This window comes from Neoarius graeffei, chromosome 2 (assembly GCF_027579695.1).
Source record: "Neoarius graeffei isolate fNeoGra1 chromosome 2, fNeoGra1.pri, whole genome shotgun sequence".
Classification (NCBI taxonomy): domain Eukaryota; kingdom Metazoa; phylum Chordata; class Actinopteri; order Siluriformes; family Ariidae; genus Neoarius; species Neoarius graeffei.
Window position 1 is genome coordinate 48,086,328 of NC_083570.1, and position 139,599 is coordinate 48,225,926.

The 139,599-nt window shown below is 46.5% G+C and overlaps 1 protein-coding gene across 1 annotated transcript; it reads left to right on the plus strand.

Annotated features, from left to right (window-relative positions):
- Positions 1 to 49,902: 49,902 nt before the first annotated feature.
- LOC132872866 (protein FAM180A) lies at positions 49,903 to 114,204 on the plus strand. The gene is made up of 3 exons (XM_060907981.1): positions 49,903 to 50,089; positions 63,957 to 64,054; positions 113,248 to 114,204. Exons 1-3 carry the CDS (start codon positions 50,008 to 50,010, stop codon positions 113,575 to 113,577), a joined length of 510 nt encoding a protein of 169 aa, XP_060763964.1. The 5' UTR covers positions 49,903 to 50,007; the 3' UTR covers positions 113,578 to 114,204.
- Positions 114,205 to 139,599: the final 25,395 nt, after the last annotated feature.

The following is a 139,599-nucleotide window of genomic DNA, read 5'->3' on the forward strand; positions in this document are numbered from 1 at the left end:
CGATAGTCCAGGAGGGCGAGGTGAGGGTCTTGCTTGTCAGCCTTGGCTTTCCTGAGAAGGTTTTTTGCCATCTGTACTCCCTTTTCAGCTTGTCCGTTGGATTGGGGGTATGTGGGAGATGATGTGGTATGTTTGAATCCGTACTCCCCACTAAACGTCCTGAATTCAGCGGAGGAATACTGTGTGCCATTGTCAGAGCAGACTTCATCAGGTATGCCATATCGGGAGAACTGCTGTTTGCAGATGTTGATGACTGCCTGGCTTGTTGTGGTGTTGAGTTTGCTTATCTCAATGAAGTTTGAATAGTAGTCGACCAGGATGAGGTAGTTTTCTCCATCAAGTTCAAATATATCGGTAGCTACTTTTTGCCATGGCCTTTCTGGTCTGTCATGGCCAATCATGGGCTCCTTTCTATTCTGCCTTCTGTATGTGTTGCATATGGCACATCTTGAGACTGTGTCAGCTATCTGGGCTTGTATCCCTGGCCAGAATATGACATCCCTTGCTAGCCTCTTTGTTTTCTCGATCCCTTGGTGGCTGGAGTGTACTTTTTTAAGCATCATCCTTCTCAGTGTGTTTGGTATCACTAGTTTGTCTCCTTTGAATATCAGTCCATCTTCTACTGTCCTTTCACTCTTGTAGTCCCAGTACACTTTGGCATTGTCCAGTGTTTATGATCTTTTATCTGGCCAGCCCTGGAGGATGAACTTTTTCACTGCATTCAGGGTTGGATCCTTCTTTGTTTCTGTGAGTATTTCCTGGAGTCTATCCGGTGCTATGGGTAAGCACATTACTGCACACACTTGTACGTCATCCTTATTTTCATTTTCGTCTGTGTCTTTTAAGAAGTTCCTGCTCAGGGCATCAGCCACATAAAGTTCCTTTCCTTTTTTGTATTTCACAGTCATGTTGTATTTCTGGAGCCTGAGGAGCATTTTCTGAAGCCTTAATGGGGTCTCAGCCAAGGGTTTTTTCATTATGGCCTCCAAAGGTTTGTGATCTGTTTCGACTTCAAATTCGCATCCAAACAGATACTGGTAGAACTTGTCACATCCAAACATGATGGTGGCCAACTCCTTTTCTATTTGCGCATATCTTTTTTGTGTGTCAGTAAAGGCTTTTGATGCATAAGCTATGGGACACTCATCTTGAAAAAGCACAGCTCCTATTCCACAGCTAGAGGCGTCCACACTCAGCTTGACTGGCTTTGATGTGTCATAGTATTTTAGTACTGGAGCTTCTGTGACCATCTCTTGCAGCTTCTCAAAGCTCTTGTCTTGTTCCTCCATCCAACTCCATTCTGTGGTCTTCTCTAACAGTGTCCGAAGTGGGGCAGTTATGGTGGATAGCTGCGGTATGAACTTCCCTAAATATGTGACCATCCCTAGATATATCTGTAACTCACTCTTGTTACTGGGTTTTTGCATTTTTCTGACTGCCTCCACCTTTTTGGGGTCTGGTTTAAGTCCCTCTGCTGTCAGGATGTGCCCCATGTATTTGACCTCTTTTGCAGCGAATGTGCATTTTTCTGAGTTGAGTTTTATGTTCTTTTCTCTCACTCATTCTAACACCCTTTTTAACCTCTGGTTGTGCTGTTCTTCGTTTGTCCCCCATACAAGGATGTCGTCAACAATTACCTCTACTCCCTCCATGTCCTCAAACATTTCAGTCATGAGTCTCTGAAATATCTCTCCAGCTGTATTAATTCCGAAGGGTAGCCTTTTGTATGCATAGCGACCGAAGGGGGTGTTAAAGGTGCACAGCGCTGAACTTTCTCTATCCAACTTGACCTGCCAGTATCCGCATTGAGCATCTAATGTGCTGAACACCTTAGCTCCTGCCATCTGAGCCATGACTTCCTCGATCGTCCTCATAGGGTAGTGTTCCCTTTCAATGGCAGCATTTAAGTCCTTGGGGTCCATTCATATCCGGATTTTCTGTTTTTCTGGTTTCCATACCTTCACCATGCTGCTCACCCACTGTCTGGGCTCTGTCACCTTTTCAATGACATCCAGGTTTTCCATTCTTCTCAGCTCTGCCTTTATTTTGTCTCTCAAGGACCTTCCTTGGAGCATGGATGATGGGTTGTGCATCCGCTCTAATCTTGAGGTGCTGTTCTCCTTCAAAACAGCCCAGTCCATCAAATATGCCTGCATACTTCTCCTGTATGTCTTGGCTTGGGTGCGTTTTTACCCCACTGATGCGCTTTATGAGGCCGAGGCATACGCAGGTTGTTAGCCCTAATAGTGGTGTTGCACTCTGATTTAAGACCTGGAATTCGACATGATGGAATCTTCCTTTGTATTCTGCCAGCAACAGGCATTTTCCTATTGGCTTTAAGCACTGTCCTCCATAAGTCACTAGCTTTGCTTTGGACTTCTCAAGCTGTGCATAAGTCTGTCTGTGGATTGATTCTGGTATGATATCGCATTGAGCTCCTGTGTTTATTTTAAATCTTATTTTCCTGTCATTTATTATGAGGTCTACTTCCCAGTCATCACCATTATTTGATTTTACCATGTCTATGAACATTTCTTTAGAATCTGAGTCAGACTGTTCTTCTACCATGTATACTGGCTTTTTTGTTGCTAGCAATGCTTTGGACATGCACTTGCTTGAGAAGTGATTCATTTTTCCGCATTTTTTGCATTTTTCTCCATAAGCGGGACATTTTCCCCTCCGGTGGTCTCTGCCACAGTATTTACAGTCCTGAATCATGTTTTGCCTGCGTGACGAGACAGATGACGTTTGCGTTTTTTCTGCGCGCTCCCTTTTAATTTCATTGACAATGCACTCGGCTTGTGCTGTTTGCAACATGTCCATTTGCTTGCGGCTCGCCTCCGCAGCACAACATATGGACACAGCCTTGGGTAGATCTAGATCCTTTGTTCTCAATAACTTGGCTCTTAGTTGGTCATCCCTTATTCCCATGACAATTCTGTCTTTTATTAGACTGTCACATAAATGTCCGTACTCACATGACCTTGCCTTTGTTCTCAAGTCAGTAACGAACTGGTCTATGTTCTCACCGGGGGCCTGAATGCGAGTGTTGAACACATGCCTCTCAAAAGTCACATTTCTGTGGGGGGTGAAATGTTCATCGAATTTCTGCATTAATACCTTGAGCTTTGTTTTGTCCTCTTCCGGCATGAATTCAAAGGTGTTGTAAATTTCAAGAGCTTCATCTCCCATGACGTGAAGTAACATGCTGCTTTGTACTTTTTGAGATTTTCCTTCGATGCCTGTAGCTGTGATGTAAAGTTCGAAGTTTTGTTTCCATTTCTTCCAATTGTCTGCGATATCTCCTTCCAATTTCAGAGGGTCTGGTGCTTTTAGTGCTTCCATTTTGGCGAAGATTTGTCCGTTCTGACACCATGTAATGAGACTGCAACCTACTCCATTGCATGCTAGACAGTAATGCCTTTATTGAAACGATAACATCCCATACAACTGCTATTAGAGTGTGAATATTCAATATACAACAGTGCCCTCTTGAGTCCTGGAGATCTTATCATATCATTACAACAAATAAGCTACATTTACCAGGAGTTTTACTTGACACACTCCTCTACAGTCCAATCCTTATGGTCCTTAGCAAACCTCAGCCTGGCTCTTCTTTGCTTCTCATTGATGAAGGGCTTTTTTCTAGCTTTACATGACTTCAACCCTGCCCAGAGGACCCTGTTTTGAACTGTCCTTTCCATGCACTTAACCCAGCTGCCTTTTGCCATTCTTTTTGTAGGTCACTGGATGTCATCCTACAATTGTTGAGTGACATTTGAAAGAGTTGACAATCATCCCGGTCAGTGGAGAATCATTTTCACTCTCTGCCAGTCTGTAACTTTATTATCCCCAGTGTCTTCTGCTTGACCTTGTTCTTCTGAACTGCTGTCTTTGAAATTTTGAAGATGGAAGCAACCTGATGCTCACTGTATCTCTCTGCCAATAAATCCAGAACTGAACCCTTCTTTTTCTCACTCAAAACTTTTTTTTAACTCTTTTGGCATGATGAATAGATATTTTTGTATTCCAGTTAAATTTAAAGTACTACTTGGTTTGGGTTTGGTTCAGGTGATCACCTAATCAGTACCTCATTAAGTAAAATGAGGTGTGCTTGTGTTGGAATTCCAGCACAGACACTGGAATGAAATGGCTGCCATATATAGAGATGCTGATTTAAGAAAAAAATTGAAGTGGTCTCTTAAGTTTTTCCAGAGCTGTATATATTAGCTTTGAATGTCTATACTATTGTAGCTAATCAGCTTGCATGCTGAATCCTTTTTCTGTGAACGGTGTTGAATATTGTTGGCACAGTGTCATGTTTGAGTCTAACACAACTTGCGTAGCTCAAGGCAGATTCCTTTCAAAGCAATCAGGCTCAAAATGGTCCTCACAAAAAACATCCATCTTCCTCATCCATCAACATGGGGAAGACAAGAGAACACACAAACCAAATGAGGGAGAAGTGTGTTGACCTTCATAAGTCAGGGAGCGGTTATAAAAAAATAGCTACTCACCTGAAAATGTCTATTTCTACTGTTAGGGCAATAAAAAAAAAAAAAGTGGACACTAGCTGGAACTGTTACAAAGTTGCCTAAAAGAGGACCCAAGTTTATTTTGCCCCCTACAGTGAGGAGGTAAGAGAGGAAAAAAAAAAATCCCCAAGGTGAATTACAAGAAAAAGTAAAGTCTTGGTGTTTCCAAGCCTCCAAAACCACAACCAGACGCCGCCACCATGCTAGCAGATTATTTGGAAGGTATGCCAGAAAAAAAGCCTTTTCTGTCAGTTAACCACCAAAGTAAGTGCCTGAAACTTGTGAAACACTACTACAACTTTGATAGGAAATGTGTTCTGTAGTCTGATGTAACAAAAATGGAGCTTTTTGGCAATAAAGACTCTATGTGAATTTGTCATAAAAATGATAGCTATAATGAAAAAGAACCCTATCTCTATGTAGGTGCAATATCAGACCTCACATGGGGCACCAAAGTTATGTAGGTGCAATTGCATTATTAAATCAGTCTCATACAATTGGCCTGCAGTCTGCAGTGTCTCTTTTTAATACCGACGGAGCGTCGGTCAGAGTGCGTCAATCAGAGAGAGCACACTGGTCAGAGAGAGAGTGAGGCAGAGAGGGGGTCAGAGAAAGCCGAGACGCATCTGGTTTTAGGAGGACGGACGCATAGGGCACTGGCAGCCGCGTGCATCCGCGGCCATGGCAAGGCGTTCACACAGCATCACGCGGGAGACTCCTGTTGGGAGGTCAGTCAGAGAGAATGAAAAATTTGCTCAGATCGCCCAATTTATAGGCCAGCTTGTGTCATGATCCACAACAGTACGCTACCCAATCGTGGCACAGTGAAAGATGAGATGAGGCAGATATTGTCCAGGACAGGAGGTAAGGGAATTATGAGAGACATAGTTCCAGAGATGTGTTGTACCTACACCTAAAATTTGGCAGAAGTTCTGTGATGCTTTGGAGCTGTTTTTCCTCCAAAGGCCCTGGAAACCTTGTTAGAGTACATGGCATCATGGACTCCATGAAATACCAGGACATTTTAAATCAAAATCTGGCTGCCTCTGCAAGGAAACCAAAACTAGGTCCATCATTGGATTTTCCAGCAGGACAATGATCCAAAGCGTATGTCCCAAATCAACACAAAAATGGTTAGCTGACCACTGAATCAAGCTGCTGCTATGGCCATCTCAGTCTCCTGACCTGAACTCCATTGAAAACCTGTGGAGTGAGATGAAGAGGAGAGTGCATCAGAGAGGGCCTAGGACCCTGGATGATCTGGAGAGATTGTGTAAAGAGGAATGGTCTCAGATGCTCTGCCCTGCGTTCTACAACCTTGTAAAATGTAATAGGAGAAGACTCGGTGCTCTTTTACTGGCAAAGGGAGATTGTACAAAGTATTAAATGCAGGGGTGGCAATAATAGTGGCACATAATGTCACATAATTATTTCTTGGTGAGTTATTTTGTTTTTCTCTGAACAAATTTATTTCAATTAAAGGTTGGATTTTTCTTATATATATATATATATATATATATATATATATATATATATATATATATATATATATATATATATTCACTAGATACGAGCAATCACATGTTCTAATTGGCACAGGGCTATTAGACTAGAAGCTATTATATAGACTATAAGCTCAGCTACTATTAGACTATAAGCTCATATACCATGAGTAGAGAAAAACAAAATGGTGGCGCATGTTGCTGAACCAACTGAGGATGAAATAAAAACTCTACTCAAAAAAAAAAAAAATATATATATATATATATATATATATATATATATATATATATATATATATATGTGTGTACAAAAACAGCAATGTTAGTCCTGCACACTGTGGCACTTGCACCTGAAGGCGCGCCTCGGACTGAGCATGCGCCAAGTGAGCTCCAGCACATGCGCCGTGAACAAGGTGCACCTGAACTCAATTAGAGAGCTATGTGTTCAGCTATTTAAGGACTGCGCTGATACAGTAGCATTGAGAAGTATTACGCTACATTAAGTATGCATTACCGAGACTTTCTTCCCGTGTTCTTGGTTTCCTGGTTTCTTGATTCTTGTGCCTTGTTTTCATTCTCGTTTTGCCTTTGATGTACTGTTTGTGCCTCGACCTACCCTTTGCCTGTTTTCACGTTTCTGACCTTACCTGCCATTTTGGACTATTTTCCTTTGTGTGTGTTTTATGCACTTTGTGTATATACTGCACTGTGTTAAACTGAACACTTCTGCACATACATCTGCCTCCCTTGCGTACCTGACAGAATACTTCACCATACAATGGATGTAGCAGAAGCGTTCCAGTACGCAATTCCACGCCACTTCTGGGTTTCCCTGTCCCTGCCACTAGCCTCATATTTCTGCCTGCATACCGATGTTTACCCTCCTGCACCCTATGATGGAGAATATCACCCATGTGGATTCCACATCCAGTGTGGCATCCTCAATGATGACTTCCAAGAGCCCAAGTCACCCAAAGCCATCTGGGTAAGCTTCATCCTAACATTCATTACTGGACAAGCACACAGATGGGTGGACTACCTGATTCGGGTTGAACACTCGTGCCTTCAAAGCTCTCTGACTTTCTTTGCCATGCTCAAGTTTATTTTTGAATCATTAGAAAAGGAGGAACCCCATGAAAATCTTTGGGGAGGGGCAATCATGCCAGTGGCCCACGCAGCCGAAGAGGCTGTTGCTCTAGAGCGTCTCCTAAAGGCAACCACTCCAGTGGCTGACTCAGCTGATGAGGCTGTCACTCCAGAGCTACCCCCCCCAGTGGTTGATATAGAGACAACAGAGGAGGCTGTTGTTCCTGAGCCCCTCTTGGAGGCTGTCTCTTTTGAACTGGTTTCTCAGCCAGCACCAGCACCTGAATTAATGCCTGAACCTGTGTCGGTATCAGAATCCATGCCTGAACCTGTGCCAGTGTCTGCTCCTGTGCCAGAGGTGGAGCCAGAGTCAGTGCCAGCGCCTGCTCCTGCTCCTGTGCCAGAGGCGGAGCCAGAGTCAGCACCAGTGTCTGTTCCTGTGCCAGAGGTGGAGCCAGAGTCAGCACCAGTGTCTGTTCCTGTGCCAGAGGTGGAGCCAGAGTCAGTGCCAGTGTCTGCTCCTGTGCCAGAGGTGGAACCAGAGTCAGGGCCTACTCCAGTGCCAGAGCTGGCATCAGGGCCTGCGTCAGAGTCTACTCCAGAGCCTACTCCAGCGCCAGAGCCTGTGCCAGGGCCTACTCCAGTGCCAAAGCCCACGCCAGGGCCTACTCCAGTGCCAGCATCAGAGCCTAGTCCAGAGCCAGTGCCAGAGCCAGCATCAGAACCTGCGTCAGAGTCAGCGCCAGAGTTGGCACCTGCACCAGCTTCAATGCTGGTGCCAGAGTTAAGGCTAGAGCCTGTTCCTGAACCTGTGTCAGAGGATGTTGGAACTACCTCTGCCTTAGCTGGGCACATAGACGTCTGCACTGTCCCTCCACTGCCCAGCCACAAAGACGTCTGCATTGTTCCGTCGCCGGGTCCTAATCAGGATCAAAACAACGTGCTGACAGAGCTCGAGCCTGTACCTCAGCAAAGTCCAGAACTTGAGTCATCTCCTGAGCTCAAATCCAGCCATACATCCAAGCCAGTTCCAGAACTCCAGCCTGAGTCATCTCCTGAGCTGGAGCCAGAGTCATTGTCAAAGCTCAAATCGTCTCCAGAGCTTGAGTCCAGTCCTGAGCCCAAGCCAGATCTAGAACTCCAGCTTGAGTCATCTCCTGAGCGGCAGCCAGAGCATGAGTCATCTCCTGAGCTCGACTCCAGCCATACGTCCAAGCCAGTTCCAGAACTCCAGCCCGAGTCATCTCCAGAGCCCGAGTCATCTCCAGAGCTCAAGTCCAAGTCCAGTCCAGAGTCCACATCATCTTCAGAGCTTGAGCCCATGTCCGGTCCAGAGTCCAAGTGAAGTCCCAAAGTCAAGCCTTCTCCTAGCCAAGAACCCAAGTGATGTCCAGAGCCTGAGCCCAAACCCCCACTGGAGCCAAGTATGATGGATTTTCGCTCCCAGAGGGAGCTTTTTGGGAGGGGGTTCTGTCAGTCCTGCACGCTATGGCGTGTGCACCTGAAGACGTGCCTCAGGCTGCATGCATGCCGAGTGAGCTCCAGCACGCACGCCTTGAACAAGGCGCACCTGTTCTCAATTAGAGAACTATGTGTTTGGCAATTTAAGGACTGCGCTGATGCAGTAGCATTGCAAAGTATTATGCTACGTTAAGCATGCATTACTGAGCCTTTCTTCCCATGTTCTTGTTTTCCTGTTTTTTTATTCTTGTGCCTTGTTCTGGCTCTTGTTTTGCCTTTGATGTACTGTTTGTGCCTTGACTGACCCTTTGCCTGTTTTCACATTTCTGATCTTGCCTGCCGTTTTGGACTGTTTGCCTTTGTGTGTGTTTTATGCACTTTGTGTATATATTGCACTGTATTAAACTGAACACTTCTGCACATACATCCGCCTCCCTCGTGTACTTGACAAGCAACAACATATGGAATAAAAGTATTTAATGGTAAGAACGTATCTTCGTTTTTTAATTTTCAAGAATTATTATAGCATTTTTCACAAATTGCTACTGTCAATTCACTGATTTGTTTACATTCTAAGCTGAAATGATCTTGTTGGACGTTTTGTATAAAGTTTTTTTTATTTATCGAATTTGCAAAAAATAAAAATGCTCTGTTTCTCAACATCCAGTGAATGTGGATAGAATAAAACAGCTATTCTACTCAATCTTGTCATGCATGGCTTATAGCAGATGAGGCGCTATGCACCTCATCTGCTATCAGCTCATGTACGACTTGATTTCGTGGAATAACTATTAAATATATACGAGGGTAAGTCAAAAAGTTCTAAAACAAATTGAAAAATCTTTATTAATGAAAATAACAAAGCTATTTCTCTATATATCCTCCATTTAAGTCTAAACACTTCTGCAAGCAGTGTTTTCCATCGGAGAATTCCTTCTTTGTAGAATTCTGGGGGATGTCTTTCACAATTTCTGAAATTATAACATCTGTCTTAGAACTTTTTGACTTACCCTCATGTACAGAGAGAGAGAGAGACTATAGGGCCCCTTTATTTATTTCTCTCTCAGTCATTCTTTCTTAACCTAGCACCTTCAGGCAACATTTGTTCCAGTGGTCTCTCGCTTTCTGGTGAAATGACACAGTGACCGACCCTCAAATCTACAGATGATTCAGCCACCACCAATTCTTTCTGTACTTGGGAGAGGCCTAAGCATGCCCTTCTCATAACAGGAGGACAGATTTATCAGCCATCAGATATTGATCAAGCCTCTAACATAACATATTCTTTACACAACAACATCTCAGAAGTTTGCTGTACAAGCAAGTGCCATATTGAATATAGAACCACGAATCCTCAAAGTACAACTCTCCCCTGCCTACACCACTTATGCTGTACACTTTTGTACTCATCAGTGCTGATTACATGCTTAATTACATGCCCTTCTGAATTTCTTATAAAGGTTGTCCCCAAAGACCTAATTAAAACATGCATAAGCTACACCAGAGATTCAGATTTAAAGCTATAGGATCAGGACTCGTTGAAACTGCTAAGTCAGGACATAATACTGTAGAGATGTTTTTAAACAGCATAATGTTTATATTAGGGAATGGTATTGCTTCAGAAAACCCACGTTGGAGCATTAGTTCAGACCATACTATATAGTGTGGTCAGAAACACCAAAACTATTAGGAATCATGGTCCTGCCTTGAACTGTTTCTTTGTGAGTGAGAGTACCCATGTTTGCAGGCAGAGTTTTGTTTGTGTCTGAGTTGAGTTGCTGTGATTGCTAGAGTGTGAGGCACTTTTCAATTGCCCCAGTAATGAAATCCCTAATGGAGCTAATGAATGCAAACAGCATTCAGTATTAGGAGCCAGCACATCTTTGATATACATATCTCTAAGACATTGGCAGAGACAGACACACATTACTTTGCTTACAAATGGTCAGAGGCGCCACAACAGGGGAGGCAAGGCAAGTGATTACCTGGGGCCCCGAGCTAGAAGAGGGCCCCTGAGAATGGGTGATTACATTAGCAATGACAATTTCGTGAGAACCCCTTCAATTCAATTAAAGGGAGTTCTCACGAAATAGTCATTGCTGTGGACTAATGTAATCAACTGTGCTCTCCTACTTCTACTCCGTTTAATAAATTCTATGATCAGCCATGTACAGGAGATTACACCAACATGTCCTGAGACCCCCTTTGAGTCCCCATGCCACTAGCTTGCTGCCAAAAGCTTTGTAATTACAGAGCAGTAACCTAACAGAATGAAGTACACTTACCCTTCAGGCAATCTAAAAGAAAGCACAGGCAAGAGGAGACAAAATGAAAAAACAAAACTGTGGTAAGTAAGAATCATAAATAAATTAGTTATGCCAAGGGTTTAATTTGTCCTAGAAGATAAATAGGTTGGTTGTTAATTAAATTCTAACAACAGCTAGGATGTCAGTAGCCTTGCTTATTGACTGTAGGGCTGTCGAAATTGTCATGTTAACACATTAATAATGCAGATTATAGGGCTGTCAAAGTTATTAAAATATGATAGTTGACCTCATGTAGGCTTTTATGTGCCAAGAGAGGCTCAAAGGATTGGCACTGATATCAATCAAACATGATGTTCAAAGATCTTTGCACATGGAAGATATTGTGCTTGCATTTGGTGTAGCCAAGGCCCACAAGCAGCAGTTTTAAAAGATTTGCATTACAGTTTTGTTAGCAAATGTGTAATTAAAACTAAAGACATCTAAAACTAAAGACTAAAGTTTTTGTTTTCCTTTCTTTTTCATCTACAATCTTTTCCTTTTACTTGGTTGTAGATACTTCGGGTTTGGAATTACACTTGTCACAGTCTCCTTACTCATTGTTGTAACACACGTGTTGTTTTTGTGTTATTTATATGTACGCACAGTATGCACTTGGTTTATCCTCTTGAAAATAAAAGATTTGTTTGAAGGAAAGAATTTTTAAATATGTGTATGATGTGCCTTGGCCAGATGGGGGGAGGGGGAGGGGCCCCAGTGTCTCTTATACCCTGTCCACATTAGGGATTTTGTACCGATACGAAACTACTTTCGTACCGCAACACCTGTCCACACTAGCAACTATACCGGTACTGTAGCAGTATAACTGTATCGGTACGAAACCCACAAATGTATGGGTTTCGTACCGGTACAGTATCGGTACTGTAGCGCTTCGCTGTAGTGTGGACAGATGAAGCGGCTCTGTATCAATACAAATATAATGCGCATGCGCAAAGTCACACACCTCAATTGATGTCTTCACTGAATAAAATAGTGAAGAATGGAGATTTGTTTGTTTCTTTCTCAACTGCCTCGCGCGTTTTATATATATTAGATAACGGCATAATTAATTCAGGATCTCGAGAAAACAACACAACTAATTCGAGATCTCGAGAAAACAAAACCGTTATTTCGAGATCTCGAGAAAACAAAACAATTATTCCGTGATCTCGAGAAAACAAAACAATTATTCCGTGATCTCAAGTAAACAGCTGAGAAATGGTTCATTCAGGTGCGCCAAGAGACTTGTGATATGCTGACTTTGGGGCTATTTCTCATTCTGTATAGACGCAACTTTGGTCATTAGAATGTCTGGAATAATCGATCACCTAATAAGGCAATATTTTGATCAGGGGTTGACACAGGGAGAGATTGCATTAAGTCTTTTAATAAGGGATAATTTCAAAATTAGTCTGCGGCACCTCCACAGAAGACTGGCTCGGCTTCGTCTCTACCGACGGAGATACAGTGATCCAGCTGAGATCATGAAATAATTGTTTTGTTTTCTCGAGATCACGGAATAATTATTTTGTTTTCTCGAGATCTCGAAATAACGGATGCCATATATTCTCGGAAGGAAGTTACTTGGTAACCATGGAAACATTTCGCGCACGTGCATTTCAACTACCGTGAAAGAAAACCGCAAACATTTCTCGCTAGTGTGGACAGATGCACTAAACTGTACCGGGATACTTTGTATCGATACAGTTATACCACTTTCGTACCGGTATAAGTGTGAACGCAGCATTAGAAATGCAGTGGTTATAAAAACTAGAGAATGTCAGAATGACTAGAATACATGCTTAATTAAGTGAAGGCCATATTCGGTTAACTGTGGGTTTCTACTAACAGTGCCATAGTCATTATCAGTTGTCCATATCTCAAACACTATCAATCTATCACAAAATCCACAAAAACTCACCTGGTGTTATTGTCAGTAAGGATAGAACAATTTGTTGGCCATCAGTTTAGCAATATGTCTTCTAAAAGTGTACTTAAGCCTGGTAAGGTTATTTCTGGATTTTTAAACATTTTTATTTATTTATTTTTTAGGTTTACAACAGTTATTCTTAGAAATCCACTAAGGAACTGAAAAGGCAAAATGCTTTTAAATATATATAATATATATATATATATATATATATATAATATACATACATACATACATACATACATACATACATACATTATATATATATATATATATATATATATATATGCAGGGTGCGATATATATGCAGGGTGCGATTTGTCAAAAAACCAGAAGGGGGGATGTTGTTTTTTTTTTTTTAATCGTGAAACGTCACAAAATTAAGGTAACAATAGGCTAACAGCTCAATAACATCCGATGATATCAAATGAATAACACTAAATGAAAACAAACACATCTTCCTATCTCTCTGACTAAATACACGAACACTAACACACAACAAAGTACGCATTGCTTGTCGCGTTGCTGTGATGTTTCTCTCCCTCCGGATTAAATGGACAGTGACTCGAAAATCACTAAAATACATGAATACTAAATGAACAGTTTGCTCTGATGGCGCAGTTCATGTGTCCTTTTCTGCTTTCCCGTCGGTGCGCTATCCGCCGCGTTTCGCCCTTCTTTAATCCACATTTCTGCGAATTTCTCAGCAGGGAAGGAACGCACGTCTGGCCCATTGACAGCGAGGAAAAGAAGGCTGTCAGTGTGGATACATTCATTCTGTTGCGCTCATCAATAAGGATGTGATTCATGGCGCTAAATCCACGTTCACACTCTGGATATTGTTATTATCTACAATGTATCTATTTGCTGGGGACGTTCGTGAACATCAAAGCTGCCACTTCAGGTCATTTTGAAAGTGAGTGCAATGTAGACCATAGAAAACTGTGTCACAACATGCCCGTCATGTCAACTTTTTTTTTTTGGTTTGTTTGTTTTATTGACGGGGTTGTCCCCGAGGATTTTTTTTCAACAGAGATAAAAACCGGGGGGGGGGGGGATGATCCCCCCCAGCAAATCGCACCCAGTATATATGTATGTATGTGCGTGCGTGCGTGCGTATGTATGTATGTATGTATGTATATGGGATGGGCCATAAATTTCCACACATGAGGGAAATTAAGTTTCACAAAAAACTGATTTTATTCATATTTTCCAGAATTGCCATGATTTTCAAAACAGATTAGAATATGATTTCAATTTGTTCTTCTCTTGACAAATGCATCCTTCAAGGTTACATAAATAAACATATTAATTCCATGTATGGAAAGTTATAACCCACCCTCTATTTTTTAATTTGTAATCTAACAATCCCAGCAGTATGTTGCTCAGAGGGCACAGCAAATCCAGGGCTCAGGTAGGCCCATATGTTAGTCATTATCCCTCTAGCTTGTGCCCAAACACTTTTCTCCCAGTACAGATCCATGCTAAACCAGGTCCCCTCCTGCTACATACTCCCACTGCCCAGCACAGGCCTGCAACCAGTTCAACCTCTTGGTGAGAGGAAAAATTAGCCACTACCATCTGTGCCCCCTGGCCTGTGCACCGCCTGTGAATTTGTGAATGCCATAAACCTTTGAGTGATCCACAAGTTGGCATCCATCATAAAGTGGAGCAACTGCAGGGCAGCATGGTCTCAAACAAGGGTTGAAGGATTCCCCAATAAGTAGTACCAGATAAGGGCGTGCCCACTTGCCCATAATAACTTGCCCTCTTGATAGCCAGACACTCTTTTTCAATGGTGCTGTGCTGTGACTGTCGCACAAAGAGGCTCATCCTCCACCACCTGGGATAAAATGGCCCCCAGTCCTTTGCTTAATGTGTCAGTCTTCAATACAAAATGTAAAGAAAAGTCAGGGGAGGGTAGCAGGTGGGCCACACAGACAGTTATTTTAACAATCACAAAGGGCTGCTGGTGTGTCTCTGACCACTGGATACTTTGAAGAAACCAGCTCAAGTTTAGGACTGCTTTCACATGCTGTAGATCCTACTAGCAGTCACTGCTATAGATCATTACGTACATCAAATAAATGTTCAGTTAGGATCTCTTTCTGGATCCCAACTCAGGATATTACACATGATATATTATATAAAAGTTCCTTGGCCATGCTCTTTGCAGAGATCCCTTTGTTCACTCCCACCTGGTCAGAGTCTTGCAACATACCAGGAAATGCATGTACTGAGGTCTTATGGGAAAATTACACACTGAAATTATTTCAGTCACTGTCTTGTAGTTCCAAAAATTATTCTTTGATTTATAAAAAAAATGGAACAACTTGAACATCAGTAAGTCTTCATAAGGTACACTACCAGTCAAATATTTGGACACACAAAAGCAGGTACAGTGGTGCTTGAAAGTTTGTGAACCCTTTATAATTTTCTATATTTCTGCATAAATATGACCTAAAACATCATCAGATTTTCACACAAGCCCTAAAAGTAGATAAAGAGAACCCATTTAAACAAATGAGACAAAAATATTATACTTAGTCATTTATTTATTGAGGAAAATGATCCAATATTACATATCTGTGAGTGGCAAAAGTATGTGAACCTCTAGGATTAGCAGTTAATTTGAAATTGAAATTAGAGTCAGGTGTTTTCAATCAATGGGATGACAATCAGGTGTGAGTGGGCACCCTGTTTTATTTAAAGAACAAGGATCTATCAAAGTCTGAGCTTCACAGCACGTTTGTGGAAGTGTATCATGGCACGAACAAAGGAGATTTCTGAGGACCTCAGAAAAAGCATTGTTGATGCTCATCAGGCTGGAAAAGGTTACAAAACCATCTCTAAAGAGTTTGGACTCCACCAATCCACAGTCAGACAGATTGTGTACAAATGGAGAAAGTTCAAGGCCATTGTTACCCTCCCCGGGAGAGGTCGACCAACAAAGATCACTCCAAGAGCAAGGCGTGTAATAGTCGGTGAGGTCACAAAGGACCCCAGGGTAACTTTTAAGCAACTGAAGGCCTCTCTCACATTGGTTAATGTTCATGAGTCCACCATCAGGAGAACACTGAACAGCAATGGTGTGCATGGCAGGGTTGCAAGGAGAAAGCCACTGTTCTCCAAAAAAACCACTGCTGCTCGTCTGCAGTTTGCTAAAGATCACATGGACAAGCCAGAAGGCTATTGGAAAAATGTTTTGTGGAAGGATGAGACCAAAATAGAACTTTTTGGTTTAAATGAGAAGCATTATGTTGGGAGAAAGGAAAACACTGCATTCCAGCATAAGAATCTTATCCCATCTGTGAAACATGGTGGTGGTAATATCATGGTTTGGGCCTGTTTTGATGCATCTGGACCAGGATAGCTTGCCATCATTGATGGAACAATGAATTCTGAATTATACCAGTGAATTTTAAATGAAAATATCAGGACATCTGTCCATGAACTGAATCTCAGGAGAAGGTGGGTCATGTAGCAAGACAACGACCTTAAGCACACAAGTCGTTCTACCAAAGAATGGTTCAAGAAGAATAAAGTTAATGTTTTGGAATGACCAATCAAAGTCCTGACCTTAATCTAATCGAAATGTTGTGGAAGGACCTGAAGCGAGCAGTTCATGAGAGGAAACCCACCAACATCCCAGAGTTGAAGCTGTTCTGTATGGAGGAATAGGCTAAATTTCCTCCAAGCCGGTGTGCAGGACTGATCAACAGTTACCATAAACATTTAGTTGCAGTTATTGCTGCACAAGGAGGTCCCACCAGATACTGAAAGCAAAGGTTCACATACTTTTGCCACTCACAGATATGTAATATTGGATCATTTTCCTCAATAAATAAATGACCAAGTATAATATTTTTGTCTCATGTGTTTAACTGGGTTCTCTTTATCTACTTTTAGGACTTGTGTGAAAATCTGATGATGTTTTACGTCATATTTATGCAGAAATACAGAAAATTATAAAGGGTTCACAAACTTTCAAGCACCACTGTATATTCTACTTATTCTATCCACATTCACTGGATATGAGCAATTGCACACTCTGATTGGCTACTCTACGACTAGGATATCAGCTCATATACTGTGAGTAGAGAAAAAAATGGCAGCTTTGTTATCAAGTATTTAAAAGAAACAGAAATAGCTAAAAGAATATAGTTTTTTTTTCTACCAATATATCCTGTTCCACACTCCAGCTCAGTCAGTGGTGGTAATGCACCTTTAAATCTCGTTGCCATTGTTGTGTGGATGTAGCCTGTGAGGTGTACTTTGTGTATGGCCTTATGCTCCAGTTAGGGCAATGGTCTATGAGTGCTGGTAGCGGTGCGCAGACAAAAGCTCACAAGACATAAACTCACACCCTTAATGAAAAAAGAGACAAAAGCTCACAAAATATAAGCTCACATCCTTAATGAAAAAAGAGACAAAAGCTCACAATCATTTTAAAAAAATTATTATATACAAACATATACATATCACAGGTGTTACATATCACATATTATGTATCACAATAGAAATATATGACATGTCACAGATATTCAGTCTAGGCAGATACAGTGCCCAACTGCATTGAGGAAGTCTGCCACTGATCTTCGTTCAGCTATAAAATCCTGGCAGAGGATCTGAAGGTGCTTCTATAGCTCCACGTGGCATCATCGTTTGCACTTTTTGATGACCTGCCCTCTGGTGTGCTGCAATAGCTGCACGCTTACTAAAGCATAGTCCTGACGGGGTCCGTCTACTGGAGTCCAGAAGGATGGGTGTTGATGCCCAATGAGCTGCAAAAAGGAGGTATTCCAGCCCTCACAGGGATTGTTTGCCCTACCCTGTCTATTTAGGGTGACTTGATGCACATTCCAGATGGGTACAATAAGCCATGGTGGAACATTCTGGATGCGTAATGGTGGTGGAGGAGCTCCAGGCTGCACTTGTCCTTGTTGAACATGTCGAAAGGTTCCGGTAACATACATGGAATCAAAGTAATTGACTAACTCCTCCATCCCTTCTGGTGTGTGCTCCCTCAGATATGCCATGCCATCCTGCACCTTGTCTTCTGAAAGAAAGGCCAGCCCATCCAGCATCCCACAGAAGTGCTTGATGTCTTCATCACTGTGGTACAGTTCAGTCTTCCTCAGTGCCTGAATCTTCCTCCATGCGCTCTGAGACAGGTGGTAAAAGAACCCCTGTGTTGTTACTTGAGGTCCAAGTTCCAGGGCTACTGCCTGAATAGCTGCCAATTCAAAGTCAGTGATGACCACATGGGGGTCTGGGTAGATCTGCATGGTCTCCATCTGGTTGAGCACTGCTTGAAGCATCTGTTGGTAAATCTGTGTACTTTTCCCAGAAAGGAATGCAAATACACAGGAAATCTCAGACTCTCCAAGGTGGGCACGGATCACATAGAGTTGTTCAAAGACACTTGGACTCATGGCATAGTTACCATCCATGAACCAAATGTCAGCCTGGCCTAAGTGATGGAGTTGCTCCTCTGTAGCATAAACCACAACACGCTGACGCTGCCCAGGGCCAGAGTCGTAGATAAGGAATGGCCATGGGTCTGCTCCACCGGTGGTAGTCCACTCATCAGTGATGACCAGCTCTTGAGGAGTTGCTGGGTCCTTGGGGAGACATCCATGGCACTGATGCTGAAGATCCTGCTTACATGTCTGGATCTTCCCAATGTTGGAGCGGACTTCATCATTTGCGTCTAGGACAGCCTGTGTGAGGATCTGGTTTGGCCGACTTCTTGACTGCTTGGCCACTGCCTTCATGGTTGTGTGCAACTTGGTGACCTCAACTCCTGTTATGTCTGCTGGATGGTTGTGGTTCACATGAGACAGAGGGTTCTCATACAGTGGTGCTTGAAAGTTTGTGAACCCTTTAGAAGTTTCTATATTTCTGCATAAATATGACCTAAAACATCAAATTTTCACAACTCCTAAAAGTAGATAAAGAGAACCCAGTTAAACAAATGAGACAAAAACATTATACTTAGTCATTTATTTATTGAGGAAAATGATCCAATATTACATATCTGTGAGTGGCAAAAGTATGTGAACCTCTAGGATTAGCAGTTCATTTTAAGGTGAAATTAGAGTCAGGTGTTTTCAATCAATGGGATGACAATCAGGTGTGAATGGGCACCCTGTTTTATTTAAAGGCCCTATCAAAGTGTGATCTTCACAACACATTTGTGGAAGCGTATAATGGCATGAACAAAGGAGATTTCTGAGGACCTCAGAAAAAGCATTGTTGATGCTCATCAGGCTGGAAAAGATTACAAAACCATCTCTAAAAAGTTTGGACTCCACCAATCCACAGTCAGACAGATTGTGTACAAATGGAAGAAATTCAAGACCATTGTTAACCTCCCCAGGAGTGGTTGACAAACAAAGATCACTCCAGGAGCGAGACGTGCAATAGTCGGCGAGGTCACAAAGGACCCCAGGGTAACTTCTAATCAACTGAAGGCCTCTCTCACATTGGATAATGTTAATGTTCATGAGTCCACCATCAGGAGAACACTGAACAACAATGGCGTGCATGGCAGGGTTGCAAGGAGAAAGCCACTGCTCTCCAAAAAGAACTTTGCTGCTCATCTGCAGTTTGCTAAAGATCACGTGGACAAGCCAGAAGGCTATTGGAAAAATGTTTTGTGGATGGATGAGACCAAAATAGAACTTTTGGTGGTGGTAATATCATGGTTTGGGCCTGTTTTGATGCATCTGGGCCAGGATAGCTTGCCATCATTGATGGAACAATGAATTCTGAATTATACCAGTGAATTTTAAAGGAAAATATCAGGACATCTGTCCATGAACTGAATCTCAAGAGAAGGTGGGTCATGCAGCAAGACAACGACCCTAAGCACACAAGTCGTTCTACCAAAGAATGGTTCAAGAAGAATTAAGTTAATGTTTTGGAATGGCCAAGTCAAAGTCCTGACCTTAATCCAATTGAAATGTTGTGGAAGGACCTGAAGTGAGCACTTCATGTGAGGAAACCCATCAACATCCCAGAGTTGAAGCTGTTCTGTATGGAGGAATGGGCTAAAATTCCTCCAAGCTGGTGTGCAGGACTGATCAACAGTTACCGGAAATATTTAGCTGCAGTTGTTGCTGCACAAGGGGGTCACACCAGATACTGAAAGCAAAGGTTCACACACTTTTGCCACTCACAGATATGTAATATTGGATCATTTTCCTCAATAAATAAATGACCAAGTATAATATTTTTGTCTCATGTGTTTAACTGGGTTCTTTTTATCTACTTTTAGGACTTGTGTGAAAATCTGATGATGTTTTAGGTCATATTTATGCAGAAATATAGAAAATTCTAAAGCGTTCACAAACTTTCAAGCACCACTGTACCGTATGTGTCATTGGTTGTGAGTGCTCCCGTACACCCAGTTGTTCTCTGCCGATTACACTGCCACCAGATCCAGTTCATGTAGCACCTCTTCAGGTACATGTAGCCATCCAGACAAAGCTTGTCTCCTCCCTTGTTGGGTTTGATGCTCTCCATACTGATTGAGTTTGAGTGATTCTCAGCCTGACATCCTCATATAGATAGTTTTCACATGACATCACAGAGTTGGGGATTCTCTAGTGGCGGCCATCTTGCGGGTCAAGCTTACCGTACGGGTCACTGAGCACACATTGTAACGCGCGAGTACAAAGTCTTCAAAAGAACCCAAGCAGGCTATTTAAAGCTAGCAATGGTGCACACCTGTTCTATTCACGGCTGTCGTAATAGGTCAGATGATGACGTCAAGCGGAGCTTTTATGGAATTCCCACTGTACGGGAGCACGAAGGCGAGCAAACAAAGAAACTCAGCATACAAAGGAGAAATCTATGGCTTGCAAGAATCAACCGCAAGGATTATCAGCCTTCCAAACACAGCAAAGTCTGCTCCGATCATTTTATAAGTGGTAAGTTGTTTAAATAAAACAGTCAATTGTGTTTAAGTTTGTTTTTGGAAACCAAAACATCGTGTAAACAATCTCTTGAGAATGCCTAACTGGAACCGCTGAGTGTACGTTTACATTGTAATGTACACTTAATATCGCTCGTTTGTCACGTTTCTATTTGACAATTGTCACTTCACTCACGCAAGGGTCATTTTTGAAAAACATTTTAGGTCTATTCTGTATGCAGGGATGCAAACAGTGCGCCTTTTGGCGGATGCCGCCTTTTTCACGGCTGAATCGCGCAGATCTGATTTTTTTTGGGGGGGGCGTTGGAGTGTCTGATTATAATTTCAAAGTAAATTCTGTATTAAAATTACTAAATAAGCAAATCCATTACAGTCCATGAAACATAGGAAGTATAAGGATGAGAAAAAAAACAGTGAATCAGAAAGCTGCGCAAATGTGCGCAGCTTTCCGATGCAAAGTAATATTGCACAGTATTCATAATAGTCTTAAATCAACTCGATTTTATACACACACATATATTTATATGCAGTGTTGAGAGCTCTAAAATTCCAATGTTTACATACCTTGGCTGTAATTAGGACACGACTGTCATTTGTTTTTATATGGTGGACTTCATGGACCCAGCCACAGACAAAATAATTGTATGACTCCAGCAACTTGTATGCTTTGAGGTCGTCAAGTGTGTAGGCACTTTTACTATTCACGAAATAGTTCACAATATCAGGGTACGATATGGATGGCAGCCCTGCATAGTCACTTGAAAATGCATCTTTGTCCACTTCGTAGGGGTCAATTCCCCCAATCAAGGCCAGTTTGGCTGCATACCGTTGTCGTGAGATATCGTCCAATGTATCCATATACTTCTGTTTGCTTGATTTTGCCGACATTGATCTTTATTTTAGAAAACTGAATATAACTTTATAAATTCGTCCGAGATAACATAGCTGGTAATGGTGATGGTCCTTTGTTTGCCCCACAATATGGCGGCTGGAGGGCGTTCCCCGGAATGCCGTAACGTCAGTGAAAACTATCTATACTGACAGAATTGTAGCTCATCACTTGCAAAAGCTGCTCAAAGTACTCTTCACCTCATAAATTAGGAACTGCTCAAATGACTCTGAGAATATGTGATACCAAAGCTTTGTATATATGTGTGATTCAAGAGGTGTGAAATGAGGTGTGATTGATGAGGATAAATGAACACAGGTAACACCTCTAGAAGATTACCTGACTAAAGCTTTGTACTTAAGTCTGATTCGAGAGGTGTGATAAGTGTGAGGGGGGAAGGATCCTTGGGGGGTAGTACTTCTCTGGCTGGCCATTGACAACTTGGCATCCCAGATTGGTCCCCCCATATCCAGCAGCATGGGATGTGTAACACATTGGCCAACTCGACATCAGCAAGGGGCCACACCAACCAGCCTCTCCCATGCCGAAGACCGTCCGCAGTGGCTCCACGTGCCACCCCTGTTTTTTTCTTGCGGAACTCGGCGGATCTAGGGGAGTAAACCCTGAAAAAAAATCCCATCATGCTGGTGGTAGTGCCGCAGAAACTGGATCCCCAGTTGTCAGGGTTTTTCCCTGCCATTGGATTTGGACCACTTCCTGCATAGGCACCGTGTGTTTACTACTGTGCACCAGTACTCCCACGTTAAAAGATTTCACGCACAAGGCGTCTATCACAAGGTCCCTCCTCCCCCCTCTGCCCCCTGCCACAGATTCTGCTCGCACACCCCCCTTCAGCATCTAACATGTGATCCTCACAGTTTCCCCCCCAACACACACACACATCTCATCGTTCATTAACACACTGAACTCAGGGACCGCACATCTCACTTTACCTCGCTCATTTGCACTATTCTGCACTACCTCATCTTAACAGCTGCTAGTTTGTTTATACTGCTTATTTCATGTTTCATGTTTACCTGCTATACCTCAAGTGCCCTTGACTGTTTGGTTATTTGAACCAATTTATGTGTGTATGTATATATGAGTGTTTAGTCTATGTCTAGTTCATATCTAGAGTGTTTATACTGTTTATATTATCTGTTTGAGTGTTTAGTCTGTGTGTAGTTCTTATCTAGTGTTTACACTGTTTATATCAGGGGTGTTCAAATTGATCCATAAAGGGCCGTGTGGCTGCAGGTTTTCATTCCAGCCATGCAGCAGCACACCTGACTTGGCTCATTCAATCAACTGAACTGTCTTCACACAGTCAAATACTTGCAGCCACACCCACCCTTGATTAAAGGGTGGGTGTGTCAGTTAATTGAATAAGCCAAATCAGGGTGCTGCTGCATGGCTGGAATGAAAACCTGCAGCCACACGGCCCTTTATGGATCAATTTGAACACCCCTGGTTTATATTGTCTGAGTGTTTAGTCTATGTCTTGTTCTTATCTAGTGTTTATACTGTTTATTTATACTGTTTATATTGTTTGTTTAGTCTATGTCTAGTTCCTATCTAGAGTGTTTATACTGTTTATATTGTTGTTTGTTTTTTTCAATTATTCTATTTTTATTTATTGCATTGCCTGTTTGCACCGTGGGTCAGAGAGGACTGATATTTCATCTGTGCTGTATGTCGAGCATGTCGAGCATGTATAGCATATTTGACAATAAAGTTGACTTGACTTGACTATTAAAGGATCGCTTTACAAGCCCGCACAAATCCTTCGGCAATCGGCGAGAGGCGACGGGCACAGGATTAGTGAGATCTGGAAGTCCCTAGTTTCAAACCGGCACCATAGGCAGCAGAGTTCTGATTCAGTCGTCTCACTCTTGGATTTAGGAACAGAAGAGTGTCCTGGCAGCATTCTCTGCGACTGAGCAGCCGTTTTTAGGATCCATTCTGCTCACCTCACGATGGGGAGGGGACTAGAAAAGGTGCCCTAAAAATAGCCTGTTCCACCTACTCCTGGCTGGAATACCGCATCCAGCAGGATCACCATCCTAGTGGTTGAAATACTTATAGATTACACTTTGCAACTTGGAACATACGAACGCTGCCGGATAATCAACATACTGTACTGATCGCCCTGAAAGAAGAACCGCCTTAGTCTCCCTCGAACTGAAGCGTTTTCGGGTTGACATTGCTGCCCTTCAAGAAACCCGGAGAGCCGGAGCTGGACAGCTGACTGAGCACAGGGGAGGGTACACCTTCTACTGGCAAGGCAGACCGGAAGGCCAGCCACGAACGCACGGTGTCGGATTTGTAATCAGGAGTGAATTGACTCAGTATCTTACCTCTCTCCCTCATGGTGTTAATGAGCGTATCATGGCAATGCATGTCTCTCTTGATAGAAATCAATATGCTACTGTCATCTGTGCATATGCTCCAACCCTTGACGCTGAGGAGGAGACAAAGGAAACCTTCTACTCAACGCTTGATAACATCTTAGCAAGCGCTCATAAAGATGACAAGATCATTATTTTTGGCGACTTCAGTGCAAGGGCTGGAAGAGAACACGAACTCTGGAAAGGGATAATTGGCAAAGAAGGAGTGGGGAAATGCAACTCTGATGGAGTTCTCTTGCTCACCCTGTGTGCGTAACACCAGCTTGTAATCACCAACACCCTGTTCCGCCAAAAGAACAAATTCAAAACTACTTGGCAACACCCAAGATCCATGCACTGGCATCTGATTGACTATATGTCATTGTTCGAGCACGCGACCTGAAAGATGTCAAAATCACCAAATCAATCATTAGTGCAGACAACTGCTGGACTGACCACCGACTTGTATGCTCAATCGTCGCTCTAAAGCTTCACCGAAGGAGACGGCATACAGCAAAACAACTGAAAAGGCGACTAGATGTTGAAAGGTTAAAAGACCCTGTGCTGCGTGAAAAACTGCAGCTTACTCTAAACCAGTCTCTCTTGTCTGTCCATGGCAATAGTGTTGAGGAATACTGGGAGGCTTTGAAAGCAGCCATTCTGTCAAGCAGTGAAGCCTCTATTGGCTACAGAACTAGGAAACATCAGGACTGGTTTGACGAAAACAATCACGCCATTGAAGAACTTATATCTGGGAAGAGGAAGGCCTTTTGCACCTGGCAAAATGACCCTACTAATGAAGCTAAACGCATTGCCTATCACAACATATGGGCTGAGGTCCAAAGGCGGATTCGCCGTATGAAAGATCAGTGGTGGGCCGCCAAAGCAAAGCAGCTTCAAGATCTTGCTGACAGAGGGGATACTTGTGGTTTTTTCAGTGCTACCAGAACTATTTTTGGACCTAGCACATGTGACAAGACGCCTATTAAAAACAAAGATGGAAGCCTTTTGAAAGATACAGAGAGCATCAATCAGTGCTGGAAACATCACTTCCAGGATCTTCTCAACCGCGACTCCTCAGTGGACGAATCCTAGCCTGGGCCTGCCCATCCTAAGTGTGACACAACACGAAGGCCTGTTGCGAGCTTAGTCTGGCAAGGCAAGCTATCTACAGCTCTTCCAAGCTCCCGAAAAATTGGGAGCCAATCAACTTTGAGCATCTCCAACGGCCCTGGGTAGAGGTGTGTTCAAGGCACTGACGTAGTAGAACTGCGACCGGAAGCCATAGATTGTTTACACAATCTATGCCGGAAGAGCTTCATTGACTAGAAACATTACGAACATGGAGCAAGTTCTCATTGAAAATGGAGCAAAGAGCAGCCCTGGAGGTATTTATTGAAAGGAAGGACGTTTTCGCCTTGCTCCCGACCGGCTTCGGTAAGAGTTTAATCTACCAGTTAGCCCCATCGCGTCACATATGTCAGAGGAAAGAGTGATGTGATTGGTTTAAGCTTCATCACAGCCTTTTCTGGCTTCGACCAGTAGCAAACTGAAGCATTTCAGGGAGGTGGGTCAACCACGCACTTTGGGAAATGGTTGGGCTTAATATCTTTGCCAGACCAATGCTCGCAGAGCTTTGAAGTCGCGTTAGCCAGACTAGATGAATCCATCTTTGATAAGATTCCGCAGTCACCAATGAATGCTGAGCTAGGGGCAGAACCCGGTCTGGGTGAGATAAAATCATCGATCAGTCAAATGAAAAACGGCAAGGCCCCAGGTGTTGATGGCATACCTGCAGAGATTTTTAAGCACGGAGGCGATGAACTTGCTCAGCGTCTTCACCAACTCATTCTTCTTATCTGGCAGACGGAGGAAATAACATCAGACCTTCAGGACGCGGACATAGTTAAGATTTTCAAGAAAGGAGATAAATCCGACTGTGGGAACTATCGTGGCATTTCCCTCCTTGCTATTGCTGGAAAGATCATTGCCAGAATCCTCGCCAATCGTCTAGTCCCGCATGCTGTAGGCTTTCTACCAGAGTCTCAATGTGGATTCCGTCCTTACAGATGAACAACAGACATGATCTTCACTGCCTGGCAGTTGCAAGAGAAATGTCAGGAGCAGCGTCAACTACTTTATATGGCCTTTATAGATCTGACAAAGGCATTTGACTCCGTCAATTGAGTAGCTCTGTGGTGAATTCTGGCTAAATACGGCTGCCCTGAGAAGTTCATCACTATCCTTAGACTCCTTCATGATGGCATGTCTGCCAGAGTTCTCGGCAGCCGAGGTGACAGTGAGGCCTTCGAAGTACGAACTGGCATAAAACAAGGCTGCGTAATCACACCTACTCTTTTCTCCATCTTCATATCCGCCATTTTCCATCTAATACAAGACAGACTGCCCGACGGTGTAGAGATCGTCTATAGAATGTTTAATCTTTGAAGGCTGAAGGCAAGAACTAAGACTGCTATAACTTCACTTATTGAGCTACAGTACGCAGATGATAATTGCGTTTGTGCCACATCAGAAGGTCGACTCCAAGCCATTTTGGGTGCTTTCACGCATGCGTATGAGAGCCTCGGCCTCTCTGTAAATGTGAAGACAGAGGTCCTTTACCAACCTGCTCCTGGTCGGCCGTCCAAACCCTTTTTCCTGAGTATCAGTGGGTCCATGCTCAAGAACGCTCAGAGCTTCTCCTATCTAGGTAGTGTTCTATCAACAAAAGCTGACATCGACGCTGAAATCATGCACCGTCTAAGAGTCGCAAGCTATGCCTTCAGTAGGCTGCGTGAGAGAGTGTTCGAAGAGAGGGGGCTAAAGAAAGACACTAAACTCCTTGTTTACAAGGCTGTTGTGCTACCCTCCCTTTAATACAGCTCGGAGTCTTGGACAACCTATATACCCTTTTCACGTGACGTCACGACAAACGCGGCCGCCATTTTGGACATGTACTACCAGTAGTTTACCACAGCCAGCATTGAGGAACGGCAGCAAAGAAAGTTTTTACTTTCAGCAAGACTTCCATCATGCCACTATATTGTTGTGCACCTGGATGTAGTAACCATCAACAAACAAGGCAAGGTTTATCATTTTATCGGATCCCGATGGAGAAGATGGATAGCAGCCATTAACAGGAAAGATTGTCAGCCCTCGGCATACCAGCGCTTGTGTAGTGACCACTTTGTTGGAGGTAAGACGAATAAAATTAGCCAGAAAAGGCATTACATTGGTGTTAACATTCTGTGGCAGCGAGTGTGTAACCAAATAGGCTAAAATAACCCATTGTAACCTCTTTGTTCGTTTGTAGTAGCTATTGTTGACTAGCTAATGTCAACAAGTAGCTGGTATGTTACTGTAGCAATGTTTACGTTCAGTCATTTGGATGACTGTTAAAACCTTTCAGTCTCAAGTTTTTCCTTTACTGTATTTACTAGTTTACTGTAATTATGATCCGGCAGCTATTTACACCGGATCCAGTATAAATAGCTGCCGGAGCCAACGTCCGAGGTTCCGGAGCGCACTCCGGCTTGCTCCCCTTCAAATTAAGCAGCGCGCGCCGGCTTGCTCCTGGAGTGCTCCGGCCGAGGTTCCCCTCAAATTAAGCAGCATGAGCAGGCTTGCTCCCGGAGTGCTTTGGCCGAGGTTCCCCTCAAATTAAGCAGCGCACGCCGGCTTGCTCCCGGAGTGCTCCGGCCGAGGTTCCCCTCAAATTAAGCCGGAGCGCGCTCCGTAACCTCGGCCGGAGCACTCCTGGAGCAAGCCGGCGCACGCTGCTTAATTTGAGGGGAACCTCGGCCGGAGCACTCCGGGAGCAAGCCGGCGCGCGCTGCTTAATTTGAGGGGAACCTCGGCCGGAGCACTCCGGGAGCAAGCCGGCGCGCGCTGCTTAATTTGAGGGGAACCTCGGCCGGAGCACTCCGGGAGCAAGCCGGCGCGCGCTGCTTAATTTGAGGGGAACCTCGGCCGGAGCACTCCGGGAGCAAGCCGGCGCGCGCTGCTTAATTTGAGGGGAACCTCGGCCGGAGCACTCCGGGAGCAAGCCGGCGCGCGCTGCTTAATTTGAGGGGAACCTCGGCCGGAGCACTCCGGGAGCAAGCCGGCGCGCGCTGCTTAATTTGAGGGGAACCTCGGCCGGAGCACTCCGGGAGCAAGCCGGCGCGCGCTGCTTAATTTGAGGGGAACCTCGGCCGGAGCACTCCGGGAGCAAGCCGGCGCGCGCTGCTTAATTTGAGGGGAACCTCGGCCGGAGCACTCCGGGAGCAAGCCGGCGCGCGCTGCTTAATTTGAGGGGAACCTCGGCCGGAGCACTCCGGGAGCAAGCCGGCGCGCGCTGCTTAATTTGAGGGGAACCTCGGCCGGAGCACTCCGGGAGCAAGCCGGCGCGCGCTGCTTAATTTGAGGGGAACCTCGGCCGGAGCACTCCGGGAGCAAGCCGGCGCGCGCTGCTTAATTTGAGGGGAACCTCGGCCGGAGCACTCCGGGAGCAAGCCGGAACGCGCTCCGGAACCTCGGATGTTGGTGTGTATGTGTATGGCGATGGGTTTTTAACGACATAGGTATACAGATCATGTGGGCCGAAGTCAGGTAAAGACGAGGGCTTCATGTACTTCCGTACGTCAGTGAACATTCCTGGTGGAAGCAGGTAAATGTTGTTCTCTAAGCCTGCTAACCTCAATTTTTGCAAATACCTCTCCCTCTGCTCGCCCCGTAAATGCCCTACGTCGGTAGATAGTGAAGGTGTTTTCTGCATCTCGCTTCTTTTTCTTTTATGTTTTTCGTTTGTCGCCTTCCTCGCATTCAAACTGATTCGAGCCGAAGTCCACTACATGTCCAAAATGGCGGTCACGTTTACGAAGGTCACATGACTGAAAAGGGTCTATAGGAGACACCTCAACTGCCTCGAAAAATATCATCAGCGCTGTCTGCAACGGATCCTGGGTGTGACCTGGCAGGATCGATGGACCAATAACATCATTCTTGATGAAGTGCACTGTACCAGCATTGAGGCCTTAATAATGAAAAACCAACTACGATGGACTGGCCATGTGGTCAGACTAGATGACTCGCATCTCCCAAAACAGATTTTCTATGGGGAGCTGAGATCAGGCACTAGATCATAAGGGGGACAACGAAAGCATTCCAAGGACAATCTCAAAGTGTGTAACATCAGTCTGCCAGCCTGGGAAGACCTGGCACACGACAGAGATGGTTGGCAAGCCTCGGTCAGGGAGGGCGTGGCGCTCTTTGAGCAGGAGCACCATCGCAAGGCGGAAGCAAAGCGCCAGCGCCGCAAGGAGCATGATGAACGTGCCCCTTGTCAGCCACAGTCTGCTTTTAACACCTGCTCCATATGCGGCAAAATGTGCGCCTCCAGAATAGGGCTTGTAAGCCACCAGCGGGTGCATAAGTGAACTTGATTAGACAATCCTACTCGATTACGAGGGATCCCGAGAGAGAGAGAGAGAGAGAGAGAGAGAGAGAGAAGTGTGAAAACTTGACTTGGACATAAAAGCTTTGAATTTATGTCAGTAATGTTTGTTATTCTTAGTATTTATAGAATAAATTATAAAATTAAATGAGCCTTACCTGTAAGGTGAAGTTTGATTGTGATTCTACCAAATCCGGGGTGATGCGCTGAGGGCTAACATGAGATGCACACGTGCCGCCGTGCATATTCAGATTTTTAAATGTTGTGGACATAATTATGAAGATACAGTACCAGGTAAGAACATGGGTGGGAATAAAGGATAACTTTTAAGGGAGGGCATGTTAGCCTTCAGCGTGTCACCCCGAATTTGGTAGAATCACAATCAAACTTCACCTTACAGGTAAGGCTCATTTAATTTTATAATTCTACCAAATCCCGGTGACATCACTTCCGGCTAACATGAGACTTTACAGCAATCATTGTGGACACAATGAATTAACATGCAAAAGCAATTTTATTATGATAATGGTTTACTTTAATACAGCTCCAGCAAAGTCAGTGAGCACAGGCTTGTTACCTTGTCTGGAAGGTTGAAACTTGAGACCATCCTATGTGCTTTAATATTTCATCAGTGGGAATCATCTGGTTTGCTTTGGATGTAGCAGCTGATCTGGTACTGTGAGCCTTGAACTTTGTTGTATCCACACCACTTGCTTGTAGGACAACTTTAATCCATCGTCCTGTGGTACTTGTACTAACAGGTCGATAGGGCTTGACGTAAGATAAGTAGTCGTGAATTTCCTTGACTACATAGATTCTTTGTCTTTTCGAGATAGTATTGAAGAGTAGAATAAACACAAAGTTGCTGTTTGACATACTTTCTAACAAAAAATGATGCCCAAATCTTTCCGGGTCTGTCTTGTTTGACATGATCCCTTATGTAGAATAAATAGTAATAGCAGGCATTCATAACACAGGTAAGTCCTTCAGTGCAAAATCCTTCAGATAAGAATTCCACATAAGCTTTTCAACAAATACTCTGCCCAGCAGGTTCCACTCAGCAACGGGAGTCCATGAACCTCTTTCCTCTCTCCTCCACATTCACACTGGGAGTTTTGAGCTCTCACAAAGCCCTCTTACTCATTAGGCCCTCATTGGCCACAGGTGTGTTGCCGTGTTGGGTGCTGAGGGTGAAGTTCCCAACTCCACCACCAGATGGAGTTATAGCTGCCAGAAGTTGGAGCCATCTGCGTGTGACATAGCGCCTCTCAATGACGCAGCCTCTCGGGATATCACACATCATCCCCTCGGGACCGGCGTCCTCGTCGGGCTGAAGGTTGCGAAGAGGACATCTCGCCGGGACAGGGTGTCCGCATTGCCATGGTGCCTGCCAGCCCTGTGAACAACAGGGAAGTTAAACGCTTGCAAGCTTAAAAACCATCTGGTAACCCTACTGTTTGTCTCCTTGTTCTTGGCCATCCACTGCAGAGGGGTGTGATCAGAGATCACCGTGAAATGCCGGCCCAGAAGGTAATATCGCAGGGATTCCAGGGCCCAGGTAATGGCGAGACACTCTTTTTCAACCACTGAATAGTTCTTCTCTCTGGGGAGTAGTTTTTGGCTTAGAAATAGGATGGGATGTTCCTCACCTTCATGTACTTGCGCGAGTACAGCCCCCAGTCCCACCTCTGAAGCGTCTGTCTGCACCACGAACTCCCGCTTGAAGTCTGGTGCCACCAGAACTGGACTGGAACAGAGGGCCTGCTTCAGGTTGATGAAGGCTGCCTCCGCCATGGGATTCCACTTCACCATCCTTGAGTGCCGTTTGGTTGTCAGATCTGTCAGGGGTGCAGCAATGGAGGTAAAATCGGCAATAAAACGCCGGTAGTAGCTGGCTAGGCCCAAAAACGACCTCACCTGCTTCTTGGTGAGGGGTTGTGGCCAGTCCTGTATGGCCCGCAGCTTCGCCTCCTGAGGCTTGACTAGTCCCCGGCCAACAGTGTACCCCAGGTAATTGGTTTCACTGAAGGCCAGTCTGCATTTTTTTGGGTTTGCCGTCAGACCTGCATCCCTGAGGGAATCAAGCACAGCTTGTACACGGGATAAATGACTGTCCCAATCCGGACTTTGAATGACCACATCATCTAAAAATGCAGCTGCATACCTCTTGTGGGGAGCCAGGACCCGATCCATTAAGCACGGAACGTGGCCGGCGCTCCATGCAGACCAAATGGGAGCCGTGTGTACTGGTAGAGACCCTCTGGTGTGGCAAAGGCCATCTTCTCCTTTGACGCCGGGGTCAGGGGCACCTGCCAGTATCCTTTTGTCAGGTCCAGAGTGGTGAGGAACCAGGCATGTCCTAAGGAGTCTACTAAGTCATCAACACGGGGCATAGGGTATGAATCAAACTCTGACACCTCATTCAATTTGCAATAATCATTGCAGAATCTCACCGACCCATGTGGTTTGGGAACCAGGATGATGGGGCTTGCCCAGGCACTTTTGGACTCTTCAATGACTCCCAGCTCTAGCATCTTTCTCACCTCCTCCTGGATAGCCACCTTGAGAGCCTCCAGCACACAATAGGGACGCTGGGTCACTGTTCAGCCCGGGACGGTGCGGATCTCATGTTGGACCACCTCTGTGTGCCCGGGGAGTGAGAAGACGTCTTGGTTGCGGTCCACCAGCTCTAGGGTCATCTGCCGCTGGTGTGGGGATAGGCCTGGCCCCACCTGAACCTCCTCTCTGGCGGGTTCTTTGGACTCTGTCGGGGGCAAACAACTGAACAACGACTCCCTGGCGTGCCATTTTTTCAAGAGGTTAACGTGATATATTTGCTCAGGTTTTCTTTTATCAGGCTGTCTCACCTTATAATTCACTTCTCCTACCCGCTCGATGACCTCATATGGTCCTTGCCAGGTTGCCAGGAACTTACATTCCATGATCGGCACCAGGACCAGCACTCTGTCCCCCGGCTTAAACTCTCTCGGCTGGGCAGGTCGGTTGTAGGAGGCCTGCTGTTGCCGTTGAGCAGTCTCCATGTGTTCATGCACTATTGGGTAGACGGCCCTCATTCTCTCCTTCATGGCCCCGACATGCTCGATCAGGGTCCGCTGTCTGCAGGGTTGCTCCTCCCAAGCCTCCTTGGCAATGTCCAGCAGCCCTCTGGGTCTGTAAGAAAGCAATAGTTCAAAAGGCGAAAAGCCAGTAGAAGATTGGGGTACCTCTCTTACTGCAAACAGCAGGTATGGCAGCAGCTGGTCCCAATTCCGCCCATCCTCTTCAGTCGCCTTCCTCAGCATGGACTTCAGAGTCCTGTTGAACCGTTTGACCAACCTGTCTGTCTGGGGGTAGTAGACAGATGTTCACAACTGTTTGATTTTCAACAGGGCGCACAGTTCTTTCATCACCCGGGACATGAATGGAGTGCCTTGGTCCGTCAATATTTCCTTTGGAATCCCCAGACTGGTGGAGAGGAGGAACAGCTCCTTGGCTATCTGTTTGGAGGTAGCCTTCCTCAGGGGGATGGCCTCCGGGTACCAGGTCGCATAGTCCAGGATGACCAGAATGTACTGATGCCCCCTGGAGCTTTTTGGCAAAGGCCCAACTATATCCAGTCCAATCCTCTCAAAAGGAGTTTCAATAATTGGCAAGGGGATGAGCGGGTTACGGTATGGGGGTTTAGGCACCACCTTCTGGCATTCTGGGCAACTATGACAGTAATTCTCCATTTCCTTGTGCACTCCTGGCCAGAAGAAACATTGTAAGATCCTTTCTTTTGTCTTCTCTACACCTAGGTGGACCCCCAGTGGATGTGTGTGTGCCAGATTGAGCACAGTCGCCCAGTGGGGCTGTGGTACAAGGAGCTGTTCATGCACTTTGTCATCTTTCTTCACCACCTGATACAGTAGGCCCAGTATAATTGCAAAATGGGGGTATGTAGGGCTTGCTCTACCCCCTAATAGCACACCCTCTAGCACCTGCACATTTCTTAAGGCATTTGCAAGTGTGGGATCCTGCAACTGGGCAGTACCATACTGGCCTGTGAGAGGGGGAAGCTCCTCGATGCCTGGGGCGTCTTCCTCGTCAGAGCTCGGAGAGCTTTCCGGGACCACATTCTCTTCTCCAGTCTCCGGGCCAGTCTCTGTGTCCGCCTGGGTGCCTGTCATCCCTGCGAGGGCAAAAGCGGGGACGCGGGGTTGTGCGGGTTGCACTTGTGTGGTTGCAGGAGGAGTCTTACCTCTCTGACTGCGGGGTACCCAGGCTGGCCTCTGCTGGGCCTCTCTCCACAGCAGGTGGAAGGTTGGGCAATCTCACCCAATCAGAACAGGAACAGGGAGGGAATCAACCGCTCCCACCCTCATGTGTATAGTCCCCCTGGTGGTGGTCATTTTTAGTTCCGTGGTGGGGTACTCTTTGGTGTCCCCATGGACGCAGGAAACTGGGAGAACTTGGTCAGTGGTCAGACACGATGGATCCACCAGGTCCTTATGCACCAAGGTGACCCGACTACCCGAATCTAACAATGCCTTGACATCACGGCAATTCACAGTCACTGGGCAGGTGGGGGGTCGATTTGGGGGTCCGTCTGCAGCCCCGACGAGTGATGCAAACAGCTGGGCGGAGGGTGAGCTGGAGAACCCTGCAGTGGGCATAGGCTCGTCCACTGGTTTCCCACACTGCCAAGACATGTGTCCCCTGCCCCCACACCGGAAGCATTGTCGGGTGTCACCATCATGGGGAATCCTAACTGGACCCGGCTGGTTTCTGGCTCCCCCTGGAGCATAGCCAGGTCCTGCTGTGGCTGGGCTGGACCCCTTGGGGTTTTTGGGGTGGCCTCCCCCTGTCAGCAGTGGGGGCGCAGTCCTGGGGTCCTTCCTGGAAGCACGGAGCATTTCTGTTGTGGCCTGGTACTTTTCCACAGCTTCAACCATCAGTTCAGCTGTGGTTAGGGCTTGTTGGCTGATGAAGCACTTCGCCTCATATGGCAGGGCTCGAATGTAGTGATCCACGACAATGGCCTCCAGTACTGCAGCCGCTGTGGTTTTCTCAGGTTCCAGCCATCTCCTCACGGTTCTGGAAAGTTTGTGCATCTGCGCACGGGGAGCCTAGTCTGCTTGAAATGTCCAGCTGTGGAAGCGTTGAGCCATACCGAACTTGGTGAACCCATGTCTGCTGAGGATCTCCATCTTCAGAGCATCATAGTTCGTAGTCTTATCAGGGGGTACGTCTTGGACAGCTTTCAACGATTCTCCTGTTAAAAATGGGGCTACCAGTCCAACCCACTGTGCCTTGGGCCATCCTTCCCTAGTGGCCGTGGCTTCAAAGGTGTGCAAGTATGCCTCAACATCATCTGTAACCCCCATTTTGGTGATAAAATCACTTGCCTTTATTGGGCCAACACTCCAAACAGCCATCTTCTTCTGTAGCTGCAACTCCTCTGCCTTCAGTTGGTTGGCTTTCACTTGTTCCTCCAGGAGGGCTGCGCTCACCTGCATTTGGGCTTGCTGGCCTGCGATAAGGGCCTTCAAAATTTCCTCCATCTTGTTATGCAGAGGGCCTATGGTTAGCTGGGAAGATTGAGCAATCAAATGTTCAGTGTCCTCCTCGTACATGCACTATTCTTGATGACCCTTATCCTTGTCCAATATCCTGTTCTCAGAACAAACAAAATCTTCTGCCTTACTTTGAGTCCAGTCAACAATCCCTGTAGTCTTTAGCCCGGTGGCAGCCCAGTAGCAGGTATTCATAACACAGGTAAGTCCTTCAGTGCAAAGTCCTTCAGGTAAGAATTCCAGATAAACTTTTCAACAAATACTCCACCCAGCAGGTTCCACTCAGCAACGGGAGTCCATGAACCTCTCTCCTCCACATTCACACTGGGAGTTTTGAGCTCTCACAAAGCCCTCTTACTCATTAGGCCCTCATTGGCCACAGGTGTGTTGCCGTGTTGGGTGCTGAGGATGAAGTTCCCAACTCCACCACCAGATGGAGTTATAGCTGCCAGAAGTTGGAGCCATCTGCGTGTGACATAGCGCCCCTCGATGACGCAGCCTCTCAGGATATCACACCCTGGAAAGGGACATTTTCTCATCAAAATTCCCTTGAGCGACTTTTAGGGCCACATCTTTGTCACATTCTAAGTTTCTGTAAAAAAGAGGGCCAAATTCCACCCCAGAGAATGTCAACACCAATGTTCCTATCAATGAAGCAATTTCCTGAATAATATGTTCCTGGGTATGTAAATACTTCTGACATATGAGAACAATTTTCTCAACTTTCTTTGGGGTCAAACAAACTGTCATGGAGTCAGAATTTAGCAGGAAACCCAGAAACTCTAATGATTGTGTAGGATTGAATATAGACTTGGTAGGGTGAAGGACAAAACCTAGTCGCGTGAGTAGTTGAACTGCATGTAAGGTAGCCTCACGACAGGCATCCTCAGTATCCTCGGTGAAAAAAGAATCATCGATATATCTCAAACAATTATGTCCATATTGAGTTTGTAAGGTCGAAAAAACAGGTTTGAGCACCTTCATAAATATCCGTGGACTACTTGTCAACCCCATGGGTAGGGCCCGAAATTGAAACAGGCATCCCCTCCAGGCAAACTTAAGAAACTTTCTAAAGTCAGGAGATATTGGTATCAAGTAATAAGCATCTTGTAGGTCTATTGAAGACATAAAACAACCGGGCTTCATTAATTTTATAGCAGACTCAAGCGTGTCCATTTTAAACTTATGGTATGTTACTGTTTGGTTTAGGGACTTTAAATTGAAAATCACTCTGTAGACCCCTGGTTCCTTCTTGGGTCTTAGAAATATAGGAGAAATTATCTCCCCTAGTTCTGACTGGCACTGTTCAATAATTTGTTTTTCAAAAAAAGCGTCAATCTCACCATCAATAGCCTGTTGTTCTGTCAATAAAAACTTGTATTCTGGGTATAAGGAACTTGGAAAGTCCTCAGATGGCTTAGGAACACAGTCAAACTCAAGTTCACAATTAGACACACATTGTAAAACAAAAGGGTCTGAAGTAATTGTCTTCCATTCTTCTAAACAGTGTTGTAATTGCCCTGCTCTGAAGTGTGTCTCCGACCCAATAATATCATTAATTTGACTCATGTAACTAACCTGAGTTCTGGAAATTATTGGTGAGACTCTCTGTTGGTCTGGGGAAGAGTGGACTGTTTTGCTCCTGCCCTCCTGTGGTAGGAGCCTTTTTCCCATAAAAAAAGACTTTGAGGAATAGGATCTACCATCTCTTGAAGATGAAGAGGGTCTCTGCCGGCTCTGGGTGTTGTAGGGGTGAAAACCTTTACGCCTGCTTGTCTTGGATGATATTTTTTTGACAGCCTGTTTGCCAATTTCTTTTCCAATGTCATCCCCAAACAACTGATCTGTAATTGGTGTGGCAGAATTGCAAAGGGAAGCAAACTGAGAGTTCAGTTCTGAAGTCCACGGCTAAGCGATGTGTACTGAGTATCCACGGCGGCACGTGTGCATCTCATGTTAGCCGGAAGTGACATCACCGGGATTTGGTAGAAGTCCCTTTTTCCAATAAATAAATAAAATTACTTTTAGTTGTGAGCTTTTGTCTCTTTTTTCAATATGGGTGTGAGCTTTTGTCTTGTGAGCTTTTGTCATGGAATCACTGGTAGCAAATGATGACATTTTTGTCACATTACAAGCTGGAATTAAAATGTATTGTTGGGGGGTTAGCACCATCTGATTTACACAACATGCCTACCATGTTAAAGGTGAAAAATGTTGTTTTATTGTGACACAAACAATAACTAAGATGAAAGAAAGAAAAATCTGGAGAGTGCATAGGTATTCACCCCCCAGTCAATACATTGTAGAGCCACCTTTTGCTGCAATTACAGCTGTAAGTCTCTTGGGGTATGTCTCTATTCACTTAACATATCTAGCCACTGGGATTTTTACCCATTCCTCAAGGCAAAACTGCTCCAACTCCTTCAAGTTAGATGGATTGCATTGGTGTTCAGCAATCTTCAAGTTATACCACAGATTCTCAATTGGATTGAGGTCTGGGCTTTGATTAGGCCATTCCAAGACATTTAAATGTTTCCCTTTAAACCACTCCAGTGTAGCTTTAACAGTATATTTTGGGTCATTGTGCTGCGGGAACATGAATCTTCATCCCAGTCTCAAACCTCTGACTGACTTAAACAGGTTTTCCTCCAGAATTGCCCTGTATTTAGTGTCATCCATCTTTCCTTCAGTCCTGACCAGCTTTCCTGTCCCTACAGATGAAAATTATCCCCACAGCATGATGCTGCCACCACCATGCTTCACTGTAGGAATGGTGTTCTCAGGGTGCTGGGTTTGTGCCACACATGGCATTTCCCATAATGGCCAAAAAGGTCAATTTTAGGCTCATTTGACCAAAGAATCTTCTTCCATGTGTTTGGGGAGTCTGCCACATGCTGTTGGGCAAACTCCAAATCTGTTTTCTTAATCAATGGCTTTTTTCTGGCCACTCTTCCATAAAGCCCTGCTCTCTGGAGTGTATGGCTTAAAGCATATGCACAGAGCCATGGCCTCACTTTCGTTTATAAATGCCTTGAGACCTAAAGAATGGCACAGCAATAGTTTTAAGTGTTAACAATAAATCTAATATTGTAAGTACTCATCTCATTATCTCTAGCCACTTTATCCTGTTCTACAGGGTCACAGGCAAGCTGGAGCCTATCCCAGCTGACTACGGGCGAAAGGCGGGGTACAGTACACCCTGGACAAGTCACCAGGTCATCACAGGGCTGACACATAGACACAGACAACCATTCACACTCACATTCACACCTGTGATCAATTTAGAGTCACCAGTTAACCTAACCTGCATGTCTTTGGACTGTGGGGGAAACTGGAGCACCCAGAGGAAACCCACGTGGATACAGGGAGAACATGCAAACTCCGCACAGAAAGGCCCTCGCCAGCCACGGGGCTCGAACCTGGGCCTTCTTGCTGTGAGGCAACAGCGCTAACCACTACACCACCGTACCGCCCATATTGTAAGTTTTACGATTAAAGTGATTTATATTGGTACCGGTCTGAGTGAATGACCTTGACGTCCATAACGTCACAGCAGGAAGTCTATCAGTCTCATCACCATTTCTGCTATACTAAAATACAAAGCTGACTGCAACTCTGATCCTCCATTTTAAGCTAATTTATCGCCATGCCACATAGATGTGTTGCTGGTGGGTGCAGCAACATGACAGAAGGTGGATTTACATTGCATTCATGGTCCAAGAATTTTCAAACTGCAAAGATTTGGACGCATTTTGTGAGAAGTTCATGGGCACATTGGGTGCCTATGAAGTGGTCTCTCCTCTGCTCTGCACATTTGACTGAGGACTCTTACGAAACCTCTGATCTGTTGAGGAGTGTTGGCTATAAGCCCATATTGAAAGAGGGTGCAGTAACAACAATTAAAGAAAAAGAAAACTACAAGAAAAGGAAAGCATTTATTTATTTTATTTATTTATTAATTTTAAAAAGCAAAGTTCAGTTGCACCAGTCCTCCTGCAGTGAGCCGAGGGTTGTTGCTAAAACCCGGGATGGAATGGGAGGTGACATATCGCTCGGGAAGTAACCTCCCTGTGGTTGTTGCTAAAACCGGTGATGTTCTGTCCCAGCTTTTAGTAATCGCTTGAGCTGAGCAGTAATGGCGGAGTACTCCGTATGGACAAAATAGAAAAAGAGTGGAGCAGCCATCTTATTTATAAACTGGATATTGCTGCCATCTCACCCTTACATGGAAAAAGTGAATGAACGGAGAACTGAACGAACAACTGAAAGTCAGATTGTTTTGAAACAATCAGCCACAAGATCGGCCTTCAAGAAGTGAGAACACAGACGGGTAAGCGCCGACTCTCATTTGGATAAAAAAACAACATAAACAACACATTGTTTACCTGCATTTAGATTAATAGATTTAACTTGTATTGTGTATTTAAGGTACCTGTATAAGATTATTTAATTTGCTTCAGAATGTGATTGTCTCAGTTCATCTGATTATTTAATTAGCCTTTTACGTTTTATCAGTGAAAATGCATGCATGTACATATATGTTGCATAAGTTATAACACTTATCCTGTTTTAATGAGAGTCAACCCACAATCAGTGAAGTCAAATCAGTCTTAGTTGAGCAAGTTGGCACTGGTATTTCTTACTTTCACCATAAATTTTTATTTATATGGCTTTGGTCTATAGCTGTAAAAGGCCTCAGCCTTAAAACTGGTTACCGCACTGATGTCACACACTCAGGCATGGCTAGCTCAGCGGGGCAGCTCGAATGCCAACTTTGTGGTCGATTTTAAAGCCCCCATCACACTTATTCAGAATTTGCAGGAATCAAGCAGAACCAGAGAACGAAAAATTTTTCAAAATTCGTGCCACATTTGGGTGGGAATTTCAAACTGACCAACATTCTTATATCTTTGTAAGAATGCCATTTGGGGCAGCACGGTGGTGTAGTGGTTAGCGCTGTCGCCTCACAGCAAGAAGGTCTGGGTTTGAGCCCCATGGCCGGCGAGGGCCTTTCTGTGCGGAGTTTGCATGTTCTCCCCGTGTCCGCGTGGGTTTCCTCCGGGTGCTCCGGTTTCCCCCACAGTCCAAAGACATGCAGGTTAGGTTAACTGGTGACTCTAAATTGACCATAGGTGTGAATGTGAGTGTGAATGGTTGTCTGTGTCTATGTGTCAGCCCTGTGATGACCTGGTGACTTGTCCAGGGTGTACCCTGCCTTTCGCCCATAGTCAGCTGGGATAGGCTCCAGCTTGCCTGCGACCCTGTAGGACAGGATAAAGCGGCTAGAGATAATGAGATGAGATGAGAATGCCATTTGAATACTTAGAATTTGCTTCGAACCCACCTCGAATGATTCTTGCACATTCTGGGTGTATTAGTTTTCAAATGCAGTTCAAATGTAGTTGGAACACAGTAGGAATACCTAGAATGCTGTTAGAATGCAGTAAGAATATTAAGAATGCACTTCAAATGCCGTACAAGTGCGGTTCGATTGCTAGAATGCTGTTAGAATGCGGTAAGAATATTAAGAATGCACTTCAAATGCCGTACAAGTGCGGTTCGATTGCTGCCCAAATACCACACAAAGTCTGGTTGGAAGGTGCCTCGAATGCTGTATGAATTCACCTCAAATGCAGTCAGAACACTCCCGGAATAGCCGCCAAATATGTTTCGAACATCTAAGAATTCAAAGAGAATGCAGCTCGAATACTTAGAACGTACTTCGAATGTGCTTAGAATGTAACATGAATGTCCCAAGTGTACCAAGAATGCTACCAGAATGGTCCCCGATAGGGTATAAAAAGCTGCCATATCTAGCATTTTCATCAGTCTCAGCCCAGACACCATAGAGTATGGACCCCCTGGACCATGTTGCTTTGCTCCAGATTGCTGTCCTCCAGCAAGAACTGCTTGAAAGAGATGTGGAGGAGGCTAGGAGAAGAAACATTAACTCAGCTTCAGACTCTGAAGCTGCTGGGGCATCTTCAACAACAGGAGCTGGCTCTTCAGGGGCTTCTTGGGCTGCAGCACCTCTGCTCCATCCATGGCCATGGCCAGTGGTGGTATTCTTGACCTTGGCTCCCTTCTTCCTTGGTGGCATGACGTGAGAATCTTGGGAAACTTTTTAAACTTTTTAAAACAATGGACAAAAGGTTGATGTTGAGCAGGCGACTCCTCAATGCAGACTGAAGTTCCACTGGCAGCTAGCTGCATTTTTATGCGATTTGGTGGTGTTCTGAATTATGTCTGGATTCATTCGAGGGCCAATTGGGACGTTTCAACTGCATTCGAGATGTATTCGAGTGGCAATCGAAATATTCAGACAACATTCGAAGTGCATTCCAGCTGAACTATTTTAATATTGAAATAGATTCTGGCAGCAATCGAGAGGCACTTGAGGTGCATTCTGGCTCATTCAAGGTACATTTGGGACATTCTGGCAGGATTTGAAATGGCTTGCCATTTAGATTTTTCCCTTGAACACAATCAGAATGTTTTGAATGCTGTTGGAATGCTGTAAGAATATTTAGAATGCAGTCAGAATGTAGTTAGAATACACTTCGAATGCCATTCGATATTTCTCCTCTTCAAATGCACCTCGAATGTTTTGAGCATGAGCAAAACATTCGGGCTGGCCACAAGAATGGGCCCGAATGTTTGGAATGCACTCAGAATGCAGTCAGAATTTTTAGAATGCACTTCGAATATCCCGGAATATATGAAGAATTTTCATTTTGACCACATTCCGGCTCATTCCGCCTCTAGTGTGACTACCCTATAACTCTCAAAAATATATATATTTTTAATTTCCATTTATGCAGCATACAGGAGTCAAGAATGGAGATACTATCCAGTCAGAAATTTATTTAAAAATAAAGGTTTTGTATCTGCTTTAAAGTGGTCCTATGGACAGATACTCCCATCTTTGCTGTGGATCTTTGCAGCTCTTTCAAGTCAAGTCAACTTTATTGTCAAATATGCTATACATGCTTGACATACAGCACAGATGAAATTACAGTCCTCTCTGACCCACGGTGCAAACAGGCAATGCAATAAATAAAAATAGAATAATTGAAATAAACAATACAAACAGTAGGGCTGTAACGATATGCGTATCGAAATCGCGATACGCAGAGCCACGATCCGTATCGCGATACAAGAAGGCAGAATCGCGGTACACCTTTTCAAACTTCTCCTCAGCCCAAAAACAGAGGCGCTTCCAAACTTCAATTTATGAATACTTTACTTTTTATTTAAATTACATTTTAAACTTACTTAAATTACTTTTATTTTTTTATATCTATTAGTAAGTCGTTTTTTTGCCGACCTGCGACAATCTTCTGCGAGTCACGCAACGTCCACACTCGCCACTGGCAGAGCATTCATTTCTTTTAAGCGGTCGCCATTCTGGTTGCGACGTGGGGAGCGAATCTGTAAACAAGCAGCTCATTGGCTGGCTAAGTGTGCCACAAGCCAATCACAATCACTTGACCGGAAAGGCATGCAGTGTTGCCAGATTGGGCAGGTTTAGGTGCTTTTTGGCTGGTTTTGAACATATTTTGGGGTGGAAAACGTTAGCAATATCTGGCAACACTGAAGGCATGTCTGCTTTGGCGGAAGCCTTCTGCGGCAGTTACATTTTGACACGCGAGCAATGTTTCACCATAAAAATTCCGTAATTTCCATCTGTTTTCCGCGATCACAGAAAATCATTGACCCTGTGAGAGTGAGACAGTGAGAGAGCCACCCCCCCAAAAAAAAATCTTAACGGATTTACACGATTTGGAAAAATGACTTTTTCAGAACCGAAAAAACCAGAGCTTCCGGCTCAACAGTATTATTTTGAGAAATAAAACAATCTTTGGATATACATTTGTTCATTTTTGCATACATATTACTCATTCTCTGCAGTGGTCTGAATTATTTGTTATTAAATAGTTAATGTAAGTAAGTAAATGTTAATAAGTCAAATTTGCTACTTTAAAATTTTTTTTTTTAAAAATCGTGGGCGTATCGAATCGTGGGTCAAAAATCGCGATACGAATCGAATCGTGAGTTGGGTGTATCGTTACAGCCCTAACAAACAGTATAAACACTCTAGATAAGAACCAGACATAGACTAAACACTCATATATATATATACACACACACATAAATTGGAGCAAATAAACAGTCAAGGGCACTTGACTCTGTGAACAATAAACTAATAGCTGTTAAGGTGAGGTAGTGCAGAATAGTGCAAATGAGCGAGGTAAAGTGAAATGTGCAGTCCCTGAGTTCAGTGTGTTAATGAACGTTGTGTGTGTGTTGGGGGGGGGAGAACTGTGAGGGTGACATGTCAGATGCTGAAGGGGGGCAGGGGGGTGTGCAAGCAGAATCTGTGGCAGGGGGGAGGAGGGGCAGAACAGGGAGGGAGTTGAGCCTCCTGACCGCCTGGTGAAAGAAACTGTCTTTGAGCCTGCTGGTTTTGGCCCGGAGACTCCGCAGTCTCCTCCCCAATGGCAGCAGACTGAAGAGGCTGTGAGATGTGTGGGTGGGGTCACCTGCAATCCTGATGGCTTTGCGGGTGAGGCAGGAGTTATAGATATCCATTAGAGAAGGGAGAGAGACACCAATGATCCTCTCAGCTGCTCTCATGATGCGCTGCAGAGTCTTGCAGCAGTACACTGTGCAGGCGCCATACCACACGGTGATGCAGCTGGTCAGGATGTTCTCGATGGTGCCTCTGTAGAATGTGTGCATGATGGGGGCCAGGTCTCTTGCTCTCCTCAGTTTGCGGAGGAAGTACAGATGCTGTTGGGCCTTTTTGGCCAGTGATGCGGTGTTGTTGCTCCAGGACAGGTCTTTAGAGATGTGCACACCCAGAAACTTGGTGCTGCTCACCCTCTCCACTGCAGCACCATCGATAGATAGTGGAGCATGCTGGGTGTGCGCTCTCCTGAAGTCCACAACAATCTCCTTCATCTTCTCCACTTTCAGGCGGAGATTGTTGTCCTTGCACCACATGGCCAAGCATCTCACCTCACTCCTGTAGATTGTCTCATCGACATTGTTGATGAGACCCACCACAGTCGTGTCATCCGCAAACTTAATGAAGAGATTAGAGCTGGATGTTGGTGTGCAGTCAAGGGTCAGCAGAGTGAAGAGGAGGGGGCTCAGCACACATCCTTGGGGGGCCTCCGTGTTCAATATGATGGTGCTGGAGGAGTTGCTGCCGACCTGTACAGCCTGTGGTCTCCCCGTCAGGAAGTCCAGCAGCCAGTTGTACAGGGAGGTGTTAAGTCACAGCTGGTCCAGTTTATGAATGAGCTGCTGAGGAATGATTGTGTTGAATGCTGAGCTAAAGTCTATGAACAGCATTCTGACATGCTAGTCTTTTGTCTCCAGGTGGGTGAGGGCTGAGTGGAGGGCAGTGGAGATGGCGTCATCGGTCGAACGGTTGGACTGATATGCAAACTGGAAAGGGTCCAGGGCAGGGGGGAGGGCAGACTTGATATGCTGCATGACTAGCTGCTCGAAGCACTTCATGAGGATGGGAGTGAGTGCGACAGGGCGGTAGTCATTGAAGCAGGAGGGAGACAGCTTCTTCAGGACCAGGATGATGGTGGTGGCTTTGAGGCACGTGGGGACAACAGCCTGGCTCAATGAGACGTTGAAGATGTCTGTAAAGACATATGTGAGCTCCTCGGCACAGTCTCTCAGGACACGACCAGGAATGTTCAGTGTTATCTTTGTTGCATCTCTGATTAATGCCCTCCTTGCCCAGCCTGTGAGGTTTGGTGGGCAGCCTTCTCTTGTCAGGTCTGTAGTGGTGCTATATTCTTTCCATTTTGCGATAATGGATTTAATGGTGCTCTGTGGGATTTTCAAAGTTTGGGATATGTTTTTATAACCCAACTCTGATCTATACTTCTCCACAGCTTTGTCTCTGACCTGTTTAGAGTGCTCCTTGGTTCTCATGTTGCTTGCCTAGTAGTGTAGCAGAGTCAGGGTCCTTCCAGAACAGATTGATTTATATAGACATTATGTGACAGATCATTTCACACTTTGATTGTACACAGGTGGATCTTAATCAACTAATTATGTGACTTATGAAGTGAATTGGTTTGACCAGTTCTTATTTAGGGGTTTCATATGAAAGGGGGTGAATACCTATGCACACTACAGATTTCTGTTTTTTTTATCTTGTTGTTTGTGTCACAATAAAACAACAATTTGCACCTTTAAAGTGATAGGCATCTTGTGTAAATCAAATGGTGCTAACCTTCCAAAAATTCATTTTAACTTTAATATTTCCATCTTGTAATGCAGCAAAACAGGACAAACACCAAGGGGGATGAATATTTTTGCAAGACACTATACTTTTTTCTGTTATCAATTTTTATTTTCTTGATTTATGCTCAAGAATGCATACTTCTTTGTTAATATTTATAAGTACAAAGTCAAATACTTCCATCCATTCATCCATTATCTGTAGCTGCTTATCCTGTACAGGGTCACAAGCAAGCTGAAGCCTATCCCAGCTGACTATGGGCGAGAGGCAGGGTACACCCTGGACAAGTCACCAGGTAGTCAAATACATCTCTCATCTCATCTCATCTCATCTCATCTCATCTCATTATCTCTAGCCGCTTTATCCTTCTACAGGGTCGCAGGCAAGCTGGAGCCTATCCCAGCTGACTATGGGCGAGAGGCAGGGTACACCCTGGACAAGTCACCAGGTAGTCAAATACATTATTTGTGTAAATTTGAAAGGGATAGTACATAAAATAACAAACAATATGTTTGAATTTTCATTTCCCTTCACTGTATGTTGATTTTAGCATAAAGGATGTATGTAGTAATTAGATGTTTATTTTATGCAAACAAGAAATGGGTATATACTTGACTTCATGTTCCATGTTAAAGAAGAAAGGAGCAGTAGTGTGGTGGGAAACAGGTAGAGGAAATGTGTGCAGTACACATTTTCCAGTGATTATTTACACTGTGGACCTAATTTCAGTGTTGATCCTGGTTACAGCCCTGGTCTCTAACAGTTGCTACATTTGCAACATTGCTATGAGGAATGATTAATCTCCATTACACACTGCTTCAGCTGAGACTGTCTCTGCAGCAGAGGGACTTTTTACTTTGTGTCGTACTGGGTGCAGAAGTAGCTTCATAGTTTGTGGTTCAGAAATAGATTGAACTATAGAAAGAGAGAGACTAGATATGACATCAGGGTCACGGACTGAAGCCCTTTTGCAGGTAGAGTTAGAAGGCTAGACACTGTTTACCGTATTTCTGTCTTTCATTCTTTTTAAAAGCAGATAAAGCATTACTTTGATATGCAGCCTCACGATGTAGCAATTAGGGCTATTCAAATGCACAAAGCCAGCAATCTAAGACCATTTACATATCTGAGGTTTACCCAGGCAATTACATTGAGGGGCTTTACAAGGGGGCCCACCTGCATTTAAATTCACACAACATGGAAAGTGCTTTGCATAGTTTCATTAGGGAGTTTTTCTAAAAATGAATGCAGTGCAAACAGAGCTGGGGTGACTAGGTGCCAAGAAAAGACAAAAATGTGGTCTACCAGTGCCACCTGTTGGCAAATATGGCCAAAAGCAGAACACCTGAGATGCAAATAGCTGTCTGCCACAAAACATCAATTTCTTATCCCCACTGATTATCCCAAACATAAACACAGAACAAGTAATGTAGACCAATCTATGCTGACAACAACTCTAGCCAGTTCTGTTGCATTTTTTTTTTCATATCAGTATGCACTAGGCAACACACCTGAGGCAGGTTTGTACTGTAAAGCACTTCATAATATGTGAGTAATGAATCTCAGGTTAAAGTATTCTGGTGTAGCTGTGATCTCCAACACCAGGTGCTCCTCCAGACTTTTGTAGATTCAGTCTGCCATAGAAAAAAAGCAAAAAAGTCTGCACTGGTATATGGTAGCCAAAGAGGTGCTCTTAAACCATGGGTGTAGTATAATAAAGAAAAATGGTCATGCCTTGATGTTGTCTTTGATGTATGAACCTACTAAGTATAACCCCATACTCTGTGAACACAGTATCACTGCATTAACAAATGCGAGTTAAATCCATATCTAAACAATAACCAGAAACACCACTGCCTTCTGTGGGCTGAGCTTATTTACGATGGACTGTGGTGAGGGGAGAAAACTGTTCTGTGGTCTGAGGAATCGAAATTTGAAATTTCTTTTTGGAAATCATGGACACTGTATCCTCTGGGCAAAAGAGCAGAGGGACCATTCAGCTTGTGATCAGTGCACAGTTCAAAAGCCAGCATATGTGATGGTATGGGAATGCATTAGAGCACATGGCATGGGGATCTTGGACATCTGGGAAAGCACCATTAATGCTGAATGATATCTACAGGTTTTGGAGCAATATGCTGCCATCCAGATGACATCTTTTTCAGGGAAGGCCTTCCTTCTTTCAGGAAGACAATGCCAAAGACATTCTGCATGTATTATAACTGCATGGCTCCATAGTAAAAGAGTCCAGGTGCTAAACTGGCCTGCCTGCAGTCCAGACCTGTCTCCCATTGAAAACATTTGGTGCATTATGAAATGAAAAATGCAATAAAGGAGACCCTGAACTGTTGAGCGGATAAAATCCTATACCAGGCACCAATGGGACAATGTTTCACTTTCAAAACTATAGCAATTGCTCTCCTCAGTTTCCAAACGTTTGCGGAGTGTTGTTAAAAGAAGAGGTGATGCAACACAGTGGTAAACATGTCCCTGTCCCAACTCTTTTTGAAATGTGTTCCTGGCATTAAATTCAAAATGTGCATATATTTTTCCAAAAAAAAATTTTTTCAACATTTGATAAGTTGTCTTTGTACAATTTTCAATGAATATATGGTTTCCATGATTTGCAAATGTTTTTATTTATATTTTACACAGCATTCCAACTTTTTCAGAAACAGCGTTGTATGAGGCTACCTAACAAGATCAGTTCATCTGATTGTATCTGTAGTATGTTGAGCGGGTGGGTGGAGCACAGAAGTACGGCAGGCCAGAACTGAGTTTGCAAAAGCTCTTTATTTTCAGCTTTTCAGCTTCACATACTACTCCCAGTCACACAGACACGCACTCACACATCAGTTGCCTGGTAGGGGAGGCGCGCCCTATATAAGGAGAGAGCTCCCTTCCTCTGCTCTCTCTCTCCTTATATAGGGCGTGGTCACTGGGGAAAACACACAAACACAGATTAACCAACATCAGGTGCAGTGATTCTGCCACTTACCTTCCCTGACTCCGCCCTCCGGTCACAGACCGACGCTTGACCACACCCCCGCTGCCACAGTATCCTTTTGTTGTGGCCTGAGTTAGAGTTGCAGTTGAATATAGAACAATACACACTGGTAGAGAGACCATGAAAACTGATCTGACATCTCTATACAAGACACGCAAATAACAGATTCTTCCCTTGACCATTTTTACTTTCTAAATTCCAGACCTTTGGCGTCTATGTGCTAGAAATTGGTTACTCCAAGACAGCAAGCAACGGGGATCAATAACTTGGCCTGGATCCTCTCGGAAAATATTACAACTGATTGTGTAGAAAACTGGTCTTGGACCCAAAAGAACCTCTCTTGTATTCAGTTGTATTGTGCATACTACAAGGCCAGTGCCATTGCATCTCATATGTCTTTCTGGATTGCTTTTTATACTTAACATCTGTTCTGACTGAACAACCACAACAACAGAACATTAGAGCTTGAAGTGAAAGAGGCTGAACATTTCATTCTAACTGATGGCATGTCAGTCAGAGTGAATAGGAACTCAGAGTTCCACAGAAACAGGATGAAACACACACACACACACACACACACACACACACACACACAGTGCTTCGCACTGGAGGCCAATTATATTTCTGTGTTCATTCCACCATTTCTTAATATTCATTTATTCATCACCTGCCATGTGATTATTTCTGAATTTAGAGTCCTCAAACTGTTCTGTTGTCATATTTTCCCATATTGATCTGGGGATTGGATAATAAACATACATCATCACAGTATCCAAGTTGTATTATGCAGATTTATTTTTGTATGTCTTTGACTGCAAAAGGCATTTTCAGTGATCGTGACTGTGTGTGTGTGTGTGTGTGTGTGTTTCATCCTGTTTCTGTGGAACTCTGAGTTCCTATTCACTCTGACTGAGCCAATGGAAATAAAGGAATTTGAATTCCTAAAGCCCCGTCTGCTCTTAGACTTCTGGAAGCCAAAAGTTCATGTTTCCAGTATGCTGGAAATAGTAATAGTTATCTGGAATCTAACTAATGTTCATATTATATTTGTTGTAGTGACTCTGGCCGGTAAGTGGAGTTACTCAATAGGAGAATGCTACTGTAGCCACTGATGTGTTGAAGGTAAAATAATTTCAAAAATGATAATGAAAAATTGAAACCACATTTTGGTCTTTACTGCATTTTATTATAATCTTGAAATGGATAAAGGGGCAGTGGGATAGCTCAGAGGTTTCGATGTTGGAAGATTCTTTGGCTCTTGAGCAAGATCACCTGTTTGTGTACTTGGCTTTCACTTTGGATAAATGTACATGTAATAAGGCTGAAGAAGTAAAAAATGACCTGGAGTTAATTGTTTTGATGTGCCTTGTCAGTCAGTTAGAAAAGTAATCAGACCATCCCAAAGTCATGATAACTTCAAGATGAATGTCACCCTCCATCTGCTGTCTACACAATATTAATTTCTCTGTCAGAGGGGCATACAGATGGGGGGAAGAGGAGGAGAGATTAAGTAAGGAGGAGGAGGATGGAGTTAGCAGTTTGGTGTGTGTGTGTGTGTGGTGTGTGTGTGTGTAAGAGAGAGAGAGAGAGAGAGAGAGAGAGAGAGAGAGATGTGCAGGCATTACAGTTTTGATTGTCTGGGTCCAGGCCCAAGTGCTCTGTGTTAGTGATAGTAAGAGAAAAGCTTAGAGACAAACGAGAGTATGGAGACCACCTTGGGCCTCATGATTTTGTTCATGATCCTCTGCAATATGTCTGTCTCTGCTGCACTGCACTGGAGGAAAGGTAAATACAAATAAACAGATTTAATACAAATACTAACAACAGAAGAAACAAAGTATAAGACTAACACAGAAAATCATACTGTGACTACAGAATGATTTAACTATTTGTGTGCCATTATACATGTGTGAGCATGAACTTTATTTTGTCTGACCATCCAACACATTAAAAGTAGATCATGTCGACAGGAAATGATTTCATAGGGATTTCATTTTGAAACTCTGAAATGAAACAAATCAGTGTTGATTTTAATCAGCTGTGAAAACATCTGCTTCTGGCTCCTACTGCCCCCCCCCCCCCCCCCCCCCCCCATTCTCTTCTTTTCTTTCATCATGACCAGACCTTTGAATTGTTCTGATATACCTGGATCCAGGCTCACATTAAAAAAAAAAAAAAGAAGTCTTGCTGCTTCTGTGGAATCCAAACTGCTTCCATATACGCACCAAAATCCCACATAAACACATCCAAAGAGTACTGAGCCAATCTAATCTCCCGTGTCTGGTAGGAAGGGTTCGACGTGTGGAACACCACTTAATTTTATGCAATTGTTAAAAATATCTATACAAGTAATAAATAAAACAAAGCAGTGTCCTGTTTTAATTGCAGTGGAAAGCACCACTGCTGTGTCTGTGGCTCGAAACTGGAAATGAACATGCATATCTACTTAGAGACACAGATTCATTGCAGAAATGTTATAGAATTGGTAGATGTATAAAAAGAACTGCAAATACTTTTTTTCAGGTTATAAGGGTTTAGACTAGAAGTATAGACACACCAATAAAGATTTACAAATGCATTGTGAATGTACCAATATTGCTCTCAACATAATACATTCTGCCCTGTATATATTATTGTTGCACTTATTGTTGCATAGTAGTTTTATTATATAGGAGGGCTGAAATCTAATATCAGTAGCTCGATAATAAGGGCAGAGCGATCCATTATATAACACTCATTATACAACAGTTAGTTCCTTTCCACTAATTTGATTGGTCAAGTAACGTTTCAAGAGCACTGATATTTCACATAATGGCACTAACGTTTCAGTGTGTGTTTCACTCCGCTCATCTGTGTTTGGCAGGTAAATCTCCACCTCCTATTTCAAAACAAATGCTATAGTAAAGTTAGTGACATCAGCAGACATGGCAATCAATAGTTTTCAGGAATATAACTTTTTTTAAAAATGAAAGCTTGTCAGATTTAGAAGAAACAGAAGAAGGGAAGCCAATTTTGCTGAAAGCACCTTTAACATAAATGTAGTATAAATCAACGTGAGTTAGCTAGCCAATGGGCTATAATGTGAGTGTGGTATCTTCTGGATCTATTTTTGCTACAGAGTAAAAATAAACAGAACATTTGGCAATACTGGGTCTGAAATGTCACTTACTCTATATTAATTTCTTGTTTATAGAACTGTTGTGTAAAAGCAATACCACACTCAAGGTTGTGTTGTTGTACTGAATATCAGCACGACTGTGATTATCTTCAACCAAATCTTTTGTGATATTACTTAATTACTTCTCATCGATGGATATTTTTTTCAAATGTTTCAAGTCTGTAATGTACAGTAAATGAAAAAGTTGTAACCCCTTCATTCAAACAAAAAAAAAACACTGAACTTACACTTCTGTCATCTGTCCTTTGATTGGACAATGTGTGTTTATCTACTCTATCTGCTTTTAGTTTCTCCTACAAATGTTTTTTTTTTTGTGAAAAAAGAATGATAGGGTAAATGATCCACCTAAATCACAAATAAATAGAGACCAGAGGTTTAAGCTGTGACATGTGGAAAGTGGGGTGAATACATCGCATGGTGAGTGGTAATGCCACTCTGACGGAACATGGATTGATTACCTTGCTGATGAGAAAGGGTCCTAGATATCTGGGGGACAGCTTACGGGAGACGGTTCTGAGTGGCAGATGATGCGTGGAGAGCATGACTCACTGCCCCACCTGATAGGTGGGTGCCTTAGAGCGGCATTTGTCAGCCTGCCTCTTGGATGCTAGGGCGGAGCGAATGGGTCTTCTCCGGGCCAATGCCCACGTCCTCCTGCAGCAGCGTATGAAGGTCTGGGCTGAGGGTACTTTGACCTCTTCCTCTTGGTTGGGGAAGAGTGGTGGTTGGTAACCTAGGGAACACTGGAAGGGCGAGAGACCTGTTGCAAATGAAGGAAGAGTGTTATGAGCATACTCGATCCAGGGTAGGTACTTACTCCAAGAACTGGCATCCCTGGACGCCATGCACCTGAGTGCAACCTCCAAAGCCTGATTGGCCCCTTCTGCCTGGCCATTGGTTTGAGGATGAAAACCTGAGGAGAGACTACAGGTGGCCCCAATGAGTTTGCAGAAGGCCCTCCAGAACTGCACAGGGAACTGAGGACCCCGGTCAGAGACGATGTCAGTGGGGAGTCCATGTAGGTGTAAAATGTGAAGGATGAGTAATTCAGCAGTTTCTTTAGCTGTAGGAAGCTTGGGCAGAGGGATGTAATGGACTGTCTTGGAGAAACAGTCAATAACTGTGAGGATGCATGTGTTGCCACCTGAGTTGGGGAGTCCTGTGACGAAGTCTAGGGCGATGTGAGACCAGGGTCGGTGAGGAGTCAGGAGCGGTCTTAGCAAGCCAGCAGGGGGTCGATTGGCTGTCTTGTTCTGGGCACATGTGTCGCAGGCTGCCACGAACTCCTGGACATCTTCCTTGATGGAGGGCCACCAGAAGTGTTGTTGGATGAGCGCCAGGGTTTGAGCAGCTCTTGGGTGACGAGCCAACTTGGAGCCATGACCCCACTGCAGCACCTGGGTTTGCACAGAACAGGGAACAAACAGATGGTTAGGTGGTATGTTGTTTGAGTTACCTTCTCTGGGGTCCTGCTCCAGGGCCTTCTGCACTAATGTCTCTACCTCAAGTAGGGCGGCCCCCACCAGACAGCATGGAGGGAGGATGGTTTTGGGCATACTAGACTCCTCCAGGTGGGCAGAGAATATCCTGGACAGGGTGTCGGGTTTACCATTCTTGGAGCCTGGGCAGTAGGAGAATGTGAATCGGAACTGGGAGAAAAAGAGAGACCATCGGGCTTGCCGTGAATTAAGGTGTTTGGTGGATTTGAGGTATTCTAGCTTTTTGTGGTCGGTCCAGACAAGGAAGGGGAGATCCGACCCCTCAAGCCGGTGCCTCCACTCCTCCAAGGCTAGCTTGATGGCCAACAGCTCTCTTTTGCCGATGTCGTAATTTCGTTCAGCAGGGGACAGCCAGCAAGAGAAGAAGGAGCAGGGGTGGACCTTGTTATCGTTGGCCCTCTGGGAGAGAATGGCTCCGACCCTGGACTCGGAAGTGTCGATCTCCACAATGAACTGTTTGGTCAGATTGGGTATGGTGAGACTGGGTGCTGTGGTGAACTTGCACTTGAGCATGGAGAAGGCTTTCTCTGCTTCTTCCCCCCACTTGAATGGGGTCTTAATTGAGGTCAGTGCCATGAGAGGTCCGGCCACCGTGCTGAAGTCGCGGATGAAGCGCCTGTAGAAATTGGCAAACCCCAGGAAATGCTGGAACTGTCGTCGCGAGGATGGGGTAGGCCAGTCAGCGACTGTCTCAAGCTTGAGGGGGTCCCTCTGTATCCTAGCTGGGGAGATAATGAACCCCAGAAACAAGACAGAGCTCTGGTGGAATTTGCTTTTCTCCACCTGGACAATTTATTCTCTAGCAAGCGCTGGAGGACCTGCCGGATGTGACCCCGATGTTCCTCCAGGGAGCAAGAGAAGATCAGGATGTCATCCAGGTACACAAAGATGAAGATGTTAGGAAAGTCATTTAAGACATCGTTGACGAGTGCCTGGAAGACTGTGGGTGCGTTGGTCGGGCTGAAAGGGACCACGAGGTACTCGTACTGGCCTCTGGTGGTGTTAAAGGCCGTCTTCCACTCATCCCCCTCCCTGATCCTCATGAGATGGTAGGCATTGCATAAATCCAACTTAGTAAATATCTTGGCTCCCTGGAGTAGTTCAAAGGCCATGGTCATGAGCAGTAGTGGGTAGCGGTTCTTGACCGTGATGGCATTGAGACCTTGATAGTCAATGCAGGGGCAGAGCAACTTGTCCTTCTTTTCCACGAAGAAGAATCCCACCCCTGCTGGGGAGGAGGAAGGGCGGATGATCCCAGCTGCCAGAGACTCAGAGATGTACTTTTCCATGGCTTGCCTTTCGGCAGGAGAGAGTAGAGTCACCCTTTGGGTGGCGCCATCCCGGGCAAGAGGTTGATTCCACAGTCATAGGGTCTGTGAGGAGGGAGGGACACTCCTTGGGTCTTGCTGAACACAAGTCTTAAGTCCAGATAGTCCGGAGGCACGTGAGAGAGGTCGGGAAACTCGCTGGCTGAAGGCTGAGGTGGTTTGGCAGGAGGCAGAGCAGAGTTCAGGCAGGTAGCTAGGCAGGAATGGCTCCAGCCTAGGATGGTGTTGTCGGCCCAGTTAAGGTGGGGATTGTGCTGAGTTAACCAGGGTAATCCTAGGATGATGGGTACGTGGGGGTCGTTCATGATGTGGAGTTGGATGGTTTCTGAGTGGTTACTGGAAATCCTCAGGGTGAGCAGGGTGGTAAGGTGGGTGATGCTGGTCAAGCCGGTGCCATTGAGTGTCAGGACAGTGAGAGGGACATCGAGGGTGAGTAGTGGGATTTTCAGACGCTTGGCGGTGGCGGAGCAGATCAGGTTCCTGTCCACCCCTGAGCCGATGAGGGCCTGGAGATGGTGATGCTGGTTGTTGTGGATGATGATGACAGGAAGTAACAGATGACCAGCTGGGGGCTGGTTCCGAGCATTGCCCACCAGCGCCCCTCGATTCACTGGTGGGCTCATCCTTTTAACGAGCAGGCTTGGCAGATGTGTCCTCAATGACCGCAGTAGAAGCAGTAACCTGTGCTCTGCCGGCATTGTCGTTCCTCTGCTGACACCTGTACCCAGTCTACCTGCATGGGTTCGACAGACGAAGTGGGAGGTGGAGAGGAGGTGAAGCTGGGGCGGGTCTTCTCTCTCCTCCATTGCTGGATCCGGGCGTCGATGCAGTTGGTGAGGTCCATGAGACTGGAGAGGTCCGATGGCAGTTCCCGCAATACCAGCTCATCCTTAATGGTGTCAGACAAGCCATGCAAGAACACGTCGACCAGGGCACTCTCGTTCCAACCGAACGATGCCGCCAGTGTCGGGAACTCGATGGCGTAGTCTGAGGTAGACCGGTACCCCTGCCGCAGCTCCATAAGTTCCTTAGCCACCTCCTGGCCGGACAGAAAACAGTTGAAAGTTCGCCTCATCTCTTCGGAGGAATCTTTGAAACAGGAGCAAAAGGGAGCGTCGGCATCCCAGACTGCTGTCCCCCGCTCCCTGGCCTTGCCGGTGAGGAGCGTGGTGATATATGCCACCCGGGAGCATTCTGTGGGGAAGGTCAGAGGTTGCAGCTCCATGATCAATGAGCATTGAGATAAGAACGAGCTCCAAGTACCTGGCTCTCTATCATAGGGCTGAGGCGCTGGGAGTCTCGGCTCGCGGAGAAAAGCAGTGGCCGGAGCTGAAGTTGGAGACGGCTGGGCAGGGGTAGGCATGGCTTGATAGTGCTGCATCTGTGTGGTGAGGAGGTTGCGTGAGTTGGACAGGGTGGCAAGGTTCTGGGTAATCTGTTGGAGGTCTTGCTGGTGGGTCCTGAGGAGAATCCCTTGTTGCTGGATGGGTGTTCTCAGATGGGTGAGTTCTGCTGGATCCATGTTGGCCAGAACGTACTGTTATGGGTGATTGAGGTGTAGTGAGATAAGGATCCAAAAGCAGAACAAAGGCAGTAATCCAATAAATAAGGTGATTTAATCCAGGGGGGGAAAAAGGGTGTGGCAAAAAGGTAAACAGGACAAAAAATAAATGGCAAAAATAGTCCAGGTAAAGAGACAAAAAATTTGACAAAAACATGAGACAGGCAAAGACAAAAATGCTAGTGCAAAAAACCATGAACAAGAAAAACCGCTTAGTGCAAAAAAAAACATGAACCAGAAAAATAGCTAGAGCAAAAAACCATGAGACACAAAAGAGGCACAGAAACGGCTAGAGTAGCAAACGAGATGTTCTGGCAAAGTCAGAGTCTGAGAACGGCCTTTAAATATGCAGTGGTGAAAACCAGGAAGTGAGTTCAGGTGAGCACTCGCTGAACATGGAAGCAGGCAGGATGGAATTCCCGTCCCGGATCCAGATCGGCGCTGACATGGGAGAACCATAATCTCCGGAGTGGATGTCCGGGGCGGAGCATGACAAATTCATTGATTTCCTCACGAGTGACATATTGGGAAATATGTCATGGTTGTAGTTCTCCATGTCCCAGATGTAGCTCATATGAAAAATACGAGTGGCATATTTCCCAGTAAAACACTTGTGTCTGTGTAATATATACTGTAGAAGGTCAGAGCAGGTGGGTGGAGCACAGAAGTACGGCAGGACAGAACTGAGTTCCAAAAACTATTTATTGTGTTACTTTTCAGTCAAACACACACACACACACTCCCAGTCACCCAGACACACACACACACACAAGTTGTCTGGTGCAGGAGAAAGCTCACTTCCTCTGCTCTCTCTCTCCTTATATAGGGTGTGGTTGCTGGGAAGACACACAAACACAGGTTAATTGCTCTCAGGTGAAGTGATTCTGCCACTTACCTTCCCTGACTCCGTCCTCCTGTCACAGACCGGCGTTTGACCACGCCCCCGCTGCCACATACCCCCACCGCTCGACTCAGGCCGGGCGCCCGTCCGGCCTGCAGCCGACTCCCCCCCCCCCCCCCCCCCCCGACGGGAGAGGAAGTCCGCCACGACCATCTGCGCCCCCAGCCTGTGGACCACCTTGAAGTTGAAGGGTTGGAGTGCCAGATACCAACGGGTGATCCACGCGTTGGCATCCTTCATGCGGTGGAGCCACTGGAGGGGCGCGTGGTCCGAACAGAGGGTGAAAGCGTGCCCCAGCAGGTAGTAACGGAGGGCGAGGACCGCCCACTTGATCACCAGGCACTCCTCAATCGTGCTGTAGCGCCCCTCACGCACTGACAGCTTCCGACTGATGTACAGGACCGGGCGGTCCTCCCCCTCCACCTGCTGGGACAAAATGGCCCCCAGCCCTCTGTCCGACTCATCTGTCTGTAACGTAAAAGGGAGAGAGAAGTCAGGGGAGTGTAAAAGTGGCCCCCCACACAGTGCAGCCTTTACCTCAGAGAAAGCCCGCTGACACTGCTCTGTCCACTGGGCCGGATCTGGCGCCCCCTTTTTAGTGAGGTCAGTCAGCGGGCTGGTGACGTCCGAATAATTAGGGATAAACCTACGATAGTAGCCAGCCAGCCCCAGGAACTGTCTCACCCCCTTTTTGGTCTTGGGCCTCGGGCAGGCCGCAATCGCTGCTGTCTTATTAATTTGGGGACGCACCTGCCCGTTGCCCAAGTGGAAGCCCAGATACCGTACTTCCACCCGCCCAATCGCACACTTCTTTGGGTTGGCAGTGAGTCCCGCCCGCCTCAGTGACCTAAAGACGGCCCTCAAGTGTTGCAGGTGCCGCTGCCAGTCATTACTATAAATGATAATATCATCTAAATACGCGGCCGCATAGGTGGCGTGGGGCCGGAGGACCCTGTCCATCAGTCGCTGAAACGTAGCGGGCGCCCCAAACAGCCCAAACAGAAGTGTGACGAACTGGTGTAAGCCGAATGGTGTGGAAAAGGCCGTTTTCTCCCGGGATAATGGAGTCAAGGGGATCTGCCAATATCCCTTCGTCAAATCCAGTGTCGAGTAAAAGTGAGCCGTGCCTAGTTGATCGAGCAGCTCATCAATACGAGGCATTGGGTACGCGTTGAATTTAGGCACCGCGTTGACTTTTCTATAGTCCACACAGAACCGGACCGAGCCATCGGCCTTGGGAACCAAGACCACCGGGCTGCTCCAGTCACTGTGGGACTCCTCGACGATGCCCATTTCGAGCATGGCCTGAAGTTCTTCCCGAACCACTTTTTTTTGTGTTCGGGTAGCCTGTAAGGGCGGCTACGCACTACCACCCCCGGGGGCATCTCTATGTGGTGTTCTATGAGGTTAGTGCGACCAGGCAGGGGCGAGAACACATCCAAAAACTCGGCCTGCAACTGGGCGACCTCCGTGAGTTGGGTCGGGGAGAGGTGGTCTCCACAGGGGACCGGAGAGATACGTGATGCCAGTGTCCCTTTTTGAACCTCCGGCCCCAGCTCCGCCTTCTCCAGAACTACCGACACCAATGCCACGGGGACCTCCTCGTTCCAGAGTTTCAGCAGATTGAGGTGGTAGATCTGTAGCGCCCCACCCCTGTCTGTTCGCCTCACCTCGTAGTCGACATCCCCGACTCGCCGTGTGACCTCAAAGGGCCCTTGCCACTTGGGGATCAATTTGGAGCTCGACGTGGGCAACAGTACGAGTACCTTATCTCCCGGAGTGAACTCTCTAAGGCACGTACCCTTGTTGTACAGGCGGGCTTGCCGTTCCTGGGCCTGCCGCAAATTCTCCTGAGTTAGGTGGGTGAGCGTGTGGAGTTTTGCACGCAGGTCCATAACGTACTGAATTTCGTTCTTACTTTGTGAAGGTCGTTCCTCCCAATTTTCCCGCAGCACGTCCAGGATGCCGCGCAGCTTACGCCCATATAATAATTCGAACGGGGAGAACCCCGTGGAGGCTTGGGGGACCTCTCACACTGAGAACAGCAAGGGTTCGAGCCACTTATCCCAATTACGTGCGTCCTCACTTACGAATTTCTTAATAATATTTTTGAGGGTGCGGTCGAACCGTTCCACTAAACCATCCATTTGTGGGTGATATACGCTGGTGCGGATTGGCTTAATCCCCAATAACCCATACAGTTCGCGCAGTGTTCGTGACATAAACGTAGTGCCGTAGTGTCAGTCAGAATCTCTTTCGGGATTCCAACTCGGGAGATGACATGGAAGAGTGCCTCTGCAATACTGCGTGCTGAGATATTGTGCAGAGGCACTGCTTCTGGGTATTGCGTTGCATAGTCCACCAGAACTAATATAAAGCGGTACCCTCATGCTGACCGATCTAATGGCCCGACGAGATCCATCACAATTCTCTCAAACGGGGTCTCGATTAACGGTAGAGGGTGCAAAGGCGCTTTTGGAATGGCCGCTGGATTTACTAACTGGCATTCGCGGCATGCCGTACACCATCTACGGACATCGCCGCGAATCCCCGGCCAATAGAACTGGGCCATTATTCGGGCTAGTGTTTTATCCTGCCCTAAGTGTCCAGCCATGGGATTAAAGTGAGCCGCCTGGAATACCAATTCCCGGCAGCTCTTTGGAATCAAAAGCTGCGTGACTCGCTCTTTACTTTGAGTGTCCTGCGTCACTCGGTATAATCTATCCTCCATAATCGCGAAGTAGGGGAAGGACGGGGTGGCGTTCAGCGGGAGCGTTTGACCATCGATTACTCTCACTTGGTCAAACGCATGCCGCAGAGTCTCGTCTCGCGACTGCTCTAATGGGAAATCCGCGAGGGATTCCCCAATAGAGAGAGGAGGGGCCGGCGGCTCCTCACTCTGACGCGGAGATGACGTAGACGGCTCTGTGACAGCTGCTCCCGCCAAAGCGACACCGGGACCTCCCCCTGTCAACTGGCAGGACCCACTCTCTACTAGGCGCATCATTAAACCCCGAAATCCCGGCCAATCAGTCCCCAAAATTAAAGAGTGGGTAAGGCGAGGATTAACCGCCGCCTTCACTATAAATTTTTCCCCTCTGAAAATAACGTGGACCGACACCAAAGGGTAGCGGTGAACATCCCCGTGCACACATAACACCTTCACCCCTTGTGCTCCCCCCAGTGCTTCACCCCTTGTGCTCCCCCCAATGCCCAATGGGAATCCGAACCACCACACCCACTTCCATTGCTGTGCACTGCTGTTGAAGGTGGCCCGGCTCCCTGCAGCGCCAGCCAACCGGCCCGGGCTTTCCCTCTGCACCGGTGATCTGGGGTTCACTCACCTGAGGTGGGGGAGAGACAGACACAGAAGGGAGAAACGGGAGGGCAGCGCAGGTGTGGTGGGCCGGCTGGGGTGGGGCCGGCCCCCGCCTCCGCGGTGGGGGAATGGGACGAGGACGGGACACAGGAGGAGGGGGAGAGAGAGAGAGAGAAGAGGAGAGAAGAGAAGATGCCCTCTGCCGTCCTGCCGCCAGGACAGCCGCCAAATGGTCCTCCGCCAGCTCGACTGCCTGATCCAGCGACGCCGGGCGGTGGCACCGGACCCACTCCGCAGTTCCTGCTGGCAAGCGAGCGACGAACTGTTCCAGCGCCACCTGGTCGAGGATTCCTTCGGCGTCGCGGTTGTTGGCCCTCAGCCACCGCCAGCAGGTGTCCCGGAGCTGCTGGCCAAACGCGAACGGCCGGCCGACTTCCTCCAAGCGCAGCGCGCGGAAGCGCTGGCGCTGCTGTTCTGGAGTGCGCCCCACGCGCTGGAGGACGGCCCGGCGGAGGTCCGCGTAGGCCAGCCAGCGGTCGGCGGGGAGCTGTAGCGCGGCCAGCTGTGCTTCTCCCGTGAGCAGGGGGAGGAGGCGCGCCGCGCGCTGCTCCATCGGCCACCCCAAGGCTTCGGCGACTTGCTCAAAGAGCGTGATGAACGCCTCGGGGTCATCCTGCGGGCCCATCTTGGTGACAGTGAGGGGAGACGGGCCCGCGGTAGGAGCGCTGGTGGACCCCGCTGACGCGAGGAGGTGCTGGAACGCCTGTCGATCTTCTTGTTGGGCCAACACCAGGGCCTCGAACCGCTCTTCTTGCTCCTTTCGGAGGGTGAGTAGCGCCTGGTGCTGGCTTTCCTGGGCCGTGGCAAGGGCATGGACCAGTTCAGCAAACGGGGAGGACTCCATGGGGCTGTGAGGCTGCTGTGCTCCAGATCTCCTGGGTTTCAGCACCACTGTAGAAGGTCAGAGCGAGTGGGTGGAGCACAGAAGTACAGCAGGACAGAACTGAGTTCCAAAAACTATTTATTGTGTTACTTTTCAGTCAAACACACACACACTCCCAGTCACCCAGACACACACACACAAGTCATCTGGTGCAGGAGAGAGCTCACTTCCTCTGCTCTCTCTCTCCTTATATAGGCCGTGGTTGCTGGGAAGACACACAAACACAGGTTAATTGCTCTCAGGTGAAGTGATTCTGCCACTTACCTTCCCTGACTCCGCCCTCCTGTCACAGACCGGCGCTTGACCACGCCCCCGCTGCCACATATACTTTTATGGAACTGTACACTTACAATGAGATATCATTTGGAGCAAGCCAGTAGATGCCATCAGAACAAAGGGTAGGCCAAAAGATATAAAATAAAGGATACAAATAAAGACCTATTTGAATATTTTTTTTCAAATGTCAGAAGAAATAAAGTAGAAAGTCCAAAGATGCATGTGCTAGGTTGCAGTGAGATATCAAATAAATAAATAATTATATATACACAGGTGTAAACATATGTGTAGTATAAAGTATTACACAATATAAGTGTAGGATAGGGTATTGCACAGAATAGTCATTCATATTTATTGCACTTAAAATGTTCAGTTGCACTTGAAAGATAATGGTGTGTTTTTCTTACAACCATTGATATTGCTGCAATGTTTGGTTCCACAAAATTCCAAAATAATTCACCATTTGTTAACAACAAATAATCTGATTTTGATCAGATTTTGATGTCTTTTATCTTTAAAGATGGGGGGGCCTTAATTCTGCTACTGCAGAAACTGTAGTTTTTGGACATTGGTCCTTTAAGTAGTTGATGTAAATCATTGTTTCATATTCACTGTATTTTTGTGACAACAGTAAAAATTTGACTTCATTCAACACTGTATGTTGCTGCTCACAAAAATGCAGCTGAACCTTTTCTGTCCAGATCCCCGGTCATATTATGAGCTGAGATTTACTGGCTCTAGATTGACTATCTCTATATGTAGCATGATATATTATTACATCATACAGAATACTGCTTTCTGTCCATATCACTGCAAGGATGCAGGTTGCAGTCTGCAGTGTCAGTGTCTTCACTGAATGCCTTTATTGGGTTAGTCTTCCAAGTAGTTTTAATGAGCTGGCCTGAATATGACATTTGGCTAAAAGCCCTGGTAAGTCCCAGATTCACTTGCTGGATATTAAACTCTGAATGGAAATTTTGTGTGAAGACAATCTCCTGTTCTTGCCAAAGACCTCATATTCATCAGTAATCCTTCATCCTGTACTTTAAAACCCAAATTAAAAACTACTTACGCAGGACTTAAGAACCAGGAGTCAGTGACCATCATTTCAAAGTGTTATATATTATGCTTTGCTATGTACTTATACTCTTATTTCATGTGAGGCAGAACTCATTATTGGCATCATTAGTATTATAAGGTTATTCAATCTTTGCCATTCAATCTTTACTCATATAGGACCTTTTAATACTGAGGTCTTGGGACTTCCAAGTGGTGCAACAGAAAAAGCATTCACTCAATTGTCTGGAGAGGGCAGGTTTTAATCTTGACACCACAGCAAAAAAGCAAAACTGGCCATGAGAGGGAGGGGTGGCTTACTAGCCAATCGTGGGTGTCTGTGAGCTCATGTATGCAGAAGGCGGTGGAAAATGCTTTTCTCCAAGTGATGCAGCAGTTTAAATGCCCTTTAAAAAGATGTGGTTGGTTGGCTTCAGGTGTCTTGGAGAAAGCATGTTATAACCTTCACCTGTGGATGGCCAAGATGAAATTCAGGAGAAATTAAAGAGGTCTTGGCTTGCAAATAAAATTATCTTGCTTGCTTATTTCATAATAAAATTCTACAGTTTACATTAAAAAGTATAAAAAGTGTCAACAGCCATGAAAATGATGCCTGTGACTTTAAGAGATTTGCAGGGTGAGTGCCCTTTATTTCATGACTCCCTACCACTGTTGCAAGGAAGAGCAGTGAAGAATGGGTCTGAATCATAGTTACAAGTAAAGAATGTGAAATACAAGTTTGTGTCTGCAAGAATGCTCAAAACAAGCATAATTAGCTTGTACTAAGTATTTCTAAGTTTCATATTTCATTCACTGATACTAAATCACTGAAGTGGAACAATTTCTGGAATTCAAACTCAAGCAGTGTTTTAGCATTGCCGTCAATCTTCCTTTGAAAGTAGTGTAACTAATATATTAATATAAAAAGACCTGATTTGATATTACATAATGGGCTCAAACAGTCATGAATATCAATAAAGGAGAAATGGAGAATAAGTACAAAGGTTTAGACTTTATAGTGAAAATGAATAGCCACCAGCCTGGTTTGCAAATAACTGTCTTTAATGCCAGAGTTTGGAAATGATATTTTGATTGTCAATTGTTCAGTTGACAGAAAAAAATATCATAAATGGCTCACTATTGGATATACAGTATAACACATGACATAGGGTGGAGAAGGCATTACATCACACAGTATTTAGTGCACTTATGTGTGGAGTAGGAAACTATTCAGAATCAGTATATAACTATGTATGTTCTAGTATTTAAAGCTGTGGGAACATCAGTGCCTATGCATTTGATGAGGAGCAGACACAGTGCTTGGGAGCCTGCCACACAGATGCCTGTTTGCTTTGAAATCTTTGTAGTGGACTCATCTGCGAAACATGAGAAGCATGTTGTGACCTGGGAGAAGATCCTAGTAAAACCTGGTTGCCGCCAACCACAAGCTGTTATATATTCCCTGCAGCTATTCTATCCGCTTGCAGCAGATGGTTTAAGTGTTCAGGTTTGAGGTGTATCACGGTTGAAAGAGAAGAAAGAAAATGTGGTACCCTGAACATGCACTGACTTATGATCTTCTCCTCCTCAGTACTGTACCCATCTGCCTTTAGAGTGAAGAGAGGAACTCCAGAATTGGTGAACCCCTTAATTCAGAGATCGGTGGAGGACACAAACCTGCTCTATGAGGTACTCTTCATCCAGCACTCTCTCCATCAAATCTGTGAGACATGACCTGTTTTTTGCTACTTTTTTAACAATACTCAACACACAGCATCTACAATGACATGGGTAACTATTTATAGCATGATAACATTAGTGTATAAAGAGGACAAATTTCAGTGGTGGCTTATCCATATAGGCACCATAAGTCCACCATTTACAGTATATCGGCCTTTTAACAAATGTCAATTTTTATTCACCACTCTATATATTTTAAATTCAGTTTAATTACCAATTACCTCTTTTGAGTGACCAATGATGTAGAAAAGCACCCCTATATGACAGATACAAGCCAATGTTCTGTTAATATGCTCACGTTTCTAGATATTGCACAATCACAAGGCATCATGCTCACTTCCCCATTTAGCTTTAGACTTATTATTGCACCTAGTGGTAAAAATAAATAAATAAATAAATAAATAAATAAGAACTGCCACAAGCGCAAAAAGAGGCCCATTGGGCCAGAGGCCCCCACACTCACTTTTCTCACTCACAAATAGCCAAGTGAAAGAGCAGACAGTGTGTCTATGATGTACAGAACCATTTCTATTGTAAAATATATTGTAAACATTGGGAGAGGGAAAAGGAAGTTAATGGAGTGGATAATGTCCATTGATCAGAAATGCTTATGAAACAAGTATGCACAATGCCCAATGTTTTGTTTCAGGTATTTTGTGTGGTTTTTGAGTTAGGCTGGAAATTTTTGTTGGAAATGTTTTCCTCCAACACAGTGAAACAAAGATGCATCTAAAATGGCTTAATTCGAGCTGGTAGACTGTATACTGTATAATGGTATGTAGTTGCATCTGAATGACCTAATGTGGGGTTATTCTAAAAATTAATTTGACAATGAACTATAGCCTAAATCATGTGTGATAACCTCTCAACTTCATTTTGTTTGAGGCTGTGTGGTTAATAACATCCCATGATACCAAAATCTATTGTCACAAGCCGCTGTTGAGAACCCTTTGAACCTGCTTCTTACTTCCACCTATGTACACAAAACACCATCTGATATACAGTACCAGTCAAGAGTTTGGACACGCCTTCTAATTCAATAGATTTTCTTTATTATTATTATTATTAATTAAAAGACACCATGTCAAAGTAATGATGGACTGTCATTTCTCTTTACTTAGTTGAGTGGTTTTTGACATAATGGATTATTAGTTGTTGAATAGGGCTATTTATTGTATTTGTTTTACATGACATGCATTTAGCAGATTATCCAGAGTAATGTACAACAAGACCCTGACATACCCACAGCATTAGGTAACCCAGGCAGCTGTTGGGGGTTAGGTGCCTTGCCCAAGGGCACTTCAGCCATTCCTGCTGGTCCAAGGAATCAACCCAGTTACCTTTTGGTCCCAAAGATGGTTCTCTAACCTTTAGGCCATGGTTTATTTACTATTTACTGTTTGATGAGCTCAAACTCATTAAGAAGGCAAGAAATGCCACAAATTAACTTTTGACAAGGCACACCTGTTAACGAAAAACCATTCCAGTTGACTACCTCATGAAGATATTTAAGATAATGCCAATAGTGTGCAAAGCGTCATCAAGGTAAACACTGGCTACTTTGAAGAATGAAAAATATGAAACATACTCCCTCCCTCTCATGACCCGTTCCAGTTTACATATAGATCAAACAGGTCCATAGAGGATGCTGTCTCTGCTCCTCTACACCCAGCCCTCACTCACCTGGACTCAAAGAACACCGATGTGTGAATGCTGTTCTTGGATTACAGTTCAGCATTCAGCACAATCATTCCCCAGCAGCTAATACAAAAACTCGGACATTTGGGACTCAACACTTCTCTTTGTAACTGAGTGCTGGACTTTCTTACAGGGAGGCCACAGAACGTGCGGGTCGGCAGTAACACCTCCAGGACCATCATGCTGAGCACAGGGGCCCCACAAGGGTGTGTGCTCAGCCCACTACTCTTCACCCTGCTGACCCATGACTGTGTACCAATCTACAGCACCAACCACATCATCAAGTTTGCAGATGACATGACTGTGGTAGGCCTCATCACTAACAACAATGAAGCCTACCACTGGAATGAGGTGAGCCAACTGGTCCAGTGGAGCAAAGACAACAATCTCTTCCTGAATGTGGGGAAGACCAAAGAGATTGTAGTCGACTTCAGGAGAGGTCACTCACAGCATCCCCCTCTGACCATCAACAGTGCTGCAGTGGAGGGGGTGACCAGCACCAAATTCCTAGGGGTGCACATCACTGAGGACCTCTCCTGGTCCAACACCATCGCATTGCTGGCCAAGAAGGCTCAAACTCACCTCTACTTCCTCTGCAAACTGAGAAGTGCATGAGTCCCACTCCCCTTCATGTGTTCTTTCTACAGGGGCGCCATTGAGAGTGTCCTCACTGGCTGCATCACTGCGTGGTACGGAGGCTGCAATGCCTCCTGCTGGAAGACTCTGCAATGCATAGTGAACATGGCCAGCAAGATCATTGGTACCCCTCAGCCCTCCCTTACGGACATCTATCACTCCCGTCTCACTCGCAGAGCCATCAGCATCGCTGGTGACACTTCCCACCCTTCACACTCACTCTTCAGCCTCCTGCCCTCAGGAAAAAGGTACCGGAGCCTCCGGGCCCGCTCCACAAGACTGCTGAACAGCTTCATCCACCAGGCTGTCAGGATGCTGAACTCTGTCCACTACCTACCCTCTACCCCTGGTCTGTAACACATTCATTCACACAAGAAACTCTATCTCATCCGTTTGCACATCACACTACAATCATTTGCATTACTGTTGTATCTGCTGCTATTGGTCATTTGCACTACTGTTCATATACACCTCATAAGCTACTCTTCTTCTAAGCACCTTCTCCATTACAGATATTGTACTGTATTTGCACTACTGCTATTTTGTACACTGTTTGATTTTAGAGTGCATTTTTACACACACACACACACACACACACACACACATATATATATATATATATATATAGCGGCACGGTGGTGTAGTGGTTAGCGCTGTCGCCTCACAGCAAGAAGGTCCAGGTTCGAGCTCCGTGGCCGGTGAGGGCCTTTCTGTGCGGAGTTTGCATGTTGTCTGCGTGGGTTTCCTCTGGGTGCTCCAGTTTCCCCCACAGTCCAAAGACATGCAGGTTAGGTTAACTGGTGACTCTAAATTGACCGTAGGTGTGAATAGTTGTCTGTATCTATATGTCAGCCCAGTGATCACCTGGCGACTTGTCCAGGGTGTACCCCACCTTTCGCCCATAGTCAGCTGGGATAGGCTCCAGCTTGCCTGCGACCCTGTAGAACAGGATAAAGCGGCTAGAGATAATGAGATGAGATGAGATGAGATTTTTTTAATCTGATTTTACAAGTAAGGTGAGAGAGAAACGGCATTTTGATTCTCCTATATCTCCTGAATATATAGTGAATTGACAATAAAAAATCTTTGAAACTTTGAATCTTTGAATCTACTTTGTTTTATAAAGACATTTTTTGTTTACCATATAATTCCATATATGTTCTATATGTTTGTGGCAGGGCGGCACGGTGGTGTAGTGGTTAGCGCTGTCGCCTCACAGCAAGAAGGTCCTGGGTTCGAGCCCCGGGGCCGGCGAGGGCCTTTCTGTGTGGAGTTTGCATGTTCTCCCCGTGTCCACGTGGGTTTCCTCCGGGTGCTCCGGTTTCCCCCACAGTCCAAAGACATGCAGGTTAGGTTAACTGGTGACTCTAAATTGACCGTAGGTGTGAATGTGAGTGTGAATGGTTGTCTGTGTTTGTGTCAGCCCTGTGATGACCTGGCGACTTGTCCAGGGTGTACCCCGCCTTTCACCCGTAGTCAGCTGGGATGGGCTCCAGCTTGCCTGCGACCCTGTAGAAGGATAAAGCGGCTAGAGATAATGAGATGAGATGAGATGAAATGAGATGAGATGAGATGTTTGTGGCAGTGGGGGCGTGGTCAAGCGTCAGTCTGTGAATGGAGGGCGGAGTCAGGGAAGGTAAGTGGCAGAATCACTGCACCTGATGTAAGTTAACCTGTGTTTGTGTGTCTTCCCCAGTGACCGCGCCCTATAAAAGGAGAGAGAGAGCAGAGGAAGGGAGCTCTCTCCCCAACCAGAACACTTGTGTGTGTGCGTGCGTGTGTGGCTGGGAGAGTGTGAAAAGCTGAAAAGCTGCAAATAAAAAGAGTTTTGAGAACTCAGTTCTGGCCTGCCGTGCCTCTGTGCTCCACCCACCCGCTCTGATTCCTACAGTGGTGCTGAAACCCGGGACCGGAGCACAGAGGAGAACAGCCCCATGGAGTCCCCCCGTTCAAAGACCTGATCCATGCCCTCGCCATGGCCCAACAGAGCCAGCACCAGGCGCTGGTCACCCTCCGGAAGGAGCAGGAGCAAAGGTTCGAGGCCCTGGTGTTGGCACAGCAAGAAGATCGTCAGGCGTTCCGGCACCTACTCACGTTGGCGGGGTCTACCACCTCCACCGCTGCAGGCCCTCCCCACCTCACCCTAATGAAGATGGGCCCATACGACGACCCCGAGGCCTTCCTTGCGCTCTTTGAGCAGGCAGCAGAGGCGTGGGGCTGGCCAGGGGAACCGCGTGTGGTGCACCTCCTCCCCCTGCTAATGGGCGAGGTGCAGCTGGCCGTGCTACAGGTCTCTGCCGACAGCCGGCTGGTTTACGCCGACCTTCACCGGGCTGTCCTCCAGTGTGTGGGGCGCACTCCGGAACAACAATGGCAGCACTTCCACGCTCTGTGCCTGGAGGAGGTCGGCCGGCCGTTCGCGTTTGGCCAGCAACTCTGGGACGCCTGCCGGCGGTGGCTGAGGGCTGACAACCGTGACGCCGAGGGAATCATCGATCTGGTGGCGCTGGAACAGTTCATCACCCGACATCCTGAAGGAACAGCGGAGTGGGTCCAGTGCCATCGCCTGGCGTCACTGGATCAGGCCATCGAGCTGGCGGAGGACCATTTGGTGGCTGTTCCGACAGCAGGACAGCATGTCTCCTCTTCTCCCCTATCTCTCTCTCTCTCTCTCCCCCTCCGCTTCTGTTCCTCGTCCTCGCCCCATTCCCCCACCATGGAGGCAGGGGCCGGCTCCACCCCAGCCAGCCCGCCGCACTTGCGGTGCCCTACAGTTTCCTGTCTGTCCCCCCCCCCCCCCCCCCCAGGTGAGTGATCTCCGGAACACCGGTGCAGAGAGAGAGCCTGGGCCGATTTGCTGGTGCTGCAGGAAGCTGGGGCACCTCCAGCATCAGTGATCGGCGATGGAGGTGGGCGCGGTGGTCTGGATCCCTGTAGGTTTAATTGGGATTAATTAAATTATAAATTATGTAATAATTGATAATTGAATTAATCAATTTATAAATAAAGATCAGTCTCATAAAATCTTAAATTATTAATCTTAATACTCACCATGAATGGTTACATTCAAGATTAATGGTAGCTCTGCATTAGATGGGAAATCCAGTTGTATACAAAAGCTAAATTTTGAAGGAAAAAGGAGTTCTAAATAGTTGACCTTGTGAATAAACAACAGGAACAAGTAAAATGTAATTCAATTTGATTAGCTTTTATTTGTCTACTACTCACTAATAATAATCTCACAAAATACATTCAACGTCGGGCAAAGGTAATAACAAGACAAAACAATGGAACAATTACACCTGGACCATAGATTTGAGGGGAAGAGAGAGAGAAAGAGATAGGAAAAGAGAATCCCTTTTGTGTGCGTGTGTGTAGGTGTGTGTGTGTGAGAGAGACTAGGGCAAGCCGATGCGTGCGTGTGTGTAGGTGTGTATGTATCTGTGGGCAGATGCTAACGACTAGCCACTCTGGCAATGCTTAAACAAAATGGCGGTCAGTGCCTAGGTGTCGTATCACAGGTAACTCAATGAGGGAGGTACCAAAATGGCGTCGGGCAATATGGCGCCTGCAGGCCTAGTCGAGAACACAAGCCTACCAGCTAGCGTATCACCCTAAGGTAGCTAGCAATAAGTTGCTAAGGAGAATCTGACCACGTTACAGCTAGATCCAAACACTGTACTTAACAATTTCCAACAGACTATCTAGGCAAAGAACTCAACGCAAGGGGGAGAGAGAGAGAGAGAGAGAGAGGGAGGGTGTGTGTGTGTGTGTGTACTAGGTGTTGGGTGGAGAGAACTAGGCCTTGTAGCGGTCTAGCCTCGGAGCTTAAAATAACAAACTTGTCGCTGCGCTGCTAATCAGATAGGGAAGCTAGCAATGGAGTTAAGGAAAGATATCATGCAAGATACCCTGTCTAACAAGTTCAAAGAAAAAAACAGAACCAAAACAAACAATAAAAAAAAAAAACACCTTCCGTGTCTGAGTGGGTATGCTAAACAGCTCAAAGCTTAAACATGACCCTAACAACCATCTGAATAAGCTACAAATTAAAATTTGCCCAAATGCCTACTCAATGCGATGGAAGTTCGTTCTCCGATGTCTGCGCTGAGGGTCGCGGTCCGAGGAGAGGAGGTTAGCGGCGAGTTGCGTCCAACCGCGGCTAACAAAGCAGGGAGATGGAGGCCTAGCTGGCCCATGGTGCTTCGGGAGAAACCTCCGGTGATGTGTCGACGAGAAAAAGGCTGAGAGGAGCGAAGCTGTCCACAAATGCCTCTTAGCGTGGAAAACTACTTAACTGTAGTTAAACTTTGCAAAGGTTTAGAATTAAAACCACTATATCACTGAAACTTAGCGGGTCATTCAAAAGTTCGGCCGAAACTAATTTGAACAGGCTGTTCTCAGACAATAGCGGTTAGTCTCAACACTGTAGGTGAGTGTGCCAACAGTCCGTCCGACCACTCCAGTAGCCAGAACACGAGAGGATGAATCGAGGCGCTCTCGATACAGTTAAAGCAGTTCCACTTTACGTCACATCCGGGTGGAGTGCGCAAGGAATTGTGGGATCGTTATAGGGGGCGCTGGCAAGTTACCAACATTCCCCCCTTGGCCATAGGTGCTGAAAGGAGTGATACCCTATGGGCACATGGTGTTTAGTCCGCGACCCACGGTCCCTGGTAGTTCCACAAAGAGGTAGTTCCACAAAGAGGTAGTTCCACAATGAGGTAGTTCCAAGGGTCCTTTCTGTGAAAAGTCTTTCAGACACAGTTCAGCAGTTCAATACAGTCCATAAGATGCATAGGCACTTGGGCATGAAAGCATAGGCACCTGGACATGAAAACAATTACACTATGGCTACTTAACTACCTTCTACATACAACATTTCACACAGCAAACAAAAAAATAATAATAATCAAAACTCCATAAAAGAAAATGGAAAAGAGGGGTTAGTTAGCGTGTTAGCAAGCCTACCCTTCAAGAAAGTTAGTGGAGGCCTTAGGCCTGATGGAGAATCGGACAATGCCACGATCTAATTTCTCAGGTTCGTAGATCGTTTTGTCCAGTTTGTGGTGTAGTGTCAGTATGTACCTATGTAGAGTGATGGCTATGAAGACTGTGATAACCCAACCGCTAGCTAGAAATCCCAGTGCAATTCGGCTTATTAAAGATCCTTGATCGGACGAGGGGTTTGAGCGGTTATTCAAGAAAGTGGTAGTGATGCCAGTGGGCTTAAGATTGAATTGCATGGTTTTGGTCCCTTCCAGCAGTAGTTGTGCTTGGAGGGTGGAGTTTATCTCAAGTTCGTGACCTGGGAAGGCATCGGGCATTTCTATCTCAGTCTCATACTGGTCAGCGCTAAGGTGATGGAGGGTGATGTCACCCACGTGAACAGTGGCTCCTAGTGGGACACTTAGGAGAGAGGTTTCGTTAGGGATCTTCATTCTAGTGGCAGTGTTATGTTGATCATAGGATATCAGAATCTCAGTTTGGGGAGTGTTGATTAGCCACCGATTACCAGCTCTTTCTACTCTAGTTAATATTCCTTCATCTTTAATAGACAATTTGCCTGCACACTTCTGATCGGGGACTTTTGTCAATCCACAGAGATGGTCTGTGGTGTCTCGGATAAAGGGATTGCTGGGGCAGACCCAGTGGATATCTTTGGTAGAGGTGCACATGTCTAAGTTAGGGATGAGGTAGATAGAGGGGTTGTCATCGTGATAGGCTATGGTGGGAGGTGTCTGCAAACGTACGTGTACGTCATTGTTCCAGAAACCTACATTAAGGACAGATTTGATTCTGTATATGTTTTGCCGTTCAATAACGGGGAGATTGAGGATGAAGCCTATTTCTAGGTTTTGAGGGTTCACAAAAATGGGAATAGCACTGCCAAGACTATAAGCCAGATGAATCTGTGATGAGTAAACGTTAGTCGTGGTAGTAGATCGGAGTATGCTGTCAACCATGCTGAGGGGTATCAAATATGGTGGGATTTTACCTCCACTCAGGGTGCTGAGAGAGCTACTTACTTCTCTCATCAGGTCCTGCATTAGGTCTCGGATTACTCGGACGTACTTGACTTCGCTTCTCATGATTGTCGCTAGCCTGTCTACGGCATGTACTGTGTTCTTGATTAATGTAGAATGCATGTTAACGGTTAGTATGGTTCCCTGCAGGGTTTTGCCTAGGCCCTGCAGCTCCTCCTGTTGAGTTAGTAGCCTACCCTGGATTTCTGGCATTTCTTCCTTAAGAATGTTCATTTCTCGTTTGACTGCGGTCAGGCTAACGGTGTTAACGGCAGAGAGGCCCATTGAGAACAGAGAGCCGATGGCGGATGCAGCAGTAAGTAGTCCTCCGAGGAACCGTTTAGGGCGTGTTTTGCCACTGAGTTCCTCCTCAGTGACTATGAACTTCTGTAACTGTTCGAGCATGTGAACTGTGGTATGCTTGGCGTGTTCGATGTTGGACCCAATCTCGGAGTCAGGCCCGGTTTCGAGGTTTGTTTGTGTGGGCAACCTAAAATGCTTACGGTACATGTCCCAAGGATCGAGGCGGGTGTACACGCGCTGGGTGTGGACGCGGCAATTGGTGAGGAGCAGTCCTGGGGCATCTTGGAGAACGATGCCGCTCGGCGGACCTGGTTCCACTATGTTACCGGCCAATGTGGTCTGCAGGACTAGGAAGATGCCGAGGATCCAGAGAGGGGCCATTCTGCAACATACAGGAGTTTGTTATTCTGATTTGAGTGGTAACAAGGGTGGTTACTTATAGATGCATGCTTATGGATTGAGAGGCATGCAACTAAGTTGGGCAGGCTATAACTTATTGTTTATCCACCCCCCTATGGAGTGTGGACTGCTCAAAGAGCTTTATTTGGTTGCTATGGACCCATCTATACGAAGGCGCCTGGCTGGGCTTCGAAGTTTTGATGCGGTAGGCGACGGGGGACAGTTTACCGACGATTTTGAAAGGACCAGACCAACGGGGTAAGAATTTTCTGGCTACTCCTACCGGTTTGGTGAAATTGAAGTATAGGACTCTGTGGCCTACTTCGTACTCACGGTGTGTCGCCTTCCTGTCGCAGTAAGCTTTCTGGCCTTTCGCACTCTTTTCGAGGTGTTCCTGGGCCCACGCAAATGTGGCCTGCAAGTGGCGTTGCAAGGCGGTGACGTACTGGTGTGCGGTGTACGCAGTGGCAACGCTTAGGTCCTCTGGTCGGTAGAGGAGGTGTAAGGGAAGAACCATTTCACAGCCAGTCATCATTTCAAACGGAGTGACTCCGGTGGTGCGGTGAGGAGTGGACTGAATGGCCATCAGCACCAGAGGGAGTTTGATGTTCCAATCTTTGGTTTGGTTGGCGCGTTTGACCTGACCGGAAGACTGAGGATGATACGCGATGTGGAATTTTGCCTCGACTCCGAGCATCTCCCACAAAACTCTCATGACCTCTGCGGTGAAATGAGTACCTCGGTCAGAATCAATGGATAGGGGCAAACCCCAACGGCTGAACACATGGTTCATAAGAAGGAGAGCGGTGGTCTCTGCGGTTTCGTTCGGGGCGGGCAAGCATTCCACCCACTTCGTGAACGCGCAAGTGACGGTCAGGAGGTACTTATTACCTCGAGCCGATTTCGGCACCGGTCCGACCCAGTCTATCTGGAGATTAGACCAGGGGAATGAGATGCCTTTGCTTTGCAGTGGGGCGCGGTTCAACGGTTGGGCTGGTCGGAATTGGCAGCAAATCAAGCACCCTTTGACATACTCGGTGACGTCCTGAATCATGAAGGGCCAATAGACAATCTTTTGGAGTGTCTGGTAGGTCGCCTGAGCGTTCCTATGGCCCCCGCATGGGCTGTCGTGAGCATACTGCAACATGACCCCCCTATGATCTGTGGGCACGACCCACCGGGGAGGTCCCTGGTTGCGTGGTGTGTACACCAGGAGTCCTTTCTTGAGTTTTAAGCCATTTTTGAGATTGTGAAGGTGATTTAAGTCTCGGGACTGTTGCAACTCTTGTGGGGAAATTGGGGATGCCACGGGGTCCGCAAGGAACTTACGGATTTGGTGGATCACGGGATCCCTTTCCTGCATAGACACCAGGTCGGCGTCCTGGGGCAGTCGGCCGAGTTGCACTGTTCCTGCTTGGGGTACTGCGTCAGTTTGACCTGCTCTAGCCTGTCGGCGAGTAATTGCGGTTACGTTATGGCGTGGCGTCTCGGGAAGCCATGACGGCTGGAATTCCCAAAGGGGGCTGTCTACGGCTCCCGCTTTGGCGAGGCCATCTGCCTCATTGTTACTGACTTTGTCAGGTCCTGGGACTTGAGGATGTCCCTTCACCTTCTTCCAGTAGACGCACATTCCCCGTTCGGTTACGAGTCGATCGCATGCTAGGAAGAGTTCGGAGTGTTTCACTTCCTTGCCCCTTGCGTTTTTCATGTCCTTCACCTTCCACGAGGGAAAGTGTGAGACGAAGCTATGCCTGGCATAGTTTGAATCAGAGCAGAGAACTAACTGCTTGATGTTCTCACGGGCAGCTTGTTGCAGGACGATGAGCACGGCTGCTACCTCCGCATATTGGCTAGTCTTAGCCCCGAGTCGATGTTGATATTTCCCTAGTATAGGGCCATTCGCCCATACGATACCGACACCGGCTTGGACTTTGCGTTCATGATGGAATGAGCATCCATCTATGTAAGCGGTGGGGAGGTCTTTGCAGACCTTCTCGTCATAGTAGTGGTGGTCAGAGGGGAGAGCAGGTACGGTTGTTAGTTCGGTTTGATCCGGACTATTCTTGCAGTCGCAATGCTGGCATTCCGCCAGGCCTCGGCCAAGCGCCATCTTGTGGTTCTGGGCGTACTTCACCTCGACGTCGTAGCCCTGTAATGCCATCATCCAAGCTGCGATGCGACTGTTCAAAACTCTTCCCTCTCTCAGCCTCTGGCTGTTCAAGAACGAGACCGGTTGATGATTGGTCTCTATCACCACCTTCTGGCCACCAATGTAACTGCGAAAGTGTTCAACGGCCCAGACCATGGCCAGCAGGGCTTTTTCGCAGTCTGAAAATTTCAACTCCACAGCACTGAGGGGCCGACTGGCATATGCTACGACACGGCGATCTTTGTCATGCTGCTGTGACAGTGCGGCGCTCAGGCAGTGGGTGGAGAAACTAGCCTCCAAGAAGAACGGTTTGTCTTTGTCGGGATACGCAAGGCAGGGAGCGGAGCAGAGCTTCTGCTTCATGCTCTTGAATGCGAGTTCTTGAGGGTCACTCCACTGGAAGGGTTTATCCTTTCGGAGGAGCTCGGTGAGCGGTCGTGCTATCTCCGCGTAGTCCTCGATGAACTGTCGGGAGTAGTTGCAGACCCCTAAGAAGCTCCTGAGTTCAGGTACGTTGGATGGGGCTTTGATGTCTTGGATAGCCCGCACCCTCCCCAACTGGGGTTCAATGCCATCTGGCCCAACGCACAGCCCAACGTATTCGACTTTGGTGCGACACCACTGCCCTTTGGTGACAGAGAGCTTCGCTCCTGCTCTGGACAGCTGAGACAGAACGTGGCGTATCTCCTCGAGGTGTGCATCAAAAGTCTGTGACCTAATGAGGATGTCATCGACATAGATCAAGTTGCCACGAGCTGCGGCATCGCTCATTGCCTTATGCAAGAAGATGTTGAATTCAGCGGGGGAGTTCGCGTAGCCGAACAGACATCGGTTGAAAGTTAGCTGGCGGTTCCCAAAGGAAAAGGCCAGCTTGTGCTGGTCAGCTGGATCCACGCGCATGGTCCAGAATCCACTCGCCACGTCAGCAGTGGAGAGGAACTTTGCACCCTTCACCTTGGCAAGTTCTTGATCCAGATGGATCATGGGCCATCTTGACAAGGGCACTTGCTTGTTCAGCTGCCTATAGTCAATGGTGAGGCGCCACTTGCCATTCGGTTTCAGCACCGGCCACAAGGGGGAGTTGTAAGTCGAGTTACACTCGCGAATGATCTGCTTTTCCAGCAGAGTGTCTAGTGTTTCTTGTATTGAGTCGTATGCGGCTAACGGGATTTTGTATTGCCGCACGAACATTGGTGGAGCGTTCGGATCTGTTGAGATTCGGACGGTGTGGATGTCTGTGACTCCGCAGTCATTGGAATCTCGCGCCCAGATCGCCTTGAAGTCGTAGAACAGTTCACGGAGCTGTCGTCTCTGGGCGTCCATGGTCAGGCTGTCAGCTTTCACCAGCTGTTGTTGAACTTCTTGTTCGAAGCCTGGGTACAGTTCACCTAAAGCTGAATCAACAACCTCAGTTGCAGGGGTGACGTTGCTCGATTGCGTGGCAAGAGCGTACACCAGCATGTGTTTCGGGGTGTCAGTTTTGGTCATGACTATGCGCTCGTCGTGAAGCATGTCGTGAGGTTCGACGCGGCTCATGTGGAAAGGAAGAGTAATCCAGAGAGGTTCCACTGGATCGGAATGAGTGTCCGGCGTTGGCAGCTCACCGATGACTGGAATGGTGAGTTCAAAGTCATGGAATGCCTGGTCTATCAGAAGGGCTAAAGGCCGATGGGCGGGGATCGTGATGGCGTCCCGTGTGGAGTTTTGAACCAGGAGGTAAGCGGAATGATGATTCACTTCAAGCAGCGGAGTCCCACACACGGCCAAGTCGAGCTCCATGAAGAATTTGAGGGGCTGGAAGAACGCCTGGGAGCTACGAAACTGTTGGTCTTTCATGATGACCAGCTTAAGAGGGGAACCAGCAGTCCTAGCGGGAATGACAACGTCGAATTCACTAGCGACATGGCAGGCTTGGGGAATTGTTTGTCCTGACCGCATTTGTTCCGGGTCAGCTTGGAACGGGTGCTTAGCGGCGTCGGCTTGGGTCCAGATGACCCGGTTGACTAGGTCCAGTTGGGCTCCCAGTCTGACCAAGATGTCTGCCCCGATGACCAGTGAGTCAGGAAGTCCGGGGATGACACTCAAGAAATGAAGAAATTCTCTCTGACCGATGGTGAGCGACACAGCGCAGACGCCCGTGGCTTTGGTGGGGCTCTGTGGTTGTTCGGCTGACAGTAGCCGGTGGCTCTTCTGCACAAAGACAGGGGAAGGAGTGCTCTGACGCACTATGTCGAACCACGTTTGGCTGATGGCTGACTTCTCTGACCAAAACGCTAACCTGACGCCCGGTGCCGTGACGCCGTTGACAGTAATGTTGCCAGATATCCAGGGGTAGTACCTGGTTGGGGCAGATTCGCCAAGAAAGCAAAGGAAAGACGGGTGGCCATCAAGCGCGTTGCGGTTGAGAAGAGTGTCGGTTGAGTTCGGTGCTTCTTGACTCGGCTCAGGGTGGAGCGGAGTGGTCTCAAGGTTCTCGGGGACCTGCCCTGACTCAGCTATCGGTGGAGTAGCATCCATGCTAACTTCATTGCAACGGGCTCGATCATGACGACGAGGATCTGGGGTCTGTGGGGACGCGACCTGGGCCCACAGTTGCCCACGACGACAGTCAATGTGGGGCGCTAGCCTATCTAGTAGGTCTTGGCCAATGAGGAACGGTTCTACCCCAACAGAGCAGATGTAAGTAGGGTGAGTGATGGACATGCCCTGGAACGTGAGTTCTAACCATGCAATGGTTGTTACTGGGGCTTGATTCTGGGTGAAGCTAACCAAGTTGACGTCACAACGTTCGGTTCTGATGGGTCTACCTTGCACGCGCCGCACATCAGAATCCTCTGCGAAGACTTTGGAACACATCAGGGTGATTTCTGACCCGGTATCCAAGAGAGCTTGGAGGGAAACGTTGCCTTCTACCACCACTGGGGTATAGATACGCTTGGCGTTGCCTTTCCTAACCAAATCTCCAAGAAACTGCGTCAGGGGTGCATCCTGCGGGTCAGGCTTCACTACTGGGGGGGTGGTTTCAACTCATCGCTGCCTATTGGGCAGGGGTCCTTTCCCCACCCCACGAGGTAGACACGTGGTGGTGGGGATGGGTCCTGGCCTAGTCATGCTGACGGTTCGTCCCTGTCCTTGCTCGGCTTACCCTTCCTGTTCTTATTGCTCAGCAGTTGTTTAACCCGTGCTAGTTCGGTCCTCAGTTCTGCCATCCCAAGCGGCTCTTGGTTGGCTTGTCTAATCTGTGCTAGTTCGGCCCTCAGTTCTGCCATCCCAAGCGGCTCTTGGTTGGCTTGTCTAATCTGTGCTAGTTCGGCCCTCAGTTCTGCCATCCCAAGCAGCTCTTGGTTGGCTTGTTTAGCGGTAGCTAGCTTAGGGCTCTGCTCCCTTCGAGAGGAGTTGCGATGGGGCCTTGACTGTCCGCTATTCTGAGATTTAGGGCCGTGACTGCCAGGTTTGCGGTTACCTTGCCCTTTGGCATTGGGGCCCTGTTCCCCCTTGGCTCCAGCTTGTTGAACTTTCCAGTTACCTTTGGGTTGACTCGATGTCTGGTGGCCGGGGTTTGGGTTCACCCAAGGGGGTCCGCGGTTTGGGGCTTCACCCCCTTCTAGGCCTAAGGACTGACCTTCCTGCTCATATAGGCTGAGGACTCTGGGATCGTCCTCGTGGCGGTCCGTGGGTCGGACGAACGTCTCCCACGTTAGTTGTGCGGTGCGGCGCATTTCTCTCATAGTATGGGGGCGCTGGCGACACGCGAGTGTTACTTGGTTACGGATGCATGGGTGAAGGTTATGGAGGAAGAGGGACTTGAAGTTGCGATCTTCCTCTAGCCCGGGCTTGCTTCTGCCCTGAAAGTACGCCACGCGGAGCCAATGGTAGTACTCGCGAGGGTGTTCACTTCGTTTCTGTCTGATTAGAATGGCACCCATCATCGCAGCAGTCTCGTCCTCGTACAACGAGTATTCCTCTTTCAAGTACTTACGTATTTTCTTGTAGTTGTCAAGGACTGACTGTGGTAGGGTCTCAACGAATGCTCGTACGCCACTACCTAAAGTTTTCCAGACTAGTCTGGCCTTTTCATGTGACGTAGCCTCTGGCAGGTCCAGGAGGCTACGTTCGATTTCCCGGAAATAATCATTAACGCTTCGGTGTCTATGATTTTCCGGCTCAAAACGCTCTATGTCTTTCACAAGGACGTCGATTTGGCGGATCCTAGTTTTGCGTTCTGCGACGAGGCGTTTTGATTTTGACCCGTAGGGGTCCTCGCTGTCTTCGCTACTTGAGCTGCTCTCATATCGCCTATGTCTGCGTTTCGGCTTGTAGGCGGCCTCTCCGTCAGAGGAGTCTGAGGGTACGTAGCGTGGCGTTTTCTGCGGGCTAGAGGCTGCAGCGATATTGAAGCGCGAGGGGGTGTAGTGGGGAGTAAAGTAAAAACTCCCAGCACCACGAGGTGGCGATCGCGCAGCTTTCACACGAGTTGAGCTTGAGTGCGGTGTCTGATCTACCGTTCTAAGCTCAGGTTCTTCCTCCTCCAGAGCGGAACTCTGTTCTTGGGAGGGTTTGGCCGATCCCTCATCTGAGCGACGTGCTTGCGTCACTTCTTCTCTGAGGCATTCTATTTCGCGCTTTAGTTCATCTTGTGTGGCTCTCAGGCCCACGAGGCTACTCTCCGCGCTTTCTGCTCTCCTTTGAGCTTCGGCCAGTTGTCGTTTTAGTGTTCTTTTCTCTTGTTCGAGGGTCATACACACATGTTCCATTTCCTTATAGTAGATCATGAACAATTTGGGTAGCCCTTCTGGGAGAGTCATAGTACGCTCCTTAAGTTCCCTAACGGCTATGTGTATTTCATCAAAGCGAGCCTTTTGGTCCAGATCACAGAAGTAATTTCTCCTATCCTCCGGGACTTAGCCTAAATCACCTACAACGTCAAAAAGAGAGAGGAGGGGCCCTTCTGACTCACTTGATGGGGAATGCGACATTTTGTTCGAAATGTATTAATTAACTTAAAGGAAATTAATACTAGGTGTTGATTAGGTTAGAATTGAATTTAATCCAAGTTGCTAAATAATTGATTTGTGGTTTCTTAGCTACTTTGTTTTTCACTAATGTTTCACTTGTATTAATTAGCTCAATTAATAATATTAGTTAACAATAATGATTATTATTAATAATATTAATCAAGTACTTGGATTAGATATTACTCTAATGTACTAATCAATTAAACCAGTTTATCAGCTAACTGTGGTTGACAGCTGAATTTCAGTTCTGTGATTAACACACTGTTAATGATTCACCATTAAAGTCACCTGTGTTATGCCTTGGCAGTTGATTTTGGGTATACAGCAGTTTACAAGTTATTGTTGAGAAATTCACAAGGTCATTAAACTATGCCTCACACGGGGCACCACTTTAATGTAGGTTGAATTGGGATTAATTAAATTATAAATTATGTAATAATTGATAATTGAATTAATCAATTTATAAATAAAGATCAGTCTCATAAAATCTTAAATTATTAATCTTAATACTCACCGTGAATGGTTACATTCAAGATTAATGGTAGCTCTGCATTAGATGGGAAACCCAGTTGTATACAAAAGCTAAATTTTGAAGGAAAAAGGAGTTCTAAATAGTTGACCTTGTGAATAAACAACAGAAACAAGTAAAATGTAATTCAATTTGATTAGCTTTTATTTGTCTACTACTCACTAATAATAATCTCACAAAATACATTCAACGTCGGGCAAAGGTAATAACAAGACAAAACAATGGAACAATTACACCTGGACCATAGATTTGAGGGGAAGAGAGAGAGAAAGAGATAGGAAAAGAGAATCCCTTGTGTGTGCGTGTGTAGGTGTGTGTGTGTGAGAGAGACTAGGGCAAGCCGATGCGTGCGTGTGTGTAGGTGTGTATGTATCTGTGGGCAGATGCTAACGACTAGCCACTCTGGCAATGCTTAAACAAAATGGCGGTCAGTGCCTAGGTGTCGTATCACAGGTAACTCAATGAGGGAGGTACCAAAATGGCGTCGGGCAATATGGCGCCTGCAGGCCTAGTCGAGAACACAAGCCTACCAGCTAGCGTATCACCCTGAGGTAGCTAGCAATAAGTTGCTAAGGAGAATCTGACCACGTTACAGCTAGATCCAAACACTGTACTTAACAATTTCCAACAGACTATCTAGGCAAAGAACTCAAAGCGAGGGAGAGAGAGAGAGAGAGAGAGAGGGAGGGTGTGTGTGTGTGTGTGTGTACTAGGTGTTGGGTGGAGAGAACTAGGCCTTGTAGCGGTCTAGCCTCGGAGCTTAAAATAACAAACTTGTCGCTGCGCTGCTAATCAGATAGGGAAGCTAGCAATGGAGTTAAGGAAAGATATCATGCAAGATACCCTGTCTAACAAGTTCAAAGAAAAAAACAGAACCAAAACAAACAATAAAAAAAAAAACACCTTCCGTGTCTGAGCGGGTATGCTAAACAGCTCAAAGCTTAAACATGACCCTAACAACCATCTGAATAAGCTACAAATTAAAATTTGCCCAAGTGCCTACTCAATGCGATGGAAGTTCGTTCTCCGATGTCCGCGCTGAGGGTCGCGGTCCGAGGAGAGGAGGTTAGCGGCGAGTTGCGTCCAACCGCGGCTAACGAAGCAGGGAGATGGAGGCCTAGCTGGCCCACGGTGCTTCGGGAGAATCCTCCGGTGATGCGTCGACGAGAAAAAGGCTGAGAGGAGCAAAGCTGTCCGCAAATGCCTCTTAGCATGGAATCTAACTGTAGTTAAACTCTGCAAAGGTTTAGAATCAAAACCACTATATCACTGAAACTTAGCGGGTCGTTCAAAAGTTCGGCTGAAACTAATTTGAACAGGCTGTTCTCAGACAATAGCGGTTAGTCTCAACACTGTAGGCGAGTGTGCCAACAGTCCGTCCGACCACTCCAGTAGCCAGAACATGAGAGGACGAATCGAGGCACTCTCGATACAGTTAAAGCAGTTCCACTTTACGTCACATCCGGGTGGAGCGCACAAGGAATTGTGGGATTGTTATAGGGGGCGCTGGCAAGTTACCAACAATCCCCGACGTGCCAGGGACCGCCCTCGATCGGGCCGGAGCGTATCGCATACCGGTGAGTATCCAAGGGGATATGTATCAGGCTTTGGTGGACTCCGGCTGTAATCAGACCTCAATCCACCAAAGCCTGGTGCAAGATGAGGCATTGGGGAAAGCACAATTGGTGAAGGTGTTGTGTGTGCACGGGAATGTTCACAATTACCCTTTAGTGTCGGTCCACATTCTATTTCAAGGGAAGAAATTTAGAGTAAAGGCGGCAGTTAATCCTCGCCTTACCCACTCAGTAATTTTGGGGACTGATTGGCCGGGATTTCGGGAATTAATGACTCATTTACTGAAGAGTGGGGCCTGCCATAGTTCAGCAGGGGGAGGTCCCGGTGTCGCATTGGCAGGAGCAGCTGTCACAGAGCCGTCTACGTCATCATCGCGTCAGAGTGAGGAGCAGCAGGCTCCTCCTCCCTCTCTTGGGGAACCCCTCGCGGATTTCCCATTAGAGCAGTCGCGAGATGAGACTCTGCAGCATGCGTTTGACCAAGTGAGAGTAATCGATGGTCAAACGCTCCAGCCAAACGCCGCCCCGTCCTTCCCCTACTTTTCCATTATTAAGGATAGATTATACCAAGTGACGCATTAATCGAGACCCCATTCGAAAGAATTGGGATGGATCTCGTCAGGCCATTAGATCAGTCAACACAAGGATATCGCTTTATTTTAGTTCTGGTGGACTATGCAACGCGATATCCAGAAGCAGTGCCTCTTCACAATATCTCAGCACATAGTATTGTGGAAGCACTCTTCCATGTCATCTCCCGAGTTGGAATCCCCAAAGAGATTCTGATTGATCAAGGCACTACGTTTATGTCACGCACACTACGTGAACTGTATGGGTTACTGGGAATTAAGCCGATCCACACCAGCGTTTATCACCCACAAATGGATGGCTTAGTTGAACGGTTTAATCGCACCCTCAAAAACATAATTAAAAAATTTGTAAATGAGGACGGACGCAACTGGGATAAATGGCTTGGGCCCCTGTTATTCACAGTGCGAGAGATCCCACAAGCCTCCACAGGGCTCTCCCCATTCTAATTATTATATGGGAGTAAGCTGTGGGGCATTCTCGATATACTGCGGGAAAATTGGGAGGAGGGACCTTCAACAAGCAAAAACGAAATTCAATACGTTATTGACCTGCACGCAAAACTCCACACACTCACACACCTAACCCAGGAGAATATGCGGCAGGCCCAAGAAGAGCAAATCCACCTGTAAGACAGGGGCATGCGCCTTAGGGAGTTTGCACCGGGAAATAAAGTACTCGTGCTGTTGCCCACATCGAGCTCCAAATTGATCACCAAGTGGCAAGGGCTCTTTGAGGTCACACAGCGAGTCGGGGACGTTGACTATGAGGTGAGGCGAATGGACAAGGGTGGGGCGCTACAGATTTACCACCTCAATCTGCTAAAACTTTGGAACGAGGAGGTCCCCGTGGCGTTGGTGTCGTTGGTTCCAGAGAAGGCGGAGCTGGGGCCAGAGGTTCAAAAGGGAACATTGACTACCACTCCGGTCCCCTGTGGAGACCACCTCACCCCGACCCAACTCACGGAGGTTGCACAGTTGCAGACAGAATTCTCTGACGTGTTCTCGCCCCTGCCTGACCGCACCCACCTCATAGGACACCACATTGAGACACCCCCGGGGTGGTAGTGCACAGCCGCCCTTACAGGCTGCCCGAACACAAGAAAAAGGTGGTTCAGGAAGAACTTGAGGCCATGCTCGACATGGGCATCGTCGAGGAGTCCCACAGTGACTGGAGCAGCCTGGTGGTCTTGGTTCCCATGGCCGACGGGTCGGTCCGGTTCTGTGTGGACTATAGAAAAGTCAACATGGTGTCTAAATTCGATGTGTACCCAATGCCTTGTATTGACAAGTTGCTGGATCGACTAGGCACGGCTCATTTTTATTCGACACTGGATTTGACAAAGGGATATTGGCAGATCCCCTTGACTCCATTATCCCGAGAGAAAACGGCCTTTTCCACACCGTTTGGCTTACACCAGTTTGTCACACTTCCTTTTGGGCTGTTTGGGGCGCCCGCTATGTTCCAGCGGCTTATGGATAGGGTCCTCCGCCCCCACGCCACCTATGTGGCCGCGTACCTGGACGATATCATAATCTATAGTAATGACTGGCCGCGGCATTTAGAACACCTAAGGGCTGTCCTTAGGTTACTGAGGTGAGCGGGTCTCACAGCCAACCCAAAGAAGTGTGCGATTGGGCAGGTGGAAGTACAGTATCTGGGCTTCCACTTGGGCAATGGGCAGGTGCGTCCCCAAATTAATAAGACAGCAGCGATTGCGGCCTGCCCGAGGCCCAAGACCAAAAAGGGGGTGAGACAGTTTCTGGGGCTGGCTGGCTACTATCATAGGTTTATACCTAATTATTCGGACGTCACCAGCCCGCTGGCTGATCTCACTAAAAAGGGGGCACCAGATCCGGTCCAGTGGACGGAGCAGTGCCAGTGGGCTTTCTCTGAGGTAAAGGCTGCACTGTTACACTCCCCTGACTTTTCTCTCCCCTTTGTTTTGCAGACAGACACGTCGGACAGAGGGCTGGGGGCTGTTCTGTCCCAGGAGGTGGAGGGGGAGGATCGTCCAGTGCTGTACATCAGCAGGAAGCTGTCAGTGCGTGAGAGCCGCTACAGCACCATAGAGAAGGAGTGCCTTGCCATCAAGTGGGCGGTCCTCGCCCTCCGCTACTACCTACTGGGACGCCCTTTTCACCCTCTATTCGGACCACGTGCCCCTCCAGTGGCTCTACCGCATGAAGGATGCCAACGCGCGGATCACCCATTGGTGTCTGGCACTCCAGCCTTTTAAGTTCAAGGTGGTCCACAGGCCGGGGGCGCAGATGGTCATGGCGGATTTCCTCTCCCGTCAAGGGGGGGGGGATTCGGCTGCAGGCTGGACGGCTCCCCGGCCTGAGTCGGGCAGTGGGGGTATGTGGCAGCAGGGGCGTGGTCAAGCGTCGGTCTGTGAATGGAGGGCGAAGTCAGGGAAGGTAAGTGGCAGAATCACTGCACCTGATGTAAGTTAACCTGTGTTTGTGTGTCTTCCCCAGTGACCGCGCCCTATAAAAGGAGAGAGAGAGAGAGAGCAGAGGAAGGGAGCTCTCTCCCCAACCAGAACACTTGTGTGTGTGCGTGCGTGTGTGGCTGGGAGAGTGTGAAAAGCTGAAAAGCTGCAAATAAAAAGAGTTTTGAGAACTCAGTTCTGGCCTGTCGTGCTTCTGTGCTCCACCCACCTGCTCTGATTCCTACAATGTTATTTCATAGTTTTCATGTTTTCAGTATTGTTCTACAATGTAGAAAATAGTCAAAATACAGAAAAACTTATGAAAGAGTAGGTTTCAAGCTTTTGACTGGTACTGTAGGTTTACATTGTATTACAGCTCTTGGTACAGTGTTGGGTTTTTTTTTTTCAGAGCAGGGATCAAATTCCCATGTGCAGGGTGGCTAATGGTGTTAGCATTTTAATCTGACCTGTGACCTTGAGAGCCTTATTATAACACTATAAACACATGAAATTCAGCTCATGTTAATTTGCTGCTGCAAGAATGATCCAGTGTGCCTTTGTTGTCCTGTTTTTCTTTGTAATGATCTTGCATGTTCATGAGCTCTTCGGCTGAATGTCATCTCCTGTGTTAGTTAGCATCATTATCTGCATGGTAGTTAGCTGGAATTACACACATTTTTATGACGGTGGTTCATCCAAAGCATTACATTACCTAGCTTTTATGAAGTGATAAAAATGTATCTACTTGTTAAATAAATTTGGTCTTTCAAACAGTTCAACTGTAATACAGAGATTACATTTACATATGTGCAAAAGAGAAACATTGCAAATTCTGCATCAGACTAAACCCCCTTCACCAATGCTATGAAAGGTTATTCTTGTTGGCTTGTTTGATTTGTTCACAGTATAAGTATCTGAATTCTACCATAGTGAAGGGGTGTTGGACAGTAGTATCCATAAAAATACCTACAGTTGTGCACATAATGCACAATATAAAGAAAAAAAGAAATATTTTTTCATATCCTGTCCACTCGGCGGCATGGTGGTGTAGAGGTTAGCACTGTCACCTCACAGCAAGAAGGTCCTGGGTTCGAGCCCAGTGGCCAACAATGGCCTTTCTGTGTGGAGTTTGCATGTTCTCCCCATGTCTGTGTGGGTTTCCTCTGGGTACACCAGTTTCCCCCATAGTCCAAAGACATGCAGGTTAGGCTAATTGGTGGCTCTAAATTGACTGTAGGTGTGAAATATGAGTGTGAATGGTTGTTTGTGTCTATGTGTCAGCCCTGTGATGTCCTGGCGACTTGTCCAGAGTGTACCCCGCCTCTTGCCCATAGTCAGCTGGGCTAGGCTCCAGCTTGCCTGTGACCCTGTACAGGATAAGCAGCTACAGATAATGGATGAATGGATCCTGTCCAGTCACTAGGATACTTCTACAAACCCCATTTCCAGAAAAATTAGAATATTTTCCAAAAGGCACTTGTTGCAGTGGGGGCGTGGTCAAGCAGCAGTCTGTGAATGGAGGGCGGGGTCGGGGAAGGTAAGTGGCTAAGTCATTCCACCTGCTGTCAATTAATGTGTGTGTGTGTGTGTGTGTGTGTGTGTGTGTGTGTGTGTGTGTGTGTTACAGGGATGGAGCATAAAAGGAGAGAGAGAGCAGAGAAAAGGGGCTCTCTCCCTGACCACAATGCATGTGTGAGTGAGTGATTGAGGGAATGAATGAGTAAAAGGAAAGAGAAAGTGAGCAAAAGCAAGCTGAAAAGCTAAAATAAAGTGTTTGTGGAACTCTCAAACTCTTGCCTGCTATGCTTCTGTGCTCCACCCACATCAGGGTCTTACTACAGCAATAAAAACAAAAATCTGTGATTTGTTATTTCACGTGAACCTTTACTTAACTGACAAAAGTACAAAGAAAAGATTTTCAATAGTTTTACTGACCAGCTTAATTGTATTTTATAAATATAAATGACGTTAAAATTTGATGCCTGCAACACACCCCAAAAAAATTGAGACAGAGGCAAAATAAGACTGAAAAGTTCATAGAATATTCAAGTAACTCCATTTTGGAAGACTCCACAATAAGGAGGCTGATTGGGAACATGATTGGGTATAAAAGGAGCATGCACCAAAGGCTCAGTCTTTGCAAGCAAGGATTGGTCGTGGCTCACTCCTGTGTGCCAAAATTCGTGAGAAAGTCAATTCAAAAAGAACATTTCTAAATGCAAGATTTTCGGTCTTTCAAAATCTACAGTACATAATATTGTGAAAAGATTCGGTGAATTCAGAGACATCTTAGCGCGTAAAGGGCAAGATTGGAAACCACTGCTGAATGTACATGACCTTCGAGTCCTCAGGCGGCACTGCCTGAGAAACCATCATGCTAATGTGACAAATATAGCCACAGGGGCTCAGAGGTACTTCAGAAAACTGTTGTCACTTAACACAGTATGCTGCTGCATCCAGAAATGCAACCCGAAACTGTATTACACAAGAATGAAGCCATTCATCAATAGACCCATTGCACATAATGTTACCCATCATGTGATAATTTCACCTGGGGGGCAAACAGACACCGTCTTTCATGTCAGCAAGGTTTAATCTGTCTTAAATATGGTTAATTTTTGCGCTGTTTTTGGTTATTCTACTAGAGAGATAGATAAAAGGTATTACCATCTCCCTGCTGTCAAGAAAAATGTTAACAAAGAGAAGCAAATTCTTCAAGAACAACAAAGAAATGAGTGGTTAAAGAGAATAAGACAAAAAGAGCTAAGCCTGAAAACTGCAGAGAAATTCAAGAATACCTGCATTTATAGCAATCATTTTATTTCAGGTAAAAAGTTGTATTAAAAAAATAGAAAGCTGTAAGTGAGTATGGAAAAGTTTGCTTAAGAATCTCGTTTTATTTCTGTTTGCATTTGAGTTAGTGTTTATGAAAATGTTTGATTTTCTTACAGATGAACCAGCTTCCTTATTCCACGTGGAAAACTCAAACTGGGCACCAAGCAAACAACTCAGATATAACTCAGTAAAAAAATCCAACAAGGAGTGACATGCATGATATATCCTGAAAGAACAAAAAAGATTAAGAGCAGAGAACACTGAAACTTTGCTCCAGGTATCAAAGGAACCCAGTCCTGTGCAAAATGTCACCATGGAGCCAGAATGTAGAAACGAACCTACAGTGTCAGAGTGTTCTACACAAACAGACTTAACTTTAGAACAATTGCATGCATGTGAAATGGAAATAAATCGACTAAGACAGGAAAAACTATTTTGGATAAAATTGTTACTGTCCATTGCACACTTCTCAACCTGTGTGACTCAGTTGTGCCTTTTGAATAGAGAATAAATGAAGAGGGAACTGAACATTAACTGTTTATTGAAATTATTATTGCAAGGGTGATTATAGTTACTATATGACTATCACTACAATTGGGATGTGTTGATTCTGTTAGTGTTTGTAATTATTGTACCATCCACTATTAGGTAAAATTAAAATAAAATCTTACAATATTGTTTGAAAGTCAAGAGCAAGATATTCTGTTATTTTACAAATAACACTTCAGATATTGTTTTAACAATAATGTGTCAATGTATAAACGACAGAGTGCAAATAGCTCTGTAACTAGATGTCCTTGGGGTTGTTGAGACATGGAGGGCTGGGAATACCATCTAGTCAACAGTTCAGGTAGTAGTCATTTGAGGGTAAATGCTTTGGCTTTTGCAGTATTCTGTTCCCAAAAGCTGATGCTGGAGAAAGTCTTTCTACAAAGAAGGTTGTCTTGCTTTTGTAGTTTTTTAACTGGTCTTCCATGTAGAGACTCTTCGGGGGGGAAAGGGACATTCCAACATCTATGGAGCTAACGCTAATGCTAGGCCACAAATCTATGTCATCACTCCAATCATTTCAAGGAATTCTGTACAGATCATAACTGCCAATAAACTCAAATTTCCATATACAGTGGTGCTTGAAAGTTTGTGAACCCTTTAGAATTTTCTATATTTCCGCATAAATATTACCTAAAACATCATCAGATTTTCACACAAGTCCTAAAAGTAGAGAAAGAGAGCCCAGTTAAACAAATGAGACAAAAAATATTATACTTGGTCATTTATTTATTGAGGAAAATGATCCAATATTACATATCTGTGAGTGGCAAAAGTATGTGAACCTTCGCTTTTAGTATCTGGTGTGACCCCCTTGTGCAGCAATAACTGCAACTAAACATTTCCGGTAACTGTTGATCAGTCCTGCACTTCAATTCCTTCCTGCATGAAGGCATTTTAGCCCCTTCCTCTGTACAGAACAGCTTCAACTCTGGGATGTTGGTGGGTTTCCTCACATGAACTGCTCGCTTCAGGTCCTTCCACAACATTTTGATTGGATTAAGGTCAGGACTTTGACTTGGCCATTCCAAAACATTAACTTTATTCTTCTTTAACCATTCTTTGGTAGAATGACTTGTGTGCTTAGGGTCGTTGTCTTGTTGCATGACCCACCTTCCCTTGAGATTCAGTTCATGTACAGATGTCCTGACATTTTCCTTAAGAATTCACTGGTATAATTCAGAATTCATTGTTCCATTAATGATGGTGAGCCGTCCTGGCCCAGATGCAGCAAAACAGGCTCAAACCATGATACTACCACCACCATGTTTCACAGATGGGATAAGGTTCTTATGCTGGAATGCAATGTTTTCCTTTCTCCCAACATAATGCTTCTCATTTAAACCAAAAAGTTCTACTTTGGTCTCATCTGTCCACAAAACATTTTTCCAATAGCCTTCTGGCTTGTCCACATGATCTTTCGCAAACTGCAGACGAGCAGCAATGTTCTTTTTGGAGAGCAGTGGCTTTCTCCTTGCAACCCTGCCATGCACACCATTGTTGTTTAGTGTTATCCTGATGGTGGACTCATGAACATTAACATTAGCTAATGCGAGAGAGGCCTTCAGTTGCTTAGAAGTTACCCTGGGGTCCTTTGTGACCTCGCAGACTATTGCATGCCTTGCTCTTGAAGTGATCTTTGTTGGTTGACCACTCCTGGGGAGGGTAACAATGGTCTTGAATTTCCTCCATTTGTACACAGTCTGTCTGACTGTGGATTGGTGGAGTCCAAACTCTTTAGAGATGGTTTTGTAACCTTTTCCAGCCTGATGAGCATCAACAACGCTTTTTCTGAGGTCCTCAGAAATCTCCTTTGTTCGTGCCATGATACACTTCCACAAACATGTGTTGTGAAGATCAGACTTTGATAGATCCCTGTTCTTTAAATAAAATGGTGCCCACTCAAACCTGATTGTCATCTCATTGATTGAAAACACTTGACTCTAATTTCACCTTCAAATTAACTGCTAATCCTAGAGGTTCACATACTTTTGCCACTCACAGATATGTAATATTGGAACATTTTCCTCAATAAATAAATGACCAAGTGTAATATTTTTGTCTCATTTGTTTAACTGGGTTCTCTTTATCTACTTTTAGGACTTGTGTGAAAATCTGATAAAGTTTTAGGTCACATTTATGCTGAAATATAGAAAATTCTAAAGGGTTCACAAACTTTCAAGCACCATGTACAGGTAGTCGTCGACTTACAACTGTGTTTGGTTATGACTGACCGGTCGTAAACTGATCTGGTCGTAAGTCGGCCTATGTTAAATGAACGTAAGTATATTGTGATGTGTAATGATATTGTAATCATCTTAAAGTCTTATTTTATCAACATTTTCTTATTTCATTAGCTTGGCTCATTATTTGGTTTAAGTCAAACACTGCATACTACACTGCATACAGTACAATTCGTTTAATATATGCAAAACAAAAAATATGAAATACAGGTGTGAAAAATAGAAAACATTTTAGTTTGAAACATACCAAAATACAAATGTAAAACATCACAAAATACAAAATTTAGTGACCGCTGGCATCACTGGTGCTTGGCTGTGGGTCGTCTACGTCATCATCAGCTGTTGCAGCGCTCGGGCTGGTTGGAGCATTTGCTCATTTCATAAACCAGGAGCTGGGGCGGAAACTGTATGACGGAGTGCGCAAGGGAGCGCGAGAGAGACTGCTCATGTGCCTGGAGTTGGGGTGGAAATTGTATGACGGAGTGCACAAGGGAGCACGAGAGAGACTGTGCATGTGCCTGGAGCTGGGGCAGAAACTGTTGTACGTGGCAAGAGGCGCTGCCGGGAGCTGGGGCAGAAACTCTCGTACGCTCAGCTAGCTCAGCTGGGAAACACTTGCCAGTCATAACCAGACGGTCATAAAGTCGATTGGTCGTAAGTCGCATAGGTCGTAAGTCGACGACTACCTGTATAATTTTCCTTTACTTCTTTCTGAATCAGAATCACTTTTATTGCCAGGTATGTGAACACACATGAGGAATTTGACTCCAGTTTCACTTAGCTCTCTTAGTACAAACAGATAAAAAAAGTGTAGACAAAAAACAAAACAAAAAGCTATGTACATGTAGAAGGGTAAATATATGTACAGACAAGGGAAAAAATTTATATATATATATATATATATATATATATATATATATATATATATATATATATATATATATATATATACACACATTTTTTTTATCTTTTGGTGCAAAATGGTGCATAGTGTAAGGATGACTTAGTCAATATAAATATACAGTGTGTACAGAATGACGGTATGAGTGTGCAGATATTTCACAGTTGATGTTACTGATATTTGAGTCTGGTTTTAGCTTAGATTATCCAAGTAATCTGGTAGTAGAGCTTTTTAGCTATAGTTTTCTTCAGACAACAGCAACAGACATCTTCGCTTGGCTTCAGTATGTGAACAGTATGTAAACAAAGTTTGCTTGTCCCCCAGGATAAGGGTAGTGACGGTTGCTCATGTAAATGTGATGTCAGTGCAAGGGGTCTATTCTATGCAGAAATGCCACCTATTCCTCTGGGCCCAAACTCATCTCAGATGGACCAAAAGACAGTGGAAACGTGCTGTCCACATTTCAGCTTGTTTTCAGGAAAATTGGACAGCAGGTTCAGTGTCAAAGGTGAACACAACCATCCAGTTTGTTAGCAGAGAAAGGTGCAAAATACCATCTGTGATGGTTTGGGGGTGCATCAGTGCCCACGGCATAGGTGAGTTGCATGTGTGTAAAGGTACCATTGAGATATTGGGGCATATATTGGGATTTTAGCTAGACATATTCATCAAGGCAACCTCTCTCTTCCCAGGAAGTCTATGCTTATTTCAGCAAGACAATGCTAGGCCTCATTTTTCATGGGCTACAACAGCGTGGCTTTGTAGACACACAGTGCATGTGCTTGACTGGCCTGCTGCTAGTCCAGAGCTGTCTCCCATTGAGAATGTAAGGTGCATCACGAAGAGGAGAATCAGACAATGGCGATCACAGACTATTGAGCAGCTAAAGTCATGTATCAAACAAAAACAGACAAAAATTCCAATTGTAAAACTGCAACCTTTATATTCTCAGATCCCATACAATTAAAAACTGTTATTAAAAGGAAAGGTGATGCAATACAATGGTAATAATCCCTCTGTCCCAACTTTTTTTAGTGTGATGCAGGCATCAAATTCTAACTTCATTTACACTTACAAAATACAATTAAGTTGGTCAGTAAAACTACTGAAAATCTTTTCGGTTGTAATGGGACATTAGTCAGTTAGTGATGCCAGGCACCTGCTAGGGGTGGCGCTGGGATACAGAGAGGATATGTTATGAGTTAGAGAGTAAGAAGAGGGTTGCCAGCTCTTGTAGTTCTGTGTATGTGTATGGTGAGCCACATTAGATGGTGCTTCTTGTGCCAGGTGCCTGTTGTGTTGAAGAACTGTTTCTACAATAAAGACAGACAGCTTCAGTTAACTCTTGTGCATTCCTTTTGTGGGTACAAGTTACCACACATTTTTGGCGACAACGAGAAATTATTTTTTTTTTTGGACATGTCTGTCCCGTTTTGTTTTGTGGCTAGCATCACTACGCCACTGTCTGCTAACAAGTTAGGTGGCCTTGGAGGAGCAGTTGCACCAGAGCAAGGGAACGCGGGACAGAGACACCGGTGATGCATCTGATCAGGAGCTCTACAAGGACAGGACACCTTGGTGCAGATGGCTACATTTGAGTCCACTGGTGAATTTGTGGAGGGAAACGAGGACTGGACTGAGTATGAGGAGAGGTTGGGACATTTTTTTCTTGTTAATGGGATTACTGATGAGGATAAAAAGCACTCTATTCTCTTGACTGTGTGTGGAGCAAAGACTTATAAATTCATAAGGGACTTAGCTACACTACGGAAACTGGGAGATATCCCATATGATGAACTGGTCTGGCTCATGGGTAACCACCACAAAGCCAAGCCTTCAGTGATAGTACAATGGCTCAAGTTTCACAGTCATTTCAGGAAACCAGGTCAGTCTGTTGCCAACTTTGTTGCTGAGCTTAAGCAGCTTTCAGAGCATTGTGATTTCGGGGCAGTTTTGGATGATGTGCTCTGTGACAGACTGGTATGTGGTATTAATAATGATGCCATACAACGCCGCCTGCTGGGGGAAACCCCACCTTTGACTTTCAAGAAAGCCCTGGAAATTTCTCAAGGTATGGAAATGACTGCAAATAATGCTAAAGACATTCAGAAAGGAAATGGAGGCTCACAGATGGCACAGGTGCACCAGGTCAGGGGAGAGTCTGGTAAAGAGACTGTTAAAGTTAAAAAAGAGTGGAATGTTTTGGGTGTGGAGAAACACACTATGGAAATGAATGTAAGTTCAAAGACACTGTCTGCCACTTATGTAGTAAAAAGGGACACTTAACTAAAAAGTGCAGGAGCTGAAAGGGGAAAAGTAAGCCTACACACGGAAAAGCCAGGCAGGTTGACACACATCACCTCAAAGAAGGGGGTGAAGAGGCAGAGTGTGCTTACAACATGTTCGGGGTGGAGGCAGAGAGTGATGAGACTGATGATGAACCTTCAGAGTCTTATTATGCCACAATCACAGTTGGAGGGCAGGACATTAAGTTTGAGATCAACTCAGGAGCTACAGCATCAGTCATCAGTGAGGAGACCTACAAGCAGACATGGGGGTCCAAACCACCTACCACCCACCTGTCAAAGCTCAAGCTGAGGACTTACACAGGGCAGCCCATTCCTCATTTGGGGGTCCTCAATGTGGACATTGCAGCAGAAAGTCAGAAAGTGAGAGCCAGGCTGGGGACCCAGTCTTTTGGGCCATGATTGGCTCCACAAAATCAGATTAAACTAGCATGAAATAAAGTATGCTGATGTCACTGCCACAATGGAGACCATACTACAGAGGTATAGTGATGTTTTCAGGGATGAGCTGGGTACACTTAAGGGGGTTACAGTGAAACTGCATGTTGACCCTGAGGCTACCCCAAGGTCTTTCAATCCCAGACCTGTGCCGTATGCTACGAAAGGCAAAGTTGAAGAGGAGCTGGAACGCTTTCAGCAACTGGGCATCATTGAGCCAGTCCAGTTTTCAAGATGGGCAGCTCCCATTGTTCCTGTGCTAAAGGAAGACAAGTCAGCAAGGATTTGTGGAGATTATAAACTGACAGTGAACCAAGTTTCGAAGACAGCTGAGTACCAATTACCAAAAGTAGAGGACTTATTTGCGACCTTTGCAGGGGGAAAGCATTTCACAAAACTTGATATGAGCCATGCCTACCAACAACTGCTCCTTGATGAAGAGTCAAAGGAGTATGTTACCATCAATGCTCATAAGGGCCTTTTTAAATACAACCGACTGGTTTTTGAAGTGTCATTGAGCCCTGCCATTTTCCAAAGAACAGTGGACATTTTGTTGCAAGGAATTCCACATGTGGCTGTGTATCTGGATGATATTTTAGTCACAGGGGCCACAGAGGCAGAGCATCTGCTAACCTAGAACAGGTGCTCAAGAGGCTCTCAGAGGCAGGACTGAGGCTAAAATGGGGCAAATGTGTGTTCATGGCTCCAAGTGTGACCTACCTGGGGCACAAAATCACAGCAGAGGGTCTCAGCCCAGTGGAAGACAAAGTGAGGGCCATTAAGGAGGCCCCAAGCCCCACAAGCCTCCATGAACTGAGATCATTTTGTGGCATGGTCAATTATTATGGCAAATTTCTTCCTGATTTCTCAAACATTCTGGCCCCACTGTACAAGCTAATATGCAATGATACCAAGTGGAAATGGAGTGAAGAGCAAGAAACAGCTTTTAAGGACAATAAAGAGCTCCTTCACTCAGCAAAACTGCTAGTTCACTTTGATCCTGACAAAGAGATCATTCTGTCATGTGATGCCTCTCCTTATGGGGTTGGGGCAGTACTATCGCATGTGACGGAAGAAAGTGGGGAGAAACCCATTGGTTTCACTTCAAGGATCCTGACTGCAGCAGAGAAGGGGTATTCACAATTGGACAAGGAAGGTCTGGCAGTTGTGTTTGCAGTCAAGCATTTCCACCAATACCTCTACTTCAGGCCATTCACAATTGTTACAGACCATAAGCCACTGTTGAGTCTGTTCAGTAAGACCAAATGCATCCCACTGCTGGCCTCAGCTAGGATACAGCGTTGGTCTCTTACACTGTCAGCCTATCAGTACAGTATACTATACAGAGCAGGCAAGGATAATGCAAATGCAGACGCTCTGAGCCAACTGCCATTGCTGGAGAACCCAGCTGCTACATATGTACTACCAGAGAATGTGTTTTCATTAGGGAGGCTAGCAGTAACACCTGTTACAGCAACCCAGATTAGACAGTGGACGGAGAGGGATCCAATCCTCTCTGGAGTCAAAACACTCCTTTTGCATGGCTGGCCCAGTTCAGTGGAAGGAGAGGGGCTGTAGCTGTATGCTAAATGTAAAACAGAATTGAGTTTGCAGGATGGATGCATTCTCTGGGGGTCAAGGGTTGTTGTCCCTTCCCTTGTGCATAAACAGATTGTGGAGAAAATACATGAGATACATCCAGGAGTTTCCAGGATGAAAAGTCTGGCAAGATCTTATGTGTGGTGGCTAGGTATGGATCAGGATCTCGAGGACAAAGTAAAGTCATGCACGCAGTGCCAGTCTAGCCAGAACATGCCACCACCAGCAGCCTTGCACCCATGGGAGTGGCCAGACCGGCCTTGGTTGAGAGTGCACATGGACTTTGCTGGCCCCTTTATGGGACAAATGTTGTTGATTATGGCGGATGCACACTCGAAATGGATAGGGGCCCACAGTATGGCTAACATCACAGCTCCTTCAACTATAGACAAGCTCAGGCAGATTTTTGCAGTCCATGGTTTGCCTGACAGTTTGGTCACAGATAATGGCCTGACATTCACAAGTGAGCTATTTGGAGAGTTCATGCAACAGAATGGCATTCATCATATCCGGACAGCTCCCTTCCACCCTGCCTCGTATGGCTTGGCAGAGCGTGCAGTGCAAACAGTAAAGGAAGGCCTGAAGCGGATGACAGGAGACTCTCTGAGCACTAAGCTTTCACGATTCCTGCTCAAATATTGCCTCATAGCACTCCAGCTGAGATGCTGATGGGGCATAGGCCCAAGTCGAGGTTGGACCTGCTGCAACCAGCTCTAAATGAGCGAGTAGAGAGAAAGCAGGAAAAGCAGAAAGAGAGGCATGATCATCATTCAAGGGTGAGACAGTTTAAACCTGATGACAGGGTATATGTGAGAAACTTCAGCAGTAACAGCACCCAGCTTTGGCTGCCTAGGATTATCCTGACACAGAGTGGTCCAGTCTCATATGTGGTGAAGCTGAAGGATGGATGTGTGTTTCGAAGACATCAGGATCATGTACACTTCTGTCATGACACAGGCTCAGAAATGGACAGCTCTGTAGAGTGGACATCATCTGCTGTGGGAGAGTATGTACCAGCAACAGAGCCAGAAGGAGACACACAGGGAGAGCTGTTGGTGCCACAGGATGAGGGGGAACCTCCTCACATGGACATACAAGCCCCATTAATGCCCCCCACACCAGCATCTCCCAAATCATTGTCTCCTGTGGTGTCTTCGGGGTCACCCAGGGTTCTGCGGAGGTCACAGTGCACTCACAAACCTCCAGACAGACTGAATGTTTAATTGGACAGTTGTTACACTGAATGGGGGCCATGTCATCTTTATTACATGTTGTCATGGTAATATATGCTGTTGTTTACTGTTGGGTTTATAGGCTAAGTCTCCACTGTTATTATTTAATTTCAAAGAACTTAAAGGGGGAAGTGTTGTAATAGGACAGTAGTCAGTTAGTGAGGCCAAGCACCTGCTGGGGGGGCACTGGAATACAGAGAGGATATGTTATAAGTTAGAGAGTAAGAAGACAGTTGCCAGCTCTCATAGTTCTGTGTATGTATATGGTGAGCCACATTAGATGGTGCTTATTATGTGCCAGGTGCCTGTTGTGTTGAAGAACTGTTTCTACAATAAAGACAGGCAGCGTCAGTTGACTCTCGTGCATTCCTTTTGTGGGCACAAGTTATCACATTTTCTTTGTGCTTTTGTCAGTTAAATAAAGGTTCACATGAATTAACAAATCCCAGATTTTTGTTTTTATTGCATTTTGGAAAATATTCCAACTTTTCTGGAAATGGGGTTAATAGTTCATTGTGGGAGAAAATGGGATGTGCTGAATCAAGTGCTATTTTATATGTTGTCAGCTAACTTTTCTTCCATTAAGGAGAGGTAGTGCTGTTTGCTGAGCTAGGCATTGCTACAAGGATCTGAGTAACAAACATCCCCATTTATCCCCATTATAGTTCTTTAAAGGCGTCGTGCGGTAATTTCAGCAATCAGGCTATATCATGTGTCAAAATGTCAGGTTTGGTGGGTTATTCAAGCCCCTCGGTTTCCCGCGATCTCAGTGTCACGATGCGCCCGCTACAAGCATTTAAAGTTGACGCGCACAGCCAAATTTAGGCAGCCAGCCGTTAACTAGGTCAACTTATGTGTGACGTCATACCAGTAACCTCCCTTGGGTGATGCTGGCCTGTCCCCATGTTTTCTCTATGGCGTGCATTTACCAGAGTTGTTTACATTGCGGATTTTGTGGATTTATTCAGTTTGTGGATAGTTTTGAACACTCAAAACACTATGAAATGATGTATTAATATTCTGTGATACAAAATGCCTAATCGGTGTATTGTGTTTGGCTGTAACAACAAACACTGAACACTATTTGTGACTGTTATCAATGGATCTGATTTCAAGGTCATGGCTAGGTATTGATAGAAAAAATAATTTTTTTAAAAACACATTGTGGCAGCGGGGGCGTGGTCAAGCGCCGGTCTGTGACAGGATCATTACACCTGACGGTAATTAACCTGTGTTTTGTGTGTTTTCCCAGTAACCGCGCCCTATTTAAGGAGGCAGAGGGAGAGCAGAGAAGAGCTCATCCCGGGACAAGAACACAGTGTGTGTGTGTGTTTCGCTATCAGATTAAAACTGGCGGTTATACTGAAAAGTCTGGCAATAAAAAGTCTATTTGCATCTGAAGCGTTGTCCTGCCGTCCTCTGTGCTCCACCCACACTTCAGAGAGCTCTACGGTGGTGCCAAAACCCGGGACAAGGTGGAGCACCAACCTCGCAGCCCCATGGAATCCTCCCCGTTCGCGGACCTGGTCCACGCCCTCGCCACGGCTCAGCAAAGCCAGCACCAGGCGCTCGTCACGCTCCGAAAGGAGCAAGAGCGGCGCTTCGAAGCCCTGGTGCTGGCCCAGCAGGAAGATCGTGAGGCGTTCCGGCATCTCGCGTCGGCGGGGTCCACCAGCGCCCCGGCCTCGGGCCCGTCTCCCCTCACCGTGACCAAGATGGGCCCGAAGGACGACCCCGAGGCGTTTCTCACATTGTTCGAGCAGGTCGCCGAAGCCTCGGGGTGGCCGATGGAGCAGCGCGCGGCGCGCCTCCTCCCCCTCCTGACGGGAGAGGCGCAGCTGGCCGCGCTATAACTCCCCGCCGGCCGGCCTACGCGGACCTTCGCCGGGCCGTCGTCCAGCGCGCGGAAGCGGCGCCCCACGCGCTGGAGGACGGCCCGGCGAAGGTCCGCGTAGGCCGGCCGGCGGGGAGTTATAGCGCGGCCAGCTGCGCCTCTCCCGTCAGGAGGGGGAGGAGGCGCGCCGCGCGCTGCTCCATCGGCCACCCCGAGGCTTCGGCGACCTGCTCGAACAATGTGAGAAACGCCTCGGGGTCGTCCTTCGGGCCCATCTTGGTCACGGTGAGGGGAGACGGGCCCGAGGCCGGGGCGCTGGTGGACCCCGCCGACGCGAGATGCCGGAACGCCTCGCGATCTTCCTGCTGGGCCAGCACCAGGGCTTCGAAGCGCCGCTCTTGCTCCTTTCGGAGCGTGACGAGCGCCTGGTGCTGGCTTTGCTGAGCCGTGGCGAGGGCGTGGACCAGGTCCGCGAACGGGGAGGATTCCATGGGGCTGCGAGGTTGGTGCTCCACCTTGTCCTGGGTTTTGGCACCACCGTAGAGCTCTCTGAAGTGTGGGTGGAGCACAGAGGACGGCAGGACAACGCTTCAGATGCAAATAGACTTTTTATTGCCAGACTCTTCAGTATAACCGCCAGTTTTAATCTGATAGCGAAACACACACTGTGTTCTTGTCCCGGGATGAGCTCTTCTCTGCTCTCCCTCTGCCTCCTTAAATAGGGCGCGGTTACTGGGAAAACACAGGTTAATTACCGTCAGGTGTAATGATTCTGCCACTCACCTTCCCTGGCTCCGCCCTCCTGTCACAGACCGGCGCTTGACCACGCCCCTGCTGCCACACACACGTGTTAAGTGTTTCTATGTATCAATCATTAATTGTACAAAATGATTTTCATATATTTATGTATTTGTCATATCTTTCTTTGTCACATGAAGTGTTGTCTTGATAACACGTGGCACATAATTTTAGCAAATGGATGACAGATTAATTGAAAGATTTATGCCACAGAGCTGCCTTTAACTAATAATTATCACTTATTACTGACGATTGTACGTTTACTAAACAATACAATACAAAGCTCAATACTCCCAGCCTATAACATACTGAATATCAAGTTAAAATCAACCGCAATAAAAGGAAAATGATGAAAACTGGAATATCAAGGGGTCTACTGTATCAGAAGGCCCACTGCATTTTGCGAGATCACAAGCTGTCAAGTTGCTAGAATTCAATCTTTCTAGCTATACTTTCACCCCCTACAGCTATCAGTATTACACATAATCATAGATTAATCACACAGCATTCTAATTCAAGTGAAAATGGTCTTTAAAAATACACATAAGTAGTGATTTAGTCAGAGAAACCAACCAAAACAAGTCTTCAAGTCGCCCGTCTTCGTTTCTGTCGTCGTCAGAACTGTCCTGATTTTCTTCTGAAGATGAGCGCTCAGGTTCAAATCTGTAATGCTGGATACCACCAGGACATTCAGCTGTCAAAATCTCTACTTGTGGGCCATTTTCTTCTTCTGTATCGGTAAAATCAAAGCTAATTTCCTCAGCATCACTCCTATTTTCTGGTGTGTCCCTCATTGCAACTGCACCGAGTGGTTACTGGTATGACGTCACGCAGCTGTTCCATTGACCGAGAGGGGGCGCTGCGAACGCGGAAAATTTCAAGTGATGGGCATGATCAAATAAGGACCGATTACAACCGCGGGAAGCTTTTGAAAAATCGACGGTCAATTTATTTCGAATCTCGAAAGCATTCTGGTGCAGAATAATGCGACTTTTATCGCCACTGCGTGACGCCTTTAAGCTCTGTGCCCAACATCCACTTAGAAATAGATTGGTGTGCATACCAAGATGCAATAAAAGATTCACTAGTAAATGCAGCTGTCATGTCCACGTGCATTGGTGCTTGGAGTGTGCAATGCGTGCCTTGGACTGCAACTGGTGTACAGTGCCGTGCTCAAGCTCATCAGGACTAATTGCCATGTACCTGTTACTGATCAGAGCGCAATCACAGCCCGTGCTTATAAGGAGTCTCAGTACACACAGACTTTGTAAAGTATACGCCTAGTACCCTGTAGCTGACATTATTAAGCCTTTGTACTGTATTTTGTTTTGCTTCTCTGGTTTTGACTCTGTTTTCTGTTTTCCTGACCATGTTTTGTCTCTGCCTTGGGCTGAAGTGCCCTTGAGCAAGGTGCCTAACCCCTAACTGCTCCCTGGGCATTGTAGTATGGCTGCCCACCACTCTGGGTATGTGTGCATGTGTTCACTGCTTCAGATGGGTTAAATGCAGAGGATGAATCTCACTGTGCTTGAAGTGTGCATGTGACAAATAAAGGTTTCTTCTTCTTCTTCTTCTTCTTCTTGCCTTGAATATACTGTCTGTCTCACATGTCCATTGCCTGTTTCTCAACACTGCTTTTGGATCTGTTTGCTAGCATATTTCTTAATAAAGTCTTCCTGCATGTATATCCATCTATTGTGCAATTTACATGACAGCAGTTTCTTCTCTGTTTTTTTATATTTATTTTTGGTGATGTTAATTTGTTTGACTGTCATTAAAATTGCATAAAAATTCCTAAAAATACAGTCAAAGCATTTAGCTGAGAAAGGAGCTGATTATGAAAGGAAAGTTGTAAACATGTGAGAGATTGTTGAAGCAATGGACAGACTAGCTTTTAGTAGACTACTGGCTGCAGCATAAGAATGATTTGTCAGCATCCAGTACTGTTTATATGTTTCATGAAAACAGGCAGTGGATATAAACAGATAGAGGAAAATAAACTTGAACAGGTTTAGAGAATGTGATGACTTCAAGGATTCCTATGGTCCAGGTCATCTTGGGTGAATGCTTTTTAAAAGACCTATTGGTTGATAGTAATAGTTCTACTCCATAGTTCTGTCAATAAGCCATCTGAAATATGCTACAAATTGTTTATTATTTACTTATAATTATATATTTATCAGAATTAACTAAAGATTATTCTGACCTTGACCATAATCCTGACAGATTGTCAAAAAATTTGAATAATGTAAATATACTCTATATGGTCAAAAGTATATGGACACCGACTGCACCCCAGGCCTTCTTGCAGCATCTGATCTCACTAATGCTTTTGTGGCTGAATGAACACAAATCCCCATAGCCACACTCTAAGTGTAAAGCCATCCCAGAAAAGTGGAGTTTATTATAACAGGAAAGGGGAAATAAATCTTGAATGAGATGGTCAAAAAGGACATGGGTGTGATGGTCAGGTGTCCACAAACTTTTGGTCATATGTTGTAACACTATCTTTGGGGGTGGTGGAACACTGAAGCACTGGGACAGGCAGGTTACTTGCAGGGCAAATTTTATTTATGTTTCTCAGCTTTAAATACTGCTTCTCTTACACACACCACACACATGCGCGTGCGCACACACACACGCACACACAGTGCACAGGGAAGCTCTCTCCCTCTCTGCTTCCTCTCTCCATATACGCCCCCAGTTGTCACTGCAAGACACACACACACACACACACACACACACACACACACACACACACACACACATATACACATATGCATCATTAATTTGACACAGGTGTGAACGTTTTGCCACTCACCTTCCCCGACCTCATCCTCCATTCACAAACTGGCACTCGACCCCACCCCCTCTGCCACATATCCCCACTGCCCAACTCAGGCCGGAGAGCCATCCAGCCTGCAACTGACCCCCCTGGCAGGAGAGATCATCTGCCACCACCACCTGTGTCCCCAGCCTATGGACCGCCTTGAACTTAAAGAGCTACAGAGCTAGATACAAACAGATGATCCACGCATTGGCATCCTTCATGCAGTGGAGCCACTGGAGTAGGGTGTGTTCCAAACAGAAGGTGAAATAGTGCCCCAGCAGGTAGTACCAGAATTTGAGGACCACCCACTTGATGGCCAGCCAAGCCTTCTCAATGGTGCTGTACTTACTTTCTCACACTGAGCATTTGTGGCTAATGTACAGCACTGGGTGCTGCTCTCCCTCCACCATCTGGGACAAAACAGCCCCCAGCCCTCTGTCTGACACATCAGCCTGCAAAATAAAGGGGAGAGAGAAGTCAGGGAAGTGTAATAGTGGCCCACCACACAGAGCAGCCTTTACTTGGGTGAAAGCCCATTGCCATGACTCCATCCACTGGACCGGATCTGGTGCCCCCTTTTTAGTGAAATCAGTCAGCAGGCTGGTGACATCCAAATAGTTAGGCACCAACCTACAAGAATAGCCAGCTAGCCCAAGGAACTGTCTCACCCTCTTTTTGGTTCTGGACAGGTCGCAGTGGCTACAGTCTTGTCAATTTAGGGATGCATCTGCCCATGACCCAAGTGGAAGCCCAGATACTGTACTTCTACCCACGCAATTGCACTCTTCTTTGGATTAGCCATGAATTCCTGCATGCCTCAACAACTCCAGAACAGCCCTAAGATATTTTACATGCTGCGGCCAATCGTTACTATATATAATGATGTTGTTGCGGTAGGCCACAACATGGGCAGCGTGTGGGTGAAGAACTTTGTCCATGAGATGTTGGAACGTTGCCGGGGCCCCAAATATTCCGAATAGAAGGGTGACAAACTGGTGTAAACCAAATGGGGTGGAAAAGGTCATTTTTTATGGGCTAGGGGAGTCAAGGGGATCTGCCAATATCCTTTTGTTAAATCCAGTGCTGAATAAAAAGGAGCCGCACCTAACGGATCAAGCAACTTGTCCATATGAGGCATTGGGTATGCATCAAATTTAGACACCGTGTTGACTTTTCTGTAGTCCACACAGAACCAGACCAACCCATTGGCCTTGGAGACCAAGACCACCAGGCTACTCCAGTCACTGTATGACTCCTCGACTATTCCCATTTTGTGCATAGCCTTGAGTTCATCCCAAACTACAGTTTGTTTTGCCCCGGGAAGGGGAAAAACACATCGAAAAGCTCTGCTTGTAACTTGGCAACCTCCGTGAGTTGGGATAGCAAGAGGTAGTCTCCACAGGGAACTGGGGTGGGTTGAGCAGCAACATTTGTTTTTACCTCTGGCACCAGCTCTCTCCCTCTCTGCTTCCTCTCTCCATAAAAGCCCCCAGCTGTCACTGCAAGACACACACACACACACACACACACATGCACCATTAATTTGACACAGATGTAATCATTTTGCCACTAACCTTCCCCAGCCTTGCCTTCCATTCACAAATTGGCACTTGACCACACCCTCGCTGCCACAAATGTATATTGTTTAGAGGCTTAAAGACAAATTATTATATAGTGATATATGGAGCACTTGCATGTGACGTCACAGCCGATCCAGATTGTGACAGACGCCATCTTGTCGGTCAAACGCCTATTCCGCCTTCTACTTCTACTTCTGGTTCTACTTCTGCTTTTACTTCTACCTTTTCTTCTGGAAAACCCTACTATATACAATTCTACTACAACGGTTGCAAGCTCTCCCTACCTGTGCACATTTTTTATGTTTTTTGTGTGTATTTTTGCGTGTTGTTCGTCTGTACCGGACTTCAATATCCACTACAACCGTATGGACTTACTGGACATTGGTTTCCAGCAGAAAATGACGGTTTGTAGCGATTTCCATCGCATGCACAACATTCCGGATGAGAAAAAAAAAAAACATTCCGGACGAGATAGCGAGACCAGCGGGGTCTCCGTGGATTGTTATCGGAAGCAAAGCGAAGGAGGCAGCACCGGGAACGGAAGCAAAAGCGAGGCTGCAGAGCCGGCCTGTTAACTAAGCTCAGAAAACAGCCACTCAAATCTCCACTGCCAAGCCTCTATCTCTCCAACGCCAGATCCATGTAAACAAGACGGACGATTTGGAATTACAGCTAGAATTACCTTATTCTATTCTATAATCGGCTGGTCAGTGCATCTAGTATCAGTACTAGTAATACTTAAGTGACTTACCCATCCAATGAGGATTCTTGTTTACAAGATGCCACATCTGAGTCGCTGACAAATCCTGAATTTCTGTAAAGATAACTGTCCAGAGATTTATAAGCACGCAGTGCTTCACCACTGAACAGCGAGGGAAAGTTAATGAGGTAATTATACACGTCTGGGTATTCCGCTGGCAGTTCAAAATCCGGTCGTGAAAACTCCATCCGGAAAGCCATAAGGGTCACTAATCTGTAGATCGTTTATTTTAGACATATATCTAGTTATCTGTTCATTAGAAAAATGAGCCGTGTAGTCCGTCGGTTGAAATTGATCCATTCTGTACACGAGTGCAGCAATATTCAGCGGTGTTTTTGACCGACAAGATGGCGGTTGTGTACTTTCCGGTCACGTGACTGCAAGATCTCTATAGGAATAGTTTAGGCCACAGGTGTCAAACTCAAGTATGGCCTGTTGCTATGTTTCATTCTGTCCTTGTGAACTTGCCATAGTACCCACAACACTAGTTATAATTCACACTAGACCCATAGCATAGCAACCACTTGCATTCTGCATGCACCAGTCTACCAGTGCTGCTTAAAATTAATGCTTATCTGCTGAACTAGATGAAAGTCAGACCTGTGTGTAGTAAAAATTAAGTTTTCAGTGTAACAATATGTCTGCTGCACTGCTTGGTAAATACTGGTAACTTGGTAAATATTGATCTTATCATCATATGCAAAATTACAAAAGGGAAGGAGAGTGGGAGAAACACATTTTTGAATGACTGACAGGTCATAACTGTTGACCGTCAATTTCTTCATTGCTTCTAGGACAGCAATGTCAGGGTGCAAGCACTTAAGGATGCAGGCGCAGGGGAGAGCGGGAGAAGCAAACTGTAGACAAAGCCAAAACAGTAGACGAGAATCATGGTCAGAGAAACGGGTGGAGGTCGGTCGATCAGCAAACAGAATAATGAAGGCGAGACTAGGAGATAAGGTCAAGGAAAATGTAAACAAAGGTCAATAGCGAAAAGGCAGGCAGAAAGTAAACGGCTTGGTAATGACAGGAGATAAACACTGAACGATACTTCATTCTGACTGGGAGTGAGAGTGGTGTTTAAAGCATATACACAGAGCCATGGCCTCACTCATCTCATCTCATTATCTCTAGCCGCTTTATCCTGTTCTACAGGGTCGCAGGCAAGCTGGAGCCTATCCCAGCTGACTACGGGCGAAAGGCGGGGTACACCCTAGACAAGTCGCCAGGTCATCACAGGGCTGACACATAGACACAGACAACCATTCACACTCACATTCACACCTACAGTCAGTTTAGAGTCACCAGTTAACCTAACCTGCTTGTCTTTGGACTGTGGGGGAAACTGGAGCACCCAGAGGAAACCCACATGGACACGGGGAGAACATGCAAACTCCGCACAGAAAGGCCCTCGTCGGCCACGGGGCTCGAACCTGGACCTTCTTGCTGTGAGGCGACAGCGCTAACCACTACACCACCGTGCCACCCTCCATGGCCTCACTTTCATTTATAAATGCCTTGAGACCTCAAGAATGGCACAGGAATAGTTTTAAGCGTTAACAGTAAATCTAATATAGTAATTTTTACAATTAAAGTGATTTATATAGGTAGTGATCTGAGTGAATGACCTTGACGTCCGTAACATCACAGCAGGAAGTCCATTGGTCTCATCGCCATTTCCGCTATACTAAAACACAGAGCTGACTGCAACTCCGATCCTCCATTTTGAGCTAATTTATCGTCATGCCACGCAGATGTGTTGCTGCACCCACCAGCAACACGACAGAAGGTGGATTTACATTGCATTCATGGTCCAAGAATGTTTAAACTGCAAAGATTTGGATGCGTTTTGTGAGAAGTTCACGGGCACATTGGGCACCTATGAAGTGGTCTCTGCTCTGCACATTTTACTGAGGACTCATACGAAACCTCTGATCTGTTGACGAGCATTGGCTATAAGCTCGTATTGAAAGAGGGTGCAGTATCAACAATTAAAGAAAAAGAAAACTACAAGAAAAGGAAAGTTTTTTTTATTATTATTTTTTTAAAAGCAAAGTTCAGTTGCACCAGTCCTCCCGGAGTGAGCCGAGAGTTGTTGCTAAAACCCGGGATGGAATGGGACGTGGCATATCGCTCTGGCAATGACCTCCCCGCGGTTGTTGCTAAAACCAGTGACGTCCCATCCCGGGTTTTAGTAATTGCCTGAGCCAAGCAGTAATGGCGGAGTACTCTGTATGGACAAAATAGAGAATGAGTGGACCAGTCATCTTATTTCTAAACTGGATATTGCTGCCATCTCGCCCTTACGTGGAAGAAGCAAATGAACAGAGAACTGAATGAACAACTGAAAGTCAGATTGTTTCAAAACAGTCGGCCACAAGATCGGTCTTCAAGAAGCGAGAACACAGATGGGTAAGCTCCGACTCTCATTTGGACAAAAAACCAACATATTGTTTACCAGCATTTAGCTTAATACATGTAACTTGTATTGTGTATTTAAATTACTGGTACAGTATAAGATTATTTAATTTGCTTCAGAATGTGATTGTCTCAGTTCATCTGATTATGTAATTATCCTTTTACATTTTATCAGTGAACATGCATGCATGTACATATATGTTGCATAAGTTATAACACCTATCCTGTTTTAATGAGAGTCAACCCACAATCAATGAAGTCAAATCAGTCTTAGTTGAGCAAGTCAGTAACAGTATTTCTTACTTTCACCATAAATTTTTATTTATATGACTTTGATCTATAGCTGTAAAAGGCCTCGGCCTTAAAACTGGTTATCGCGGTGACGTCACGCACTCAGGCATAGCTAGCCTAGTGGGGCAGCTCAAATGCCAAATTTGCAGTCGATTTTAACTCTCAAAAATATTTTTTTTAATTCCCATTTATGCAGCATACAAGAGTCAAGGATGGAGATATTATCCACTCAGAAATTTATTTAAAAATAAAGGTTCTGCGTATCTGCTTTAAATAGGGAAGCTGATTACAGAGGAAATGAGTGACAGGTGTAATTAATAAGCTGGAGACAGAGGGTGCTGTGGTTCTTGGGAAGTGTAGTTCATGGTGGCCATGTTTGGAGGCCGTTTCAAGCTTGTGTTCTTAATGCTGTTACTGACAGACCTCCCCCCCCCCCCGAGGAGCTATATTCTTTCTTGGATGCCCTCTCTGTCTTGGTGCAGGCTTGCTGGGGTGCTGGCTGTGGAATTCCTGTATCAGGAGAGGGTCCAGAATGTCCTTCGAGCATACCCAACTTCGCTCCTCAGGTCTGTAGCCTTCCCAATCTACCAGGTACTCTAGTTGTCCTTGTCTATGTCTGGAGTTCAGGATCTTGTTTACCTGATAGATGGGTTCCCCCTCTATGTTGGGGGGGGCTTTTGGGTGGGAGTGTTTTCAGATAATGGATCTTGGATCGCTGGCTTCAGACATGAGACATGAAATGTGGGTGTCACTCAGCTGTGAGTTGGGAGCTCTAGTTTGTATGAAACCTCATTGATGCAACGAACAGAGGACTCTGTACAGACCAATATAGTGTGTCTGAAGTTTCTTGCATGTGTTGGGTTCCTTCAGATCCCTTGTGGAGACCCACACCCAATCTCCTGGAGAGTATTCCAGGTTCTTGCTCCTGTGCTTGTCAGTGTATTGTTTATACTTGGAGTTGACTACTTAAATTCTTTGGTGAACCTCCTCCCATACCTGTTGGTTCTATCTGAACCAGTTGTTGACTGCTTGTACTTGGACGGGTGTATCATTCCATGGGAACAGCAAGGTTGGTAGCCAAGTATGCACTGGAATGGGGTTAGTTGAGTTGCAGAGTGCTTGAGTGAGTTCTGTGCATACTCGGCCCATGGAAGGAATTGTGCCCAGTCCCCTGGTTCTGCATACAGAAGATCCATAGGAAGCATCCTACTTCCTGGTTGGCCCATTCAACCTGGCCATTGGATTACGGGTGATAGCCGGAGGTGAGACTCACTGAAATTCCCAATCTCTCCATAAAGCAAGACCAGAGTCGGGAGATGAACTGAGGCCCACGGTGAGGCCCAAGATGAGTTTGGTGGTTTGAAAGGCTGTAGGTAGACCAGGTAACAGGATGAGTCTGAGGGCTTTGGAAAACCTGTCAATGGTCACCAGGATGATTGTGTTGCCTTGGGAAGGAGGTAGATCAGTGATGAAATCGATGGTCAGGTGAGACCAGGGTCTTTGAGGCGGGCATAATTTTCCAGCGGGTGGAGTTCGTGGTGCCTTGGCTTGAGCACACTCTGAACATGAGGAAACAAAGTGGTTGATCTTTGTCACCATGTCCTCCCACCAATATTTATTCCTCAGCAGCTGGTGTGTACGGTGGCTGCTGGGGTGGCCTGTGGCAGGAGATGCATGAGCCATTTTTGAGGTTGTGTGGGATGTACAGGAGACTGGGGATGGCAGGGGCAGTTTTCTGGAGGTGTCTGAGGTTGGGATTCTTTCAGGATGGAAAGATATCGTGAAATTGAAATGTGTAAAGAACAGTGCCCATCTGGCTTGACGTGGGTTGAGACGTCTTGCCTTCTTGAGATATTCAAGGTTCTTGTGATCAGTTAAGATAACAAAGGGGTGAGTGGCTCCCTCAAGCCAATGTCTCCATTCTTCTTGACTGCTAGTCATTCTCTGTTGCCGATGCCATAATTCCTCTCCGTGGGTGTGAGCTTCTTTGAAAAGAAAGCCACTGGCTGCAGTTTGGGCTTCTTACTGAATCATTGGGAGAGTATGCCTCCTACTCCAGTCTTGGATGTGTCCACTTCTACTACAAATGGTTTAGCCGGATCAATATGCTGAAGTATGGGGGCTGTGGTAAAAGAGGCCTTGAGTTTTTTAAAGGCTTCCTCAGCTGCTCGATTCCACTGGAGGTGCCGAGGTCCATTCTTTAGGAGAGAGGTCAGTGGCGCTGGGATGGTGCTAAAGCCCCTAATGAAGTGATGGTAGAAATTGCCGAAGCCCAGAAAACGCTGTAGTTCCTGTAGGGGACAGGCCAAGACATGATGGCTGATACCTTTGACTGGTCCATACTGACTCCCTCAGCACTGATAATATACCCCAAAAAGGAAATCTGATGTACGTGAAATTCACACTTATCAGCCTTCACATACAGGTGATTTTCAAGAAGACGGGAGAGTACCTATCTGACATGTCTAAGATGGCTTTCTTCTTCTGGGGAGTAGATCCGGATGTTGTCTATGTAGGTAATGACATATCTCCTCAACATGTCTCTGAGAACATCATTTATCAGACACTGGAAAACACTGGGTGCCGAAGAAAGGCCATAAGGCATTACTTGGTATTCAAAATGGCCAGCAGTGGTACTGAAGGCTGTCTTCCACTCTTCCCCTTCTCTGATTCTGATCAGGTTATAGGCACTACATAAGTCTAGTTTGGAGAAGACTTTTGTGGCACGTGGTTGTTCAAGGGCTGAGGGTACCAGTGGAAGAGGATAGGGGTATTTCACTGTGATTTGGTTGAGGCCCCTATAATCAATACATGGTTGAAGACCTCCTCCCTTCTTCTCCACAAAGAAGAAGTCAGCTGATGTAGGTGAGGTGGAAGGTCAGATGTACCTTTGGTTCAAAGCTTCCTGTACATACTCTTCCATGGCGGCTTGCTTGGTCTGGGAAAGTGGATAGATGTGGTTGCGTGGCGGAGTGGTACCCGGGAGGAGGTCAATTGCACAGTCATATGTGCAGTGAGGAGGTAGGCCACAAGTCTTACCCTTACTAAAGTCTTCCTTTAAGTCCATGTAGCATTCAGGAACATTGTCAAGCGAATCAGGCTGGGGACTCTCCACGGACGTGGAAGAGAGGGTCAGTTGGGGATGAAGCAGGCAATTTTGTAAATAGGTTGGTGACCACTGAAGAATGTCTTTATGCTGCCAGAAAATTAATGGGTTATGTAGTTGAAGCCATGGATAGCCCAGAATAATGTCATGGTGTGCCATGGATGTGACCAGTAGCAAGATGAGTTCAGAGTGGAGGGCTCCCATCTGAATATGAAGTGGAGACGTGCAAGTGGTGATGAGTCCATCCCCTATGGGACCTCCTTCGATGGTCTTGAGGCTGAATGGTCTCTGCAGTGTGTTAGTGGACAAGCTGAACTTCTGGACAATTAAAATGTCAATGAAATTCCCCTCTGCCCCTGAGTCAATAAATGCAGAGAGCACATGTGTTGGTGATGGTAGCTTCAATAAGATTGGCATTTTAAAATACTGTGTTTTATGGGGTAACAGGGAACTCACTGGGCTGGATGAGGTTTCAGCAGAACTGGTGCGAGGTGGACGAACAGGACACTTGGAAATAAGATGATTGGGATCACCGCAGTAGAAACATAAACCCTCACATTTTCGTCTTTCTCTTTCTGAGCATTTTAAATGAGCCTGTGACATCTCCATAGGTGTGGGCATGTTGGTGGTAGGAGTTAGCATTGCAGCATTTTGTAAAGAAGGTCTACCATTGATTAAATGGTCCAGACGGATGGCTAGATCGATGAAAGAATCCAGAGTTAAATGTTCGTCTCGACAAGCTAGCTCACTCAATACTTTCTGGTGTAGACCTTGGCAAAAAAACACCTTCAGAGCTGGCTCATTCCAACCACTACCTGCAGCGAGGGTTCAGAAGTCCAGAGCATATTCTGTGACTCTTCTCTTACCCTGCTTGATGGTCAACAGACTTTCTCCAACTTCAATGCACTCTGGTTCCTGATCGAAGACTCATTTAAATAATTCTAGGAAACCATTGTAAGATGTTGTGTGCGCCCCTCCATGCTCCAAAACAGCACTAGCCCATTGGAGAGCTTTTCCAGTCAGTAGTGTGAGAAACTTGGCAATTTTCTGTTCCTCAGAAATGCCAGTGAGAGATGAGAAATACAGGGAGCATTGGAGAAAAAATCCCTTACAACTAGCAGCATTGCCAGCATACTTCTCGGGTAGCGAGAGAAGCTTTGTGGAGCTTGTGGAGGACTCAGGGTGTGTTAGGAGGGCCTGCAACATCACAGCACCAAGCTGCACCATCCTAGTGTTGAGGTCGCTGAGCATCTGCTGGTGTTCTCCTAAGAGGCACCCTTGAGTGTTCAGAGCAGTCTGCTCTGCCTCCTCTGCTGCATTCACTGGGCTCAAAGTACCCAATCAGGGTATAGGCACTTACAGATGCAGGTGCAGGGAGAGCAGGAGAAGCAAATTGTAGACGAAGCCAAAACAGTACATGAGAACCGTGGTTAGAGAAACAGGCGGAGGTCAGTTGATCGGCAAACAGAATAACGAAGGTGAGACTTGAGGTTGAGAAAAACATAAACAAAGATCAATAGCGAAAAGGCAGGCAGACAGTAAATGGCTTGGTAACAACAGGAGATAAACACTGAACAATATTTCACACTGACTGGGAGTGAGAGTGGTGTTTAAATAGGGAAGCTGATTATGGAGGAAATGAGTGACAGGTGTAATTAATAAGCTGGCGACAGAGGGTGCTGTGGTTCTTGGGAAGTGTAGTTCATGGTGGCCATGTTTGGAGGCTGTTTCAAGCTTGTGCTCTCAATGCTGTTACTGACAAGCAAGTTCAGAAACACTGGTTTTGCTAGGACTTTCAGCATTAGCCTCACCATCCTGTTTTTCAGCAGTGGCAGTTTTGGGAGAGTTCTTTTTTTCTTTTGACCATATTATGAGATGATTTTGAGAAATAATCAGTCAGGTTCATTGTGAAGTGGTTGCAAAAACAAGGAAAGTAGATTTTGCCAAACTTGGTGACAGTTTAGCTGCTAAATTATTGAATTCTTCCTGAGCTCATCCAAGCGTGCTGTTTACTTAACAGCACCATCTTCTTCCCTACATAACTGTCTTCTTCCTTGTGTGTGTGTTTCAGGTGATGTGGTCAGGGCTGTATGTTGAAGCAGAGAAAAGTGTGCTTCGCGTGGCAGATGAGGAACTTGCTTCTCTTCGGAGACTGCAGCCTCTGGAGGTAGTGTGTGAGGATGTTCTCCCAAGGGCGCTCTCAGATATCCGTCGCCTCTGCCATAATCTGGAACAGCACCAGGCTCATCTGAGCAAGGAGGACTTTGAGCGGACTGTGCTTACTATGGTGTACACAGCTCAGAAACTAGCACAGAGCAATGTGGGCCATCAGAGGGATCTGTGGGCTGATGCACTGCTTCAGCTGTATAAAAGCATTAAAAAAGATCTGGGAGCAAAGTGATAACACTCTCGAAGCAGCACAGTAGTAAACAATGTACAGAATTATATGTCAAAATAATATACAAAATAGTATACCAGTATACTCCTGTACATTGTACTCCTGTACACTGGTACTATACATTGTGTACCAGTCTAGTAACTAAATCTGTAAAAGTTAATAGTGGGACATTTTGTCTCCAGCTTTATTGCTTACTGACTGGTTCAGAACTCAAAAAGCAAAATGTTACAAGTTTAAATATAGATTGGGGGGGGGGGCAGGCTTAACTGTGCATCATCAAGCTTTGAGGGAGCATCAGCTGAAAAAAGCCAACAATGCTTAATCTATACTCATCCGCCACATTAATAGGAACCTGCACAATGTAAAACATTGTTTTCACAAATATTTTTTCTTAAACAAAATGAGAAAGTAAGTGTGCTTGTGATAATTACCCAAAAAGTATGACACCATGTCCTTTCCCCTTACGAAAATCTACCATGGTTTACTATGGTTTTACCATGGTTTTTATGTAGTAACCATGATTCTACCATGGTATCTCATGGTTATTCTAAGTACTATGAACCAACCATAGTATTACTATGGTTCATCCATGGTAGTAACCATGGTTCTACTATGGTATTTCATGGTGATTCTAAGTACTATGAACCAACCATAGCATTACTGTGGTTTATCCATAGTACTGCAGTAGCTGTGGTAGCATCATAGTTGTATGTGTAATAGGTCATAGTAACTACGAAATTAGTTTAAAAAGGGATAGTATGGTTTTTAAAAGGATGCACTAACTGTAGTATTACCATGCTTTCGTCCAACAGTCAATGCTGTAGAGAAGGATCTCGATTAACAGCCCAGATCCATTAACATTTACTTAGAACCTAAAAATTTAAGTGAACATTGAGGTAAAATTCACCATGGTTTTCATGGTTACCCAAAAAAACCATGAAAACCATGAATAACTATAAACCATGGTTAGTTTTCATAGTAAAACCATGGTTAATTTTCGTAAGGGTCTGTCATCTATTTTTCTGAAATTAAAGGACATGGTGCAGTTTTTTAAGATAATTATCGAATGCTTCTTTATTTTTTTCATTCACTTACTTTCTCATTTTCTTGAAGAAAAAAAACTCATGAAAACAATTTTCATTTGTACGAAGATATTTTTCTATTTTCACTAGATTTTTTTAGTATGTATGGTTGGTTGGTTGGTTTGTTTTTGTTTTGTGAAGGTCCATTCATGGGCTCCATGTAAACCTATATATTGTGATGCATATCATGTATAGTACAAATGTCTTCAAGAATTGTTATATGATATTTTTGTCATATTGCTCCACCCCAATTAGTGGGTTCGAATTTTTCTATCTATAATTGATATAAATGGTAACTTTATGGTTTCCAAGCTGCCAGGGTTCTGAACTCAAAGTTTCAGAAACAGCTCTTTTCCCCTGTGACCTCTGTTTGACCTCTGTGACTCTGGATTCCAGAATTCCACTTTATCATTTATATCATGTGTAATTACATATGCATATGTATTACGTAATGCATTTCTTTTACTGTTATAATGTTCTTCCAGTCACCGAAACTTTTTTTTTTTTGCAAAAGTGATACACTGCTTTTCAAATATTTGAGGTCATCTCAAGTAATCATGTTATTTTCTTAAATAAATGTGTGAGACTTTTTCTGTGGGTATAATCAATTATTCGTGAAATCTGGTATTTATGTATTTTAACTAATTACAAAACATTTAAACTGATATAAATCTGTTACAAATAATACAGCAGGCATCTACATTACCATTCAAAATTATTGGAATTTTTCATAAAAAATGAGCATACATTATTGTATAAAATAAACATTAAGCACACACACAAATCATTTAGACAATAAGAGAAAGTATTTCTCTTTGTTCGAATAAAGAATCATTTTCACTAGAACTATGTGAACTTTTTTAAATAATATTTTCTCACTAAAAATAGGTCTATATGTTCCACAATTATTGACACCCCAAAGGAATATTTTCAATATATGCAAACATTATTTCAAAAACATCTTTTGTATTTGTTCTTAGTCCCCAGGAACTTTGCTGTTGCTCTGTTGTATACTCTGGGGGAAAGTGGTGTGTGTGTGTGTGTGTGTGTGTGTGTGTGTGTGTGTGTGTGTGTGTGTGTGTGTGTGTGTGTGTGTGTGTGTGTACAACCCCGATTCCAAAAAAGTTGGGACAAAGTACAAATTGTAAATAAAAACGGAATGTAATAATTTACAAATCTCAAAAACTAATATTGTATTCACAATAGAACATAGACAACATATCAAATGTCAAAAGTGAGACATTTTGAAATTTCATGCCAAATATTGGCTCATTTGAAATTTCATGACAGCAACACATCTCAAAAAGTTTGTGACAGGGGCAATAAGAGGCTGGAAAAGTTAAAGGTACAAAAAAGGAACAGCTGGAGGACCAAATTGCAACTCATTAGGTCAATTAGCAATAGGTCATTAACATCACTGGGTATAAAAAGAGCATCTTGGAGTGGCAGTGGCTCTCAGAAGTAAAGATGGGAAGAGGATCACCAATCCCCCTAATTCTGCGCCGACAAATAGTGGAGCAATATCAGAAAGGAGTTCGACAGTGTAAAATTGCAAATAGTTTGAACATATCATCATCATCTACAGTGCATAATATCATCAAAAGATTCAGAGAATCTGGAAGAATCTCTGTGCGTAAGGGTCAAGGCCGGAAAACCATACTGGGTGCCCGTGATCTTCGGGCCCTTAGACGGCACTGCATCACATACAGGCATGCTTCTGTATTGGAAATCACAAAATGGGCTCAGGAATATTTCCAGAGAACATTATCTGTGAACACAATTCACCGTACCATCCGCCATTGCCAGCTAAAACTCCTATAGTTCAAAGAAGAAGCCATATCTAAACATGATCGAGAAGCGCAGACGTCTTCTCTGGGCCAAGGCTCATTTAAAATGGACTGTGGCAAAGTGCAAAACTGTTCTGTGGTCAGACGAATCAAAATTTGAAGTTCTTTATGGAAATCAGGGACGCCGTGTCATTCGGACTAAAGAGGAGAAGGACGACCCAAGTTGTTATCAGTGCTCAGTTCAGAAGCCTGCATCTCTGATGGTATGGGGTTGCATTAGTGCATGTGGCATGGACAGCTTAGACATCTGGAAAGACACCATCAATGCTGAAAGGTGTATCCAGGTTCTAGAGCAACATATGCTCCCATCCAGACAACGTCTCTTTCAGGGAAGACCTTGCATTTTCCAACATTACAATGCCAAACCAAACACTGCATCAATTATAGCATCATGGCTGCGTAGAAGAAGGGTCCAGGTACTGAACTAGACAGGCTGCAGTCCAGATCTTTCACCCATTCCGTTTTTATTTACAATTTGTACTTTGTCCCAACTTTTTTGGAATCGGGGTTGTGTGTATATATATATATATATATACACACACACACACACACACACACACACACACACATCATTTACGCTGATATATATTGCTCAGCGTAAATGAGTACACCCCCTTTGAAAAGTAACATTTTAAACAATATCTCAATGAACACAAACAATTTCCAAAATGTTGACAAGACAAAGTTTAATATACAGTAACATCTGTTTAACTTATAACGGGAAAAAGTAAGGTTAATAATATAACTTAGATTACACTGCCACCACCATGTTTCACTGTAGGCACCATGCATTTTTCTTTATATTCCTCAACTTTGCGATGCCATACAGTTTTGAAGCCATCAGTTCCAAAAATATTTATCTTGGTCTCATCACTCCAGAGTATAGAGTCCCAGTAGTCTTCATCTTTGTCAGCATGGGCCCTGGCAAACTCAAGGTGGGCTTTTTTGTGCCTGGGCTTTAGGAGAGGCTTCTTTCGTGGACGGCATCCATGCATGCCATTCCTCTGCAGTGTACGCCATATTGTGTCACAGGAAATAGTCACCCCAGTTTGGCTTTCTACTTCTTTAGATAACTGCAGTGAACTTGCATGCCGATTTTCTTCAACCCTTCTCATCAGAAGACGCTACTGTCGAGGTGTTAACTTCCATGGACGACCTGGACATCTCTGTGAGATGGTTGCAGTTCCATCTTTCTTAAATTTTTGTACCACTTTTGCTACAATATTCTGACTGATAAGTAAAGCTTTGCTGATCTTTTTGTAGCCTTCACCTTTGTGGTGTAAAGAAATTATTTTCTTTGGGGAATTCTGAAGAGACAAGTTGAGCATCACTCTCCATCCAGCATCCAGTCACTAAAAGAGGTCATTGTTGAAGAATGGAAAAAGATTAATGTTGCAAAATGTCACCAACTTGTTCATTCCATGCCTAGAAGACTTGGTGCTATCATTAAAAATCATGGAGGCCATACAAAGTACTAGATGTAGCAGTTTTTGTTGTGGGGTGTACTCATTTTTGCACCACCCTAATTTGAAGTAAAACTGAAAAATGTGTAATCTAAGTTATATTATTAACCTTACTTTCATGTTATAAGTTAAACAGATGTTATATTAAACTTTGTCTTGTCAACATTTTGGAAATTGTTTGTGTTCATTGAGATATTGTTTAAAATGTTACTTTTCAAAGGGGCTGCACTCATTTACGCTGAGCACTGTGTGTGTGTGTTTATATATATATATATATATATATATATATATATATATATATATATATATATATATATGAATGAAGCTTGGAAAATGTTTGGAATTGGTATAATAAAGAAATATTTCCTGAAAGCATCTCACAAAATGCAATGCCTGAACTTCACTAAACATCAGAACTACAGTCTGCATTGTGTGGTGTGTAAGACCAGAATCAAACTTTTTTGCTGTTGGTCACTATCAGCAGGTTTGATGACATGCACCTGATACTTGCTATAAAATATGGAGGTGGATTATTGATGTTTCTTCCAAGCATCAGGATATTTCAGCCCTAATGTTTGGGTGCCTCTGTGAGGAGGTTCAGATTTGGCCATAGGTAGAGCTTTCAATAAGAGGATGAGGTAAACATATAATGATTTATCTGAAAGACAAAAAAATCCAGTGGTCTCAGTTAAAGACAAACATCCACATGCAAAATCAAAGAAAGGAAAACAAGACAAAAATTCATATTACAAAAAGTAACTGTGGCAGCGGGGGCGTGGTCAAGCGCCGGTCTGTGACAGGAGGGTGGAGTCAGGGAAGGTGAGTGGCAGAATCACTACACCTGAGCGCAATTAACCTGTGTTTGTGTGTCTTCCCAGTGACCGCGCCCTATATAAGGAGGGAGAGCAGACAGCAGAGGTGCTCATCCCGGAACAAGACACCTGGCATGTGTGTGTCTGTTCAAGACTTTGTTAAACTGAAAAGTGTAACAATAAACAATAATTTGAACCTGATCTCTGTCCTGCCGTCCTCTGTGCTCCACCCACCTACTCCGAACTGTCACAGTGGTGCCGAAACCCGGGGTCTGGAGCACAGCAGCCTCACAGCCCCGTGGAGTCCTCCCCATTCGCTGAACTGGTCCACGCCCTCGCCACGGCCCAGCAAAGCCAGCACCAGGTGCTACTCACCCTCCGAAAGGAGCAAGAACAGCGGTTCGAGGCCCTGGTGTTGGCCCAACAAGAAGATCGACAGGCGTTCCGGCACCTCCTCGCGTCGGCGGGGTCCACCAGCGCTCCTACCGTGGGCCCGTCTCCCTTCACCGTCACCAAGATGGACCCGCAGGACGACCCCGAGGCATTCATCACGCTCTTTGAGCAAGTCGCCGAAGCCTCGGGGTGGCCAATGGAGCAGCGCGCGGCGCGCCTCCTCCCCCTGCTCACGGGAGAAGCACAGCTGGCCGTGCTACAGCTCCCCGCCGACCGCCAGCTGGCCTACGCGGACCTCCGCTGGGCCGTCCTCCAGCGCATGGGGCGCACTCCAGAACAGCAGCGCCAGCGCTTCCGCACACTGTGCTTGGAGGAAGTCGGCCGGCCATTCGCGTTTGGCCAGCAGCTCCGGGACGCCTGCTGGCGGTGGCTGAGGGCCAACAACCGCGACGCCGAAGGAATCATCGACCAGGTGGTGCTGGAACAGTTCGTCGCTCGCTTGCCAGCAGGAACTGCGGAGTGGGTCCAGTGCCACCGCCCGGCGTCGCTGGGTCAGGCAGTCAAGCTGGCGGAGGACCATTTGGCGGCTGTCCCGGCGGCAGGACAGCAGATGGCATCTTCTCTTCTCTCCTCTTCTCTCTCTCTCTCCCCCTCCTCCTGTGTCCCGTCCTCACCCCATTCACCCACCGCGGAGGCGGGGGCCGGCACCACCCCAGCCGGCCCGCCGCACCCGCGGTGCCCTCCCGTTTCTCCCTTCTGTGTCTGTCTCTTCCCCACCTCAGGTGAGTGAGCCCCAGATCACCAGTGCAGAGGGAAAGCCCGGGCCGGTTTGCTGGCGCTGCGGGGAGCCGGGCCACCTTCAACAGCAGTGCACGGCAATGGAAGTGGGCGCGGTGGTTCGGATCCCCGACGCGCCAGAGGCCGCCCTCGATCGGGCTGGAGCGTATCGCATACCGGTGAGTATCCAAGGGGCTACATATCAGGCATTGGTGGATTCTGGTTGTAATCAGACCTCAATTTGCCAAAGCCTGGTTCAAAACGAGGCATTGGGGGGAGCACAAGGGGTGAAGGTGTTGTGTGTGCATGGGGATGTTCACCGCTACCCTTTGGTGTCGGTCCACATTATTTTCAGAGGGGAAAAATTTATAGTGAAGGCGGCGGTTAATCCTCGCCTTAACCACTCTTTAATTTTGGGGACTGATTGGCTGGGATTTCGGGGTTTAACCCTTTGGTGACTGACCCCTTGAAAATGGTTCCTCCAGGAACCATGACATTTCAGTTGTCAAGACAATGGAAAAACTAAAATACAAATACAAATACAAGAGCATTTTGTTTTGTGCACAAGAGCATTGTGACGTATCTTTCTGTTTTTGTATTTTAGTTTTTCCGTTGTCTTGACAACTGAAACGTCATCATTCCTGGAGGAACCATTTTCAAGGGGTCAGTCACCAAAGGGTTAATGACACACCTAGTAAAGAGTGGGTCCTGCCATTTGACAGGGGGAGGTCCTGGTGTCGCTTTGGCGGGAGCAGCTGTCACAGAGCCGTCTACGTCATCTCCGCATCAGAGTGAGGAGCCGCCGGCTCCTCCTCTCTCTATTGGGGAATCCCTCGCGGATTTCCCATTAGAGCAGTCGCGAGATGAGACTCTGCGGCATGCGTTTGACCAAGTGAGAGTAATCGATGGTCAAACACTCCAGCCGAACGCCACCCTGTCCTTTCCCTACTTCGCGATTATGAAGGATAGATTATACCGAGTGACGCAGGACACTCAGACTAAAGAGTGAGTCACACAGCTTTTAATTCTGAAGAGCCGCCAGGAATTGGTATTCCAGGCGGCTCACTTTAATCCCATGGCTGGACACTTGGGGCAGGATAAAACACTAGCCCGAATAATGGCCCGATTCTATTGGCTGGGGATTCGCGGTGATGTACGTAGGTGGTGTACAGCATGCCGCGAATGCCAGTTAGTAAATCCAGCGGCCATTCCAAAAGCGCCTTTGTGCCCTCTTCCATTAATCGAGACCCCATTTGAGAGAATTGGGATGGATCTCGTCGGGCCATTAGATCGGTCAGCACGAGGGTACCACTTTATATTAGTTCTGGTGGACTATGCAACGCGATACCCAGAAGCAGTGCCTCTGCGCAATATCTCAGCACGCAGTATTGCAGAGGCGCTCTTCCACGTCATCTCCCGAGTTGGAATCCCGAAAGAGATTCTGACCGATCAAGGCACTACGTTTATGTCACGAACACTGTGCGAACTGTATGGGTTATTGGGGATTAAGCCGATCCGCACCAGCGTGTATCACCCACAAATGGACGGTTTAGTGGAACGGTTCAACCGCACCCTCGAAAATATTATTAAAAAATTCGTAAGTGAGGACGCACGTAATTGGGATAAGTTGCTCGAACCCTTGTTGTTCTCAATGCGAGAGGTCCCCCAAGCCTCCACGGGGTTCTCCCCGTTCAAATTATTATATGGGCGTAAGCCGCGTGGCATCCTGGACGTGCTGCGGGAAAATTGGGAGGAGGGACCTTCACAAAGCAAGAACGAAATTCAGTACATTATGGACCTACGCGCAAAACTCCACATGCTCACCCACCTAACTCAGGAGAATTTGCGGCAGGCCCAGGAACAGCAAGCCCACCTGTACAACAAGGGTACGCGCCTTAGAGAGTTCACACTGGGAGATAAGGTACTCGTACTGTTGCCCACGTCGAGCTCCAAATTGATCGCCAAGTGGCAAGGACCCTTTGAGGTCACACGGCGAGTCGGGGACGTCGACTACGAGGTGAGGCGAACGGACAGGGGTGGGGCGCTACAGATTTACCACCTCAATCTGCTTAAACTCTGGAACAAGGAGGTCCCCATGGCATTGGTGTCGGTGGTTCCGGAGAAGGCAGAGCTGGGGCCGGAGGTTCAAAAAGGGACATTGGCATCACGTACCTCTCCGGTCCGCTGTGGAGACCACCTCTCCCCGACCCAACTCACGGAGGTCGCCCAGTTGCGGACCGAGTTTTCGGATGTGTTCTCACCCCTGCCCGGTCGCACTAACCTCATAGAGCACCACATAGAGACGCCCCCGGGGGTGGTAGTGCGTAGCCGCCCTTACAGGCTACTCGAACACAAAAAAAAGGTGGTTCGGGAAGAACTTCAGACCATGCTTGAAATGGGCATCGTCGAGGAGTCCCACAGTGACTGGAGCAGCCCGGTGGTCTTGGTACCCAAGGCCGATGGGTCGGTCTGGTTCTGTGTGGACTATAGAAAAGTCAACGCGGTGTCTAAATTTGATGCGTACCCAATGCCTCATATTGATGAGTTGCTCGATCGACTAGGCACGGCTCGCTTTTATTCAACACTGGATTTGATGAAGGGATATTGGGAGATCCCCTTGACTCCACTATCCTGAGAAAAAAAGGCCTTTTCCACACCGTTTGGGTTACACCAATTCGTCACACTTCTGTTTGGGCTGTTTGGGACGCCCGCTATGTTTCAGCGGCTGATGGACCAGGTCCTCCGCCCCCACGCCACCTATGCAGTCGCCTATCTTGATGACATCATCATATATAGTAATGACTGGCCGAGGCACCTGGAACATCTAAGGGCCATCCTTAGGTCGCTGAGGCGAGCAGGTCTCACAGCCAACCCAAAGAAGTGTGCGATTGGGCGGGTGGAAGTACGGTATCTGGGCTTCCACTTGGGCAACGGGCAGGTGCGTCCCCAAATTAACAAGACCACAGCAATTGCGGCCTGCCCGTGGCCCAAGACCAAAAAGGGGGTGACACAGTTCCTGGGGCTGGCTGGCTATTATCGTAGGTTTATACCTAATTATTTGGATGTCACCAGCCCGCTGACTGATCTCACTAAATAGGGGGCACCAGATCCGGTCCAGTGGACGGAGCAATGCCAGCGGGCTTTCTCTGAGGTAAAGGCTGCACTGTGTGGGGGGCCACTGTTACACTCCCCTGACTTTTCTCTCCCTTTTGTGTTGCAGACCGACGCGTCGGACAGAGGGCTGGGGGCGGTTTTGTCCCAGGAGGTGGAGGGGGAGGACCGCCCCGTCCTGTACATTAGCAGGAAGCTGTTAGTGCGTGAGGGGCGCTACAGCACGATTGAAAAAGAGTGTCTAGCGATCAAGTGGGCGGTCCTCGCCCTCTGTTACTACCTGCTGGGGCGCCCTTTCACCCTCTGTTCGGACCACGCGCCCCTCCAGTGGCTCCACTGCATGAAGGATGCCAACATACAGATCACCCGTTGGTATCTGGCACTCCAACCCTTCAATTTCAAGGTGGTCCACAGGCCGGGGGCACAGATGGTCGTGGCGGACTTCCTCTCTCGTCGGGGTGGGGAGTCGGCTGCAGGCTGGACGGCCGCCCGGCCTGAGTCGGGCGGTGGGGGTATGTGGCAGCGGGGGCGTGGTCAAGCGCCGGTCTGTGACAGGAGGGCAGAGTCAGGGAAGGTGAGTGGCAGAATCACTACACCTGAGCGCAATTAACCTGTGTTTGTGTGTCTTCCCAGTGACCGCGCCCTATATAAGGAGGGAGAGCAGACAGCAGAGGTGCTCATCCCGGAACAAGACACCTGGCGTGTGTGTGTCTGTTCAAGACTTTGTTAAACTGAAAAGTGTAACAATAAACAATAATTTGAACCTGATCTCTGTCCTGCCGTCCTCTGTGCTCCACCCACCTACTCCGAACTGCCACAGTAACCTTTGTCAGAGATTTAGCACACGTTGGATGCAAAAGCAGGATTTTTATTAAAAACATTCTCCACATGATCCAGTCGGCCAAAGGGCAAATCTAATATCATTGTCAAAAATAAGTAAAAACTAAACAATCAGCAAACAGAGTGAAGATGGTAAAGAGGGAATCAAAGTGAACAAACAAACCATGGGCAAAACCAAAAAAGGTATTAATAAACATAAGGCTTGAAAGAAGACTTCATATACATAGAATGAATGAAAGTCCAATTTATTTCAATGGAGTGTGTGATTAGGAACAGGCATTCTGAGCTTGACATCTGGAGAGTTTGTGGTTAGATTGCTAGGAAATGGGGTTGAAGAATAAATAGTTGTCAGTAGTGTGGAATTCTGGCAATCTGAGTTTGTCCTAGGACAGATATGACATGACAATCCTGAATTCTATGTTTTTATAATTTTTCTGATTTTAGCTTTTAGCTTTTTTTTAACATCTTAAGTTGCAAAACCTCTAAGTTAGGAAATCCTAAACTCATCATTAATTATATGTATTTATAATATACACAAATGCACATGGCTAAATCTAAATGGCTGGCCATTTTAAATGGCATCTGCTATAAGGCTTGTAAAAGCCATTATTTCAGGCTGCATATAGAAGGAGTGAGAGCTTTCACCAGAGTTTGACAGCTTGTTAAAACAGAAAGGTAAAACTACCTTGTTCGTCTCTCCAAAGTTGGTTACCTAAATGCAGCATCATTCATTCATTCATTCATTCATTCATTCATTCATTTTCTATACATTGCGGGTAGTGGGTGGGATGGAGCCAATTTTATTTACATTATATTACAGGCATTTAGCAGATGCTATTATCCAGAGCAACATATAACAAGCACACACACAGACAGACAGACAGACACACACACACACACACACACGCACACACTCCGGGCCTGGGGAGCAATTGGGGGTTAGGTTAGAACAGTCAGTTCTTGAAGGTGATGTGTTGGAAGCAGGAAAAATGGGCAAGTGTAAGGATCTGAGCGACTTTTACAAGTGATAAATTGTGATGACTAGATGACTGGGTTTGAGCGTCTCCAAAACAGCAAGTCTTATGGGATGTTCCCGGTATATGTCGTGGAAGTCTGTATCTCAAAAGTAGCCAAAAAATATACTTACAAGAAAGAAGTTGCCTTAAAATGCTTTTATTGCACAGAAACAATGCAAGCATGAGTGATTCCTGGAAAAACACTGACCTCTGGACTTCCGTTAGTAGTTTTTAAATTAGGTCCCTTTTTGGGAGATCCACCCGAGGACCGCCCCAAAACAAAACAGTGGTTCCTATTAAAATCATTGTGAAAGGACTTTCTTTGTTTGAAAAAGAGACCAATTCTGATTGGCTTCCCAATATAGGACTTCTCATTGGCTAAAGTATATTTCACACTATTTTTCAAAAGAAATCAGATACAGTGTCTTGCAAAAGTATTCATCCCCCTTGGTGTTTGTCCTGTTCATTGCATTACAAGAAGGAATTAAAATGGATTTTGGGGGGGTTAGCACCATTTGATTTACACAACATGCCTACACTTTAAAGGTAATTTTTTTTTTTTTTTTACTGTGACACAAACAGTAATTAAGATGAAAAAACAGAAATCTGGAGTGTGCATAGGTATTCACCCCCTTTCATATGAAACTCCTAAATAGGGAGGGAAAGTGAAACACAGCGATCCTAGTGGTAGCGTTCCTAAGCCGAGAGCGATACTATTGAAAATCCCATAGACCCGATTTTTAAAAAAATCCCACGAAGTTATGACATGGAACTTGTACACCCCCAAAAAATATGTTGTATATGTTGGGATTATCTACTAACTGTGAAAGTATCAGGTGAAATTTCGCTGTCTTTTAAAAGATCGAAATTGCGCCTAACCTGTCAGAAATGGACTACAACCAAACTGTCTAGTCAGAGTCACTCATATTACGTCAGCAGAAGGCTTAGCCCTTACGAGTGCTGACAGCTCTCCCTGTGAATAGTGGCAGTTGACTACATACCCTGATCTGTAATGGTTATCCCCATGAGGGATGCATTTCTTATTGGTACAGAAATACTCTGCCAACCACGCTATACAAATCGGCATGTAGATGTAGGCTACTCACCGGCCGCTACCTGCTACAGATTTGGAAAGGCGCTAGACTTGCGGTGATGTCACATACGTGATGTCGGGTCCCTGTAGTCTTTGATCAGCTTATTAAAAAACATTCAAAACAATTCAAATCGGTGGAAAAAATAAAGTATGATCACCAGGATCGATAGAGCTGCCCGACATGCACAACATATGGAAGCCATTGTCTTAACTTTGAAGTGTAACCCGAAATGTAATTTTTTGAAAAGATATTCCCATTCATTTTGCCATAGAGGTTGGAACGCATCCAGTAGGGGGTGATGAGATTACTTTCCCTCCCTATAAGAGCTGGTCCAACCAATTCACACATCATAAGTCACATAATTAGTTGATTAAGATCCACCTGTGTGCAATGAAAGAGTGACATGATCTGTCACATGATGTCTGTATAAATCAACCTGTTCTGGAAGGACCCTGACTCTGCAAAACAACTAAATTGTCATGCTCCGCCCCGGACATCCACTCAGGAGATTACGGCTCTCTCACGTCAGCACCAATCCGGATCCGGGACAGGAATCCCTTCTCACCCGTATTCACTTCCTGGTTTTCACTGCTGTATATAAATAAGCTGTTCTCAGACTCAGACTTTGCCAGAACGTCTCATTTGCTTCTCTAGCCATTTCTGTGCCTCTCTTGCTTCTCATGGTTTTGCTCTGTAGTGACTTTTTCTTGTTCATGGTTGCTTGCACTAAGGGTCTTTTCTTGTTCATGGTTTTTTGCACTAGCATTTTTGTCTTTGCCTGTCTCATTGTAGCAGTTCGTATGGGTGGAGCACAGAAAGACAGCAGGCCAGGATTAAGTTCCACAAAGAAACTTTTTATTTTACTTAATTTAGCTTTTCAGCTTTTACTCACTCACTCATTCACTCACTCACTGACTCACTCACACTATCACACACTCTACACACACACATGCGTTGTGGTTGGGAGGGAGCTTCCTTCCTCTGCTCTCTCTCCTTATATAGGGTGCGGTCACTGGGGAAGACACACAAACACAGATTAACCAGCATCAGGTGCAGTGATTCTGCCACTTACCTTCCCTGACTCCGCCCTCCGGTCACAGACCGATGCTTGACCACGACCCCGCTGCCACATACCCCCACCGCCCGACTCAGGCCGGGCAGCCATCCGGCCTGCAGCTGACTCCCCCCCCCCCCCCCCCCCCCGAGGGGAGAGGAGGCCCGCCATGACCATCTGTGCCCCCGGCCTGTGGACCACCTTGAAATTAAAGGGCTGGAGTGCCAGATACCAACAGGTGATCCGCATGTTGGCATCCATCATGCGGTGGAGCCACTGGAGGGGCGCGTGGTCTGAACAGAGGGTGAAAGGGCGTCCCAGCAGGTAGTAGCGGAGGGTGAGGACCGCCCACTTGATCACCAGGCACTCCTTTTCAATGGTGCTGTAGCGCACCTCACGCACCGACAGCTTCCTGCTTATGTACAGGATGGGGTGGTCTTCCCCCTCCACCTCCTGGGACAGAATGGCCCCCAGCCCTCTGTCCGATGCGTCTGTCTGCAACATAAAGGGGAGAGAAAAGTCAGGGGAGTGTAACAGTGGCCCCCTGCACAGTGCAGCCTTCACCTCAGAGAAAGCCCGTTGGCATTGCTCCGTCCACTGGACTGGATCTGGTGCCCCCTTTTTAGTGAGATCAGTCAGCGGGCTGGTGACATCCGAATAATTAGGTATAAACCTATGATAGTAGCCAGCCAGCCCCAGGAACTGTCTCACCCCCTTTTTGGTCTTGGGCCTCGGGCAGGCCACAATTGCTGCTGTCTTGTTAATTTGGGGATGCACCTGCCCGTTGCCCAAGTGAAAGCCCAGATACCATACTTCCACCCGCCCAATCGCACACTTCTTCGGGTTGGCTGTGAGACCCGCCCGCCTCAGCGACCTAAGGACAGCCCTCAGGTGTTGTAAGTGTCGCTGCCAGTCTTTACTATACAGTAAATAATGATATCGTCGAGGTATGCAGCTGCATAGGTGGCGTGGGGGCAGAGGACCCTATCCATCCGTCGCTGGAACATAGCGGGCGCCCCAAACAGCCCAAAAGGAAGTGTGACAAACTGGTGTAAGCTGAACAGTGTGGAAAAGGCCTTTTTTTCTCAGGATAATGGAGTCAAGGGGATCTGCCAATAACCCTTTGTCAAATCCAGTGTCGAGTAAAAGCGAGCCGTGCCTAGTCAATCGAGCAACTCATCAATACGAGGCATTGGGTACGCGTCGAATATAGACACCGCGTTGACTTTTCTATAGTCTACACAGAACCGGACTGACCCGTCGGTCTTGGGTACCAAGACCACCGGGCTGCTCCAGTCACTGTGGGACTCCTCGACGATGCCCATTTCAAGCATGGCCTCGAGTTCTTCCCGAACCACTTTTTTCTTGTGTTCAGGTAGCCTGTAAGGGCAGCTGCACACTACCACCCCTGGGAGCATCTCAATGTGGTGCTCTATGAGGTCAGTGCGGCCGGGCAGGGGCGAGAACACATCTGAAAACTCGGTCTGCAACTGGGCAACCTCCACGAGTTGGGTCGGGGAGAGGTGGTCTCCACAGGGGACCGGAGAGGTATGCGATGCCAATGTTCCCTTTTGAACCTCCGGCCCCAGCTCCGCCTTCTCCGGAACCACCGACACCAATGCCACAGGGACCTCCTCATTCCAGAGTTTGAGCAGATTGAGGTGGTAAACCTGTAGCTCCCCACCCCTGTCTGTTCGCCTCACCTCATAGTCGACGTCCCCGATTCGCCGTGTGACCTCAAAGGGCCCTGGCCACTCAGCAATTAATTTGGAGCTCGATGTGGGCAACAGTCCGAGAACTTTATCTCCCGGTGCGAACTCCCTAAGGCGCGTACCTCTGTTCTACAGGCAGGTTTGCCGTTCTTGGGCCTGCCGCAAATTCTCCTGGGTTAGGTGTGTGAGTGTGTGGAGTTTTGCACGCAGGTCCATAACTTATTGAATTTGATTTTTACGAAGGTCCCTCCTCCCAATTTTCTCCCAGCACATCTAAAATGCCGCGCGGCTTACGCCCATATAACAATTCGAACGGGGAGAATCCCGTGGAGGCTTGGGGGACCTCTCGCACTGCAAATAACAAGGGTTTGAGCCATTTATCCCAATTACGTGTGTCCTCACTTACGAATTTTTTAATTATATTTTTGAGGGTGCGATTAAACCATTTAACTAAACCGTCCGTTTGTGGGTGATAAACGCTGGTGCGGATCGGCTTAATACCTAATAACCCATACAGTTCGTTCAGTGTACGTGACATAAACGAGGTGCCTTGGTCAGTCAGAATCTCTTTCGGGATTCCAACTCGGGAGATGACGCGGAAGAGCACTTCCACAATATTGCGTGCTGAGATATTGCGTAGAGGCACTGCTTCTGGGTATCGCGTTGCATAGTTCACCAGAACTAAAATAAAGCGGTACCCTCGTGTTGACCGATCTAATGGCCCCACGAGATCCATCCCAATTCTTTTGAACGGTGTCTCGATTAATGGTAGAGGGCGCAAAGACACTTTTGGAATGGCCGCTGGATTTACTAACTGGCATTCACGGCATGCCGTACACCACCTACGGACATCGCCGTGAATCCCTGGCCAATAGAACCGGGCCATTAGTCGGGCTAGTGTCTTATCCTGCCCTAAGTGTCCAGCCATGGTATTAAAGTGAGCCGCCTGGAATACCAATTCCCGGTGGCTCTTTGGAATCAAAAGCTGCGTGACTTGCTCTTTAGTCTGAGTGTCCTGCGTCACTCGGTATAACCTATCCTTCATAATAGTAAAATAGGCGAAGGACAGGGTGGCATTTGGCTGGAGCGTTTGACCATTGATTACTCTCACTTGGTCAAACGCATGCCGCAGAGACTCGTCTCACGATTGCTGTAGCGGGAAATCCCCAAGGGCTTCCCCGAGAGAGGGAGGAGGAGCCTGCTGCTCCTCACTTTGACGCGGAGATGTCATAGACGGCTCTGTGACAGCTGCTCCCGCCAAAGCGACACCGGGACCTCCCCCTGCTGAACTACAGTAGGACCCACTCTTCACTAGATGGCTCATTAATTCCCCGAATCCCGGCCAATCAGTCCCCAAAATTATCGAGTGGGTAAGGTGAGGATTAACGGCCGCATTTACTCTAAATTTTTCCCCTCGGAAAAGAATGTGGACTGACACTAAAGGGTAGCTGTGAACATCCCCGTGCACACACAACACCTTTACCCCCCTGTGCTCCCCCCAATGCCTCGTCTTGCACCAGGCTTTGGTGAATTTAGGTCTGATTACAGCCAGAGTCCACCAACGCCTGATATGTATCCCCTTGGATACTCACCGGTATGCAATACGCTCCAGCCCGATCGAGGGCGGCTCCTGGCACGTCGCAGAGCCGAACCACCACGCCCGCTTCCATCGCTGAGCACTGTTGTTGGAGGTGGCCCGGCTCCCCGCAGCGCCAGCAAACCGGCCCGGGCTTCCTCTCTGCACCGGCGCTCAGGGGCTCACTCACCTGGGGGGGGGGAGAGACAGACACAGAAGGGGAAAACGGGAGGGCACCGTGGGTGTGACGGGCCGGCTGGGGTGGGGCTGGCCCCCACCTCCACGGTGGGGGAACGGGGCGAGGACGAGACACAGGAGGAGAGAGGGGGAGAGAGAGAGAGAAGAGGGAAGAAGAGGATGTCTGCTGTCCTGCTGTCGAAACAGCCGCCAAGAGGTCCTCCGCCAACTCGATGGCCTGATCCAGCGATGCCGGGTGGTGGCACTGGACCCACTCTGCAGTTCCCTCTGGTAGGCGATGAACTGCTCCAGTACCACCTGATCGATGATCCCCTCGGTGACGCAGTTGTCGGCCCTCAACCACTGCCAACAGGCATCCCGGAGCTGCTGGCCAAACGCGAACGGCCGGCCGACTTCCTCCAGATGCAGAGCGCGGAAGCACTGTCGCTGTTGTTCAGGGGTGTGCCCCACCCACTGGAGGACAGCCTGGCGAAGGTCCACGTAGACCAGCTGGCGATCGGCGGGGAGCTGTAGCGCGGCCAGCTGCGCCTCGCCCGTTAGCAGGGGGAGGAGGCGCGCCACGTGCTGTTCCACTGGTCAGCCCGAGGCTTCTGCTGCCTGCTCGAAGAGCATAAGGAAGGCCTCGGGGTCGTCATGCGGGCTCATCTTAGTGAGGGTGAGGGGAGAAGGGCTCGCGGCGGTGGAGGTGGTGGACCCCACCGACGAGAGGAGGTGCCGGAACGCCTCTCGGTCTTCCTGCTGCGCCAGCACCAGGGCCTTGAACCAGTGCTCCTGCTCCTTTCGGAGGGTGACTAGCGCCTGGTGCTGGCTCTGCTCGGCCGTGGCGAGGGCATGGACCAGGTCTGCGAAGGGAGATGACTCCATGGGGCTGTTCTTCCTGTGCTCAAATCCCTGGGTTTCGGCACCACTGTAGCAGTTCATATGGGTGGAGCACAGAAAGACGGCAGGCCAGGATTAAGTTCCACAAAGAAACTTTTTATTTTACTTAATTTAACTTTTCAGCTTTTACTCACTCACTCACTCACTCACACTATCACACACTCCACACACACATGCATTGTGGTTGGGAGGGAGCTTCCTTCCTCTGCTCTCTCTCTCCTTATATAGGGTGCGGTCACTGGGGAAGACACACAAACACAGATTAACCAACATCAGGTGCAGTGATTCTGCCACTTACCTTCCCTGACTCTGCCCTCCGGTCACAGACCAACACTTGACCACGCCCCCGCTGCCACACTCATGTTTTTGTCAAGTTGTTTGTCTCATTTTGTCTGGACTATTTTTGCCATTTGTTTTTTGTCCTGTTTGTTTACCTTTTTGCCATGCTCTTTCTTCCCTGAATTAAATCATATTATTTATTGGATTACTGTCTGTGTTCGGCTCTTGGATCCTAACTTCACCACACCTCCATCAATCCTAACAGTACATTCTGGCCAACATGGATCCAGTGGAACTTGCCCATCTGAGAACGGCCATCCAGTAGCAAGGGACTCTCCTTGGGACCTACCAACAAGATCTACAACAAATTATCCAGAACCCTGCTCAGCCATCTCCTACTTCAGCTCCTGCCATCACCTTTCTCCACGAACCGAGACTTCCAGCACCTCAGCACTACGATTGAGAACCAGATACTTGCAGATCGTTTTTGTCTCAATTTTCATTGATCCTAGAGCTGCAACCTCTGGCCTTCCCCACAGAATGCTCCCGGGTAGCATATACAATAATGCTCCTCACTGGCAAGGCCAGAGAGTGGGGAACAGCAGTCTGGGATGCCAATGCACCCTTCTGTTCCAGTTTCAAGGATTTCTCTGAGGAGATGAGGCAAACTTTTGACCATTCTCTGTCCGGCCAGAAAGCGACCAGAGAGCTCATGGTGCTGTGGCAGGGGTCCTGGTCTACCTCAGATTATGCCATCGAGTTCCAGACATTGGCAACTTCGTGCGGTTGGAACAAGAATGCCCAGATCGACTCGTTCCTGCACGGCTTGTCCGACGCCATCAGGGACGAATTGGTATTGCAGGAACTGCCATCAGACCTTTCCAGCTTCATGGACCTCGCCAACCGCATCGACGCTCAGATCCAGCAACAGAGAAGAGAGAAGAACCGCCCCAGACTCACCTCCTCTCCACCTCCTGCCGCGTCCATCGAACCCATTCAGGTAGACCGGGTTTGGGTGTCAGCGGAGGAACTACACAGGGTCCTGCTTCTACTTCAGTCAGCTGGGACACATCTGCCGAGCCTGCCCGCTAAAAGGATGAGCCCACCAGTGAATCAAGGGGCCCTGGTGGGCAACACTCGAAACCAGTCCCCCGCTAATCGTCCGTTACTTCCTATCATCATTGTCCGTGACAACCAGCATCACGACCTCCAGGCCCTTGTCAACTGAGGGGTGGACAGGAACCTGATCTGCTCCACCACTGCCAAGCGTCTGGGAATCCCACTACTTGGTCTTGACGTCCCTCTCACTGTACTGACACTCAATGGCACTGGCTTGACCGGCATCGTCCACCTTACCGCCCCGCTCACCCTAAGGATTTCCGGTAACCACTCAGAAACCATCCAGCTTCACATCATGAACAACCCCCACGTACCCATCGTCCTAGGATTACCATGGATAATGCAGCACAATCCCCACCTTAACTGGACTAATAACACCATCCTAGGCTGGAGTCCTTCCTGCCTGGCCTCCTGTCTGAACTTCACTCTGCCTCCTGCCAAACCACCACAGCCTTCAGCCAGTGAGTTTCCCGACCTCTCTCATGTGCCTTTGGAATATCTGGACCTTAAGCTAGTTTTCAGTAAGACCCGAGCAGTGTCCCTCCCTCCTCACAGATCCTACGACTTTGGTATCGATCTCCTGCCTGGGAAAGCGCCACCCAAGGGACGCCTCTACTCTCTTTCTCCCGCCGAAAGACAAGCCATGGAAAAGTACATCACCAAGTCGCTGGCAGCTGGGATCATCTGCCCTTCCTCCTCCCCAGCAGGGGTGGGGTTCTTCTTCGTTGAAAAGAAGGACAAGTCACTCCGCCCCTGCATTGACTATCGGGGTCTCAACGCCATCACGGTCAAGAACCGCTACCCACTACCGCTCATGACCACAGCCTTTGAACTACCCCAGGGAGCCAAGGTATTCACCAAGCTAGAGCTATGCAATGCATGCCATCTCATCAGGATCAGAGAGGTGGACGAGTGGAAGACAGCCTTTAACACTGCCACTGGTCACTATGAGTACCTCTTAAGGGACTCTTAAAGGACATCTTAAGGGACTTCCTAAACATCTTCGTTTTCATGTACCTGGATGACATCCTGATCTTCTCCCGCTCACTGGAGGAACATCAGAGTCACGTCCGGCAGGTCCTCCAGCGCCTGCTAGAGAACAAGTTGTTTGTCAAGGTAGAAAAGAGCAAATTTCACCAGAGCTCTGTATCATTTCTGGGATTCATTATTTCCCCAGCAAGGATTCAGATGGACCCCCTCAAGCTCAAGGCAGTTGCCAATTGGCCCACCCCATCTTCAACACGAGAGCTCCAGCGCTTCCTAGGATTCGCCAACTTCTACAGGCACTTCATTTGCAACTTCAGCACGGTGGCTGGACCTCTCTCAGCCCTGACCTCGACCAAGACCCAATTCAAGTGGGGGGAGGAAGCAGAGAAAGCCTTTTCCACGCTCAAGCACAGGTTTACCACAGCACCCATTCTCACCATACCCGAGCCAACCAAGCAGTTTATTGTCGAGGTCAATGCTTCCGAGTCAGGGGTCGGAGCTATACTTTCCCAGAGGGCCAGTGATGACAAGGTCCACCCATGCTCCTTCTTCTCCCGCTGGCTATCCCCAGCTGAACAGAATTACAACATCGGTGTCCGAGAACTACTGGCTGTTAAACTAGCCTTGGAGGAGTGGAGGCACTGGCTCAAGGGGTCAGAGTTCCCCTTCCTAGTCTGGACCAACCATAAGAATCTGGAGTACCTCAAGTCTGCCAAACGCCTTAATTCCCATCAAGCCTGTTGGTCTCTCTTCTTCTCCCGGTTCAACTTCACGCTTTCCTACCGCCCAGCCTCCAAGAACGGCAAACCCAACACCCTGTCCAGGATGTTCTCCTCCCACCAAGAGAAGTCCAACCCACCCGAGACCATCCTTCTTCCATGCTGCCTGGTGGGAGCCACCATTCTAGAGGTTGAGACACTCATGCAGAAGGCCCTGGAGCAGGATCCTGGTGAAGGTAACCCCAACAACATTCCTCCTAACCATCTGTTTGTTCCAGGTCCTGTGCATACCCAGGTGCTGCAGTGGGGTCATGGCTCCAAGCTGGCCTGTCATCTGGGAGCCGCCCGAACCCTGGCACTCATCCAGCAGCACTTTTGGTGGCCATCCATCAAGGAGGACATCCAGGAGTTCGTGGCAGCCTGCAACACATGCTCCTGGAACAAGACAGCCAATCGACCCCCTGCCGGCTTGCTAAGACCCCTCCCGACTCCACATCGACCTTGGTCTCACATCGCCCTGGACTTTGTCACAGGACTCCCCAACTCTGCCCAAGCTCCCCTCAGCCAAAGAAACTGCTGAACTACTCATCCAGCACATTTTCTGTCTACATGGACTGCCCACTGACATTGTTTCTGACTGGGGTCCTCAGTTCACTGTGCAATTCTGGAGGGCTTTCTGCAAACTCATTGGGGCCTCCTGTAGTCTCTCCTCAGGCTTCCACCCACAGACCAACGGCCAGGCAGAACGGGCGAACCAGGCTTTCGAGGTTGCACTCAGGTGCATGGCATCCAGGGATGCCAGTTCTTGGAGTAAGTACCTACCCTGGATCGAGTATGCTCATAACACTCTTCCTTCATCTGCTACAGGTCTCTCACCCTTCCAGTGCTCCCTAGGTTACCAACCACCACTCTTCCCCAACCAAGAGGAGGAGGTCACCGTACCCACTGCTCAGATCTTCATATGCCGCTGCAGGAGGACGTGGGCATTGGCCCGGAGAAAACTCATTCACTCCACCCTAGCATTCAAGAGGCAGGCCGACAAACGCCGCTCTAAGGCGCCCACTTACTGGGTGGAGCAACGAGTCATGCTCTCCACATGCCATCTGCCACTCAGAACTGTCTCCCGCAAGCTGGCTCCCAGGTACCTAAACATACTGCTAAAGCTACACTGGAGTGGTTTAAAGGGAAAACATTTAAATGTCTTGGAATAGCCTAGTCAAAGCCCAGACCTCAATCCAATTGAGAATCTGTGGCATAACTTGAAGATTGCTGTGCACCAATGCAAACCATCTAACTTGAAAGAGTTGGAGCAGTTTTTCCTTGAGAAATGGGCAAAAATCCCAGTGGCTATATGTGCTAAGCTAATAGAGACATCCCCCAAGAGACTTGCAGCTGTAATTGTAGCAAAAGGTGGCTCTACAAAATATTGACTTGGGGGAGGTGAATACTGATGCACACTCCAGATTTCTGTTTTTTTATCTTAATTATTTTTTGTGTCACAATAAAAAAAAAATTTCACCTTTAAAGTTGTAGGCATGTTGTGTAAATCAAATGGTGCTAACCCCCCAAAAATCCATTTTAATTCCAGCTTGTAATGCAACAAAACAGGACAAGTAAAAAGGGTGATGAATACTTTTGCAAGACACTGTATATTAGCACTTTCCATATGGCATTCCAAGAGTTTTACTACTTAATGTCGTGTCTGTGTTTGTCACATGAAATGCCCTTAAAATGATAATCAGTGGTGAAGAACACAAGACAATCACATACACATGAGGTCCTCTAAACATTTGAACTCCAAGTGTACTTAGGCTCAGCTTAAAGGATCTCATCTCATTATCTCTAGCTGCTTTATCCTGTTCTGCAGGCAAGCTGGAGCCTATCCCAGCTGACTATGGGTGAAAAGCGGGGTACACCCTGGACAAGTCGCCAGGTCATCATAGGGCTGACACATAGACACAGACAACCATTCACACTCACACCTACGGTCAATTTAGAGTCACCAGTTAACCTAACCTGCATGTCTTTGGATTGTGGGGGAAACCAAGGCACCCGGAGGAAACCCACACGGATATGGGGAGAACATGCAAACTCCGCACAGAAAGGCCCTCGCCGGCCACGGGGCTCGAACCCAGACCTTCTTGCTGTGAGGCGACAGCGCTAACCACTACACCACCGTGCCGCCTGCTTAAAGGATCTTAATGTTAAAATACCTCCTAAGTATAACATAATCATATATTCAAGCTAAATAGTACAACTATTTCACCATGATCTCAAAAATAATTGTAGCAAGATAAAACAGTGTGTATGTCCCATAAACTACTGAAATGGGAGAGCAGTCTTTCTAAACTTGTTAGGGTTTTGCTAGGATTCGAACCTGGTTCGCTGGTGTGATAATCCAGCAAACCCCCACTAGGCCACCAGGGGGATGACTCAACTGCAGAGGCGTGAGGCGGAAGTAGAAAAGTATCAAAAAATTTATTTACAATATTTACAGTCCAAAAAGTATAATCCAAAATGCTCAGAAGATAAAGGGAAAAATAAAAAAAATCCAAAAGTTCAAAGTCCATACAAAAGCCAAAAAAAAAAAGAATAGGCAAAAATACCAACGCTCAGAAGATCCAAAAAACAGTAAATACTAAGTCCAAAAAGTCAAAAAGAAAAACAAAGTGCAAAACCACAAAGACAAAGGCAAGGAACATGGAACAGAGGTAACTGGAGCTAAACATAACAGCACAAAGACTCCATGACAAGAGGACTGAAATCAGGGGTATAAATACACAAACTAATTAAGGACAGGGCGGGGCAGGAAACAGGCAATAAGACGAAAACAAAACACAGTGGTGACCTCTAGAGGCCAAAACAAACATGACCAGAAAGGGAAATAACAGCAGCCTCTAGAGGCCAAAACAGTCCCAGTCCTAACAGGACCCCCCCTCTAGGAGCGTCTCCTGACGTTCCCAGGACGATCAGGATGGGCCAAATGGAAGTCCCGACAAAGTTCTTTGTCTAGTATGTCCCGAGTTGGGACCCAGCAGCGCTCCTCAGGGCCATAGCCCTCCCAGTCCACAAGATATTGGAGGCCCCCGCGAACCCGGCAGGAGTCTAGCAGGCGGCACACGGTGAACACAGTCTGACCCTGGAAGATGCGGGGGGCGGGGGGCTCCTAGGGGCAGGGGCATACGTGGACGTCAGTACGGGCCGCAACAGGGAAACATGGAATGTGGGGTTGATCCTTAGCATACGTGGTAACTGGAGCCGGTAGGAGACAGGGTTAACTCTGTGTACAACCTTGAAGGGGCCAATGTAGCGAGGAGCAAGCTTGCGGTTCTCCACTTGCAGCGGAAGGTCCTTGGTGGACAGCCAAACCCGCTGCCCAGGGCGGAAAGTGAGGGCAGGTCTCCTATGGCAGTTGGCCTGAGTCTGGTTGGTACTGGAGGTCTGGATGAGTGTCCTCCTGACCTTGCTCCAGGTCTTGCGACACCGTCTCATGTAATGGTTGACCGAGGGCACCCCAGCATCCTCCTCCTGGTCCGGGAAAAGAGGTGGCTGGAACCCGAATTGGCATTAGAACGGCGACAGCTTGGTGGCCGATGACTGCAGGGTGTTGTGGGCGTACTCTGCCCATGGCAGCCAGGTGCTCCACGATGTCGGGTTATCCATAGCCAGGCCTCGCAGGGTGGTTTCCAGGTCCTGGCTGAGCCTCTCTGTCTGGCCGTTGGACTGGGGGTGGAACCCAGAGGAGAGGCTGGCAGTGGCCCCGATCCTCTTGCAGAAGCCGTGCCATACTCGGGAGGAGAACTGGGGCCCCCGGTCAGAGACGATGTCCTGTGGGAGACCAAAAGTTGGAAGACATGAGTGAACAACAATTTAGCAGTGTCAAGGGCAGAGGAGAGTTTGCACAGTGGAATAAAGCGACAGGCCTTGGAGAATCTGTCCACTATGACCAATATGACAGTGTTACCTTGAGACTCAGGGAGACCCATAATGAAGTCGACCGCCACGTGGGACCAGGGATGCCGGGGAATAGGCAGAGGATGCAGGAGACCCTGGGGACGCTGTCGCGGGTTCTTGGTTCTGGTGAAGACCTCACAGGACAGGACGAATGACCTCACTTCCTTCTCCATGTTAGGCCACCAGAAGCATCTTTTCAGGAAGTCCAGGGTCCTCCAAGCTCCCGGGTGGGCGGTGAGAGGGGAAGAGTGACCCCACTGGAGAACCTTGGCCCGGGCTTGACGAGGGATGTACAGGAGGCCCGGTGGCCCTGTCCCAGGATCAGGGTCCCGGCGTTGAGCTTGTCGAATGGTCTCCTCAATACCCCAGCGGACAGGAGCCACAATCCAGGATACAGGGATGATAGGCCCAACTTCACTCTCCCTGTTGTTGGGTGAGAACAGCCTGGAGAGTGCGTCCGGTTTGGTGTTCTTAGAGCCTGGGCGGTATGATAGGGTGAAGCTGAAACGGCTGAAAAACAAAGCCCACCTAGCCTGTCGTGGGTTCAGCCTCTTGGCTTGCTGGAGGTACTCCAGGTTCTTATGGTCCGTCCACACCAGGAATGGATATTGTGCTCCCTCCAGCCAGTGCCTCCACTCCTCAAGGGCTCGTTTGACCGCTAGCAGTTCCCGATCCCCCACATCATAGCGGGACTCCGCAGGGTTCAGGCAGTGGGAGAAGTAAGCGCAGGGGTGCAGCTTCCCTTTCGAGCATTGAGAGAGCACCGTGCCGACACCACTGTCCGAGGCGTCCACCTCCACGATGAATGGTTGGGAGGTGTCTGGGAGAACCAGAATGGGTGCCGTGCAAAAGCGGTGTTTGAGGTCATTAAATGCCTTTTCTGCCTGAGGGGACCAGACAAAGGATCCACCAGTCCTTTTGGTGAGGTCTGACATAGGTGCTGCAACGGAACTGAAGTTCCTGATGAACTTGCGGTAGAAGTTAGCGAATCCTAAGAACCGCTGAACCTCCTTAACGGACTTGGGAGTAGGCCAGTCCCGGACAGCCAGAGTCTTGGCTGGGTCCATTTGGAGTTGCCCCGTTCGTATGATAAATCCCAGGAAGGAGACCTCG

Excerpts from the sequence above, each read along its gene's own strand:
- LOC132872866 (XM_060907981.1), top strand. The coding sequence starts at position 50,008 with ATGGAGACCACCTTGGGCCTCATGATTTTGTTCATGATCCTCTGCAAT. Across the intron at positions 50,090-63,956 it reads TGCACTGCACTGGAGGAAAG|TACTGTACCCATCTGCCTTT; the intron begins GTAAATACAAAT and ends TCTCCTCCTCAG. Across the intron at positions 64,055-113,247 it reads ACACAAACCTGCTCTATGAG|GTGATGTGGTCAGGGCTGTA; the intron begins GTACTCTTCATC and ends TGTGTGTTTCAG.